General features: G+C 41.7%; 5 protein-coding genes and 2 non-coding genes across 10 annotated transcripts in view; 3 read left to right on the top strand and 4 right to left on the bottom strand.

The window, feature by feature from the left end:
* Positions 1 to 2,817, bottom strand: part of LOC133570561 (uncharacterized) — a 7,422-nt gene extending 4,605 nt beyond the window's left edge. Inside the window, exon 1 of the mRNA XM_061923243.2 lies at positions 2,423 to 2,817. Coding sequence (XP_061779227.2) covers positions 2,423 to 2,609 — 187 coding nt within the window. The 5' untranslated portion in view covers positions 2,610 to 2,817. The remainder of the gene's footprint in view (positions 1 to 2,422) is intronic.
* A 23,321-nt stretch (positions 2,818 to 26,138) lies between these two features.
* Positions 26,139 to 84,376, bottom strand: LOC133570493 (uncharacterized). Of its 2 annotated transcripts, XM_061923167.2 has the most exons (3): positions 83,944 to 84,376; positions 66,622 to 67,359; positions 26,139 to 27,218 (listed from the first exon to the last, which is right to left on the bottom strand). In XM_061923167.2, exons 1-3 carry the CDS (start codon positions 84,065 to 84,067, stop codon positions 26,926 to 26,928), a joined length of 1,155 nt encoding a protein of 384 aa, XP_061779151.2. In that variant the 5' UTR covers positions 84,068 to 84,376; the 3' UTR covers positions 26,139 to 26,925. The 2 variants fall into 2 exon arrangements, 1 of the variants encoding a protein (XP_061779151.2); XR_012051407.1 differs by lacking the exons at positions 66,622 to 67,359; positions 83,944 to 84,376 and adding an exon at positions 35,901 to 36,143 and having other exon boundaries at positions 27,097 to 27,218.
* On the bottom strand, positions 55,248 to 65,302 carry LOC140680166 (uncharacterized). Its single transcript, XM_072916543.1, has 2 exons — positions 65,254 to 65,302; positions 55,248 to 56,591 (listed from the first exon to the last, which is right to left on the bottom strand). The coding sequence occupies exons 1-2, from the start codon at positions 65,300 to 65,302 to the stop codon at positions 55,288 to 55,290; spliced, it is 1,353 nt and encodes a 450-aa protein (XP_072772644.1). The 3' UTR covers positions 55,248 to 55,287.
* Positions 84,377 to 85,239: 863 nt separating the features above from the next.
* LOC133570495 (uncharacterized) lies at positions 85,240 to 109,076 on the top strand. Its single transcript, XM_061923170.2, has 4 exons — positions 85,240 to 85,619; positions 86,619 to 86,849; positions 97,414 to 97,674; positions 107,102 to 109,076. Exons 1-4 carry the CDS (start codon positions 85,517 to 85,519, stop codon positions 108,541 to 108,543), a joined length of 2,037 nt encoding a protein of 678 aa, XP_061779154.1. The 5' UTR covers positions 85,240 to 85,516; the 3' UTR covers positions 108,544 to 109,076.
* Positions 109,077 to 118,158: 9,082 nt separating this feature from the next.
* LOC140680209 (5S ribosomal RNA) lies at positions 118,159 to 118,277 on the bottom strand. The gene has a single exon (XR_012051421.1). It is a non-coding gene; the product is annotated as a 5S ribosomal RNA (ribosomal RNA).
* A 1,372-nt stretch (positions 118,278 to 119,649) lies between these two features.
* On the top strand, positions 119,650 to 119,768 carry LOC133571148 (5S ribosomal RNA). The gene has a single exon (XR_009810305.1). It is a non-coding gene; the product is annotated as a 5S ribosomal RNA (ribosomal RNA).
* A 1,000-nt stretch (positions 119,769 to 120,768) lies between these two features.
* On the top strand, positions 120,769 to 141,960 carry LOC133570507 (uncharacterized). Of its 3 annotated transcripts, XR_012051406.1 has the most exons (5): positions 120,769 to 120,939; positions 121,952 to 122,182; positions 136,653 to 136,913; positions 139,628 to 140,089; positions 140,654 to 140,761. XR_012051406.1 is itself a non-coding variant. In XM_061923185.2 (4 exons), exons 1-4 carry the CDS (start codon positions 120,837 to 120,839, stop codon positions 141,703 to 141,705), a joined length of 1,647 nt encoding a protein of 548 aa, XP_061779169.1. In that variant the 5' UTR covers positions 120,769 to 120,836; the 3' UTR covers positions 141,706 to 141,960. The 3 variants fall into 3 exon arrangements, 2 of the variants coding, with proteins under 2 accessions (XP_061779169.1, XP_072772570.1); XM_061923185.2 differs by lacking the exon at positions 139,628 to 140,089 and having other exon boundaries at positions 140,654 to 141,960; XM_072916469.1 differs by lacking the exons at positions 121,952 to 122,182; positions 139,628 to 140,089 and having other exon boundaries at positions 140,654 to 141,960.
* The last annotated feature ends 2,219 nt before the right edge of the window (positions 141,961 to 144,179 follow it).

Here is a 144,179-nt window from a genome sequence, read left to right as displayed (position 1 = left end):
ATGTTTAGCATTGTTCTACTGTCCTTCAGTGATAATAATACTTGTAAGAAATGTAATGTATCAATCAATCAATCAATTCCTTTATTGTCATTGTCATAATAACACTTAAGTCATACATGTCAACAAGATTTTGTTTGAGCTTTGTCCAGCGGCATAGAAACTGCATTGAAGTGCAGGTTGACCATAGTTTACAGTTTAGCATTGTCAAGAAGATGGCGAATAGAGAGGCGTGGGGGTGGGAACAGTCAGATGTCTGATGGGTGTTACGTTGATGTTGCAGCAATGCAATGTCCAGAGCACAATTATTGAGGTGGTGAAGAGTGAGGTAATAAGATGGTCCGGGGCAGCAAAGGGGGAGGCTGTTCATTTAGCAGTCTCACAGCCTGGGGATACAGACTGTGAGACTTTCTGGTGGTCCTGGCGCGAATCCATCTATACCTCCTTCCAGAGGGTAGCAGGTTGACGAGGCCATGTGTTGGGTGGTATCTGTCCTTCGGGATGTTGTGTACTCGCTTTAGGCAGCGAGTTGTGTACATGGCACTCATCTCTGGGAGTATCGTCCTTGTAATTTTCCCTGCCGCTTTAACCACTCACTGGAGGGCCTGTTGGTTGGCTTTAGTGCAGCTAGCAAACCACACTAAAAAGCCATAAGGTATGGAGGTGAGTGCTACAGGTCTGTAGTCATTTAGGCATGAGATGATGGCCTGTTTGGGGATGGGAATTATTGTAGCTGTTTTAAAACAGGCAGGGACCCAGGATGTAGACAGTGACAGATTAAAAATGGAAACAAATACATCAGTCAGTTTGTCCGCGCAGTGCTTAAGCACACGGCCCAGAACGCCATCAAGTCCAGCTGCTTTCCTTGGGTTAATGTTACGCAAGGTGAGTCTTACTTCATGCGGGCTGAGGACTGTGGCCGTGTCGTCGGAGGAGAGGGGGGGCAGTGCTGAGTCTGTTTTCCTTGTCAAAGCGGACATAAAAATTATTCAATTCCTCAGCTAAGATGGCGCTGCCTTTCACTGAGGAAGAAGTTGTTTTTTTAAAGTTTGTAATTGCTTTGACACCTTCCCACACCTGCCTAGGGTCGGAGTTATTCAAGCAATCCTGGAGTTTATTATAATGGTCAAAATGGTCCAAAGATGTATTTCACCAATAAAAGTGAGAGATTCTGCATTTGATTAGCAAACATTGTATACATTTTTATTTGACAAAAAAGCACACACTTAAATAGTAGTAAAAAAATATGTGTAAAAGGCAAAAAATGGAACTAAAAACAATTAAAACATAAAACAAAATGTTATTGTTTTTTTATATTGCCATTGTTATTTAAATGTATTTTTACTAATTTTTTACTTGTTGTGGTTTATTTGTTACCAACTCATATCCGTTTTTTTAAACTATATTTAAAGTTGAGTTTTGGTAATAACATAAATACTGGTGTTTTCAAATTAAGGAATAATTGTGTAATTAAAGGTGATTACAATATCAATCAAAATAATGGTGATTATTATTATTGCCATAATGGTTCAGCCCTAACTGTACCCTTTTTAAATAACAGAGGGTGTAGAACACAATCTATTCTACATGTTTCATTAACTCAACTTTATCTTTCATGCATCTAAAGGATATAAATAGCATTCTATGATGTGTCTTTTTCCATCCAGCCATCCATTTTCTACCTCTTGTCCCTTTTGGGGTCACAGGGGGGCGGTGGGCGGGGTACACCCTGGAAAATTCCATAAAAACTTTAAGCTATTATGTTATCCTAATTAAAAATGTATCCTCCAGTTTGTGGCTATTATAAGGCATATTTCCAGAGAATATGCATTTTTACAGCATGTTTTAAAGAGATAGCCTTCTGGGTATATTATATTGATCAACTAATTCTTATTTAGGGGGCTTTGTGAGCGGAATAGGGGCGCTCCCATTGACTCCATTGTTAAAATTAGGAGAGTTAAGATTTTGCTAACCTTTGTTTACGACTTAGAATGCATAAAAAATAAAAACATATTATTGTCTTACATAAGGATTGTGAATGATATGCAAAATAAGTTAAAAAAATCAGATCCCCTTTGATCATTTTTCTACATCCTGTGAACGGGTGATGCTGTGGTGAAAGTGAGAAAATAAATACATGTCGGGAAAATGCTAATTATAGCAAAAATGGCTGGCAAACGTTTTAAAACCTGGTTAAAGATTGTTGGTAGTAAACCCAGAGAGGCATGTGTATGTTGTCAAATGATGTTAGCATTAGCTTTGATATTTGGGTTTAGGGGGCCCCGTCATGGGACCCGCCCCCGGCCCAGCTCTGACTTGTTCCACCACTGGTCATTGTGATTATATGATATATTACAAATGTCTTTTTCTTGTTATTAGTCAAATATAAAGTTAGTAAAGATGTGAGAGTAAGAAGTCAACAAACCTGTTCTGTGTAACACAACTTGATGTTTCTTGAAAACAGCGTCCAGTAGTTGATTGTTCTCCTCCTTTGTTCTAGAAAGTTCCGCCTCGTATTCTGCTATCGTTCTTTCTAACACTACAAATATTTCTTCAACGGCAGCAGTTAGTCGCTGATCCACCAACGCTCTCAACATGTGTAATGTAGACATTTTCACACAATCACAACACTTTACTCTCACACTTGATCTTTACTTAGCGATGTGTTGATAACTTCTGTTAGCAGCTAACAAGCTAAGCTAACTAGCGAGCTAAGCTAACTAGCAAGCAAAGATAGCAGGAGAAGCAGCAAAGTGCTTCTAGCGCATCCAGACGATGTATCCTTAAATAAAGAATCAAAGATGTATTTTATACGACGTAAATATTTCAAACTGGATAAGAAATAATAAGACTGACTTATTAGCGTCTTTCTCCGTCGATGTGCTTTCACGACAGTTAGCACACTTGACGTTACAAGGCAGGACTGCTCTGTTCTGCCGTCTTCCGTTTACACCGGAAGCTGGGAATGACGTCACTGATGAAGAGGTCGATGCGGCATCTCTATATAAGATATTGCCTGCTGTCACTGTTATCATGCTTTTCTTTGCTCTTATAACTATTGTGATATAAAATATTTTAAAAAATAAATGGAAAGTAAATAACAAACCTTTAATGATGGTGTTCAGTGGCGCCCCCGTGCGACATTCATTGCAATGACAAGAGTGAAAGTGGTAGAAATTGTAGCGATATTACTGCCTGATTCTTTTAAATGTACCCTTCCACGTGTTCTTATTCTTCTTCCCTTTTACTCTTAGGTAATATATTTTTATACAAAACATTGAAATATCACAGAGCGTGATGTCGCAGGAGATCTGTCATTAAAAAAGTCCAGGAAGTGACGTGTTCTTCGCGCATGCGTTGATCGATCGTGTCGTGAATTTCTATCATTTTTAAAAAGTGTGAAACATTTGCTCTCATACACAAAAGTCTCTTTCTTGAAGTGAAATCCTAATTCTCACATTGAGTTAATGATTTCATTTTATTAATTCAATCTTGGAAGATTGTACAAAATAGAAATAGCCCTTAAATGATTATATTTATTGGAATTATTTAAGTGGTTTTAAATAAGCACAAGTTTATTATTCATTTATATATATTTTTATTTTAATCTTATTCGTATGGTCTCTCATTTTTACTTTGACTTTCTTTAACATGTTTTGTTTGTTGGAGGATTGTATTTAATGTGATGTGTTTTATATTGCTGAGTAAAATATTGAAAACATTGACTCATATTGTATTGAAAGTACCTTAATGTGTGTGTACATTGTTTATGTATGTTTAATTGTTCAATACAAAATAAAATAAATAGTCAGAAGTAGAACTGGTTTACAAACAAAGTCTAATATTAACATAAATAATGTTGAAGTCATATTACATGACATGATATACCATACTTAGACTTAGACTTAGACTAACTTTAATGATCCACAAGGGAAATTGTTCAACACAGTAGCTCAGTTACAATGATGGAAAGTGTAAGGATGGAAAGGACAATGCAGGTATAAATAGACTAATATAGCCATAACAATCTAACATATATACGAATATATACATAATATGTGTACAGTATATTATATATACAGATATATATATACCATACCATCCATCCATCCATCCATCTTCTTCCGCTTATCCGAGGTCGGGTCGCGGGGGCAGCAGCCTAAGCAGGGAAGCCCAGACTTCCCTCTCCCCAGCCACTTCGTCCAGCTCTTCCTGTGGGACCCCGAGACGTTCCCAGGCCAGCCGGGAGACATAGTCTTCCCAACGTGTCCTGGGTCTTCCCCGCGGCCTCCTACCGGTCGGACGTGCCCTAAACACCTCCCTAGGGAGGCGTTCGGGTGGAATCCTGACCAGATGCCCGAACCACCTCATCTGGCTCCTCTCCATGTGGAGGAGCAGCGGCTTTACTTTGAGCTCCCCCCGGATGACAGAGCTTCTCACCCTATCTCTAAGGGAGAGCCCCGCCACCCGGCGGAGGAAACTCATTTCGGCCGCTTGTACCCGTGATCTTGTCCTTTCAGTCATAACCCAAAGCTCATGACCATAGGTGAGGATGGGAACGTAGATCGACCGGTAAATTGAGAGCTTTGCCTTCCGGCTCAGCTCCTTCTTCACCACAACGGATCGATACAGCGTCCGCATTACTGAAGACGCCGCACCGATCCGCCTGTCGATCTCACGATCCACTCTTCCCTCACTCGTGAACAAGACTCCGAGGTACTTGAACTCCTCCACTTGGGGCAAGATCTCCTCCCCAACCCGGAGATGGCACTCCACCCTTTTCCGGGCGAGAACCATGGACTCGGACTTGGAGGTGCTGATTCTCATCCCAGTCACTTCACACTCGGCTGCGAACCGATCCAGCGAGAGCTGAAGATCCTGGCCAGATGAAGCCATCAGGACCACATCATCTGCAAAAAGCAGAGACCTAATCCTGCAGCTACCAAACCAGATCCCCTCAACGCCTTGACTGCGCCTAGAAATTCTGTCCATAAAAGTTATGAACAGAATGGGTGACAAAGGGCAGCCTTGGCGGAGTCCAACCCTCACTGGAAACGTGTCCGACTTACTACCGGCAATGCGGACCAAGCTCTGGCACTGATCATACAGGGAGCGGACTGCCACAATCAGACAGTCCGATACCCCATACTCTCTGAGCAGTCCCCACAGGACCTCCCAAGGGACACGGTCGAATGCCTTCTCCAAGTCCACAAAGCACATGTAGACTGGTTGGGCAAACTCCCATGCACCATCAAGGACCCTGCCGAGAGTATAGAGCTGGTCCACAGTTCCACGGCCAAGACGGAAACCACACTGTTCCTCCTGAATCCGAGGTTCGACTATCCAGCGTAGCCTCCTCTCCAGTACACCTGAATAGACCTTACCGGGAAAGCTGATGAGTGTGATCCCACGATAGATAGAACACACCCTCCGGTTCCCCTTCTTAAAGAGAGGAACCACCACCCCGGTCTGCCAATCCAGTGGTACCGCCCCCGATGTCCACGCGATGCTGCAGAGTCTTGTCAACCAAGACAGCTCCACAGCATCCAGAGCCTTAAGGAACTCCGGGCGGATCTCATCTACCCCCGGGGCCCTGCCACCGAGGAGCTTTTTAACTACCTCAGCAACCTCAGCCCCAGAAATAGGAGATACCATTAGAAATATACCATACCATTGAACTTTATTTATAAAGCCCTTTAAAAAGAAGCACAGTTGAAGAACAAAGGGCTGAACACCACAAAGAAATAGAGGCAAAGCACAGACTAAAAAATAACATTTAAAACAGAAGTAAAATACACATTGAAAAAGCAAATACAAATTATCCTAAGAACAATTTGTTAGATAAAAAGCAGTTAAAAAGTTAAAAACAGTTAAAAAAGTTAAAAACAGTTTAAAATCTCATGCTGGGTTAAAAGCCAGTGAATAAAAATGGGTTTTAAGAAGGTTCTTAAAGGCCTACTGAAAGCCACTACTACCAGTCTGATAGTTTATATATCAATGATGAAATCTTAACAATGCAACACATGCCAATAACTTATAAAGTGCAATTTTAAATTTCCCGGGAAACTTCCGGCTGAAAATGTCTCGGTATGATGACGTTTGCGCGTGACGTCAAGGGTTGAAGCGGAAGTATTGGGACACCATTGTATCCAATACAAACAGCTCTGTTTTCATTGCAAAATTCCACAGTATTCTGGACATCTGTGTTGGTGAATCTTTTGCAATTTGTTCTATGAACAATGGAGACAGCAAAGAAGAAAGCTGTAGGTGGGATCGTGTATTAGCGGTGGCTGCAGCAACACAACCAGGAGGACTTTGACTTGGATAGCAGACGCGCTACCGTGACTACAGCTTTGGCTTCCAAACATTTGATCGCTTGCCCGTACGTGTGTGTCGCTATGTGCATGTCACGTACGTAACTTTGGGGAAATATATGTTTCTTGCCAACTCTGATGGCGGCCGGGGTGTCGTCGAAAGATACAACGCTGTCCGCCGCACCGCTGTCCTCACCTGTCTGGGTTGACTTCCTCCGTCTCCGGGCCGCCGACCGCATCGATGATCGGGTGAAGTCCTTCGTCGCGCCGTTGATCGCTGGAACGCAGGTGAGCACGGGTGTTGATGGGCAGATGAGGGTTGGCGTAGGTGGAGAGCTAATGTTTTTAGCATAGCTCTGTCGAGGTCCCGTAGCTAAGTTAGCTTCAATGGCGTCGTTAGCAACAGCATTGCTAGGCTTCGACAGGCGGCACAGCATTAACCGTGTGGTTACAGGTCCAGAGTTTGGTAGTGTTGTTGATATTCTAACTATCCTTCCAGTCAGGGGCTTATTTCTTTTGTTTCTATCTGCATTTAAGCCCGATGCTATCACGTTAGCTCCGTAGCTAAAGTGCTTCGCCGATGTATTGTCGTGGAGATAAAAGTCACTGTGAATGTCCATTTCGCGTTCTCAACTCTCATTTTCAAGAGGATATAGTATCCGAGGTGGTTTAAAATACAAATCCGTGATCCACAATAGAAAAAGGAGAGAGTGTGGAAACCAATGAGCCCTTGTACCTAAGTTACGGTCAGAGCAAAAAAAGATACGTCCTGCACTGCACTCTAATCCTTCACTCTCACTTTCCTCATCCACAAATCTTTCATCCTGGCTCAAATTAATGGGGTAATCGTCACTTTCTCGGTCCCAATCGCTCTCGCTGCTGGTGTAAACAATGGGGAAATGTGAGGAGACTTTCAACTTGTGACGTCACGCTACTTCCGGTACAGGCAAGGCTTTTTTATCAGCGACCAAAAGTTGCGAACTTTATCGTCGATGTTCTTTACGAAATCCTTTCAGCAAAAATATGGCAATATCGCAAAATGATCAAGTATGACACAAAGAATGGATCTGCTATCCCCGTTTAAATAAAAAAAATCATTTCAGTAGGCCTTTAAAAGTAGCCAAAGAAGGGGCCTGTCTCACATGGAGAGGGAGATACTTCCAGAGTTTGGGACCCGCAACAGAGAAGGCTCTGTCCCCTCTGAGATTGCGCTTTGATTTGGGTACCTCCAGGATCAGCTGACCTGAGGGAGCGGGTGGGGGCATAGAGGTGGAGCAGCTCAGAGAGGTACGGTGGGGCAAGACCACGTAAGGATTTAAAAACAAGTATGATGATTTTAAAATGGACTGTAGAAGACACAGTGGAGGGAGGCTAAAACAGGAGTAATGTGCTCTCTTTTTCTTATGTTAGTTAAAAGTCGGGCAGCTGCATTTTGGAGCAGCTGCAGACGTGAGAGGGAGGACTGACTCATTCCAAAATACAAAGAGTTACAGTAATCCAGCCCAAATGTGATAAAGGCATGGATTACTGTCTCTAACTGTTGCCTAGAAAGAAGGTTTTTAACCTTGGCCAGCTGACGTAAATACAAAAAGCTGTCTTTCACCAATCTGACGCTCCAATTTAAAATCACTGTCAATACCAAAGCCCAGGTTGGTGACCATGGTCTTAACGTGCAAAGCCAAAGGGCCAAAGTCAACAGGGGGGAGCTCACAGGTACCACTAGGTCCAAACACTATTACTTCTGTCTTCTTTTCATTGAAATGTAAGAAGTTTAGGGCCATCCAGGCCTTGATATCTTCAAGACAAGTAAGTAGTGTCTGCATTGAAGAGGCATGATTTCTCTTCAACGGAAAATAAATGTGTGTGTCATCGGCATAACAATGAAAATAAATATCATGCTTTCTTAGGATTGAGCCCAGGGGAAGTAAATAAATAGAAAAGAGAAGTGGTCCTAAAAGTGAGCCCTGTGGGAGGCCACATGTCAAGGGAGCAACAGAGGATTCAGAACCAGCAACATTTACAGAGAAGGTCCTGTTAGTCAAATATGACTTCAGCCAACTCAAAGCAGTACCACAGATGCCCACTTGATGCTGTAAGCGGATAATTCAAATATTATGGTCCACCGTATCAAATGCTGCTGTTAGATCCAGTAAAACTAAAATCACATGATCACCTAAATCTGTTGCTCCAAGGATGTCGTTAAAAAGCTTTAAAAATGCTGACTCGGTACTGGCGTTCAAATCCAGTTAGGCAGGATGTCTTGTTTTGTTTTTTTATTTCTTGTTTTATCCTTTTTTATTAATTTATTACATGTTAGTATTTTGGGTGATATATTCTGCACTTCTTTTAAGGTATATTTTACTATTGTATTGTATTCATCCTCCTGTGTTACCATGTTAATGTGACACTATGTGCACCTTATGTCTTATGTCTGTACAGCACTTTGGCCAACTGAGCTTGTTTTCAATGTCACATAGAAATAAATACACTCAACTCAACTCAACACATCATTGAGTGGCATTTACTTTTTACACTGGGGGGGACCAGACAAGCATTTACTTTTTACACTGGGGGGGACCAGACAAGCATTTACTTTTTACACTGGGGGGGACCAGACAAGCATTTACTTTTTACACTGGGGGGGACCAGACAAGCATTTAGTTTTTACACTGGGGGGGACCAGACAAGCATTTACTTTTTACACTGGGGGGACCAGACAAGCATTTAGTTTTTACACTGGGGGGGACCAGACAAGCATTTAGTTTTTACACTGGGGGGGACCAGACAAGCTCTGCTTCTTCCACTCATGTTGGACGCTTGATCACTTGAGCAAAAGTTGTGCTTGTAAAGTTTTGACATGTTCCAAATAAATACATTGAAAGTGAACATTAATAATAACATTTTAAAGTAATTTTTGGTTGTATGCCAACTTTGCGGAGCAGCTCTTCACAGCATCACCTCGCTAGTTAGCTTAACGTTAGCATCTTCCATGTTACATCATAACGATGTTGAATAAATGTGTTTGTGTGCCTTACAGGCGGACTTGTTATTGGCTACCATATATACACATCATTTGTGCTACATGTTTTTACTTTATTAGTACATTAATCTCCAGTCTTCACACAGTGAGCGTAGAAATGAGTTTTACATTGGGGGGACATCAATTTATATCCCAAAATAATGTTAGGACAAATAAATGATTACACAGTATCAGTATCAGTCTATGTTAAGCATTTTATGTAGCATTCCCATTTTACACTTTTTAGTCAACTCTTGTGAAATATCCACTGTCATGTTACTCTTTATAGTTTATTAATTAGTCAATTAATAACATATTTACTGAGTCCTGCTGCTAGTTCACTTTTATTGTGGTGTCATTTTTCTAGCTGTTAAGAGAAGTATTTGATCTTAAATATATAAATAATCCTCCATATTGGCAGCCATAGTGATTCATTTATTCAGCAGAGCATTAAAACTTGGATTTGACAAAAAGTAAACACAAATGCTGTCTTCCTCGCTGATAAAACATGATAGCAACATGCATCTGCTAGCTCAAGATCGCCCCCACTTCTCAGTGTGGCGAGTTGGAGTACTACAAGAAGCACTCTAATACAGTGCTTAAATCTGTATAATCTCTCTGACGGACATCTACACCTCCCGCTGCCTCAACAGAGCCAGTGCCATCATCAAGGACAGCACCCACCCTGGCTCTGACCTGTTCCACCTGCTGCCCTCTGGGAAGCGCTACAGGTGCATTACAACCAAAACAAACAGGCTAAAGAACAGCTTCTTCCCCAGGGCCATAACCATCCTGAACGGACTGCCCCATTGTCCCTCATAACTGCCTTCTCTTCGGTGCAATAACCCATTCCACCAACCACCCTGTTTTTGTTTTGTTTTTTCATGTATATATTCATTTCACACCATATTCATTGCACTTCTATATTTTTTTTATATATTTGCACATTGTTTTTCTAGATGCACACATCGCACTGTATGGAATGGCCTCAATCTCGTTACCTTGCGTAATGACAATAAAGCTGATTCTGATTCTGATTCTGATTCTGATTTTTAGTCTCATTATCAAGGAATAATGAGGTCACACTTATATTAAAACGTTAATGCTAAAGTTTCATCCAGTAGTGGGCCGGTGACGTTTGATGATGAGGATGAGGATGATGAAGATAAAGATGTATCTGTGCAAGTGAACAATTGAATCCACAAGGGACAACAACCCTTTCCACAGACTACACACACACATCAGAAACATAAATGTTAGAAGCCTACAACAATATATGTGAAGAAGACTTTAGGATTAAAAGTGAAGATGTGAGGTGAAATAAGTACAAATGCAGCAATAAAAACAAGCAACTCCACTCACGATGGCTCTAAAGTTCAGTGATGTGTTGCTAACTTCAGCATTTTTCTTCTTTGTTGATGTTTTGCAGTAGTTAACATCCATGATGTAACAATGCTGCTAATCTACCAGAGTCCACATTTTGTTAACCATTTTAATCATTCATACTTTTAATTGGATAATAACATCAATAAAATGCAATGGAAAAATGTGTGGAAAAAACCCCAAATGAAACTAATAAGATGTCCTCTCTTCAAAGATGAGAAAAAAGAATAACATAGTAGCTACATATATAATATTCAATACATGCACACAACTTAAAAAGTAACTACAGGCCAACATATAAGACTAGAAGATGAGAAGCACTACATACAACATCAAATATACATTCTTATTAAACATGCTGTGTTTTTAAACTACATTTAGCACAATCACTGTTTAAGTGTTTTTACATCCCTGCAGCTTCCATGACTGTTACACACTTGTGTTTACTGACCTGATTCTTAAACCTGAACATCTTATCACACACAGTGCAACTATACGGTTTCTCTCCAGTGTGTGTTCTCATGTGTCTGGTCATGTTTTCCTTTTTGGAGAAACTCTTTTTACAAACAGAGCAAGTAAAAGGTTTCTCACCTGTGTGTGTTCTCATGTGTAATATCATTTCAATCTTAGTGTTGAATCTTTTAGCACAAACTGAGCAAGCAAAAGGTTTCTCTCCAGTGTGTATTGTCATGTGTGTTGTCATGCTTTGCTTTCTGGAGAAACTCTTCTTACAAACAGAGCAAGTAAAAGGTTTCTCACCTGTGTGTGTTCTCATGTGTAATATCATGTCTTTCTTAGTGTTGAATCTTTTAGCACAAACAGAACAAGCAAAAAGTTTCTCTCCAGTGTGTGTTCTCATGTGTGTGGTCACGGCACCCTTTCTGGAGAAACTCTTCTTACAAACAGAGCAAGTAAAAGGTTTCTCACCTGTGTGTGTTCTCATGTGCAATATAATTTCCTTCTTAGTGTTGAATCTTTTAGCACAAGTTGAGCAAGCAAAAGGTTTCTCTCCAGTGTGTGTTCTCATGTGTCTGGTCATGCTTTCCTTTCTGGAGAAACTCTTCTTACAAACAGAGCAAGTAAAAGGTTTCTCACCTGTGTGTGTTCTCATGTGTAATATCATGTCTTTCTTAGTGTTGAATCTTTTAGCACAAACAGAACAAGCAAAAAGTTTCTCTCCAGTGTGTGTTCTCATGTGTGTGGTCATGTTACGCTTTGTGGAGAAACTCTTCTTACAAAAAGAGCAAGTAAAAGGTTTCTCTCCAGTATGTATTCTCATGTGTACTGTAAAAAGACTTTTCCGTCTAAATGATTTCCCACATTCAGAGCAGTCAAAGTGTTTGTTGTTAGTGTGATGTCTCGTATCACCTTTAGAGTCATTTTTACTCTCCAAAGGTTTTTGGATGTGGTCACTGTGATCAGAAGAGTGTGACATCATGTGGTCCATGTCTGACAGTGGAGCAAAGATGCTGTCTGGTTCTGACTTGATATCTTCACAATGCTCTCCATCAGCTTCTGTGATGTGTTGACTTACAAGCTCCGCCCCTCTGTTCTCCTCACTTTGACTGTGATGAAGCTGTAAGGACTGAGCTTCATCTTCATCATGAAGCTGCTCCTCTTTAATGTGGGAGGGGGCCTGTAGCTCCTTCTGTCCCACACTGGTGTGCCACTCCTCTTCATGACTCCCCGCTGACACCCGCTGGACGTCTGCAGAACAAATGAGGTGTTACTGTATTGAAGTTTGCAGTATTCAAACTATTGACATGTGAGCTAGGCCAAATAGACAGTGATGGGCAAGCTACCTGGACAATGTAGTAAGCTAAGCTACAAGTTACTCTCAATTAAATGGAGCTAAGCTATCCTCAGAGAATTGTAGCACGCTACACTACAAGCTACACTGCAAAAGTAGCTTGCCACATCAAATATATATATTTATATATATCGCTTGCTCGTACGTGCGTGCCGCTATGTGCATGTCACGTACGTAACTTTGGGGAAATATATATGTGCTGTATAAACTTTGGGGAGGTGAACGGTACTTTGGGCTGTGGGATTGAGTGTGTTGTGCGGGTGTTTGAGTTGTATTGACGGTTATATGGACCGGAGGGGGAGGTATTTGTTATGCGGGATTAATTTGTGGCATATTAAATATAAGCCTGGTTGTGTTGTGGCTAGTAGAGTATATATATGTCTTGTGTTTATTTACTGTTTTAGTCATTCCCAGCTGAATATCAGGTCCCACCCGCCTCTCACAGCATCTTCCCTATCTGAATCGCTCCCACTGCCCTCTAGTCCTTCACTCTCACTTTCCTCATCCACAAATCTTTCATCCTGGCTCAAATTAATGGGGAAATCGTCGCTTTCTCGGTCCGAATCGCTCTCGCTGCTGGTGGCCATGATTGTAAACAATGTGCGGATGTGAGGAGACTTTCAACCTGTGACGTCACGCTACTTCCGGTACAGGCAAGGCTTTTTTATCAGCGACCAATAGTTGCGAAATTTATCGTCGATGTTCTCTACTAAATCCTTTCAGCAAAAATATGGCAATATCGCAAAATGATCAAGTATGACACATAGAATGGATCTGCTATCCCCGTTTAAATAAGAAAATCTCATTTCAGTAGGCCTTTAATAGATGATAAAATGAACTGGAAATCTCGTATACAAAATATACAACTTAAGGTGACAAAAAACATTTCAATAATGAATAAAGCAAAATATGTCCTGGGCCAAAAATGACTTCATATTCTCTACTGCTCACTAGTGTTACATATCGGACTTATTGTGTAGAAATATGGGAAATAACTACAAATGTGCGCTACATTTACTAACCGTGTTACAAAAAAGATCAATTAGACTGATACATAATGTTGGATATAGAGAACATACAAGCACTTTATTTATTGAGTCAAAAATATTAAAGTTCGGTGATTTGGTAAAATTGCAAACAGATAAAATGATGTACAAAGCAAACTATAACCTGCTACCAAAGAATGTACAACAATTCCTCTCAACTAAAGAGGATACATATAATCTTGGAGGAAAATTTAAATTTAAACATTTGTATGCACGTTCAACACTTACAACCTTTAGCATATCTGTATTGTACTATTGTCCTAATATGATCCACTTTAAGAGGTTGTTCAAATGAATAGTGCTTACAAAGTACAAAGAAAAAGAATTATGAGAAATACTTTCAACCTTATTGAAAATAAGATATTCTTCATCTCAGTAGGTTAAAAATGACTGACTTAATTAATGATATATTACAGAACTGTTGTATTACTCATTCACAGATGTCATTTTTCTATAAAAAGGTCAGTAAATGATGTATATATTTGTAAACGCTCTGAAGTGGGAAAGGGGTAAGATTAAATAAGCTCTGCTTCTTCCTACTCCTTTTCGGACATGATGTAAAGTGAAATGATATGAAAGTGTGTGATGTATTATGCTGTAAGTGTGTTCATGTTCCAAATCAACTAAAGAAAGAAAGAAAGAATGTAACTGAGAGTGTACAAATGGACCCAGTGAGGGTCCATTGCTGTTAACTATCTGTCATTTAGCTGGGGACACCTTACAACTACCTCTAGGGCTCCCCGCACTCCACTGTATGCATTCATGTATTTCTTCTTGTATTTCTACCCTTCTTGAGACATGAAGAAGGAAAAGTATCTTCCATATGAGGTGTGAACAAGTGATGACATAAATCATGGTCCCAATAACATTGCATATATGATAAAACAAGACGGCAGCTAAAGAAGGACTAAAGAAGGACTTCCCTATTCATCCCCCTCTGGTCAACATATGAAATAAGTGTGTAAGAAATTGAAATGTGCCTCCTTTGGCCAAAATGTATAAAATAAATATGTATATAGAGACATACAGTAATAACTTGAAGTAAATAATGAAGGTTAAAAAACAATGACAAACAAAATATTTAAAGGGAACATTATCACCAGACCTATGTAAGCGTCAATATATACCTTGATGTTGCAGAAAAAAGACCATATATTTTTTTAACCGATTTCCGAACTCTAAATGGGTGAATTTTGGCGAATTAAACGCCTTTCTATTATTCGCTCTCGGAGCGATGACGTCACAACGTGACGTCACATCGGGAAGCAATCCGCCATTTTCTCAAACACCGAGTCAAATCAGCTCTGTTATTTTCCGTTTTTTCGACTGTTTTCCGTACCTTGGAGATGTAACGCTTACATGGGCTAGGCGGGTTAAGAGTGTAAACCGTATGACAGAAGATGGTTCGTCTAGGAGCCTGAGGTATGAAAGATGACGACAACTAGTTATCTTGGTTTCGACTGCTTAAAATCTATTGACACAAGAATATAAATGACACAGATGACAATAGGAAAAATAAATAAATAAATTAAAAAAATGCCCAAAACAAAAATACAAGATGCAGTCCTGCTGCCTTCGTGGAACCAGTTCACAGTTCAGTTCAAAAGGTATGCAAACGCTTTTGCGTCAGTCCAAAAGTTCAGTTCAAAAACAAAAGTAATCCAAAAGGTTCGCCGCAGAGGAGAAAAAAATGCTTGTCCTACCGCGTAGGTGTTTAGCTCGCCATTTGTTGAGTTGAGTTTGAAGGTGGATAGGAAGCTCAGGTTGTTTGGGTCAACGGGTATTCCTTCCCGTAAAAAAAACCTGACCGAAAAGTCCAAAAAAAACAAAGTGAGTAACCTAGTTACCTCTTCACTAGCAAAGTACATTATATATGTACTTGAAAGCATAATGTAAGCATTCAATTGTCCGGAATGACTAATTTGTTCTACTAATAAACCAATTGATATGACATAATTAACCATGTTGATTAATATACAATCATGAGTCCAATTAAAATGAACATTCATAAAACATTTCTAATAATACAGATCATGATTGTTTATCTAAAGTGATAAAACTCAATCATGGATCAATTGCAAATTCAATTACAAATGAATTTACAAGTTCAATTACAAATTAATTTACAAGTGCACTTATATAACCTAGTTTCATAATAATACTCATTATTAGAAAGTCAATGTATCATAATTCGTATTCAAGTACTTATCCAAACATTCAAAATTGATAAACAATCAAGCAAAGTTAAATTAAAGTGTTGCGCAACAACCTAAATACACGCACCTGCGTTCCATCTGATTCACATCCACTAAGTGGCAAAAGCGTATTAGCAGTTTAAAGCCCTTTGCCACTTTGCTTGACTAAACTGTTGCCTATAAATCGGCTGAATGATCAGAAGAAAATAAAACATAATTACCTGAGTAATCGAGGCAAAACAACATACCATGCACGCCCCGATAATCGAACATGCCGGCTCTATGGAAGAATGGCAACGGTATTAGCGCCTATGCTAAAACAAATGCTAACATAACATTGGCGACATGGCACATGATTGTGAGTGTGGAATTCCGTTGATTATGGCATGGCAAAAGACTCACCTAATTAAGAAGTTTGCAAAGTGTGAGAATGAGAAGATTTTGGGAGTTTCTTCTCAAGCGCGTCTCATAGCACCGCAGCCACAGCAGACGGGAGGGGGTGGTGAAGTGCACAGCACTTCCTTAAAAGGAAGTAAGCGGCAGGAAGTAACCCTCCACAATAAAAGTATTTGAACTGTATGCATGTTTTCAATGGGTATTTTAAATATGGGTTACAGAGACATCATGCCTCGTCGGTGTATTGTCGGAGGGTGTAACAACACGAACAGGGACGGTCAAGTTGCACCAGTGGCCCAAAGATGCAAAAGTGGCAAGAAATTGGACGTTTGTTCCGCACACTTTACCGACGAAAGCTATGCTACGACAGAGATGGCAAGAATGTGTGGATATCCTGCGACACTCAAAGCAGATGCATTTCCAACCATAAAGTCAAAGAAATCTGCCGCCAGACCCCCATTGAATCTGCCGGAGTGTGTGAGCAATTCAGGGACAAAGGCCTTCGGTAGCACGGCAAGCAATGGCGGCAGTTTGTTCCCGCAGACGAGCGAGCTAAACCCCCTGGATGTCTTGGCTCACACCATCCCTTATGCCACCGAAGATGATCAAGAGAAGAATATCGACCCTAGCTTCCCTGGCCTGCTGACATCAACTCCAAAACTGGACAGATCAACTTTCAGGAAAAGAGCGCGGATGAGGGTATGTCTACAGAATATATTAATTGATGAAAATTGGGCTGTCTGCACTCTCAAAGTGCATGTTGTTGCCAAATGTATTTCATATGCTGTAAACCTAGTTCATAGTTGTTAGTTTCCTTTAATGCCAAACAAACACATACCAATCGTTGGTCAGAAGGCGATCGCCGAATTCGTCCTCGCTTTCTCCCGTGTCGCTGGCTCTCGTGTCGTTTTCGTCGGTTTCGCTTGCATACGGTTCAAACCGATATGGCTCAATATCTTTAGTTTCTTCTTCAATTTCGTTTTCGCTACCTGCCTCCACACTACAACCCATCCATCCATCCATCCATTTCCTACCGCTTATTCCCTTTTGGGGTCGCGGGGGGCGCTGGAGCCTATCTCAGCTACAATACAACCATCCGTTTCAATACATGCGTAATCTGTTGAATCGCTTAAGCCGCTGAAATCCGAGTCTGAATCCGAGCTAATGTCGCTATAGCTTGCTGTTCTATGCGCCATGTTTGTTTGAGTTGGCATCACTATGTGACGTCACAGGAAAATGGACGGGTGTATATAACGATGGTTAAAATCAGGCACTTTGAAGCTTTTTTTAGGGATATTGCGTGATGGGTAAAATAAAAATAAAAACTTGGAAAAATAAAATAAGCCGCTGGGAACTGATTTTTAAAGGTTTTAACCCTTCTGAAATTGTGATAATGTTCCCCTTTAAAACAAAACGTATTAAATGTAACTAAAAGCTTCCCTTTTTTATATTTGCACAGTATGTATATATTAATGTTGTAAATACACATCTTTATATATCTAGAAAATGTGGTCCTAAAGAGGTAGGCACTGTCACATCTAATAGAGAGCCAAATACTAGAGTCTGTGAACATTGCTCCAAAGTCAAGATGTGTTGTTGATTTAATGTGCATACAAAAGTGAACATTGACAGGTGCAAAGGCAGCAATATATGATAAAACAAGACGGCAGCTAAAGAAGGACTTCCCTATTCATCCCCCAAAAACCTGCCAGGTGAGCAGCTGATTTGACCACTTCTGGTGCTGACGTAAGACAACCTGCGTCCCATATGTTTATTTTAATGAAATAAGTTTATTTCCATCATATAATCAACCATCAACCATTCTGTGTGACCAGTTTAACAGTACAGATGATACATATTTAACAATCATACACATTTACACACAAAAAGAAAAGAAAAAGAATGACGGAAAAAGGAATAGGCTGAAGCCAAAGCTTATATTTGGGGGGATTACCCCCAATACTTCTTAGACGGAAACACAAATAATGACAATATGAAGGAAGTAGTTGAAAGCTTCAATAATTACTTTGTAAATATTGGACCAAAATTGGAGGAAAGGATTCCAGACCCAGTTTCAATTGAGGACTATAATGATACCATAGAGCCAAATCCCAACTCCATGTTCCTCAGTAATGTGACACAGGAGGAAATAGTTATAATCCTGTAATCTAAGACTTCAACTGATTGTAATGGAATTGATATGGAAACCATAAAAAAGGTTCTAGAAGAAATCTCGGGACCATTCATGTATATTAGTAACCTATCATTTCAAATACCCAAACTAAATGAAAATAGCTAAAGTTGCACCAATTTATAAGACTGGAGACAAACACCAATTTACAAATTATAGACCTGTTTCTTTACTTCCACAGTTTTCTAAAATCATTGAAAAAGTGTCCAATAACAGATTAGAGAGTTTCATAAACAAACATAGAATACTAGAAGAGAACCAATATGGATACACAGCTAATATTTCAACTTTGATGGCTTTCATTGAAATGACAGAAGAAATGAGCAATGCAATAGATAGTAAAAAATGTGCAGCAGCAGTGTTGTTGGATCTAACTAAAGCATTTGACACAATTAATCACAATATTTTCATCAAAAAACTAGAAGGATATGGCATCAGAGGGTTGGTCTTAAACTGGATAAGAAGTTATTTAACCAACAGGAAACAATACGTGAAGCTAGGCCAACACACTTCTACAACACTAAATATATCCTGTGGTGTACCTCAGGGATCAATACTAGGACCTCAATTATTCAATCTCTATATAGATGACATTTGTAAAGTTACAAAATATTTAAAGTTAGTATTAATTGCAGATGATACAACAGTGTTTTGTTCAGGAGAGAACACACAGAAGATAATACAAATAATAACAAAAGAAATGAACAAATTAAAAGGATGGTTTGACAAAAACAGATTATCTTTGAATCTCAGTAGAAGTAAAATAATGCTATTTGGTAACAGGAGAAAAGAAAGTCAAACACAAATGGACGGAATAGAAATTGAAAGAGTAAATGAAACCAAATTTCTAGATATAATAATTGATGATAAATTGAACTAGAAATCTCATGTAAAAAATATACAACATAAAGTAGCAAGAAACACGTGAATAAATTTGCATGTATAAAGCAAAACATGTTGTAGACCAAAAATGACTTCATATTCTCTACTGCTCACTAGTGTTACATATCTGACTTATTGTGTAGAAATATGGGAAATAACTACAAAAGTACACTTCATTCATTAACTGTGTTACAAAAAAGATCAGTTATAATAATACATCATGTTGGATATAGAGCTTGTATGCATGCATGTGTGATGTATCATGTTGTATGCATGCATGTGTGATGTATCATGTTGTATGCATGCATGTGTGATGTATCATGTTGTATGCATGCATGTGTGATGTATCATGTTGTATGCATGCATGTGTGATGTATCATGTTGTATGCATGCATGTGTGATATATCATGTTGTATGCTTGCATGTGTGATGTATCATGTTGTATGCATGCATGTGTGATATATCATGTTGTATGCATGCATGTGTGATGTATCATGTTGTATGCATGCATGTGTGATATATCATGTTGTATGCTTGCATGTGTGATGTATCATGTTGTATGCATACATGTGTGATGTATCATGTTGTATGCATGCATGTGTGATGTATCATGTTGTATGCTTGCATGTTCCAAATAAACTCAACTCAACTAACACTTGGTGGACATTCAAGCCACAAAATGCAAATGGAGTATTGTTGGTGTATTTTGGATGGTTATAGAGGACCTCCCATTGGCTCCATTGCAAGTGGACTTTTATTTACATTCATGAGTTAGAATTAGGGCTGGGTGATATATGGAATATACTGGATATATCGTGGGTTTGTCTCTGTGCGATATAGAAAATGACTATATGGTGATATTGGAGTATACGTTCTCACACAGTTGCTTTTAGCTGCAGGCATTACACTACAGGCTCTTCTCACTCTTTCTTGTCTCTCCTTCTTACAGAGACATAAAACAAGCGCACCTTCTTACATACGTCACATACTGTCACGTGTGCAACGTCATACGCTCTCACGGAGCAGACAGGTGCGGCATGGTAACGTTAGCTGTGGTGCTAGTGGTAATACGAGACACAGAAGGTGCCAATCTGGTAACAAATGAAGGAATAATTCATTCCCAAGACAAACAGCAGGGGGTCCATCGTCTGGCGGTGGTTTGGCTTCAAGCGGGTAGACGGTGAACAAGTATGCGGCAAAAGCGTTGCTACAAAAAGTAGCAGCACTGCTAATGTAGCATCATTTGAAAAGTCACCCGCTAGAGAATGAAGAGTGCTTGAAACTCCGCATGTCAACATCTCCGTTTGGTGCCACACCCACAAAATGCCCAAGCAACCATTTCCACATCAACACCGTATGAAACAAATAGTCAACAACAGAAGGAGATAACGTCCGCAGGAACCTACCACATAGTGAAGGACATACACTATTTGATTTCCTATTATGCAGCTCATTTTTATTTGACACAGATTGAAATATCTTGTGTGACATCATGCACCAACGTGCACTTTATTTGTTTTAAACTACTGTAGTGGCATTCGGTACAAAAAGTGCACTTTAATTTAGTGTTGTTTTAATATGTGATATGTGACTATGTGACTTGTAAAAAGAGCTCAGCAGCGCATGCACTTTTTGCGTCGGACGAAAAGAGCACCCCCCCCCCCCAATTCTCAGCACATTCTACAGAGGCACTATAGAGAGCCTGCTGACCAACAGCATCTCTGTCTGGACTGGAGCCTGCAATGCCACAGACTTGAAGTCTCTCCAGAGAGTGGTGAGGACCCTACCCAGGAGATCGCAAAAATCCGCTGCCTGACCAGGGCTCAGAAAATCTGCAAAGACTCCTCCCACCCCCACCAAGGACTGTTTTCACTGCTGGACTCTAGAAAGAGGTTCCGCAGCCTCCGAAGCAGAACCTCCAGGTTCTGTAACAGCTTCTTCCATCAGGCCGTAAGACTCTTGAACGCATCATAATTAAATTATCCCCTTAACATAAGTCCACTCCCCGTGGACGGATGTGAAAAAGTGCAATATGTTTATCTGTACAGTAATCTATTTATTTATTTATATATGCACCGTATTGCTTTTTTATCCTGCACTACCATGAGCTTATGTAACGAAATTTCGTTCTTATCTGTGCTGTAAAGTTCACATTTGAATGACAATAAAAAGGAAGTCTAAGTCTACGTCTAAATATGTCATCTTAGTGACATCATGCACAAAAGTGCACTAATAGCTTGTTTTAAAATGTCTCTGACAATCCTGCATTTTCTGTTTTGAAATGACATGAATGTTTGTGCCACTGCTTAATAACTCTTTAATAAATACACTTTTGCTAAATTGACTTGGTTGTGATTTCCCTCTCTGCATGAAAGTTTAAAAGTAGCATATATTAATGCAGTATGAAGAATAATGTTTTAATGTAGACACATAGAATCATCATACTGCTGTGATTATATGCATCAAGTGTTCATTCAAGGCTAAGGCAAAATATCCACATATATATGGTGTATGGTGACATGGACTAAACATATCCACATATATATGGTGTATCGTGACATGGACTAAACATATCCACATATATATGGTGTATCGTGACATGGCCTAAACATATCCACATATATATGGTGTATGGTGACATGGCCTAAACATATCCACATATATATGGTGTATCGTGACATGGACTAAACATATCCACATATATATGGTGTATCGTGACATGGACTAAACAAATCCACATATAGAAACCCCGTTTCCATATGAGTTGGGAAATTGTGTTAGATGTAAATATAAACGGAATACAATGATTTGCAAATCCTTTTCAACCCATATTCAATCGAATGCACTACAAAGACAACATATTTGATGTTCAAACTAATAAACTTTATTTTTTTTTGCAAACAATAATTAACTTAGAATTTCATGGCTGCAACACGTACCAAATTAGTTGGGAAAGGGCATGTTCACCACTGTGTTACATCACCTTTTCTTTTAACAACACTCAAACGATTGGGAACTGAGGAAACTAATTTTTGAAGCTTTGAAAGTGGAATTATTTCCCATTCTTGTTTTATGTAGAGCTTCAGTCGTTCAACAGTCCGGGGTCTCCGCTGTCGTATTTTACGCTTCATAATGCGCCACACATTTTGGGAGACAGGTCTGGACTGCAGGCGGGCCAGGAAATTACCCGCACTCTTTTTTTTTTACGAAGCCACGCTGTTGTAACACGTGCTGAATGTGGCTTGGCATTGTCTTGCTGAAATAAGCAGGGGCGTCCATGAAAAAGACGGCGCTTAAATGGCAGCATATGTTGTTCCAAAACCTGTATGTACCTTTCAGCATTAATGGTGCCTTCACATATGTGTAAGTTACCCATGTCTTGGGCACTAATACACCCCCATACCATCACAGATGCTGGCTTTTGAACTTTGCGTCGATAACAGTCTGAATGGTTCGCTTCCCCTTTGGTCCGGATGACACGATGTCGAATATTTCAGAAAACAATTTGAAATGTGGACTCGTCAGACCACAGAACACTTTTCCACTTTGCATCAATCCATCTTAGATGATCTCGGGCCCAGAGAAGTCGGCGGCGTTTCTGGATGTTGTTGATAAATGGCTTTCGCTTTGCAGAGTAGAGCTGTCACATGGGGGTCGCAGCTTGCTGCGGGGTTGTTCTTCCAACGCAAGAACGGCTCCGGACGACAGCGTAAAGGTAGTAAGTGATTTATTTCTCAACAAAAAACAGAAAACAAGCAAAAGAAAAGCGTGCCGAACGCACGGGAAGCTAAGGCTAAACTTAGCACAGGCAAAAGACAGGGAACTCAAAAACTTACGTGACAATTTGCATGGAGCAAACACAACGAAGGCAGAATGAGTGACAAACAAAGGTAGGCTTAAATAGAGTCTCTGATGAGCAACAGTTGCGCGTGCAAGGCAGGTGAAAATCAAGTAACCATGGTGACGAAACAAACTCACAGGTGCACGAGTAACAACAAAAGGAGTCCAAAACTAACCAAACATAACCAAACAAAACATGATCCGGACCACGGATCATGACAGAACCCCTTCCTCAAGGACAGATCCTAGATGTCCATATAGAAAACACACAAAAAAAACCAAGCAGGGTCAAAAGTCCCGGGAGGGCGGAGGGAGGACTTGGTGGTGGGTCGCCAGGCCAAGTGTCCCCGAATCCATCGAGGCAAAGTCAAGTGGCGGCGGCGAGTGGAACACCGCTGCAGCAGGCGAGGCGGGCGCCCAGGGAATGGCCACATCCGTGGCCGACTGGGAGGTGGGCGCACTTGGCGATGCGGACGACCAGGGAGCGGCCACATCCGTGGTCGACAGGGAGGTGGGCGCGTTGGCGCCTTCATGGCAGGCTTGGACGCAGCAGCAGACGAGTCAGGCGTGGACGCAGCAGCAGACGAGTTAGGCGTGGACGCAGCAGCAGACGAGTCAGGTGTGGACGCAGGTGCAGGCGGCGAAGCTTGGCGTGGTGCGGGCACAGGCGGCGAAGCTTGGCGTGGTGCGGCGAAGCTTGGCGTGGTGCGGGCACGGGCGGCGAAGCTTGGCGTGGTGCGGGCACGGGCGGCGAAGCTAGCCGGAGTGCAGGAACTGGAGCAGGTGCTAGCCGGGGTGCAGGAACTGGAGCAGGTGCTAGCCGGGGTGCAGGAACTGGAGCAGGTGCTAGCCGGGGTGCAGGAACTGGAGCAGGTGCTAGCCGAGGAGCAGGAACAGGTGCTAGCCGAGGAGCAGGAACAGGTGTCAGCCGAGGTGCAGGAACAGGTGTCAGCCGAGGTGCAGGAACTGGAGCAGGTGCTAGCCGAGGAGCAGGAACTGGAGGAGGTGCTAGCCGAGGAGCAGGAACTGGAGCAGGTGCTAGCCGAGGAGCAGGAATCGGAGCAGGTGCTAGCCGAGGAGCAGGAACTGGAGCAGGAACTGGAGCAGGTGCTAGCCGAGGAACAGGAACTGGAGCAGGTGCTAGCCGAGGAACAGGAACTGGAGCAGGTGCTAGCCGAGGAACAGGAACTGGAGCTGGTGGCGTTTGCAGGCCCACCGGAGATGATGGTGGCGTCTGCAAGCCCACCAGAGATGATAGTGGCGTCTGCAAGCCCACTGGAGATGATGGTTGCGTCTGCAAGCCCACCGGAGATGATGGTGGCGTCTGCAAGCCCACCGGAGATGAAGTTAGCCATGAGCATGGCGGAGGCGGTCTAGCTGGGGGTTGCGGCTTGACATGCCGACGGATTGGTGGTGGAGGAAGAACTGGAGGTTGCGGCTTGGCAGGTCGAAAAACTGGTGGTGGCGGCCGGGATGGAGGTTGCTGCCTGGCTGGGCGCAGCTGAGCAGCCCCACCAGCACAGCTCCCGGCCCCAGCCCCCCCCCCTCAAGGGGCGGATACCAGACGCGCTCCTTGCGGTCTGGAACAGTCTTTAAAGGGGAGTGGCGGGAGGTTAGGAGGGGGGCAGAATTCTCCCCTTTAAATTGTCCAAAATGTTCATCTCTCCTTCCAACAGGAGAGTGACGAGGAGACAGGGAAGACAAAGTCTGTGACGTGGGCGGGGCTATGGTCCATAGGGGCGGAATCAGAGTCACTGGGGACGGAGGTGACTGAGGTTGACTAACTCTAGCTTTCAACAAAATGTCCTGATAATACTTTATTTTTGAAATAAAGTCTGTAGGAGGTGGCTGACAACGGCTGACAGAAGGCAAAAAAAAAATTCCTGATCAGTGACTTCCTCTGAAGACGCCGGCGGAATGATGTCATCGCCAAGCGCCGGTTCAATGACGTCATCAGAGTAAGAGTGCATTCTTTCGACCGCCCATGTAGTGAACTGTTTGGCAAAGTGATGAATTGGATTACCAAAGTTCGGCGGCGAGGAATACTGGCTTGATTGAGGAATGTTGCTGTCCGGAGGAGGAGTTTGGGGGAGCGACGCATTTTGGCGGCGGAACGAAGTCTTTTTGGCTGGCTTCCGTCCTCGCCGGCGCGTCTCCATCTCCTCGTCGTGGCTGGTCTGCGAAAGAACGTAAGCTGCCTTCGTTCTGTCACATGGGGGTCGCAGCTTGCTGCGGGGTTGTTCTTCCAACGCAAGAACGGCTCCGGGCGACAGCGTAAAGGTAGGAAGTGATTTATTTCTCAACAAAAAACAGAAAACAAGCAAAAGAAAAGTGTGCCGAACGCACGGGAAGCTAAGGCTAAACTTAGCACAGGCAAAAGACAGGGAACTCAAAAATTTACGTGACAATTTGCATGGAGCAAACACAACGAAGGCAGAATGAGTGACAAACAAAGGTAGGCTTAAATAGAGTCTCTGATGAGCCACAGGTGCACGTGCAAGGCAGGTGAAAATCAAGTAACCATGGTGACGAAACAAACTCACAGGTGCACGAGTAACAGCAAAAGGAGTCCAAAACTAACCAAACATAACCAAACAAAACATGATCCGGACCACGGATCATGACAAGAGCTTTAACTTGCACTTACAGATGTAGCGACCAACTGTATTTAGTGACAGTGGTTTTCTGAAGTGTTCCTGAGCCTATGTGGTGATATCCTTTAGAGATTGATGTCGCTTGTTGATCCAGTGCCGTCTGAGGGATCGAAGGTCACGGTCATTCAATGTTGGTTTCCGGCCATGTCGCTTACGTGGAGTGATTTCTCCAGATTCTCTGAACCTTTTGATGATATTATGGACCGTAGATGTTGAAATGCAATTGCACTTTGAGAAACGTTGTTATTAAACTGTTTGATTATTTGCTCACGCAGTTGTGGACAAAAGGGTGTACCTCGCCCCATCCTTTCTTGTGAAAGACTGGGCATTTTTTGGGAAGCTGTTTTTATACCCAATCATGGCACCCACCTGTTCCCAATTAGCCTGCAAACCTGTGGGATATTCCAAATAAGTGTTTGATGAGCATTCCTCAACTTTATCAGTATTTATTGCCACCTTTCCCAACTTCTTTGTCACGTGTTGCTGGCATCAAATTCTAAAGTTAATGATTATTTGCAAAAAAAAAAAAAAGGTTTATCAGTTTGAACATCAAATATGTTGTCTTTGTAGCATATTCAACTGAATATGGGTTGAAAATCATTTGCAAATCATTGTATTCCGTTTATATTTACATCTAACAAAATTTCCCAACTCATATGGAAACAGGGTTTGTATATGGTGTATCGTGACATGGCCTAAACATATCCACATATATATGGTGTATCGTGACATGGCCTAAACATATCCACATATATATGGTGTATCGTGACATGGCCTAAACATATCCACATATAAAGGTGTATTGTGACATGGACTAAACATATCCACATATATATGGTGTATTCTGACATGGCCTAAACATATCCACATATATATGGTGTATCGTGACATAGCCTAAACATATCCACATATATATGGTGTATCGTGACATGGCCTAAACATATCCACATATATATGGTGTATCGTGACATGGCCTAAACATATCCACATATTAATAAAAAGCCATATCGCCCAGCCCTAGTTAGAATGTGATTTTTTTTTTTTTTTTAAATATATCCACCGTTGTGTCTTTTATAATGATTGTGAACGATAGAAAAAATTCCCCAAAAAAGTGCACTTCCCCTCTAAATTCCAAGGATTAGATTTAAGACTTGAAGTGTATGAGCATGAAGTGATGAAGCCTTCTTGGATGAATCTTCTAAGACAAAGTGAACAGTCCAGTTGTGATGGATTGAATGCCCTGAGAATAAAATGATATGTGCTTACTTGGACTGTGATGAAGCTGTGAGGACTCAGGTGCTTTGTCTTCATGCTCTTCAGTCTTCACAGAGACAACAGTCAGTGGAAACTTGCTGACATAATCCTCCTCCTGCCCTACAACACACTCTCCCTCCTCTTCCTCTTTCATGAGTGGATCCTCCTCTTCCTCTTTCATGTGGGTGGGCTGTGGATCCTCCTCTTCCTCTTTCATGTGAGGGGGCTGCTGGATGTCTGTTGGGTAAATGTAAATAAGATAAAGAGAGAAGAGAAATAGTTTAGGACTGACACTGTTAACACAATGACATTATTTGTGTTCTTCCGTGTGTTGGGTTAAAAGTGTGTAGCAAAATAACTAATAAAAACACGGGAAATACCTCCTTTTTTCCTAAAATCAATTCAAAAGTGGCACAGTGAGTACCAAAACAGACTTGAAAATAGGATAAGGGGCAATTTGAAAAGTTTTTATAACTACGAGGCAGCACTGATTGAGGCATTTTGAACTTCACTGGTGTAAATAGTGTAAATATTTTATTCTGTATACGGTCCATTACACCTACTCTTTATCTCTAAACTTAACCATAATCTTTTAATGACAAAGTCATTACCATAACTTCAATATCATGGAAATAAAAAAATAATAATTCCAAAATCACTTAAAAAAAACATTCATGGCAAGTATTTTGTCATCATGCAGAATACTTTTTTGTGGTCATTTTGTTGGCTGGACCAAAATAAACTTTTACCAAAAACATGTTTTACTTTTGAGAGATTGATTGAGACTTGTATTAGTAGATTGCACAGTACAGTACATATTCCGTACAATTGACCACTAAATGGTAACACCCGTATAAGTTTTTCAACTTGTTTAAGTCGGGGTCCACTTAAATCAATTCATGGTAGTATGTGGTGTTTTATGGAGTATCTCCATCAAAAATTCCTCTTTAGGAATTGGAGACTATCTACAACACGCTGAAGGAAAGTCAGTCACCTTTATGTTCTTTATGTTCTTTTAATAAATCAAGTGTTGACTACTTTGGATATTGAAAATAAATGTTTACTTTCACTTATTGTTACATGTAAATCAGAATCAGGAAGTGAAATGATAACTAATTAGATGCGATTACAGTGTAAAATGTATTTGGTGAGTGTGTGAGTTTTGTGTAAACATGTTGATACAGGTTTACATCTTCTTGGGGACTGGAACACAGATATGTCCTGAAAGAATGCACCCATTTTTAAAACCTTCACTAAGCTGTGCCACCAACATTGTCTCACTTAGCTCATTAAGCAAACTACCAGGGTGAGTGAGTCCTTTTAAACCTTCATAGTCCTCGTTGTTACTTCTGACCAGTCTAAGATCAGCACAAGTGGAACTACTGTATGCAGCTTAAGTGATCATTCAATGATTTTCTGTACCCATATAGAACATAGAACTGAGGCTGACGACCACAAAACAAGCGAAGCAACAATCCTCAAGACCTAGACTAGCAAGGCTTTCAATGACAAACTGGCAAATTAAGACTCACCTGGTACTTGCAAGTACACAGGTTTTTGGGTCAATTCCTAACCTCAGAAAAGTAGATAACTTCACAGTCAAAGTGGGTGACAATATTATAACAAACAACAATGAGATTACCTATCTTGGCTGCATCGTAGAGACTAATCTCTCCAGTGAAAAAATGACTACCAAGGTAGTCAAAGAATCAACCGACAAATTATGTTCTTACTAGTGTTGTCCCAATACCAATATTTTGGTACCGGGACCTGTACCAAAATGTATTTCAATACTTTTCCGAACTTTTTGATACTTTTCTAAATAGAAAGGACCACAAAAAAGTGCCTTATTGGCTTTATTTTAACAAAAAATCTTAGGGTACATTAAACATATGTTTATTATTGCAATTTAGTCCTTAAATAAAATAGTGAACGGACTAGACAACTTGTCTTTTATTAGGAAGTTAACAAACAAAAGCTCCCAGTTTAGTCTGCTGACATATGCAGTAACATATTGTGTCATTTATATTATATTATTTTGTCAATATTATTAAATGGTAAATGGTAAATGGGTTGTACTTAAACCCCCACTGGGGTGAGTTTTTCCTTGCCCTTATGTGGGCTTTGTACCGAGGATGTCGTTGTGGCTTGTGCAGCCCTTTGAGACACTTGTGATTTAGGGCTATATAAATAAACATTGATTGATTGATTGATTGATTGTACTTTTATAGCGCTGTTCTACCTTTTTAAGGAACTCAAAGCACTTTGACACTATTTCCACATTCACCCATTCACACACACATTCACACACTGATGGCGGGAGCTGCCATGCACGGTGCTAACCAGGACCCATCAGGAGCAAGGGTGAAGTGTCTTGCTCAAGGACACAATGGACGTGACTAGAATGGTAGAAGGTGGGGATTGAACCAGTAAACCTCAGAATGCTGGCACGGCCACTCTCACAACTTCGCCACGCCGTCCCCTGTTATTAAGGACAAGTGGTCGAAAATGTATTATTAATCTACTTGCTCATTTACTGTTAATATCTGCTTATTTTCTGTTTCAACATGTTCTATCTACACTTCTGTTAAAATGTAATAATCACTTATTCTTCTGTTGTTTGATACTTAACATTAGTTTTGGATGATACCACAAATTTGGGTATCAATCTGATACCAAGTAGTTACAGGATCATACATTGGTCATATTCAAAGTCCTCATGTGTCCAGGAACATATTTACTGACTTTATAAACATAATATTTTTTTTTTAAACGAAAGAAGATGGTGTAATGCCAAAAAATATAGATGTAATCATAGAAGTAGTACTTTTTAGAGGCGGTATAGTACCGAATATGATTAATTAGTATTGTGATACTATACGAATGCTGGTATACCGTACAACCCTAGTTCTTACATAGTAGGATCACCCCGCTGGTGGGTAGAAATACACTTAAGACTCTAACACAAGCACTCATTTAACCCCACTTTGACTACAGAGTTCATGTTTGGTACCGTGACGCCTTAAAAGCCCTGAAAAACAAACTCCAGACAGCCCAAAACAAAATGATTGGGCTTCTACTCAACCGTCCATCTCGGGCTCACCTTTTCGCCAACCATTTCCTTAAAGTGGGGAGGCTCTTGGTAGGTGACAGAGTACATCTTCTTGCAGTTGGTCTGGTGTACAAGATACACCACAGCACTAAAATACCCATGTACCTGTCTAGATACTTCAAAATATATTGACCATTATAACACCAGAGGTAGTTGTACAAGTCACATTCAACCCAGATCTCACTCCAAAAAAGGTTCTAATTAGTTTGCCTGCTATACCACCAACATGTGGAAGTCCCTATCAATAGCCATAAAGGAGTGTAAATCCCTTACTTCCTTCAAAGCAGCTTTGACAAGACATTACAGGTTGTTGTTACTCTTAACTGGGAATATACAAAGCCTTTTGCTGCAATTTTCTTGCAGTATTGTTTTCTTTTTGCTACTTTCTACATACTTTGTGTTCTATCTGTGTGAGTGAACAAATATTTCAACTGAAACCATCTCAGGCTTTCTTGTAGCAGTGAATGTGTACCGTGATGAAAGTGTAGCCTTTCCTATGCAAACTTCTCATAACTCCTTCAATCAATCAATCAATCACACATTGTTACAAACTGAGAGGAACATCAACCTCAAACTGTCTCGTTTTCATGAAGAATCTAAATGAAAGCATTGCATCATCCCCACAAGACATATCATCTATTGAAGAAAAGTGTTAATAATGAAATATAAAGTTAGTAAAGATGTGAGAGTAAGAAGTAAACAAAGCTGTTGTGTGTAACACAACTTGATGTTTCTTGAAAACATCGTCCAGTAGTTGACTGTTCTCTTTCGTTCTAGAAAGTTCCGCCTGGTAATCTGCTATCGTTCTTTCGCACATTTTCACACAAACACAACACTTTACACTCACATGTTCACACAATCACAACACTTTACACTCACATGTTCACACAATCACAACACTTTACACTCACATGTTCACACAATCACAACACTTTACACTCACATTTTCACACAATCACAACACTTTACACTCACATTTGATCTCTACTTAGCGATGTGTTGATAACAACCGCGTCTCTTTGTTAGCAGCTAGCAAGCTAAGCTAGCTAAACTTGCTAGCACGATAAGGTTCTCGCTCACCGAGACGGGTTTTTTCCTGAATTACAGACTCAAAGATGTACTTTATACGACATACATTTTTACAAACTGAAGAACAAATAATAGGACTGACTTATTAGCGTCCTTCTGGCTTCTTTCTGCGTCAATGTGCTTTCACAACAGTTGGCACGCTTGACGTTACAAGACGGTTCTGCTCTCGTCTATGACTGCTCTCGCGAGATGTGTCATGTGCAGAAGACTCAAAGCTTTGTAGTAAATCAGGAGCGTGATCACTTTTTGATTTTCTACATTTATTTTGCATTATTGACTTTGTTAAAACTGTTGTTTGTAATAAAATGATTAATTGTATTATTTTGTTGTAATTGTTTCAAGAACTAAAATGATGTATTGTTGTATTATTCACCAATAAGTCAATACATTTTGGTCCTGTGTTTTATTCTGATGATAATGAAAAATGAGGTAAAAGGCAAAGTGAAAGTGAAACTAAGCTACTGCCTCTCGCCTACACGTCAATTTATCATGTGGTAGCCAAAAGTCACCAGTAGATGGCAGTGCAATATTGTAAAGTCCTACATATAGTACTTTCTAAATGTTGCTGTTCATATTAATAAAGCGCTAAATCCTTTATTTTTGACAAAATACCTTTAGTAGTGATACAAATGTGCTCTGGCAAAATAATCTTATTTCCTTTGTTTGGCTTGAAAGAAGCTATGAAAATAAACATGACAAAAAATTTGTAGTTCTCAGGGAGAAAAAAAGGTTGGAAATGATGTGAAAGGACCAAATCCTCTGTTTAAGAATAATACGAATAATAATAATCAATGTTATTTATAAGGTGCCTTTCTAGAGACGATACAAACATTACAACATTGAACAATATAAAACAGAAAATGTCAGTTTAGACAAGAAACTAGAAATAGCTGAAATTAAAGTGAATAAGCATTCTGGAATAAGTGTGTTCTTGATTTGGAAAGGCTAAATGAGTCCATATTGTGGAAGTCTTGCTGTTCCTAAAATATGGAGGGTCAAATTGGACAAAATTAAACAATTGATTGATTGAAATAAATACATCTTTAAATAATTACTTAAAAATGTGATAATTCATTACAAATGGAATTAAATACATAAATGTATTTTATCTTTCAAACTCAGCCATCAAAGTCAGTGGGCGGGTCCTAACATCTGATTGGTTCCAATGACCAGAGAGAATAGCGGTTGATATCTTTGTCCGAAAGTGAGGAAATTGTTACATCTTTGTAACTGTTTTGGACTTAAGTTTGCTTGTTATCTGTATGTGGTATATAAGTTCCTGTCCTGTGCCCATATTTGGTATTTTTCACTTCCTTGTGCTGTTCACAGGCTTCCACACCAGCTGCCTGATATGCAACCGGGACACACCTGTACCATGTTGCCAATCAGTCTCTTATTTCAGTCCAGATTGTCAACCAGACAGCTTCGGATCATTGCTTCGCGTACGTGTGATGTTTCCGGTACAAAATGAGTTCCGTCTCTTGCGCATTTACTTCTGCACTCGCCTTCTTTTGTTTTCCCCCACTCCTTTTGTGGTTGAGTTTTCTGTTCTTTTCTTCCCTTCATGTGAGTGCACCTTTTGTTTGTATTAAATAATATTATTTTACTCAGCGTCTGCCTCCCGTCTCTGCATCCTTGGGGTCTCGTCACTAAGCTGCATTCCAGCTCCTGACAGAAATAACTGTATTAAATTCCTCTACTTTATTTGCTACATGCTGTGGGTCAGCATAGGTCTTACTTGCACATGTTCCACATCTACCAGCAACTCCCCAAAAAGTATTAAAAAGTATGTCCTTCTAAGACGTCATGTTTTCAAATACTTTTAAAGTTCCAAAGATATGAAGATATGACGGGGTGAGGTTGTGGATATTCAAGAAATACACGACGCACTTACCCGTGTAACAAATGATCCAAGGAGGGGAACCTTAAACGATGGGTTAGTGTGACTGACACTGGGCTTAAGCTGAATAATTGTTTGTTTAAGGAGTTATCTGGCTTAATGTAGACAGGGCATGACTTTGCCTGTGACCTTTGCTGAATTAATTTTGTCAAATCTTTTAAGGAAGTCCTGGTCTCTGACTGTTCAATGGCAGAACATATAGTATATATATATATATACATGTATATATATATACATGTATATATTTATATATATATATATATATATATATATATATATATATATATATATATATATATATATATATATATATATATATATATATATATATATATATATATATATATATATATACATATGTACATACATATACACATATGTGTATATATATACAGGTAAAAGCCAGTAAATTAGAATATTTTGAAAAACTTGATTTATTTCAGTAATTGCATTCAAAAGGTGTAACTTGTACATTATATTTATTCATTGCACACAGACTGATGCATTCAAATGTTTATTTCATTTAATTTTGATGATTTGAAGTGGCAACAAATGAAAATCCAAAATTCCGTGTGTCACAAAATTAGAATATTACTTAAGGCTAATACAAAAAAGGGATTTTTAGAAATGTTGGCCAACTGAAAAGTATGAAAATGAAAAATATGAGCATGTACAATACTCAATACTTGGTTGGAGCTCCTTTTGCCTCAATTACTGCGTTAATGCGGCGTGGCATGGAGTCGATGAGTTTCTGGCACTGCTCAGGTGTTATGAAAGCCCAGGTTGCTCTGATAGTGGCCTTCAACTCTTCTGCGTTTTTGGGTCTGGCATTCTGCATCTTCCTTTTCACAATACCCCACAGATTTTCTATGGGGCTAAGGTCAGGGGAGTTGGCGGGCCAATTTAGAACAGAAATACCATGGTCCGTAAACCAGGCACGGGTAGATTTTGCGCTGTGTGCAGACGCCAAGTCCTGTTGGAACTTGAAATCTCCATCTCCATAGAGCAGGTCAGCAGCAGGAAGCATGAAATGCTCTAAAACTTGCTGGTAGACGGCTGCGTTGACCCTGGATCTCAGGAAACAGAGTGGACCGACACCAGGAGATGACATGGCACCCCAAACCATCACCCAACCATGCAAATTTTGCATTTCCTTTGGAAATCGAGGTCCCAAAGTCTGGAGGAAGACAGGAGAGGCACAGGATCCACGTTGCCTGAAGTCTAGAGTAAAGTTTCCACCATCAGTGATGGTTTGGGGTGCCATGTCATCTGCTGGTGTCGGTCCACTCTGTTTCCTGAGATCCAGGGTCAACGCAGCCGTCTACCAGCAAGTTTTAGAGCACTTCATGCTTCCTGCTGCTGACCTGCTCTATGGAGATGGAGATTTCAAGTTCCAACAGGACTTGGCGCCTGCACACAGCGCAAAATCTACCCGTGCCTGGTTTACGGACCATGGTATTTCTGTTCTAAATTGGCCCGCCAACTCCCCTGACCTTAGCCCCATAGAAAATCTGTGGGGTATTGTGAAAAGGAAGATGCAGAATGCCAGACCCAAAAACGCAGAAGAGTTGAAGGCCACTATCAGAGCAACCTGGGCTCTCATAACACCTGAGCAGTGCCAGAAACTCATCGACTCCATGCCACGCCGCATTAACGCAGTAATTGAGGCAAAAGGAGCTCCAACCAAGTATTGTACATGCTCATATTTTTCATTTTCATACTTTTCAGTTGGCCAACATTTCTAAAAATCCCTTTTTTGTATTAGCCTTAAGTAATATTCTAATTTTGTGACACACGGAATTTTGGATTTTCATTTGTTGCCACTTCAAATCATCAAAATTAAATGAAATAAACATTTGAATGCATCAGTCTGTGTGCAATGAATAAATATAATGTACAAGTTACACCTTTTGAATGCAATTACTGAAATAAATCAAGTTTTTCAAAATATTCTAATTTACTGGCTTTTACCTGTATATATATATATATATATATATATATATATATATATATATATATATATATATATATATATATATATATATATATATATATATATATATATGCAGGGCTCAAATTTAACCACGGCAACCGCGGCATTTTCCGTGACCACCCTTGTGACTTGCCGTAATGCCCGAAAAAATTGACCGGCATTTAAGGCAAGAACATGCCGTGACCGCCCTTGACTTTTTACTTGTTAATGGACTATGGATGTAACAATAAACGGTATAATGATACATCCATCCATCCATCCATTTTCTACCGCTTATTCCCTTCGGGGTCGCGGGGGGCGCTGGAGCCTATCTCAGCTACAATCGGGCGGAAGGCGGGGTACACCCTGGACAAGTCGCCACCTCATCGCAGGGCTAAAATGATACACAGCGGTGAAATTCCAGATGTTTAGTAACACGTTTACATTTTTAATGACCGAAAAACCGTCATTTATCAATGCATTTCACGCAACTGCTTACTTCCTGAATACTGAAGCGCCGCAGCGTCTGCTCATGCTCACTAGAGTCGTACGGCTCGGGAGACATGGCGGTGACTTCATGCACTTTATTTCGAACCTGAAGCTAGCTAGCCTCCTTTAAGGTAACACTTTTCTTAACCTTAAAAAGTTACAATTGGAGGCCTGTATATGTGTGTATACAAATAGTAACAAGCTAGTTATTGATTTTGATTTTTACTTTAAGCAAGTTGCAAACAAGCCACTTAAATGTTTGCGGTCATTGTGATTATATTATACATTAAAATGTCATTTTCTTGTTATTAGTCAATATAAAGTTAGTAAAGATGTGAGAGTAAGAAGTCAACAAACCTGTTCTGTGTAACACAACTTGATGTTTCTTGAAAACTGCGTCCATTAGTAGCTTGTTCTGCTCCTTTGTTCTAGAAAGTTCCGCCTCGTATTCTGCTATCGTTCTTTCTAACACTACAAATATTTCTTCAACGGCAGCAGTTAGTCGCTGATCCACCAACGCTCTCAACATGTGTAATGTAGACATTTTCACACAATCACAACACTTTACTCTCACACTTGATCTCTACTTAGCGATGTGTTGATAACTTCTGTTAGCAGCTAACAAGCTAAGCTAACTAGCGAGCTAGGCTAACTAACAATAAACGAGCACGAGAAGCAGCAAAGTGCTTCTAGCACATCGAGATAATTTTATCATTGAATAAAGAATCAAATATGTATTTTATAGGACGTAAATATTTCAAACTGGAGAACAAATAATCAGACTGACTTATTAGCGTCCTTCTCACGTCTTTCTCCGTCGATGTGCTTTCACGACAGTTCGCACACTTGACGTTACAAGACGGTACCACTCTGCTCTCGCGAGATGTGTCATGCGCAGGAGAGCCAAAGAAACGATGCGTCATCACGGCCACCTTTTGGATCATTGACTGCGTATTTAGTGCACTACAGCAGTGGTCCCCAACCACCGGACCGCGGCCCGGTACCGGTCCGTGGATCGATTGGTACCGGGCCGCACAAGAACTAAAAAAAAAAAACAACTAATTCTTGTGCAGCCCGGTACCGGTACCAAAAAAAACAAAACAAAAAAACCACTTACAATTAGTACACTTACCCAAAAAACCTCCCTCCCCCATTCACACTCATTCACACTCATTCACACAAGTTAATTTAAAGTAGCAATGATAGTCACACACACACTAGGTGTGGTGAAATGTGTCCTCTGCATTTGACCCATCCTTTTGTTCACCACCTGGGAGGTGAGGGGAGCAGTGGGCAGCAGCGGTGCCGCGCCCGGAAATAATTTTTGGTGATTTAACCCCCAATTCCAACCCTTGATGCTGAGTGCCAAGCAGGGAGGTAATGGCTCCCATTTTTATAGTCTTTGGTATGACTCGGCTGGGGTTTGAACTCACAACCTACCCATCTCAGGGTGGACACTCTAACCACTTGGCCACTGAGTAAAAGGGTTGTTTCTTTCTGTTATTAATATTCTGGTTCCTACATTATATATCAATATATATCAAAACAGTCTGCAGGGATACAGTCCGTTAGCACACATGATTGTATTTTTTTATGACAAAAAAAAAATATATATATATAAAAAATAATAATAATAACAATAAATTTGTCCGTGGGACAAATTTTCAAGCGTTGACCGGTCCGCAGTTACAAAAAGGTTGGGGACCACTGCACTACAGGGACAAGCGGTATAAAATGGATGGATGGATACAGAGGTCTATCAGTGATTAAAATCAGCGTAACTCACTGAATGTTCAACTGATTTTCAGGCCGTTTGCTTGAATTTAAATGTCAGACACGTAATTATCATGCAACATATTTTGATTCAACATTAAAATGCTGCTTTTCATAGCAAAATAAATACAAAGTGTGGCAGAGTGTGCACTATCATTAAAACTTGCTGTTTGTTTGCATATTAAAACAGAATGGTAGATAATAATAACGAAAAAATCAATACCAAACTATTTTAATAATATTACGTTGTGTATGAGAATAAACTGAAAAAAATGTTTATATATACAAACTACAAAAGCAGTGAAGTTGTGTAAATGGTAAATAAAAAGAGAATACAACAAATCCTTTTCAACTTATATTCAATTGAATAGACTGCAAAGACAAGATATTTCATGTTCACACTGAGAAACATATATATTTGTTTGCAAATAATCATTAACTTAAAATTTAATGGCAGCAACACATTGCAAAAAAGTTTTTACCACTGTGTTACATGGCCTTTCCTTTTAACAACACTCAGTAAAGGTTTGGGAACTGAGGAGACACATTTTTGAAGTGAAATTCTTTCCCATTCTTGCTTGATGTACAGCTTAAGTTGTTCAACAGTCTCCCTTCTCATATTTTAGCCTTCATATTGCACCACACATTTTCAATGTCTGGACTACAGGCAGGCCAGTCTAGTAGCTGCACTCTTTTACTATGAAGCCACACTGTTGTAACACCTGGATTGGCATTGTCTTGCTGAAATAAGCAGGGGCGTCCATGATAACGTTGCTTGGGTGGCAACATATGTTGCTCCAAAACCTGTAAGTACCTTTCAGCATTAATGGCGCCTTCACAGATGTGTAAGTTACCCATGTCTTGGGCCCTAATACACCCCCATACCATCACACATGCTGCTTTTTACACTTTGACCCTAGAACAATCCGGATGGTTCTTTTCCTCTTTGGTCCGGAGGACACGACGTCCACAGTTTCCAAAAACAATTTGAAATGTGGACTCGTCAGACCACAGAAGACTTTTCCACTTTGCATCAGTCCATCTTAGATGAGCTCAGGCCCAGTGAAGCCTGAGCTTCACTGAGCGTTTCTGGGTGTTGTTGATAAATGGCTTTGGCTTTACATAGTAGGGTTTTAACTTGCACTTACAGATGTAGCGACCAACTGTAGTTACTGACAGTGGGTTTCTGAAGTGTTCCTGAGCCCATGTGGTGATATCCTTTACATACTGATGTGGCTTTTTGATGCAGTAGCGCCTGAGGGATCCAAGGTGCGTAATATCATGGCTTACGTGCAGTGATTTCTCCAGATTCTCTGAACCTTTTGATGATATGGGGACGGCGTGGCGAAGTTGGGGGAGTGGCCGTGCCAGCAATCTGAGGGTTCCTGGTTCAATCCCCACCTTCTATCATCCTAGTCACGTCCGTTGTGTCCTTGAGCAAGACACTTCACCCTTGCTCCTAATGGGCCTGGTTAGCGCCGTGCATGGCAGCTCCCGCCATCAGTGTGTGTTTGTGTGTGTGAATGGGTGAATGTGGAAATAGTGTCAAAGCGCTTTGAGTTCTTTAAAAAAAAAAAAAGGTAGAAAAGCGCGATACAAGTACAACCCATTTACCATTTACCATATTACGGAGCGTAGATGGTGAAATCCCTAAATTCCTTGCAATAGCTGCTTGAGAAATGTTGTTCTTAAACAATTTGCTCAGGCATTTGTTGACAAAGTGGTGACCCTCGCCCAGTCCTTGTTTGTGAATGACTGAGCATTTCATGGAATCTACTTTTATACCCAATCATGGCACCCACCTGTTCCCAATTAGCCTGTTCACCTGTGGGATGTTCCAAATATGTGTTTGATGAGCATTCCACAACGTTCTCACTCTTTTTTGCCACTTGTGCCAGCTTTTTTGAAACATGTTGCAGGCATCAAATTCCAAATGAGCTAATATTTTCAAAAAATAATGTTTTCCAGTTTGAACGTTAAATATCTTGTCTTTGCAGTCTATTCAATTGAATAAAAGTTGAAAAAGATTTGTTGTATTCTCTTTTTATTTACCATTTACACAACGTGACAACTTCCCTGCTTTTGGCTTTTGTATATATATATATATATATATATATATATATATATATATATATATATATATATATATATATATATATATATATACATACATATACACACAATATATAGCATATATAGCATATTTCAGTCAAGTTAATAACTCTTACACAGCAGAAGTGTGACAGAAGTCATGTGGTCTAGTGGTTAGAGTGTCCGCCCTGAGACTGGAAGGTTGTGAGTCCAAACCCCAGCCGAGTCATACCAAAAACTATAAAAATGGGAGCCATTTCCTCCCTGCTTGGCACTCAGCATCAAGGGTTGGAATTGGGGGATTAAATCACCAAAAATGATTCCCGGGTGCGGCACCGCTGCTGCTCACTGCTCCCCTCACCTCCCAGGGGGTGAACAAGGGGATGGGTCGAATGCAGAGGACAAATTTCACTACACCGAGTGTGTGTGTGTGTGTGTGTGTGTGTGTGTGTGTGTGTGTGTGACTATCATTGGTACTTTAACTTTAACTTTACTGAGCCAAAAGTTGCGTCATTATTCAGGGTTGCAGGACATGGAGGAGGTCAGGTCAAAAGATGAGGCACTCCTCCCTTGGAGAAGCCAAACCATCAGTTTTATATTCCTACCCCCTGTCTGCGTGTGTGTGCTGGGTCAGGAGTGTACATCCTGACCATAAAAGGGGGCTTTGTGTGTAAGTGGCTGAAAAACAACAGATGTATGTTAAATGTTTACATCCAGCTAAACATTTAGTCCAGGGGTGTCAAAGTCATTTTAGATGGGGGGCCACATGGAGAAAAATCTACTCCCAAGTAGGCCGGACTGGTACAATCACGGCACGATAACTTCAAAATAAAGACAACTTCAGATTGTTTTCTTTGTTTAAAAATAGAACAAGCACATTCTGAAAATGTACACATCATAATGTTGTTGTTTTTTTACACTTAAATGTTGCTGTTAATAGTATTCTACCTTTATTTGTCCTTATTTATACTTTCTGAATAAATGATGTGATAATGTTCATCAGTCAACTCATTGGTGTTCATTTTCAATCTATATCTAAAAAAATAACATCAAAATCAATTTACATGATGTTATTTATATACTTTGCTCATTTTCTTTGACTGGTGCACCAACATGTGTGTTTTTTTGTTGTTGTTTTTTTTACATATGTAGCATCATCTACAAAGATACAAATAATTGCTATTGTGACATCTAGTGGACATATTTGCAGACCAAGGTCCAACTTTGTTGCCTCTTCTTCTGCCAGAACTAATCCAATCCACACACAAATGTCAGTACTAAAGGGCCCTATGTTATTATGTGCCCAGAGTGAAATAGCTACTAGTTAACCTGGTGCTTTGCTTTCTCCAACATGAATATAAACATTCACCATATGCAAAACACAATACCAGTTCATTCATTCACTTCAACACAGACATGTTTTATCGAGGGACGTAACTTTCACACTGCCTTATGTGACATAGTGAGTGTCATCCGAGGCCAGAAAGGGGCAGAGAGAGTATAGAGAGAGTATAGCCAACAGGGTTTTGTATTTGGTGTCCAACATGGCACCCTGTAGTCACGTGAAGGGTTTTTAACCAATCATTTGGGAGACTGTCTGGCCATACTCTCTCTAATTGCTCAAATCCTCTCAGGTGACTGCAGGGCACCTTGTTAGACACCGACTCTGAACCGGGTTGGCCAAACTCTCTCTCTACACGACTCTGGAAAGGAGCACACATCAGTGACCTCTAGAGGACGATGCCAGTAAATACACAACATTGTTACTATGTTTTTTTGATTGATTGATTGAAACTTTTATTAGTAGGTTGCACAGTGAAGTACACATCCCGTACAATTGACCACTAAATGGTAACACCCGAATAAGTTTTTCCACTTGTTTAAGTCGAGGTCCACTTAAATTGATTCATTTAATATTCGTTCAGATATATACTATCATCATAATACAGTCACCACACAAGATAACCACATTGAATTATTTACATTATTTACAATCCGGGGAGTGGAGGGGGGGGGGGGGGGGGGGGGGGGGGGTAGGTTTGGTTGTTATCATCAGTCATCAACAATTGAGAACAGAGAAATGGATATTGAAACAGTGTAGGTCTGAGTTGGTAGGATATGGAGAGAGAGAGAGAGAGAGAGAGAGAGAGAGAGAGAGAGAGAGAGAGAGAGAGAGAGAGAGAGAGAGAGAGAGATCAGAAGGCATAAGAAAAAGTATCTGCATTTGATTGTTTACATTTGATTATTAACAATCCGGGGAGGGTGTTAGTTTAGGGTTGAAGTTGCCTGGAGGTGAACTTTTAGTGCGGTTTTGAAGGAGGATAAAGATGCCCTTTCTTTTATACCTGTTGGGAGCGCATTCCACATTGAGTTAAGACCTTTGTTAGTTCGGAATCTGGGTTTAACGTGGTTAGTGGAGCTCCCCCTGGTGTTGTGGTTATGGCGGTCATTTACGTTAAGGAAGTTTGACATGTACTTCGGTATCTGTCTGCTGCGTTCGACACCGTCGACCACGCCACCTTAATCACTCGTCTTGAGAACTGTGTGGGCATTAAGGGCGCCGCCCTCAACTGGTTCCGGTCGTACCTAACCGACAGGAGTTTTTGTGTAAAAGTAGACAGTTTTATGTCGTCCACAGCTCCTTTACCACATGGGGTCCCCCAGGGCTCAATCCTTGCCCCAATTGTATTTGCGCTTTACCTTCTCCCCCTTGGTTCTATTTTTAGGAAGTACAGTATTGAATTTCATTTTTACGCCGATGATTGCCAGATTTATTTTCCCATGGCACAAAATAACACGGTTCAACATCTTATTGACTGCCTGCACGACATCAAAGTCCGGCTTTCAGCTAACTTCCTGAGCCTAAATGAAGATAAAACAGAAGTTATTTTGTTCGGTCCAAGTCGCTCTCCCTCCCCCAACGTTGACCTCGGCACTCTGACCCCGTATCTCAGCGACTGTGTCACAAACCTGGGGGTAAAGTTTGACTCAGATTTTAAATTCGAAAAACAAATCAGCAGCGTCGTTCAAAAAAGTTTTTATCAATTACGCCAAATAGCGAAAGTGAAACCGCTTCTATCAAGTCATGATCTTGAGAAATTAATCCACGCCTTTATCTCGACTCGTCTTGATTACTGTAATGCCCTGTATGTTGGCATTAGCCAGGCCTCCCTCGCCCGCCTGCAGCTCGTGCAGAACTCTGCTGCTCATCTGCTAACACAGACCCACAGACGTGAGCACATCACCCCTATTTTAGCGTCCCTTCACTGGCTCCCTGTGCGTTACCGAATACATTTTAAACTCCTTTTATTTGTTTTTAAATGTCTAAACAACCTCGCGCCAACCTATCTCTCCGACCTCCTTCAGCCTTACTGCCCCACCCGATCCTTAAGATCAGCCGATCAGCTGCTGTTGACGGTCCCTGACACAAGGCTGAAGCTTAGAGGTGACAGAGCTTTCGCCGTTGCTGCTCCCAAGCTCTGGAACGACCTACCCCTGAGTGTTAGACAAGCCTCCTCTCTTCCTGTTTTTAAATCTCTCTTAAAAACATACTTTTATTCCATGGCTTTTAACACTGAGTGATATCCATCCTGCAATGGCGCCCCATAATACACCTGCTGTGAACCTGTTTTTATGTTTTTATGTTTTTATTAATTCTATTTTAATTATTTATTTTTTATCGTGTTCTGTTTGTGTTGTGTTGTGTTTGCTCGGTACTCGTTTTATCTTTTAACCTGTTCATTGTACAGCACTTTGGCTACCCCTGTGGTAAATTTTAAATGTGCTTTATAAATAAAGTTGATTTGATTTGATTTGATTTGATCAGGGAGGTGTAGCAGATTTTATAGACTCACTGTCTTACATTGTTGTGTTCATATATGTTTATATTGTTCACAAAATGATGGTCAAAATCATTTAATGATCTTGAAAACTTTCCCTGTATTTACTGGGTGGTGTGATCAATACCAACATGTACAGTAACACCCACAAACACTTGCACTTTGTCAGCAAAGTTCTTGTGACAAAGAAAAGAAAATAATAATGTTGCTGAGCTATTGCTCCGCCTATCCTCCCCCGAGCCACTAACCACTTCATCTGGGACACAAAGGACAAGACAAAACTTCAACACAAAATGTATGCATCCTTTCCAACGGCCACTGGGGGGCAGTAGAGGTAACTATTCCAGCAAGGTTTTACAAAATGCTTTACAAGGTCTTACTCAAATTGTCTACCTGGTCTGTGTGACTACACTCTGGCAACCCATCTTGTCTGATATAGTCCTCAAACATACATGTTGCTACTGTAAAGGCACGCTGGAAAAGGTTGACATAGCGTGTAAAGTAGTCCCTAACCACAAGTACACACCTGTTGCCCTGAGATGTAACAGGTAACTCAGTAATATTCATAGCGGCAGGTCCTATCATGTTGAAATGTACCATCTTTATCTTTCATGATGGTCACTGCGGTTAAGTGGCTTGGATCAAGCGTCCAGTCAATGTTTGGCTTTACCGTGTCTAATTTCACATTTCACTTTCCTTTTCTTGGATGCTTTGCCACCAGAAGATTCAGCCTCACACTTTTCCCTCCTCCCACTTTTAGTACTTTGGCCACAGCGAGTCAATCACATGAATTGTTTCAGCTTTAGTTTTTACTTCCTGATCCAACCCTGGCTTGGAATCTAACCCTGGCTTGGAATCTAACCCATGCAAGGCAGAACTGCCAAATGTGACTGACTATCCCAAACAGAAATAAAACTATAAAATGGGTGAAGTCAGCACAAAGCGTCAGATGGACAGAACAAGTGTGCCAAGAGCCAAGGTCAAAGTTTTCTTCTGCTTGGAGACGGCACCATATGTAACATTAACATACACACCTTGATGACTTACCCACTAGATTTCTAAAGTCTGTGCTGAGCAGTTTGTCCTTCATCTAGTTAACGTCTCACTTCAGACTGGAACATTTCCAAAGGCCTTAAAGGCCTACTGAAACCCACTACTACCGACCACGCAGTCTGGTAGTTTATAGATCAATGATGAAATCTTAACATTGCAACACATGCCAATACGGCCGGGTTAACTTATAAAGTGCAATTTTAAATTTCCCGCGAAATATCCTGCTGAAAACGTCTCGGTATGATGACGTCTGCACGTGACGTCACGGATTGTAGCAGACATTTTGGAACAGCACGGTGGCCAGCTTCAGTCGTCTGTTTTCATCGCAAAATTTCACAGTATTCTGGACATCTGTGTTGGTGAATCTTTTGCAATTTGTTCAATTAACATTGGAGACTGCAAATAAGAAAGCTGTTGGTGGGAAGCGGTGTGTTGCCGCCGGATGCAGCAACACAAGCACAACCGGGGTTTCATTGTTTACATTCCCGAAAAATGGCGGTCAAGCTTTACTATGGAACAGAGAAGTCAAGCGAACACGGTTGGATTGGACCACACACACAAAGTACAGTGTATTATGCAGCGATCATTTCGAAAGATCGTGTTTCGAAGAGGGTCCCTTGCGAAGGGCAGAGATGGGCATCGCCACCACCCGTCGACTGGTGCTGAAGAAAGGTGCGGGGCCAACTATTTTCAACAGACCACGGCCAGGCATCAGTGGCAGTGTCACTGTTAGTGCTCCCAGTGCAAGTTCGACACGTTCAGACCACCCCACCCCCTCCACAAGTGGACAGACTGTGCACATGAGGTCTGCATTTGCCAAAAGGGAAAGGAAGAGGGTAAGGATCTTGATTTCCAGTTTCCTTAGTCATACTAACACATATAGTCATAGACTACTCCAGTGGTTCTCAACCTTTTTCCAGTGATGTACCCCCTGTGAACATTTTTTTAATTCAAGTACCCCCTAATCAGAGCAAAGCATTTTTGGTTGAAAAAAAGAGATAAAGAAGTAAAATACAGCACTATGTCATCAGTTTCTGATTAATTAAATTGTATAACAGTGCAAAATATTGCTTATTTGTAGTGGTCTTTCTTGAACTATTTGGGGGAAAAAAAACAAAAAAAAACTAAAAACTTGTTGTAAAATAAACAAGTGATTCAATTATAAATAACGATTTCTACACATAGAAGTAATCATCAACTTAAAGTGCCCTCTCTGGGGATTGTAATAAAGATCCATCTGGATTCATGAACTTAATTCTAAACATTTATTTTGTTGAAGTATTATTCAATAAATATATTTATAAAGGATTTTTGAATTGTTGCTATTTTTAGAACATTTAAAAAAAATCTCACGCACCCCTTGGCATACCTTCAAGTACCCCCAGGGGTACGCGTACCCCCATTTGAGAACCACTGGACTACTCCATGAACAATAAAATAAATTAACACTAAAATAGTCTACATATAATTATTGCTTCAAGTTCTAGTCAAGTTATTCTGCAGTATAAAGTATCGTACATTTACTGACATTACTGTCAATAGACTACAATAGACAATAATATAAAGTATTGTACTTTTGTACATTTACAGACAATAGATCAGATCATGGCCAGTACGACTACGGCATCAGTGGCGGATGCGGTGAATGAACCAATAGCAATGGCACTAGATTTGCCTGATGAGGAGGGCGATGAAGATCAGGTTCGATTTGTTTTCCAAATCAATGTTCAAATGGATTACAGTTCAAGCCCAATAGAGAAAGTATTCATAATTTATGTAAATGAGGTATCCATATTACATGTAGCTGTTTCTCCATTTCCAGGGAAATACAAGAGAACAAGGATGCCAGACGGATTGGGTACCGATTGGGACAGCACCAACGGCAATGACTAGTAGCAAGAGCACCCAAACAGGGAAAATACATCATAGATCAAAGGGTATGTCTATTTCGGTGATGAACATGATTCTGCACATCACAGTACACATTGCACAGCTGCCTGTGCAGAGTAGAGTAGACAGATAAATTAGATGATTCAAAGACAATAATTAGTATGTGATCGTAGTTTAATTTTAACAGATTAAATAAAACAACTTGTGTTTTATTTTATTGCTAGGACACCAGGTGACTCCAGAGATCCAGGAGGGGGTTAGAGCTCGGCCGGCCAGGGTTAGTGAAGTCCCATCGTCAAGTGTAGCAGCTCCATCTGACAGCCCCGAGATGCAGCCCAACATAGCAACTCCAGGTGCATCTGGAATGCAAGCCAAGCTACGACCACCTTCTGTTAGTGGTTCTTCCGATGACAGCTATGTGCCGAGTGGGTCATCGACATCGGATCCGTGTCAATCTGACGGGTCGCCAGATCCCACACGTACTCCCAAGATGCGGGAAAAGGGCTGCCACAAGGAACCGAAGTACATCATCTTTGAGTCGTGCCTTCAGAGTCTCGTCAAGTGGTGTCACTGTCCAGCCTGTGGCAGCCAGGACATAAGCCCTTCTTGGGATTTGAACGGTACACAGCTGACCATGACTATACAATGTGCATCATGTGACCAGAGGAGTAGGTGGAGCAGCCAGCCAAACATTGGCCCTTATGCCGCTGGCAACATCCTGCTATCTGCTGGCATCCTCTTCGCTGGCACATCTTCTGGCAAGGTGTTGCAAGTGCTGAACAGCATCGGAGTGGTCACGTATGTGAAGAGTACATTTTTCAACCACCAGGAGCTCATCCTGCAGCCAGCCATCAAAAAGGTGTGGGAGGAACAGCAACGGACGCACCTCACCATGCTGCAGGTGGAAGGCCGACCCCTCGTCCTTGGTGGTGATTGGCGAGCGGACAGTCCGGGACACAGCGCCAAGTTCGGTACCTACACCACAATGGAGCTTGAGGCCAATGTGGTTCTCGACCTTCAGGTTGTACAGGTACGACCATATAATCTCACTAAAACACTAGTAACATAATAAGCAGATAAGGGATTTTCCAGAATTATCCTAGTAAATTTGTCTAATAACATTAACCTTTTCAATGTATACTAAGCCCCTTTTTCATTTTTTTCTTTGCTCATTCCTTTTCTGTTATATATATTTCAGAGCAACGAATGTCATGGCAGCTACCATATGGAGATGGAAGGACTGAAGAGGATGGTGGAGCTGCTGATCAGCTGGGACCTGGATGTCGGGGTGCTGGTGACAGACAGACACAGACAGATCACTACATGGATTCGCGAAAACATGCCCAATACACGACACTGCTATGACATCTGGCATGTTGCAAAATGTTAGTTGGATTATTTGTATGCATGACAAGTTGTGAAGTAGTGTGTACATATTAGTGATCAGATGAATGCGATATTGTATTTAATCCACAAATTTCTGCTTTTTTCTGTTTAAAGCCATCGGGAAGAAACTGAAGGCCATCGACAAGCTCAAGGACTGTGAAGACCTGAAGCCCTGGGTGCTAAGTATAATCAACCACCTCTACTGGGCAGCAGTGTCTACACCGCCTGGAGAGGTGGGAACTTCTGGTTGCCAAGTGGAAGTCTGTGGAGCGACACATTCAGAACATCCTCTTCCCAATTTGTGCTCATGGACAACTGCACGGTACAAGGCTGCAAAAGAAATGTCTCAAACCAAGTGAGTAGGCAAATAAGTTGCCCGAAAGCAGTGAGGGACTAGCAGTATTTTCCTGCACATCTTTTGAAAGTCAAACAATTCAGATAAACTTGTAAGTAAATAACCAGTTTAAGTTGACTGGAACATTTTTGTAGAAACATTGTTCTATTTTAAATGTATGTTTAGGTTCACGCTCAGCAGTGAAACTGGAGGAGGTGGTCAACAACAAGTCCCTGCTGAAAGATACAGTATCGCCATGCTGTCTGGTGAACACCAGACTTCCAAGGTGAAGGCGTTCCAAAGCCTTATCATACAGGTAAGAATTAGGCTGATCGCCTGTAGGTGGCGTCGGTGGTTACCACCTGCCACTAGGACATTGGGGGCCAGGGAGCAAAATACTAGAGCATACTAAATGTAGCCTTGATACAGTCAGTGTAAGCAAGAGAATATTAGAGGTCCAACATAGTGGCTAGGCATCTTGGTGAGAAAGATTGCAAACAATTCTGGCGTGGTGTTAAAATTAAAAACAAAACAGCTTCATTATTGCAGGAGATCAATCTTTAATAGCTGACTATAAACAGTTCATTACACAAACATTTGTATTCAAATTTACAAACAATTTATAAATTTACACACACATTTTTTGGACGCATGACTGAATAAAGTGTTTTTTATCTTATACAGTTCGCACCGAAAATGTATGTCTTCTCATACATCGGAATGCTGTGCAGGTATGTCCATCCATCCATCCATTTTCTACCGCTTATTCCCTTTTTTGGGGTCGCGGGGGGCGCTGGAGCCCATCCCAGCTACAATCGGGCGGAAGGCGGTGTACACCCTGGACAAGTCGCCACTTCATCACAGGGCCAACACAGATAGACAGACAACATTCACACTCACATTCACACACTAGGGCCAATTTTAGTGTTGCCAATCAACCTATCCCCAGGTGCATGTCTTTGGAGGTGGGAGGAAGCCGGAGTACCCGGAGGGAACACACGCAGTCACGGGGAGAACATGCAAACTCCACACAGAAAGATCCCGAGCCCGGGATTGAACCCAAGACTATTCAGGACCTTCGTATTGTGAGGCAGATGCACTAACCCCTCTTCCACCGTGACACCCGTGCAGGTATGTTTCCACACTAATCTAAGTGTCACTAGTGTGTGCCATACTTTAGTACTAATTATTACATTATTCTGTTACCACACCTAGGAACCTGCTTGCTGGGCTGCACTGGAATGAAAACTCGAGCCGCCCTATAGCCACTACACAAGCGGGTGCTGAGCGCTATGCAGTACGCTACCCGAAGTATAAAGCAGGGGGCCAGTGGTCAAGAAAATGGCGACAGAGCCAACATACCGTAAGTGTAGAGGACACAAAACATGTACACTTACACTTTGTATCATGATAATAATATTGTCAGGTTTCACTCTCCATGAGTATATTATGTTGTGAGCAGGAACATGTACAATTGTATTTTGCAGGCTACGTAGATGACTTGATCAGGGAGTTTGTTGCTGGCTGCAGACAGACCCCTGACGAGAGAACACCAGTCAGCGTCACTGTGGATGTGCCTCCCTTCCTCTGCGATGAACTGGAGAAGCCAGACAAGGAGGAAGCCATCGCCAAGCACAGGAGTCGCTTCGGTAAGTGTTAAATGCCCTCCCGGTAACAGATAGAGATGCTACCTCAGGAGAAGCATTTAAGTCCCATCTTAAAACTAATTTGTATACTGTAGCTTTTAAATAGCCCCCCTTTTTAGACCAGTTGATCTGCCGTTTCTTTTCTTTTCTCCTCTGCCCCCCCACGCACTCTCCCCCTTGTGCAGTGGTTATTCCGGTGACCATGGATGAAGTGCTGGCTGTCCAGAGTTGGGACCCGGGGTGGACCGCTCGCCTGTGCATCGGTTGGGAACATCTCTTCGCTGCTGACCCGTCTCTGCTCGGGATGGTCTCCTGCTGGCCCCACTATGGACTGGACTCTCACTATTATGTTTGATCCACTAAGGACTGGACTTTCACAATATTATGTCAGACCCACTCGACATCCATTGCTTTCGGTCTCCCCTAGAGGGGTGGGGGGGTTACCCACATATGCGGTCCTCTCCAAGGTTTCTCATAGTCATTCACATCGATGTCCCACAGGGGTGAGTTTTCCTTGCCCTTATGTGGGCTCTGTACCGAGGATGTCGTTGTGGCTTGTGCAGCCCTTTGAGACATTTGTGATTTAGGGCTATTTAAATAAACATTGATTGATTGATTGATTGATTTTATTGATTAACTACAGTGGCCATGTGGATTCTGTTGCAGTCACTGCACGTCTTGGAACCCCGTGTAGTCCATCGATGGAAATGTTGTCCTAATCTTATGTACTACACAAGCTGGTAGTACCACCCTTATCTCCTTTCCCAGATATCCCCAGCAAAAGTGGACAAACTGTCGATATGCTGTGTGTCATCTCCGCCTGCAAGTACAAAATAGTTGATAGCAAATGATGGCACCTGTTATTATCCGGACATGGATACACAGTGACTCACTGTTCTCTGAGATGCAAAAGACATTGTCATGCATTCTATTCATTTGTCATTTACTGTTGCAGTAAATTGTAATTATTGTTGACATCTCCGGTCCATGTATGTAATACTTCTATGATATATAATGTCATGTACATTGTAGCACAGTACATTTCACAAAATAAGAATAAGATAAGTAAGTGCTCATTCTGACTTATCTTCCAAAGGTTGATAGAATAAAGAATGATTTAAACTTATTAGTGCCTCACTCATTTTGCTGTTGCTGCAGCACGCCATATTGCTGTTTGTAGGCGTAATACGCTGTCTGCAGCAGCCATTCATCCAGACACACAGATTGAAAGCCAGGGTGGTCTATGATGCACGTCTCCACCCCTTCCTGCTCCATTGTTCTGGCCACTGCCTCCAGCTCATGACAGCAGGCACACTCAGCCACTGTCTCCATGTTCACACAGTTGTGACATGTACACCTGGAAATAGAAATATTCATAATATTTGTAAATCAATTCATATTATTGACACCTGCAATCTGCAAACATGTGCAATAATTAATATTATCATTGTCTTGTTGTGGATCTTATTAATCTACATGCATATTTTTAGTATTGCCGGTATATGGAGCTGTGGCCCATAGAAATAATGGGTAATTAATTAGGTTTGACATTGTGTCAAAGATAGATACTTAGTCTATAGATAGGCCTGGGCCTGGGGTGTAAGTTGCAACACTAACAGTAACAGTGCAAGACTAGGCCACAAGCTAAAACTAGTCTATAAATAAATAACATTTTACCATTCTGTATTCTGAAGAAGATCTATGTCGTGTGCTACTCCAGCATCAATATCAGCAGCGTCCTCCTGACCGTCACCGTCAGTGTCGGGTTCAAAGCGGTATGGCTCTATCCCTCTCACAGCTTCTTCTCTATCTGAATCGCTTCCACTCCCCACTAGTCCTTCACTCGCACTTTCCTCATCCACAAATCTTTCATCCTCGCTCCAATTAATGGGGAAATTGTCGCTTTCTCGGTCCGAATCGCTCTCGCTGCTGGCGGCCATCATTGTAAACAACACGGAAATGTGAGGAGACTTTCAACTTGTGACGTCACGCTACTTCCGGTACAGGCAAGGCTTTTTTTAATCAGCGACCAAAAGTTGCGAACTTTATCGTCGATGTTCTCTACTAAATCCTTTCAGCAAAAATATGGCAATATCGCGAAATGATAAAGTATGACACATAGAATGGATCTGCTATCCCCGTTTAAATGAAAAAAAATCATTTCAGTAGGCCTTTAAGGAACTCCGGGCGGATCTCATCCATCCTCACCATACACGGTGTTGACAGTGCACTGCTTCCCCTTCCTGAGGCGGCGGATGGTGTTCCAGAATTGCTTCGAAGCCGTCCGGAAGTCGCTTCCCCAAACTCCTCCTATGTCCGAGTTTTTGCCTCCACGACCGCTGAAGCCGCACACCGCTTGGCCTGTCGGTACCTGTCCACTGCCTCCGGAGTCCTATGAGCCAAAAGAACCCGATAGGACTCTTTCTTCAGCTTGACGGTATCCCTTACCGCCAGTGTCCACCAACAGGTTCTAGGATTACCGCCACGACAGGCACCAACTTACCTTGCGGCCACAGCTCCGATCAGCCGCCTCGACAATAGAGGTGCGGAACATCGTCCACTCGGACTCAATGTCTAGCACCTCCCTCGTGACATGTTCAAAGTTCTTCCGTAGATGGGAATTGAAACTCTCTCTGACAGAAGACTCTGCTCGATGTTCCCAGCAGACCCTCACAATGCGTTTGGGCCTGCCAGGTCTGTGCGGCATCCTCCCCCACCATCACAGCCAGCTCCCCACCAGGTGGTGATATGTAGAAATCTCCGCCCCTCTCTTCAGCCGAGTGTCCAAAACATGAGGCCGCAAATCCGATGACACAACTACAAAGTCGATCATGGAACTGCGGCCTAGGGTGCCCTGGTGCCAAGTACACATATGGACACCCTTATGTTTGAACATGGTGTTTGTTATGGACAATCTGTGACGAGCACAAAAGTCCAATAACAAAATACCACTCGGGTTCAGATCCGGGCGGCCATTCTTCCCAATCACGCCTCTCCAGGTTTCACTGTCGTTGCCAACATGAGCGTTGAAGTCCCCCAGTAGGACAAGGGAATCACCCGGGGGAGCACTTTCCAGTACTCCCTCGAGTGTATCCAAAAAGGGTGGGTACTCTGAACTGCCGTTTGGTGCGTAAGCACAAACAGTCAGGACCCGTCCCCCCACCCGAAGGCGGAGGGAAGCTACCCTCTCGTCCACTGGGTTGAACTCCAACGTGCAGACTTTGAGCCGGGGGGCAACAAGAATTGCTACCCCAGCCCATTGCCTCTCACTGCGTGCAACGCCAGTGTGGAAGAGAGTCCAGCCCCTCTTGAGAGAACTAGTTCCAGAGCCCTTGCTGTGCGTCGAAGTGAGTCCGACTTTATCCAGCCGGAACTTCTCCACCTCGGGCACTAGTTCAGGCTCCTTCCCCCACAGTGAAGTGACATTCCACTTCCCAAGAGCCAGCTTATGTAGTCGAGGATCGGACCGCCAAGTGCCCTGCCTTCGGCTGCCGCCCAGCTCACAACACACCCGACCTTTATGGCCCCTGCTATGGGTGGTGAGACCATTGGAGGGGGGACCCATGTTGCCTCTTCGGGCTGTGCCCGGCCGGGCCCCATGGGGACAGGCCCGGAGTTGGGGCACGATGGCGAGCACCTGGTGGCTGTAGAGGGGGGCCCCAGTGACCCGCGTCCGGGCGAGGGATATCGGAGTCTCGGTTTTTGCATTTCCATAGAAGTCTTCGAGTCTTCAAATTTTTTATTAATATCATTATTGTTTTTTATTTATTTATTTGATAATATTATTATTACTTTAATTTGTTTTGTTTTTTGGCTGTTTTTCTCTTTTTGTGGGGGTGAGAGGTGTCATCTTTGGGATATAAACAAAAATAATATTTTGACCTTCAGGGCAGACAATAGATGTATGATGTATGCAAACATGATGTAATGGATAAGAATGTCTGATGCTGAATGTCAATAAAAAATTAAAAAATATATATTTTGTAATTAAAAAATACATGTAAATGAAGTTGCAGTAGTTGTATTGATAGAAGTAGTTCTCACTTCTCTCATGGGGACTGTAGCCTCCACATAAAAGACAACAATCCTGCCTTCCAGTCACAGTGTGCTGACATGACACTAGATTGCTTATCCCTCATTATCCAGGGTGTCAATCTTGGCTCAGCTCATTTCTGAGAGTCCATTTGTCACATCTGGTTACAACAGGCCGTGCCTTATTTGCCTTTTGTTAGTGTTTTACTTCCTTTCCTGTGCTTTTATTTTGGCGGCTCTTCCGGTTGTGTTGGTGTTTTCCTGTGGCTGCTTCACATCTGTCCCCGAGCATTTCCCCTCACCTTTTTTCTGTTTGCAATCAAGACTATTTAAATTGATCCTTTTGCTACCTTCGTTGTCGGGACATTATTCTTTGTTCACGGGTGACCATCAAATATACTTTTTGATGCCAAGCTCTAGTATGCACGTACTTTGTGGACGCCGTCTGCTCCACATTTCCTGTGAGTGTTTTGCTGGGTTTCAGCAGTTTGTTTTGTTTTCTTCAGAGTTCCCTGTTGCTCTCGTTTTTTGTTCTTTCATCAATAAATATCCCTTTTTTTATTGCACGGTGCCACCTCCTTCATCTGCATCTTAAACATCACTAAAGGATTTTATGTAGCATTCCCAATTTCCACTTTTTAATGAATTCTTGTGAAATTTCCACTGTCATGTTACTCTTTATAGTTAATTAATTAGTATATTAATAACATATTTACTGAGTCCTGCTGCTGTTTTACTTTTTGTGGTGTCATTTTTCTAGCTGTTAAGAAAAGTATTTGATTAAATATATAAATAATCCTCCATATTGGCAGCCATAGTGATTCATTTATTCAGCAGAGCATTAAAACTTGGATCTGACAAAAAAGTAAACACAAACACTGTCTTCCTCGCTGATAAAACATGATAGCAACATGCATCTGCTAGCTCATGATCGCCCCCACTTCTCAGTGTGGCGAGTTGGAGTACTACAAGAGGTGCTTAAATCTGTATTTTTAGTCTTATTATCAAGGAATAATGAGGTCACACTTATATTAAAACATTAATGCTAAGATTTCGTCCAGTAGTGGACCGGTGATGATGATGATGATGATGATGAAGATGAAGATGTATCTGTGCAAGTGAACAATTGGATCCACAAGGGACAACAACCCTTTCCACAGACTACACACACACATCAGAAACATAAATGTTAGAAGCCTACAACAATATATGTGAAGAAGACTTTAGGATTAAAAGTGAAGATGTGAGGTGAAATAAGTACAAATGCAGCAATAAAAACAAGCAACTCCACTCACGATGGCTCTAAAGTTCAGTGATGTGTTGCTAACTTCAGCATTTTTCTTCTTTGTTGATGTTTTGCAGTAGTTAACATCCATGATGTAACAATGCTGCTAATCTACCAGAGTCCACATTTTGTTAACCATTTTATTCATTCATACTTTTAATTGGATAATAACATCAATAAAATGCAATGGAAAAAATGTGTGAAAAGAATACAAATGATAATAATAACGATAAAATAAAATAGAATAGTAGCTACATATATAATATTCAATACATGCACACAACTTAAAAAGTAACTACAGGACAACATATAAGACTAGAAGATGAGAAGCACTACATACAACATCAAATATACATTCTTATTAAACATGCTGTGTTTTTAAACTACATTTAGCACAATCACTGTTTAAGTGTTTTTACATCCCTGCAGCTTTCATGACTGTTAAACACTTGTGTTTACTCACCTGATAATTATACCTGAACCTTTTAACACACGCAGAGCAACTCAACGGTTTCTCTCCAGTGTGTGTTCTCATGTGTGTGGTCATGCTTTGCTTGCTGGAGAAACTCTTCTTACAAACAGAGCAAGTAAAAGGCTTCTCACCTGTGTGTGTTATCATGTGTAATATAATTTCCTGCTTAGTGTTGAATCTTTTAGCACAAGCTGAGCAAGCAAAAGGTTTCTCTCCAGTGTGTGTTCTCATGTGTGTGGTCATGCTATACTTCATGGAGAAACTCTTCTTACAAACAGAGCAATTAAAAGGTTTCTCACCTGTGTGTGTTCTCATGTGTGTGGTCATGCTATACTTCATGGAGAAACTCTTCTTACAAACAGAGCAATTAAAAGGTTTCTCACCTGTGTGTGTTCTCATGTGTAATATAATTTCGCTCTTAGATTTGAATCTTTTAGCACAAGCTGAGCAAGCAAAAGGTTTCTCTCCAGTGTGTGTTCTCATGTGTGTGGTCATGTGTGCCTTTCTGGAGAAACTCTTCTTACAAACAGAGCAATTAAAAGGTTTCTCACCTGTGTGTGTTCTCATGTGTAATATCATTTCCCTCTTAGATTTGAATCTTTTAGCACAAGCTGAGCAAGCAAAAGGTTTCTCTCCGGTGTGTGTTCTCATGTGTGTGGTCATGTGTGGCTTTGTGGAGAAACTCTTCTTACAAACAGAGCAAGTAAAAGGTTTCTCTCCAGTGTGTGTTCTCATGTGTGTGGTCAAGTGTGGCTTTCTGGAGAAACTCTTCTTACAAACAGAGCAAGTAAAAGGTTTCTCTCCAGTATGTGTTCTCATGTGTACTGTAAAATGACTCTTCCGTCTAAATGATTTCCCACATTCAGAGCAGTCAAAGTGTTTGTTGTTAGTGTGATGTCTCGTATCACCTTTAGAGTCATTTTTACTCTCCAAAGGTTTTTGGATGTGGTCACTGTGATCAGAAGAGTGTGACATCATGTGGTCCATGTCTGACAGTGGAGCAAAGATGCTGTCTGGTTCTGACTTGATATCTTCACAATGCTCTCCATCAGCTTCTGTGATGTGTTGACTTACAAGCTCCGCCCCTCTGTTCTCCTCACTTTGACTGTGATGAAGCTGGAAGGACTGAGCTTCATCTTCATCATGAAGCTGCTCCTCTTTAATGTGGGAGGGGGCCTGTAGCTCCTTCTGTCCCACACTGGTGTGCCACTCCTCTTCATGACTCCCCGCTGACACCCGCTGGACGTCTGCAGAACAAATGAGGTGTTACTGTATTGAAGTTTGCAGTATTCAAACTATTGACATGTGAGCTAGGCCAAATAGACAGTGATGGGCAAGCTACCTGGACAATGTAGTAAGCTAAGCTACAAGTTACTCTCAATTAAATGGAGCTAAGCTATCCTCAGAGAATTGTAGCACGCTACACTACAAGCTACACTGCAAAAGTAGCTTGCCACATCAAATATATATATATATATATATATATATATATATATATATATATATATATATATATATATATATATATATATTGGCCCACATGCATAATATCAATGTTTATGTTGTCCATGGAAAGAAGTTAGTAAGAAGCAAAAGAAAAACAACCAACCATGGATGACAAAAGGACTGAAAAATGCTTGTCACAAAAAAAAGACATTATATGGAATATTAATAACACAGACATCTATAGAGGCAGAAAATAAGTATAATAAATATAAAAAGAATCTAATTGGTATACTAGGAACATGTAAGAAGGAATACTACAGACAATTATTAAAGAAGAACAGAAACAACATGAGAGCAACATGGGGCATCCTAAATAGCATCATTAAAAATGCTGCTAAGAAAGATTACCCCCAGTACTTTCTACATGGAAATACAAAAAATGACAATATGAACCAAATAGTCGAACGTTTTAATGATTACTTTGTTAATATCGGAAACAATGTGGAACACAGATTTCCAAATGCAGATGATGGATCAGTTGAGGACTTGAGTGAGCTCATAGACAGAAATCCCAATTCCATGTTTCTTAAGAACGTGACAAAAGAAGAAATTATCAAAATTGTAAAACATTGTAAATCCAAGACCTCAACCGACTGTCATGGAATAGATATGGTAACCATAAAAAAGGTTATAGAAGACATTTCAGAACCTCTGACATATATCAGCAACGTATCATTTCTAACCCGCAAATTCCCTGACAAAATGAAAATTGCAAAAGTCGTACCAATTTCTAAGAATGGAGACATACACCAGTTTACTAACTACACACCAGTTTCATTACTTCCACCATTCTCCAAAATCATGGAAAAACTATTCAATAGCTGATTAGATTTATTTATCAACAAAAGTGGGACGCTGGTGGAGAACCAATATGGACTCCCAGCAAATATCTCAACATCTGGTCAACATATGTAATAACAAGTGTGTGAGAGAGAGAGAGAGAGAGAGAGAGAGAGAGAGAGAGAGAGAGAGAGAGAGAGAGAGAGAGAGAGAGAGATCGTAATAACTTGAAGTACCGTATTTTCCGCACCATAAGCCGCCCTGGGCTATAAGCCGCGCCTTCAATGAACGGCATATTTCAAAACTTTGTCCACCTATAAGCCGCCCCGTGTTATAAGCCGCATCTAACTGCGCTAAAGGGAATGTCAAAAAAACAGTCAGATAGGTCAGTCAAACTTTAATAATATATTAAAAACCAGCGTTCTAACAACTCTGTTCACTCCCAAAATGTACGGTAATGTGCAAATGTGCAATCAATAAGCATCAATAACTTAATGTTGCTCGAACGTTAATGTCACAACACACAAAATAAACATAACGCTCACTTTCTGAAGTTATTCTTCATTCATAAATCCCTCGAATTCTTCTCCTTCGGTGTCCGAATTAAAAAGTTGGGCGAATACGGGATCCAAAATGGCCGGCTCCGTCTCGTCGCAGTTCTGTGAATCCTGCCTTCCGGAAAGCTCGGACCACAGTTGTGACCGAAATATCCGCCCAGGCATTTACGATCCACTGGCAGATGTTGGCGTATGTCGTCCGGCGCTGTCTCCCTGTCTTAGTGAAGGTGTGTTCGCCTTCGGTCATCCATTGTTCCCACGCCGTTCGCAGTCGTGCTTTAAATGCCCTCTTGACACCAATATCGAGCGGTTGGAGTTCTTTGGTTAAATATTGCCTTAAGTTTAAATTCTGCGTTATACGCGTGTCGCTTAGTAGGAGCCATTTTGTGGTCTTTACAGATGTAAACACACAAATGAAATGAAACGCAATATCCGGGGGCTTCTTCTTCTACGGGGGCGGGTGGTTGCTTACAGTAGAAGAAGAAGCGCTTCCTCTTCTATGGGGGCGGGTGCTTACCTTGGCGGTTGCTTACCATAGAAGAAGAAGCGCTTCCTCTTCTACGGGGAAAAAAGATGGCGGCTGTTTACCGTAGTTGCGAGACCGAAACTTTATGAAAATAAATATTTATATTAATCCATATATAAGGCGTACCGGGTTATAAGCCGCACTGTCAGCTTTTGTGAAAATTTGTGGTTTTTAGGTGCGGCTTATAGTGCGGAAAATACGGTAAATAATGAAGATTGAAAACCAATTACAAAAAACTAAATCCAAAACAAATTTACAAAAAGCTTACCTTTTTTATGATTGCATAGTATGTATATATTATTAATGTTGTAAATATAAATCTTTATATATTTAAAAATGCTGGTCCTAAAGTGGTAGGCATTTTTCAGAGGTTGTCAAGAAGGTCACACATACAATAATGTGTGTGTGTGTGTGTGTGCGTGTGTGTGTGTGCATGTGTATGTGTGTGTGTGTGTGTTCTTGAGACATGAAGAAGGAAAAGTATCTTCCATATGAGGAGGTGTGAACAAGTTATGACATAAATCATGGTCCCAATAACATTGCATCTAATACTAGAGTCTGTGAACATTGCTCCAAAGTCAAGATTTGTTGTTGATTTAATGTGCATACAAAAGTGAACATTGACAGGTGCAAAGGCAGCAATATATGATAAAACAAGACGGCAGCTAAAGAAGGACTTCCCTATTCATCCCCAAAAAACCTGCCAGGTGAGCAGCTGATTTGACAACTTCTGGTGCTGACGTAAGACAACCTGCGTCCCATATGTTTATTTTAATGAAATAAGTTTATTTCCATCATATAATCAACCATCAACCATTCTGTGTGACCAGTTTAACAGTACAGATGATACATATTTAACAATCATACACATTTACACACAAAAAGAGAAGAAAAAGAATGACGGAAAAAGGAATAGGCTGAAGCCAAAGCTTATATTTGGGGGGATTACCCCCAATACTTCTTAGACGGAAACACAAATAATGACAACATAAAGGAAGTAGTTGAAAGCTTCAATAATTTCTTTGTAAATATTGGAAGAAAGGATTCCAGACCCAGTTTCAATTGAGGACTATAATGATACCATAGAGCCAAATCCCAACTCCATGTTCCTCAGTAATGTGGAATAGGAGGAAATAGTTATAATCCTGTAATCTAAGACTTCAACTGATTGTAATGGAATTGATATGGAAACCATAAAAAAGGGTTCTAGAAGAGATCTCAGGACCATTCATGTATATTAGTAACCTATCATTTCAAATACCCAAACTAAATGAAAATAGCTAAAGTTGCACCAATTTGCAAACCCCGTTTCCATATGAGGTGGGAAATTGTGTTAGATGTAAATATAAACAGAATACAATGATTTGCAATTCCTTTTCAACCCATATTCAGTTGAATATGCTACAAAGACAACATATTTGATGTTCAAACTGATAAACATTTTTTGTTTTTTCAAATAATCATTAACTTTAGAATTTGATGGCAGCAACACGTGACAAAGAAGTTGGGAAAGGTGGCAATAAATACTGATAAAGTTGAGGAATGCTCATCAAACACTTATTTGGAACATCCCACAGGTGAACAGGCTAATTGGGAACAGGTGGGTGCCATGATTGGGTATAAAAGTAGATTCCATGAAATGCTCAGTCATTCACAAACAAGGATGGGGCGAGGGTCACCACTTTGTCAACAAATGCGTGAGCAAATTGTTAAACAGTTTAAGAAAAACCTTTCTCAAGCAGCTATTGCAAGGAATTTAGGGATTTCACCATCTACGGTCCGTAATATCTTCAAAGGGTTCAGAGAATCTGGAGAAATCACTGCATGTAAGCAGCTAAGCCCGTGACCTTCCATCCCTCAGGCTGTACTGCATCAACAAGCGACATCAGTGTGTAAAGGATATCACCACATGGGCTCAGGAACACTTCAGAAACCCACTGTCAGTAACTAGAGTTGGTCGCTACATCTGTAAGTGCAAGTTAAAACTCTCCTATGCAAGGCAAAATCAACACCACCCAGAAACGCCGTCGGCTTTGCTGGGCCTGAGCTCATCTAAGATGGACTGATACAAAGTAGAAAAGTGTTCTGTGGTCTGACAGGTCCATATTTAAAATTGTTTTTGGAAACTGTGGACGTCGTGTCCTCTGGACCAAAGAGGAAAAGAACCATCCGGATTGTTATAGGCGCAAAGTGTAAAATCCAGCATGTGTGATGGTATGGGGGTGTATTGGTGCCCAAGACATGGGTAACTTACACATCTGTGAAGGCACCATTAATGCTGAAAGGTACATAGAGGTTTTGGAGCAACATATGTTGCCATCCAAGCAACGTTACCATGGACGCCCCTGCTTATTTCAGCAAGACAATGCCAAGCCACGTGTTACATCAACGTGGCTTCATAGTAAAAGAGTGCGGGTACTAGACTGGCCTGCCTGTAGTCCAGACCTGTCTCCCATTGAAAATGTGTGGCGCATTATGGAGTCTAAAATAGCACAACGGAGACCCCCGGACTGTTGAACAACTTAAGCTGTACATCAAGCAAGAATGGGAAAGAATTCCACCTGAGAAGCTTCAAAAATGTGTCTCCTCAGTTCCCAAACGTTTATTGAGTGTTGTTAAAAGGAAAGGCCATGTAACACAGTGGTGAACATGCCCTTTCCCAACTACTTTGGCACGTGTTGCAGCCATGAAATTCTAAGTTAATTATTATTTGCAAAAAAAAAAAAAGTTTATGAGTTTGAACATCAAATATGTTGTCTTTGTAGCATATTCAACTGAATATGGCTTGAAAATGATTTGCAAATCATTGTATTCTGTTTATATTTACATCTGACACAATTTCCCAACTCATATGGAAACAGGGTTTGTATAAGACTAGAGACAAATACCAATTTACACATTTTAGACCTGTTTCTTTACTTCCACAGTTTTCTACAATCATTGAAAAAGTAACAGATTAGAGAGTTTCACAAACAAACACAGAATACTAGAAGAGAAGCAATATGGATACACAGCTAATATTTCAACTTTGATGGCTTTAATTGAAATGACAGAAGAAATGAGCAATGCAATAGATAGTAAAAAATGTGCAGCAGCAGTGTTGTTGGATCGAACTAAAGCATTTGACACAATTAATCACAATATTTTCATCAAAAAACTAGAAGGATATGGCATCAGAGGGTTGGTCTTAAACTGGATAAGAAGTTATTTAACCAACAGGAAACAATACGTGAAGCTAGGCCAACACACTTCTACAACACCAAATATATCCTGTGGTGTACCTCAGGGATCAATACTAGGACCTAAATTATTCAATCTCTATATAGATGACATTTGTGAAGTTACAAAATATTTAAAGTTAGTATTATTTGCGGATGATACAACAGCGTTTTGTTCAGGAGAGAACACACAGAAGATAATACAAATAATAACAGAAGAAATGAACACATTAAAAAGATGCTTTGACAATATTTGAATCTCAGTAAAAGTAAAATAATGCTATTTGGTAACAGTAGAAGAGAAAGTCAAACACAAATACAAATAGACGGAATAGACATTGAAAGGGTAAAGAAACCAGATTTCTAGGAGTATTAATAGATGATAAAATGAACTGGAAATCTCATATACAAAATATAAAACATAAGGTGGCAAAACACATTTTAATAATGAATAAAGCAAAATACGTCCCGGGCCAAAAATGACTTCATATTCTCTACTGCTCGCTAGTGTTACATATCTGACTTATTGTGTAGAAATATGGGAAATAACTACAAAAGTACACTTCATTCATTAACTGTGTTACATAACAGATCAGTTATAATAATACATCATGTTGGATATAGACAACATACAAACACTTTATTTATTGAATCACAAATACTGAAATTCCACCACATAGTGAATTAGCAAACAGTTAAAATGATACACAAAGCAAACTATAACCTGCTAGCCAAGAATGTACAACAATTCTCAACAAAAGAGGAGAAATATAATCTTAGAGAAAAATGTACCGTATTTTCCGCACTATAAGGCGCACCTAAAAACCACAAATTTTCTCAAAAGCTAACAGTGCGCCTTATAACCCGGTGCGCTTTATTACGATTAATTTTCATAAAGTTTCGATCTCGCAACTTCGGTAAACAGCCGCCATCTTTTTTCCCGGTAGAACAGGAAGCGCTTCTTCTTCTACGCAAGCAACCGCCAAGGAAAGCACCCGCCCCCATAGAACAGGAAGCGCTTCACCCGCCCCCATAGAACAGGAAGCGCTTCACCCGCCCCCGGAAGAAGAAGAAAAAACGCGCGGATATCACCGTACGTTTCATTTCCTGTTTACATCTGTAAAGACCACAAAATGGCTCCTACTAGGCGATCCGGTTCATAAAAAGACGCAATCTCTCCATCCGCACACGGATTACTACCGTATTTCACAGCAACTGAACCGCACTGTGGAACGGGAGCACGTACGGTGAATATTCGCACCACAGGGAATGAAGTCATCCTTCACTGTGGTTCTAGCTTGCCATGCTAACTTCCACTCATGGTGATATTCAAAAGGAAGACCTTGCCAAAAGAGACCTTTCCAGCCGGCGTCATCATAAAAGCTAACTCGAAGGGATGGATGGATGAAGAAAAGATGAGCGAGTGGTTAAGGGAAGTTTACGCGAAGAGGCCGGGTGGCTTTTTTCACACAGCTCCGAAGGCGAACACACCTTCACTAAGACGGGCAGACAGCCTCGGACGACATACGCCAACATTTGCCAGTGGATCGTAAATGCTTGGGCAGATATTTCGGTCACAACTGTGGTCCGAGCTTTCCGGAAGGCAGGATTCACAGAACAACAGCGACACTGACTCCCGATGACTTCTACGAGACGGAACCGGCCATTTTGGATACCACGCTTGCGCAACTTTTCAATTCGGACACCGAAGACGAAGAATTCGAAGGATTTACGAATGAAGAATAACTTCAGAAGGTGAGCGCTATGTTTATTTTGTGTGTTGTGACATTAACGTTCGAGCAACATTATGTTACTATTGCTCTACACCATTTTGAATTTTACTATGTTTGTGATTGCACATTTGCGTACATTTTGGGACAGAGTTGTTAGAACGCTGGTTTTCAATATATTATTAAAGTTTGACTGAACTATCTGACTGTTTTTTTGACATTCACTTTAGCGCAGCGTTTTTTTGACATTCACTTTAGCGCAGCGTAGGCGCGGCTTATAGTCCGGGGCGGCTTATTGGTGGACAAAATTATGAAATATGTAATTCATAGAAGGTGCGGCTAATAATCCGGTGCGCCTTATAGTGCGGAAAATACGGTAATATAAAACATTTGTATGCACGTACAACACTTAAGACCTTCAGTATATCAGTATGTGGAATTAAATGATGGAATGGATAAAGCAAAGCAATCAAACAATGTACTAATATGATCCACTTCAAGAAACTCCATCCATCCATCCATTTTCTACCGCTTATTCCCTTTGGGGTCGCGGGGGGCGCTGGAGCCTATCTCAGCTACAATCGGGCAGAAGGCGGGGTACACCCTGGACAAGTCGCCACCTCATCGCAGGGCCAACACAGACAGACAGACAACATTCACACTCACATCCACACACTAGGGCCAATTTAGTGTTACCAATCAACTTATCCCCAGGTGCATGTCTTTGGAGGTGGGAGGAAGCCGGAGTACCCGGAGGGAACCCACGCAGTCACGGGGAGAACATGCAAACTCCACACAGAAAGATCCCGAGCCCGGAGTTTCAAGAAACTCTTCACACTTAAAGTGTTTACAAAGTAAAAAGAAGAAGATAAACATTCTCAATTTTCTCAATGCATGTGTGATGTATCATGGTGTATGCATGCATGTGTGATGTTTCATGTTGTATGCATGCATGTGTGATGTATCATGTCGTATGCATGCATGTGTGATGTATCATGTTGTATGCATGCATGTGTGATGTATCATGTTGTATGCATGCATGTGTGATGTATCATGTTGTATGCATGCATGTGTGATGTATCATGTTGTATGCTTGCATGTTCCAAATAAACTCAACACAACTCAACTCAACTCAACTCAACTAACACTTGGTGGACATTCAAGTCACAAAATGCAAATGGCGTATTGTTGGTGTATTTTGGATGGTTATAGAGGACCTCCCATTGGCTCCATTGCAAGTGGACTTTTATTTACATTTATGAGGTAGAATTAGGGCTGGGTGATGTATGGAATATACTGGATATATTGTGGGTTTGTCTCTGTGCGATATAGAAAATGACTATATGGTGATATTGGAGTATATGTTCTCACACAGTTGCTTTTAGCTGCAGGCATTACACTACAGGCTCTTCTCACTCTTTCTTGTCTCTCCTTCTCACAGAGACATAAAACAAGCGCACCTTCTTACATACGTCACATACTGTCACGTGTGCAACGTCATACGCTCTCACGGAGCAGACAGGTAGCGGCATGGTAACGTTAGCTGTGGTGCTAGTGGTAATACGAGAGAAAGAAGGTGCCAATCTGGTAACAAATGAAGGCAGAATTAATTCCCGAGACAAACAGCAGGAGGCCCATCATCTGGCGGTGGTTTGGCTTCAAGCAGGTAGATGGTGAACAAGTATGCGGCAAAAGCGTTGCTACAAAAAGTAGCAGAACTGCTAATGTAGCACAATTTGAAAAGTCACCCGCTAGAGAATGAAGAGTGCTTGAAACTCTGCATGTCAACATCCCCGTTCAGTGCCACACCCACAAAATGCCCAAGCAACCATTTCCACATCAACACCGTATGAAACAAATAGTCAACAACAGAAGGAGACAACGTCCGCAGGAACCTACCACATAGTGAAGGACATACACTATTTGATTTCCTATTATGCAGCTCATTTTTATTTGACACTTATTGAAATATCTTGTGTGACATCATGCACAAAAGTGCACTTTATTTATTTTAAACTATTGTAGTGGCGTTTTGTACAAAAAGTACACTTTAATTTAGTGTTGTTTTGATGTCATCTTAGTGACATCATGCACAAAAGTGCACTAATAGCTTGTTTTAAAATGTCTCTGACAATCTTGCACGTTCTGTTTTGAAATGACATGAATGTTTGTGCCACTGCTTAATAACTGTTTAATAAATACACTTTTGGTCAATTGACTTAGTTGTGATTTTCCTCTCTGCATGAAAGTTTAAAAGTAGCATATATTAATGCAGTATGAAGAAGAATGTTTTAATGTAGACACATAAAATCATCATATTGCTGTGATAATATGCATCAAGTGTTCATTCAAGGCTAAGGCAAAATATCCACAAATATATGGTGTATTGTGACATGGCCTAAACATATCCACATATATATGGTGTATCGTGACATGGCCTAAACATATCCACATATATATGGTGTATCGTGACATGGACTAAACATATCCACATATATATGGTGTATCGTGACATGGACTAAACATATCCACATATATATGGTGTATCGTGACATGGCCTAAACATATCCACATATATATGGTGTATCGTGACATGGCCTAAAAATATCCACATATATATGGTGTATCGTGACATGGCCTAAACATATCCACATACATATGGTGTATCGTGACATGGCCTAAACATATTCACATATTAATAAAAGGCCATATCGCCCAGCCCTAGTTCGAATGTGATTTTTTTTTTTTATATCCACCATCATGTCTGTTATAATGATTGTGAACGATAGAAAAATCCCCTAAAAAGTGCAGTTTCCCTCTAAATTCCAATGATTAGATTTAAGACTTGAAGTGTATGAGCATGAAGTGATGAAGCCTACTTGGATGAGTCTTCTAAGACAAAGTGAACAGTCCAGTTGTGATGGATTGAATGCCCTGAGAATAAAATGATATGTGCTTACTTGGACTGTGATGAAGCTGTGAGGACTCAGGTGCTTTGTCTTCATGCTCTTCAGTCTTCACAGAGACAACAGTCAGTGGAAACTTGCTGACATCATCCTCCTCCTGCTCTACAACACACTCTCCCTCCTCTTCCTCTCTCATGTGTGGATCCTCCTCTTCCTCTTTCATGTGTGGATCATCCTCTTCCTCTTTCATGTGGGGGGGCTGTGGATCATCCTCTTCCTCTTTCATGTGGGTGGGCTGTGGATCCCCCTCTTCCTCTTTCATGTGGGTGGGCTGTGGATCATCCTCTTCCTCTTTCATGTGGGTGGGCTGTGGATCCCCCTCTTCCTCTTTCATGTGGGTGGGCTGTGGATCATCCTCTTCCTCTTTAATGTGGGTGGGCTGCGGATCATTCTCTTCCTTTTTCATGTGTGGATCATCCTCTTCCTCTTTCATGTGGGTGGGCTGTGGATCCCCCTCTTCCTCTTTCATGTGGGGGGGCTGTGGATCATCCTCTTCCTCTTTAATGTGGGTGGGCTGCGGATCATTCTCTTCCTTTTTCATGTGTGGATCATCCTCTTCCTCTTTCATGTGGGTGGGCTGTGGATCCCCCTCTTCCTCTTTCATGTGGGTGGGCTGTGGATCATCCTCTTCCTCTTTCATGTGGGTGGGCTGTGGATCCCCCTCTTCCTCTTTCATGTGGGTGGGCTGTGGATCATCCTCTTCCTCTTTCATGTGGGTGGGCTGCTGGACATCTGTTGGGTAAATAAGTCAATAAGATAAATGATAAGAGATAAAGAGAGAAAATAAATAGTTTTGGACTGACACTGTAAACACAATGAGATTATTTGTGTTCTTTTGTGTGTTGTGTTAAAAGTGTGTAGCAAAACAACCAATAAAAACACAGGAAATACCATCTTTTGTCCTAAAATTAATTCAAAAGTGGTACAGTGAGTACAAAAAAGACTTGGAAATTTGATGGGGGTCAATTTGAAAATGTTTATATGTACGAGGCAGCATTGATTGAGGCATTCTTGACTTCACTGATGTAAAGGCTGTAAATATTGAGATTGTCATTACCGTAACTTCATTATCATGGAAATAAAACAAATCTAATTCCAAAATCACTTAAAAAAAACATTCATGGTATGTTTTTGTTATCATGCAGAATACTTTTGGGTGGTCATTTTGTTGGCTGGGCCAAAAGGAACTTTTAACAAAAACATGTTTCCCTATGTGCTGTTTTATGAAGTATCTCCATCAACAATTCCTCTTTAGGAATTGGAGACCATCTACAACACACGGAAGGAAAGTCAGTCACCTTTATGTTCTTTTAATAATTCAAGTGTTGACTACTTTGGTTATTGAAAATAAATGTTTACTTTCACTTATTGTTGCATGTAAGTCAGAATCAGGAAGTGAAATTATAACTTTTTTTAGATTTGATTACAGTGAAAAATGTATTTAGTGAGGGTGTGAGTTTTGTGTAAACATGTTGATACAGGTTTACATCTTCTTGGGGACTGGAACACAGATATGTCCTGAAAGGATGCACCCATTTTTAAAATCTTCACTAAGCTGTGCCACCAACATTGTCTCACTTAGCTCATTAAGCATACTACCAGGGTGAGTGAGTCCTTTTAAACCTTCATAGACCTCGTTGTTACTTCTGACCAGTCTATGATTTTCACAAGTGAAACTACTGTATGCGGCTTAAGTGATCATTCCATCATTTTCTGTACCCAAAAAAAACATAGAACTGAGTCTGAGGAGTTCCGGTGACATCATCAAGCTGAATGGCAGCTTCGAGTAACATCTCCCTCGTGAGAAAAGTTATTTTGCCCCGTTAGACCGTAACATGCCAAATTTTTAGATTATCTCTGAACAAACAAAAGGGGCAAGAATGGGGAAAACCAGAGGAAATCGAGGAAATATTGTTGCAGAGCCTGTAAATGAGGAAAGCTCTGTGTCCGCGAACAGCTCACCTGTAAAGCTACAAGATGGCGGTGCTAACGCTAACCCTCGCTCAAAGGAGGCGGACGCCGAAGGTTTAGTCCAAGTTCTGGAGGAGATTCGGGACTTCCGAAAAGACATAAAAGAACAGCTGAACGATATTAAATCCGAGCTCACCAACATTAAACAAATAACAGACACAGAGGAGCGAATTAAGAAGGTGGAGGGCCGGATTCAAAACGTGGAGTATGTGTTGAACAACATGATAAAAGTCATTCATCAGAAAGATAACAAACTACTCGACTATGAAGGGAGATCCTGACACAAGAACTTGAGGATATACAATGTTCCCGAAGGAGCCGAGGGACCGTCCATGCCAGAGTTTGTGGAAAAACTGCTGCGGGACATGTTGGAGATCCCCGCAACTACGCAACTCGACATCGAAAGGGCCAAGACCCGCCGGAGACAGAGAAGACAAGCCGCGGTCAATAATAGTCAAATTCCTCCGCTACAGGATGAAAGAAGAGGTCATGAGCAAAGCCTGGGGAAAGAAGAAGATTTTTCTGAATGGGAGACTAATGCATTTTGACCAGGATTACCTCCCAGCAGTCCTGCAAAAGAGGAAAAAATATGCTGAAGCGAAGCGAGTGTTAAAGCAAAGAAATATCTGCTTCCAGACTCCGTACCCGGCCAAACTACGAGTGTTCCAGGAGGACGGCACGCAGTTGTACCGGACAGCAAAGGAGGCAACAAAAGACATGAAGGACAGAGGACTTCCAGTCAGCGTGACTACACCGAGGGAGAGCCTGCTGGATCAGCTGTCCCGCTCCGCCTGGGAGACCATGGGAGGAAGGAGCCGGGAGGGGACATGTGAGGAGCCAGAGAAAAACATCAAGGAGAGACTGCAAGCCTTCAGAAGATAATCATCGCCTTCTCCGGACCTGTTAATTTTGACTGACTTCTTAAAGTGTTGGTAAGATGAACAGAACCAAAACAGGTGACTTTAAATTCACTCCAAGACATTTGCGTTTATATAATAACCCCAGCTAGATGAGAATATATACAAATGAGGGATTTATCTATGTAATGAACAGAGATTTTGTTTCTCTTTCTACCAAGTGCCATGATGGGGGCCCTCAGCCCATAGTTGGGAGAGGATTTCCCCCACAGCAAGACGTTTTATCTAGCCCAACTCAGGGGCATCTATTAGAGACCCCTGCCTTGGAACTACACTTTTCTTTTTTAATTGTCTTTAGTTATTTTTGCTTTGTTTTATTTATGTTATATCAGTTGTTTTCGTTATGGGAGTAGACTTGCTAGGTTTTATTTTGAATATTTTATTGGTACATTTACAAGTAAATACATATGGTTAGTGACAAAGTAAAATGTGTATCATTTAATGTTAATGTCCTATTGAACCCAATTAAACGCAATAAAATATTATCGAAGGTGAGGACAGAACAAGCCCACATAGTATATTTACAGGAGACCCATTTGACTGACAAGGAGCATGTAAAACTAAAGAGAATGGGCTTCACTCATTTGTTTTGTTCGTCATATAAATTAGGACATAGGAAAGGAGTTACAATCCTCATCTCAAAAAAGCTACATTTTGAAAAAGTATTGGAATTTGGTGATAAGGAGGGTTGATTTATTTTAGTAAAGGGAAAGCTAGATGGGAACCCAATCACCTTATTGAATGTCTCTACACCCCCTGGGAGTGATATTAATTTCTTCCAAAAAATCACCAATATTATGGTAACGGAAACCAAAGGTCTTTTGATTTGTGGTGGGGATTTAAATATATATTTACAGCCAACATTGGACTCATCTAGTATAAAAATACAAAACGTGAAACCCCTTTATAAGAAAATAAACACACTTTTTGAGGAAGTAGGCTTAATTGACATATGGCGAGACTTTTTCCCAGACAGAAGGGATTATACTTATTTCTCTGCTCCGCACTGTCTTTATACAAGAATAGATTATTTCTAACATTTGGAAAGGATATGTTACATCTTAGGGGGCGCATTGCTGCGCTGGTAGCGTTCCTTCCAATACAGACGACAAGCAGGTGCGGCGTGCAGGTAAGATTTAAGGTTTTAATTATTTTAAGGCAGGATCAAAAATACAAACTGAGGATTCTAGCAAGCATGGAGCTAAAAAACACAAAATGTCACCAAGGGTGAAAAAACAAGGAATGCTAGTGCGTACAAACTTACTACAGCGAGGAGAAAAAACAGGAGAACGTTAACCTTGACTAAAGCAAACATTGACCCAGCAACTACTGCTGGGTGACAGGAAACTATAAAGGGGAGTGATTAACCAAAACACCTAGCGGGAACATTAATTGCAAAACTAAGACAGGTGAGGAGAATCAGTGCCCATGGAAACCAACAGTAAACAGGGAAAGAGTGTGCACCCAGGAAACAGACTAAAAAAGAAACATTACCAACATAAATCATGCCATGATCCGGGTAACGGATCATGACATAACCCCCCCCCTTAAGGGACGGATCCCAGACGTCCCAAACTACAATCCCCCCCCCAGAAAGTCAAAAGTCACGGGAGGGTAGAGGGATGACTTGGTGGTGGGCCGCCAGGCCATGTGTCCCCGAAGCCACTGGGGACAAGTCAGGTGGCGGCGGCGGGTAGATTGTCGCCACAATCGTCGAGGCGGGCGACCTCGGAGTGGCCATGTCTGTGGCCGTTGAGAAGGCGGACGAGACTGGCGCCAGAACCTCAGGAGTCTTTGAGTCCTGTACCCAAGTCTGGGACGTCGCTGCTGTTGGCGCCAAAAGCGTCCATGAATAGTCCAGAAACGACGAGGTGGGCGGCGCCGTGGTGCGGCCCGCCGGACACAAGGAGGTGGGCACGTCGTAGGTGAGGCAGGCGTGGAAGCCGCGGGAGGTGTGGTAGGTGAGGCAGTCGTGGAAGCCGCGGGAAGCGTCGTCGCCGTAGAAACAGGAAGCGCCGTCACCGTGGAAACAGGAAGCGTCGTCGCCGTGGAAACAGGAAGCGTCGTCGCCATGGAAGCAGGCGGCTCGTCTGTCGGTGTGGGCGGAGCCAGAGGCGGAGCAGGCGGCTCGTCTGTCGGCGTGGGCGGAGCCAGAGGCGGAGCAGGCGGCTCGTCTGTCGGCGTGGGCGGAGCCAGAGGCGGACCAGGCGGCTCGTCTGTCGGCGTGGGCGGAGCAGGCGGCTCGTCTGTCGGCGTGGGCGGAGCCAGAGGCTGAGCAGGCGGCTCATCTGTTGGCGTGGGCGGAGCCAGACGCGGAGCAGGCGGCTCGTCTGTCGGCGTGGGCGGAGCCAGACGCGGAGCAGGCGGCTCGTCTGTCGGCGTGGGCGGAGCCAGAGGCGGAGCAGGCGGCTCGTCTGTAGGCGTGGGCGGAGCCAGAGGCGGAGCAGGCGGCTCGTCTGTCGGCGTGGGCGGAGCCAGAGGCAGAGCAGGCGGCTCGTCTGTCGGCGTGGGCAGAGCAGGCGGCTCGTCTGTCGGCGTGGGCGGAGCCAGAGGGTAGACAACGTTGAGGGCAAAGTGTCCATCTGGTACCCCTTCTGTGCCTGCTCTGAGCTGGCCCGCTGCCCGAGCCTTCGCGTACCAGGTGGGGTGAACGACGTCCGGGTGGCTTGAGAGTGGGGGAGGAAGCGGGTCTGTGCTTCCGTCAACTTAGCCATTAGCTGTCTCCATGCTACCATGGCGTCGGCCGGAAGGTCTTCTTCAGGCAGCTCGGCTTCGTCCTCGTATTCCCACGGCTGGGTGTCCGCTTGGAGTTCCAGGAGGATATCTTCTTTGTCCATGTTGGACAGGAACACTTCGTCTGGCTGGGTCAATCTGTTACGTCTTGGGGGGCGCATTGCTGCGCTGGTAGTGTTCCTTCCAATACAGACGACAAGCAGGTGCGGCGTGCAGGTAAGATTTAAGGTTTTAATTATTTTAAGGCAGGATCAAAAATACAAACTGAGGATTCTAGCAAGCATGGAGCTAAAAAACACAAAATGTCACCAAGGGTGAAAAAACAAGGAATGCTAGTGCGTACAAACTTACTACAGCGAGGAGAAAAAACAGGAGAACGTAAACGTTGCCTAAAGCAAACATTGACCCAGCAACTACTGCTGGGTGACAGGAAACTATAAAGGGGAGTGATTAACCAAAACACCTGGTGGGAACACTAATTGCAAAACTAAGACAGGCGAGGAGAATCAGTGCCCATGGAAACCAACAGTAAACAGGGAAAGAGGGTGCACCCAGGAAACAGACTAAAACAGAAACATTACCAACATAAATCATGCCATGATCCGGGTAACGGATCATGACAGGATAAAGATAAAATATGTACCTGTGAAATTGGGACGATAGATCTAAGTGACCATGCACCTATATACCTATCTATTGACTTTAATCTGAGGGCAAAAATTAATACATAGAAACTAAACTCAAGTCTGCTGAATGACCTATCCTTTAAGACACAAATTAAATCTGAAAATAGTCTCTTCTTGGAGTTCAATGACACATTGATTAGATACTGAAGACACATATTATGGGACACTCTGAAGGCTGTTTTAAGAGGGAAAATTCTAGCAATATCTTCATTTAAGAAAAAAAATTAGAATACAAAATCAAATGACTTAAAAAAAAAAAAAACTAAAAGAATTAGAAAGAAAACACAAACTAAATTTGGTACAGGATACATTAAGGGAAATAAGAAATACTAGGAATACAATAAACAGTTTGGCCACACAAGAAATTAAAAACAATCTAATGTTTTTGCAACAGAGACACTATGAAAGTGGCTCTAAGTCTATGAAAATACTGGCCTGGAAACTAAAAAAAAAGATAGCAGAAAACACCATTCATAAAATGAGGGATCCAAGAACAAAAAGGATAAAAACTAAACCAAATGAAATTCAGGAAGTCTTCTAACATTTTTATAAAACTTTATACTCTGAGGTCTCTAGTAGGAGCATAACCCAAATTGACAGCTTCCTGAACTCTCTGGATTGACCTATTTTACATGAAAAACAAAACCAAACAATATCTGCAGATATAACTGAAAATGAATTAAAAGTTGCAATTAGTAGGCTTAAATTAAGAAAATCGCCAGGATCAGTCGGTTACACGGCTAAATGGTATAAGAAATTTAAAAAATAATGAATACCTGTTTTACTCCCCACACTGAATTGGGTCTTAAAAAAGGCACAAACGCCACTCAGTTGGAGGGAGGCAATTATCTCAGCTATACCAAAAGAAGGCAAGGATAGAATTGAATGTGCATCTTACAGGTCAATATCGGTTCTTAATGTAGATTATAAACTACCGTATTTTCCGCACTATAAGGCGCACCTAAAAACCACAAATTTTCTCAAAAGCTAACAGTGCGCCTTATAACCCGGTGCGCTTTATTACGATTCATTTTCATAAAGTTTCGATCTCGCAACTTCGGTAAACAGCCGCCATCTTTTTTCCCGGTAGAACAGGAAGCGCTTCTTCTTCTACGCAAGCAACCGCCAAGGTAAGCACCCGCCCCCATAGAACAGGAAGCGCTTCTTCTTCTACTGTAAGCTACCGCCCGCCCCCGGAAGAAGAAGAAAAAACGCGCGGATATCACCGTACGTTTCATTTCCTGTTTACATCTGTAAAGACCACAAAATGGCTCCTACTAAGCGAAAAGGATCCGGTTCATAAAAAGACGCAATCTCTCCATCCGCACACGGATTACTACCGTATTTCACAGCAACTGATATTCCTGTGAACCGCACTGTGGAACGGGAGCACGTACGGTGAATATTCGCACCACAGGGAATGAGAAGTCATCCTTCACTGTGGTTCTAGCTTGCCATGCTAACTTCCACCCATGGTGATATTCAAAAGGAAGACCTTGCCAAAAGAGACCTTTCCAGCCGGCGTCATCATAAAAGCTAACTCGAAGGGATGGATGGATGAAGAAAAGATGAGCGAGTGGTTAAGGGAAGTTTACGCGAAGAGGCCGGGTGGCTTTTTTCACACAGCTCCGAAGGCGAACACACCTTCACTAAGACGGGCAGACAGCGCCGGACGACATACGCCAACATTTGCCAGTGGATCGTAAATGCCTGGGCAGATATTTCGGTCACAACTGTGGTCCGAGCTTTCCGGAAGGCAGGATTCACAGAACAACAGCGACACTGACTCCGATGACTTCGACGAGACGGAACCGGCCATTTTGGATACCACGCTTGCGCAACTTTTCAATTCGGACACCGAAGACGAAGAATTCGAAGGATTTACGAATGAAGAATAACTTCAGAAGGTGAGCGCTATGTTTATTTTGTGTGTTGTGACATTAACGTTCGAGCAACATTATGTTGCTATTGCTCTACACCATTTTGAATTTTACTATGTTTGTGATTGCACATTTGCGTACATTTTGGGACAGAGTTGTTAGAACGCTGGTTTTCAATATATTATTAAAGTTTGACTGAACTATCTGACTGTTTTTTTGACATTCCCTTTAGCGCAGCGTAGGCGCGGCTTATAATCCGGGGCGGCTTATTGGTGGACAAAGTTATGAAATATGTAATTCATTGAAGGTGCGGCTAATAATCCGGTGCGCCTTATAGTGCGGAAAATACGGTATTTACTTCCATTATGGGCAAACGATTAGAAGATGTTTTACCTATATTGATACATAATGATCAAATAGGTTTTATACATCAACGACAAACACAAGACAATATAAGAAAGACACTACATATTATGGCTCATATACAAAGAAAAAACATTGAAGCAATTGTTACAAGTGTGGATGCTGAAAAGGCCTTTGATTCGGTCATTTGGAATTTTATTTACAGAGTTTTATATAAATTCGGCTTTCAGGATACAATCATTAAAACTATGCAGGCACTATATAACAATCCTACTGCTACGATTAAAGTCAATGGATACTTATCAAACAGTTTTACCCTAGAAAGGGGCTCTAGACAGGGATGTGCATGGTCACCATTACTCTTTGCATTATATCTAGAGCCATTAGCTCAGTCTATTAGACACAATGAAGATATTAAGGGAATCATGATTAAAGGAAGAGAGTATAAATTGGCCTGCTATGCGGATGACATTTTGGTTTACCTCGGACACCCAACATACTCGCTCCCTAAATTAATGCAATCATTTGAACTGTATGGTCAACTACCAGGATATAAAATCAATATAGGTAAAACCCAGCTACTCATATAATTATAACCCACCAGGGGAAATCAGAAGTAGTTACCCTCTGATATGGCAAACAGAGTCTTTTAAATACATTGGCATTAATTTGCCAAAAGATCAAACAAAATGATCAGAATACAATTATCTACCCATACATAAAAAAATAAAAGATGACATAGCAAGATAGAACTTAATTCCTTTTTTTTAGCCTTAGTTCTAGAATTGATTCCATTAAAATGAATGTACTGCCAAGACTGCTGTACCTATTTCAAACCCTGCCAATAGAGATTAACCAAAACCAAGTCAATGAATGGGACAAAATGGTATCAAGGTATATATGGCAAAGTAAAAGGCCAAGAGTTTGTCTCAAAACTTTACAATTGGTCAAACAAAAGGGAGGATGGGGTTTACCTTGCCTCCGATATTACTATTTTGCAGCCCAGATAAGAGCAGTGATATGCTGGTGCAACCCGTCATACATTGCTCAATGGAAAATTGTTTAAGAAGAAATGCCCTCCATCCCCATACAAGCAATCCTGGCGGATAACTATTTACAAACCCACATAAATAACATTGATAACCCATGGGTGAAATTGACCCTTAAAGGGGAACATTATCACAATTTCAGAAGGGTTAAAACCATTAAAAATCAGTTCCCTGTGGCTTATTTTATTTTTCGAAGTTTTTTTCAAAATGTTACTCATCACGCAATATCCCTAAAAAAAGCTTCAAAGTGCCTGATTTTAACCATCGTTATATACACCCGTCCATTATCCTGTGACGTCACACAGTGATGCCAATACAAACAAACATGGCGGCTAGAACGGCAAGGTATAGCGACATTAGCTCGGATTCAGACTCGGATTTCAACGGCTTAAGCGATTCAATAGATTACGCATGTATTGAAACGGATGGTTGTAGTGTGGAGGCAGGTAGCGAAAACGAAATTGAAGAAGAAACTGAAGCTATTGAGCCATATCAGTTTGAACCGTATGCAAGCGAAACCGACGAAAACAACACGACAGCCAGCGACACGGGAGAAAGCGAGGACGAATTCGGCGATCGCCTTCTAACCACCGATTGGTATGTGTTTGTTTGGCATTAAAGGAAACTAACAACTATGAACTAGGTTTACAGCATATGAAATACATTTGGCAACAACATGCACTTTGAGAGTGCAGACAGCCCAGTTTTCATCAATTAATATATTCTGTAGACATACCCTCATCCGCTCTCTTTTCCTGAAAGCTGATCTGTCCAGTCCAGTTGGAAATGCATCTGCTTTGAGTGTCGCAGGATATCCATACATTCTTGCCATCTCTGTCATAGCATAGCTTTCGTCGGTAAAGTAAGCGGAACAAACGTCCAATTTCTTGCCACTTTGGCATCTTTGGGCCACTGGTGCAACTTGAATCCGTCCCTGTTCGTGTTGTTACACCCTCCGACAACACACCGACAAGACATGATGTCTCCAAGGTACGGAAAACAGTCGAAAAAACGGAAAATAACAGAGCTGATTTGACTCGGTGTTTGTAATGTGTTTGAGAAAATGGCGGATTGCTTCCCGATGTGACGTCACGTTGTGACGTCATCGCTCCGAGAGCGAATAATAGAAAGGCGTTTAATTCGCCAAAATTCACCCATTAAGAGTTCGAAAATCGGTTAAAAAAATATATGGTCTTTTTTCTGCAACATCAAGGTATATATTGACGCTTACATAGGTCTGGTGATAATGTTCCCCTTTAAAGTGTGGAAAATGATCATAAAGGAATACAAACTCGAGAGTGATATTGCAGTTCTTAAATGGTGTGCCTATGATACAGAGTTTACACCTAATAAATTAGACTCAAGATTTAAGGACTGGATATCTAAGGGTATAACAGTTTTATGTAGTGTAATGAAAGATAAAAAATGCTTAGTTTTGAAACTATTAAAAGGACATATATATTAGAAAACCAAGACTTCTATCGATATTTGCAGTCGCGGCATTTTGTTAATATGAAGGTGAAAAGTGTCACAAAGACGAGTATATGTTTGACTGAACTGTTTACAAAAGCCTACAATTCAGAAATTATTGATAGAAGTGTTTCATGCTTGTATAAGGGTCTGTTGAATATGAAATCATATTCAACTTTATATATTAAAACAAAATGGGAGAAGGAAGGAGAGATAACTAAATCTGAGGAAGAATGGACAATAATATGGAAATATCAATGGACTTGTACCAGCTCACCCAAGTTGAGGGAGTTTGGCTGGAAAAGTTTGATCAGATTTTTTATTACACCTTTTCAGAAGTCTCACTATGATAACAACTCCCCTGCCTGCTGGAGAAATTGTGGGAATTCAAATGCAAATCACTACCATGTTTTGTGGGACTGCTCCACCATAAAGGACTATTGGAAAGAGATACACCAAGCTCTACAGGATATTTTCAAACGTGAAATACCCCTCCAAAGTAAAACTTTGTTTTTTGGACATGTACCTCAGGACTGGCTGAAGAAAGATAAACACTTCATGGATATCCTACTGGTGGCTTGTAAAAAGACTATTACTAGGAAATGGATATCCCAGGAGAGCCCAACTTTGAAGCAATGGATGGAAACAACAATGGACATACCGTATTTTCCGCACTATTAGCCGCACCTAAAAACCACAAATTTACTCAAAAGCTGACAGTGCGGCTTTTAACCCGGTGCGCCTTATATATGGATTAATATTACGATTAATTTTCATAAAGTTTCGATCTCGCAAACTACGGTAAACAGCCGCCATCTTTTTTCCCGGTAGAACAGGAAGCGCTTCTTCTTCTACGCAAGCAACCGCCAAGGTAAGCACCCGCCCCCATAGAACAGGAAGCGCTTCTTCTTCTACTGTAAGCAACCACCCGCGCCCGGAAGAAGAAGAAACGCGCGGATTTTCGTTTCATTTCCTTTGTGTGTTTACATCTGTAAAGACCAGACCACAAAATGGCTCCTACTAAGCGACACGCGTATAACGCAGAATTTAAACTTAAGGCAATAATTCATGCCGAAGAACACGGAAATAGAGCAGCAGCAAGAGAATATAACATAAATGAATCAATGGTGCGTAGGTGGAGGAAGCAAGAAGATGACCTGCGCCAGGTAAAGAAGACAAAACAGAGTTTCCGAGGGAACAAAGCAAGATGGCAACTGTTGGAGGACAAACTCGAACAGTGGGTTGTTGAGCAGAGAGCAGCAAGCAGAAGTGTCAGCACCATCACTATTCGAATGAAGGCAACAACGCTAGCAAGCGAACTTCACCTGGATGATTTTAAAGGTGGTGCTTCTTGGTGTTTCCGGTTCATGAAAAGACGCAATCTCTCCATCCGCACACGGACCACTATTTCACAGCAACTGCCTAAAGACTTTAAAGAAAAGCTGGCTACTTTCCGTGCATATTGTAAAAACAAGATAGCTGAAAAAAAGATCCGGCCAGAGCACATTATCAACATGGACGAGGTTCCACTGACTTTTGATATTCCTGTGAACCGCACTGTTGATACAACGGGAGCACGTACGGTGAATATTCGCACCACAGGGAATGAGAAGTCATCCTTCACTGTGGTTCTAGCTTGCCATGCTAATGGCCAGAAACTTCCACCCATGGTGATATTCAAAAGGAAGACCTTGCCAAAAGAGACCTTTCCAGCCGGCGTCATCATAAAAGCTAACTCGAAGGGATGGATGGATGAAGAAAAGATGAGCGAGTGGTTAAGGGAAGTTTACGCGAAGAGGCCGGGTGGCTTTTTTCACGCAGCTCCGTCCATGTTGATATACGACTCTATGCGCGCCCACATCACAGATGGTGTCAAAAAACAAGTGAAGCACACAAATACAACACTCGCCGTCATCCCGGGTGGATTAACCAAAGAACTCCAACCGCTGGATATTGGTGTCAACAGGGCATTCAAATCACGACTGCGAACGGCGTGGGAACAATGGATGACCGAAGGCGAACACACCTTCACTAAGACAGGCAGACAGCGCCGGACGACATACGCCAACATCTGCCAGTGGATCGTAAATTCCTGGGCAGATATTTCGGTCACAACTGTGGTCCGAGCTTTCCGGAAGGCAGGATTCACAGAACTGCTGGACAACAGTGACACTGACTCCGATGACTTCGACGAGACGGAACCGGCCATTTTGGATCCCACATTTGCCCAACTTTTCAATTCGGACACCGAAGACGAAGAATTCGAGGGATTTACGAATGAAGAATAACTTCAGAAAGTGAGCGCTATGTTTATTTTGTGTGTTGTGACATTAACGTTCGAGCAACATTATGTTGCTATTGCTCTGCACTATTTTGAATTTTACTATGTTTGTGATTGCACATTTGCGTACATTTTGGGACAGAGTTGTTAGAACGCTGGTTTTTAATATATTATTAAAGTTTGACTGACCTATCTGACTGTTTTTTTGACATTCCCTTTAGCGCAGCGTAGGCGCGGCTTATAACCCGGGGCGGCTTATAGGTGGACAAAGTTTTGAAATATGCCATTCATTGAAGGTGCGGCTAATAACCCGGGGCGGCTTATAGTGCGGAAAATACGGTATATAAAATGGAGAAGATAACTGCCTTTATTAATTATGAATTGGAGAAATTTACTTCATACTGGGAAAACTGGGTCAACTATGTCACACCCCATAAACCTGACTTTAATTTTTCGAATTAGTGATTGTACTGCAAAAAAAAAGAATAAAAGGGATTACTCCCTTTATGTGTATATGTATGTATATATGTATATATATATATATATATATATATATATATATTTATATATATACCGTATTTTCCGCACTATTAGCCGCACCTAAAAACCACAAATTTACTCAAAAGCTGACAGTGCGGCTTATAACCCGGTGCGCTTTATATATGGATTAATATTAAGATTCATTTTCATAAAGTTTAGGTCTCGCAACTACGGTAAACAGCCGCCATCTTTTTTCCCCGTAGAAGAGGAAGTGCTTCTTCTTCTACGGTAAGCAACCGCCAAGGTAAGCACCCGCCCCCATAGAAGAAGAAGCGCGCGGGTATTACGTTTCATTTCCTTTGTGTGTTTACATCTGTAAAGACCACAAAATGGCTCCTACTAAGCGACACACTGTGGTTCTAGCTTGCCATGCTAATGGCCAGAAACTTCCACCCATGGTGATATTCAAAAGGAAGACCTTGCCAAAAGAGAACTTTCCAGCCGGCGTCATCATAAAAGCTAACTCGAAGGGATGGATGGATGAAGAAAAGATGAGCGAGTGGTTAAGGGAAGTTTACGCGAAGAGGCCGGGTGGCTTTTTTCACGCAGCTCCGTCCATGTTGATATACGACTCCATGCGCGCCCACATCACAGATGGTGTCAAAAAACAAGTGAAGCACACAAATACAACACTCGCCGTCATTACGGGTGGATTAACCAAAGAACTCCAACCGCTCGATATTGGTGTCAACAAGGCATTTAAAGCATGACTGCGAACGGCGTGGGAACAATGGATGACCGAAGGCGAACACACATTCACTAAGACAGGGAGACAGCGCCGGACGACATACGCCAACATCTGCCAGTGGATCGTAAATGCCTGGGCGGATATTTCGGTCTCAACTGTGGTCCGAGCTTTCCGGAAGGCAGGATTCACGGAACTGCTGGAAAAACAACAGCGACACTGACTCTGATGACTGAGACGAGACGGAGCCGGCCATTTTGGATCCCGTAATTCGCCCAACTTTTTAATTCGGACACCGTAGGAGAAGAATTCGAGGGATTTATGAATGAAGAATAACGTCAGAAAGTGAGTGTTATGTTTATTTTGTGTGTTGTGACATTAACGTTCGAGCAACATTAAGTTATTGCTATTGCTCTGCACTATTTTGAATTTTACTATGTTTGTGATTGCACATTTGCACATTACCGTACATTTTGGGAGTGAACAGAGTTGTTAGAACGCTGGTTTTTAATATATTATTAAAGTTTAACTGACCTATCTGACTGTTTTTTTGACATTCCCTGTAGCGCAGTTAGATGCGGCTTATAACACGGGGCGGCTTATAGGTGGACAAAGTTTTGAAATATGCCGTTCATTGAAGGGGCGGCTTATAACACGGGGCGGCTTATGGTGCGGAAAATACGGTATGCATCTGTTTATATTTAGTTTTATTTCTGATTATTATTATTATTGTATTATTAATATATTATTATTATTTTTTGTTCTTTGTTTATTTAATCGGTGTATTTGTAGATATTACTTTGTTTTTTTGTTGTTTCTTTCTTTTTTTGGGGTGGGGGTGGTATGGGTGGGATACAAACAAAAATATTTTGACATTTAGGGCAGACAATAGAAATATGATTTATGTGAATATGATGTAAACTGTGGTACGCAGGCATCACCTAGTGGTACGCCAATTATTATTTCATTATTTAAGTACAGTGTTTTATTTTCCTACATGCAAACACAGTGTTACTGTTCAAACTGTGTGTAATGTTAGAGTAACTAAAAATATTAAATATACTTGTTACATAACGTGTCTTCCTTGTTTTTAATGAATAATTAAGGCCTACTATGCTATTGTATTTTAATGTTGTTCATGATGGTGGTACTTGGAGATCCAAGTATTTTCTGAGGTGGTACCGTATTTTCCGCACCATAAGGCGCCCTGGGTTATAAGCCGCGCCTTCAATGAACGGCATATTTCAAAACTTTGTCCACCTATAAGCCGCCCCGTGTTATAAGCCGCATCTAACTGCGCTAAAGGAATGTCAAAAAAACAGTCAGATAGGTCAGTCAAACTTTAATAATATATTAAAAACCAGCGTGATGTGGGCGCGCATGGAGTCGTATATCAACATGGACGGAGCTGCGTGAAAAAAGCCACCCGGCCTCTTCGCGTAAACTTACCTTAACCACTCGCTCATCTTTTCTTCATCCATCCATCCCTTCGAGTTAGCTTTTATGATGACGCCGGCTGGAAAGGTCTCTTTTGGCAAGGTCTTCCTTTTGAATATCACCATGGGTGGAAGTTTCTGGCCATTAGCATGGCAAGCTAGAACCACAGTGAAGGATGACTTCTCATTCCCTGTGGTGCGAATATTCACCGTACGTGCTCCCGTTGTATCCACAGTGCGGTTCACAGGAATATCAAAAGTCAGTGGAACCTCGTCCATGTTGATAATGTTCTCTGGCCGGATCTTTTTTTCAGCTATCTTGTTTTTACAATATGCACGGAAAGTAGCCAGCTTTTCTTGAAAGTCTTTAGGCAGTTGCTGTGAAATAGTAGTCCGTGTGCGGATGGAGAGATTGCGTCTTTTCATGAACCGGAAACCTGTCGCTTAGTAGGAGCCATTTTGTGGTCTTTACAGATGTAAACACACAAAGGAAATGAAACGTAATATCCGCGCGCTTCTACTTCTTCTACGCGGGCGGGTGGTTGCTTACAGTAGAAGAAGAAGCGCTTCCTGTTCTATGGGGGCGGGTGCTTACCTTGGCGGTTGCTTGCGTAGAAGAAGAAGCACTTCCTCTTCTACGGGGAAAAAAGATGGCGGCTGTTTACCGTAGTTGCGAGACCGAAACTTTATGAAAATGAATCTTAATATTAATCCATATATAAAGCGCACCGGGTTATAAGCCGCACTGTCAGCTTTTGAGTAAATTTGTGGTTTTTAGGTGCGGCTAATAGTGCGGAAAATACGGTACTTGGTGAAAAAAGTTTGACAACTACTGATGTAGTGAGACTGTAAACTACATTGGCAGACACCATTTTGTTATACCCAATACATCGCGCTTCCAACGAGATCCCGTTTTTTCCCCGAGTTAGAAAGTTCCAGAACTGTTCACGTTATACCATCTCATCTCATTGTGGATCATGTGAATGTTTGAAGTGGAACTAAATGTGATCTCTGAAAGGGGTACACATTATTTCCAAAGCAGGGCCCCCATCCACATATACAATACTAGTACATATCTGATGAAAAACAACATTATTTTTGTTATTTTAATTATAAGTGTGCCAAATCACCTATATTTGAACATTATCTAATGGAAATGACTGCTGTCTGATAATCACATTAATAACACAATAACAATCATGTGTCTGACTACACCTATTAATCACAATTAATCTAACACGTCATGTTCATGTTAATAATGAAATATAAAGTTAGTAAACATGTGAGAGTAAGAAGTAAACAAACCTGTTCTGTGTAACACAACTTGAGGTTTCTTGAAAACAGCGTCCAGTAGTTGACGTAGTCTTTTGTTTTCTTCTTTTGTCCGAGAAAGTTCCTCTTTGTACTCTGCTATGGTTCTTTCACACATTTTCACACAATCACAACACTTTACACTCACACTTGATCTTAACTAAGCGATGTGTTGATCAAATCCGCGTCTCTTTGTTAGCAGCTAACTAGCACGCTAAGCTAACTAGCACGCTAAGCTAACTAGCACGCTAAGCTAACTAACGCGTTAAAACAAGTAGCAAGCTAAGCTAACTAACGCGTTAAAACAAGTAGCAAGCTAAGCGGGCCTAATAATGTCCAAAGTTGACTGAGACGAGTGGAGTTTATCCTGACACGGAGGATGAATAAAGTGTAGTTAGTAGCGAGGCTTAGAAGCGTGTGTGGAGTAAAGGAGGTCTTTGCTGCAAAGCGCATATCCTCCACGCATGCGTCACTTAGGGGCGGGGCCAATGAGTCATAGTGATGGGCAAGTCATGAACGATTCATTCTAAATGTATGTTTTCATGGTGTCTCAAGCACGGCAACAAATGATCCATCCATCCATTTATCTACCGCGTGTCCCTTTCGGGGTCGCGGGGGGTGCTGGAGCCTATCTCAGCTGCATTCGGGCGGAAGGCGGTGTACACCCGGGACAAGTCGCCACCTCATCGCAGGGCCAACACAGATAGACAGACAAGTATATCAACTGTATTTGACTTTAAATCAGATAAATATCATTCAACAACAACACAATGTGCAGACTATAATTACTGCTTTGCTGGTTTTACTGGTGTAAAATTCTGCATCTGAGAGATCACAACCATTGCAGCCATACGTCCAAAACATAACATCATCTTGCAGGGACATAAGGACAAGCAAAAGTAAAGTGTCTGTTGTTTTACAATGTAATAATCTATTTAATAAGAAATGCTCAGAGAAAACCTTTTTTTGGAGTATTTATTGGAGGCCTCAAAAGACAAAGGCCGTCTGTTTACAGGAGAGTGTCACCTTTTATCTTAGCTCAGGAATGCATGGGGGAAGGGTTGGAGACAAGCGGGGAAACTCTTAGTTAGGAAAAGTGTAGCTGCTGACAGAAGCACATTGTATATATGTTATATCATTTCATAGTTGGTTAGAGTAAATAAATACAATGTATAAATATAAGCTCATATTTAGAGCTGGTTACTTGTTTCTCTCGCGAGATCTGGAAAGAGCTGGTTTGTACTTGTTTCTCTCGCGAGATCTGACAAGACTGCGCGCGAAGCAAACACGGCGAGGATAAAGCAAGATGGCGTCTGACGGTGAAGACGTTATTGCAGTCGTCACAGTTCAGTGTTCTTAATCTGTGCGTCCATGTACACATATATGTCCTTTATTACACTCTATTAAATAGAGTAATAATAACTGTTTGTATATTAGTCTGAGCGCACTTCTCCAGCTAGCTTAGCTTGCTAGTTAGCTTAGCTTGTTAGCTGCTAACAAAGAGAGATGAAAACACATCGCTAAGCAGAGATCAAGTGTGAGTGTAAAGTGTTGTGATTGTGTGAAAATGTGCGAAAGAACCATAGCAGAGTACGAGGAGGAACTTTGTCCAACAAAAGAGGAGAAGGAGCGACAACATGAAAAACATCAAGTTGTGTTACACACAACAGGTTTGTTTACTTCTTACTCTCACATCTTTACTAACTTTATATTTATTATTAACACTTTTCTTCAATAGATTGTCTATAGGAAGATGAATTGTCATGTGAGGATGTTCAGACACACAATATTTATGAGAGGTTGATGTTCCTCTCAGTTTGTAACAAAGTGTATCAACATGTTTACACAAAACTCACACAGTCACCGGGGGAATATTCCAGAGAGCAGGTTAAGTGCAAACTCCTGAGTATGTAAAGCTCCAGAGTTTGACCTCCAAAAATAAGAGAGGTAAGACAAAGTCAGAGTCAGTTACCTTGGTAACCGACGCTGTAAACCTAGCCTGCTAGCTGGCAGGTTTGACAAGTTATTTATGTGTGTAAAAGCTATACTGACCTGTTATTTCCTTCATATTATTAACCTACTACAACACCTGCTACATCCACCTACTCAGTGGCCTAGTGGTTAGAGTGTCCGCCCTGAGATCAGTAGCTTGTGTCATACCAAAGACTATACAAATGGGAGCCATTACCTCCCTGCTTGGCACTCAGCATCAATAGTTGGAATTGGGGGTTAAATCACCGTAAAGATGATTCCCGGGCGTGGCCACCGCTGCTGCTCACTGCTCCCCTCACCTCCCAGGGGGTGATCAAGGTTAATGGGTCAAATGCAGGGAACAATCTGGCCACACCTAGTGTGTGTGTGACAATCATTGGTACTTTTTAATGTGGCAGTGATTGTGGAAAAAACAAAGCCTGATCTAAAGATGACATCTTGATCTCATACCATCTCAAACCAATTGGCCGTTCATTATTAAGTGAAATGTCTTAAAGTCGCTTAAATTTGTCTTTAACCAAGCAACACTATGTTTTATCCAGTTACTCGATTAATCGAAAACATTTCCAGTAGAACACTTGATTAATAACATTTTCAATAGCCACAGCCCTATATTTCATGTACAATTTAATATTTAGCATGTAGGAGTTAAAATGTGTTTTGTTTGTGTCCTGTAGACATCCATCAGCTGATTGGACACCAAGAAGAATGTCTCCCTCATCTGCAGGGGGACAGTTTCACTTCAGAGGATCCACAGCCCTCACACATGAAAGAGGAAGAGGAGGGAGAGTGTCCTGTAGGGCAGGAGGAGGATGATGTCAGCAAGTTTCCACTGACTGTTGTCTCTGTGAAGACTGAAGAGCATGAAGACAAAGCACCTGAGTCCTCACAGCTTCATCACAGTCCAAGTAAGCACAACATCCACATCAAATCAAATCAACTTTATTTATAGAGCACATTTAAAATTTACCACAGGGGTAGCCAAAGTGCTGTACAATGAACAGGTTAAAAGATAAAACGAGTACCGAGCAAACACAACACAACACAAACAGAACACGATAAAAAAATAAATAATTAAAATAGAATTAATAAAAACATAAAAACATAAAAACAGGATCACAGCAGGTGTATTATGGGGCGCCATTGCAGGATGGATATCATTCAGTGTTAAAAGCCATGGAATAAAAGTATGTTTTTAAGAGAGATTTAAAAACAGGAAGAGAGGAGGCTTGTCTAACACTCAGGGGTAGGTCGTTCCAGAGCTTGGGAGCAGCAACGGCGAAAGCTCTGTCACCTCTAAGCTTCAGCCTTGTGTCAGGGACCGTCAACAGCAGCTGATCGGCTGATCTTAAGGATCGGGTGGGGCAGTAAGGCTGAAGGAGGTCGGAGAGATAGGTTGGCGCGAGGTTGTTTAGACATTTCAAAACAAATAAAAGGAGTTTAAAATGTATTCGGTAACGCACAGGGAGCCAGTGAAGGGACGCTAAAATAGGGGTGATGTGCTCACGTCTGCGGGTCTGTGTTAGCAGACGAGCAGCAGAGTTCTGCACGAGCTGCAGGCGGGCGAGGGAGGCCTGGCTAATGCCAACATACAGGGCATTGCAGTAGTCAAGACGAGTCGAGATAAAAGCGTGGATTAATTTCTCAAGATCATGTCTTGATAGAAGCGGTTTCACTTTCGCTATTTGGCGTAATTGATAAAAGCTTTTTTGAACGACGCTGCTGATTTGTTTTTCGAATTTAAAATCTGAGTCAAACTTTACCCCCAGGTTTGTGACACAGTCGCTGAGATACGGGGTCAGAGTGCCGAGGTCAACGTTGGGGGAGGGAGAGCGACTTGGACCGAACAACATAACTTCTGTTTTATCTTCATTTAGGCTCAGGAAGTTAGCTGAAAGCCAGACTTTGATGTCGTGCAGGCAGTCAATAAGACGTTGAACCGTGTTATTTTGTGCCATGGGAAAATAAATCTGGCAATCATCGGCATAAAAATGAAATGCAATACTGTACTTCCTAAAAATAGAACCAAGGGGGAGAAGGTAAAGCGCAAATAAAATTGGGGCAAGGATTGAGCCCTGGGGGACCCCATGTGGTAAAGGAGCTGTGGACGACATAAAACTGTCTACTTTTACACAAAAACTCCTGTCGGTTAGGTACGACCGGAACCAGTTGAGGGCGGCGCCCTTAATGCCCACACAGTTCTCAAGACGAGTGATTAAGGTGGCGTGGTCGACGGTGTCGAACGCAGCAGACAGATCTAAAAGCACCAGGACAACATATTTACCAGAATCAGTGGACAGGAGGATATCGTTAAAAACTTTTAGAAGCGCTGACTCTGTGCTGTGGAGGGCTTTAAAACCGGACTGGAACAGCTCAGTGATACCATTATCCTCTAAGAAGGGCAACAACTGACTGTAGACAACCTTCTCTAATATTTTGGAAATGTATGGAAGATTAGAGATAGGTCTGAAGTTAGAGAGGAGAGAGGGGTCGAGGCTGGGTTTTTTAAGTAGAGGTCGTACCACTGCATGTTTAAACTCTACTGGAACTATTCCAGAAGAGAGGCTACTATTGATAATGTTAAGGACACTTGGTCCAATAGTAGCAAGTACCTCCTTAAACAGGCGAGGTGGGAGGGCATCTGCAGGAGAACCAGAGGGCTTCATATGACTAACTGTGTCACTTAAAAAAGAAAAGGACACCGGCTCAAACTGATGGAAAACAGAAGAGAAATGCAGAAAAACAGAAGGGTCATATGAAGGCTGATATATATATACATATCATCTAATACAATGTTTGTGACACATGTTCATCCGGGGGCCACATTTATGACTAAAGATGGAGATATACTTGCTTTTAAACACGTCAATTTAAAAATGAATGCTCATCAATCATCAACAGTGTAATTGCTGGGGTGTAACCATGTGACCTAGAGGCCGTCCTCCTTACCTCACCTGGTCAAATGAAGGCAAACATTCAATATGGCTACTGTTTATTTACCTTTAGCAGCACATATGTCAGCATATTTAAAAGGTTTAAAGATAAGAGATGTATACCAAGTACCATTTTTTTTTAGTGCTGGTTCCTAATTATGTCGTCCATGAGGACCGTGAAGATTCTGGACTAACGACACAACTATTTGTATTTTTAATTCCAGCTGACTGATGTAACTATGACACGTTGTCACATTGAGTTCAGCTGCCGCTGCTACACATTAAAATCAGCTTTGAATAATGACAAATAAGGAAGCAACAACATGCAAAAGTTTGATGTGTGTGTTATTGACAAGAAGATGACATAACTGCATTTCACCTTGCACTGCACACATAGTTGACTTCTTTAAGACTTCAAATAAACAGCTGTTTTTTTTCTTCTTTTTTTTTTCTTTATTTAATCAGGTAAAAATCCCATTGAGATCAAAGATCTCTTTTCCAAGGGAGACCTGGCCAAGAGGGCAGCAGCAAGGTTACATTAAAAACAGTAAACAACACATACAACATAAAATGTACAACATTAAAACTTGCTGACATAACACATGTGCATACAGACAAGGTAGACTGCAATCCTTTCACAGAAGCTTTAAACTCATTCATTGTAACAAGGGTTTGAAGTTGAATATTGGATTGTAGGTTATTCCAAGCCTTCGCTGCTGAAAACCTAAATGCTTTCTTGCCCAGTTCAGTTCTTACTTTGGGGACGATACATTGCAGAACATTCATTTAAAGAAGATTGTGACTTCCTTGTTTCTTTGTTAAAAGACAAGACAGATAAGATGGGGTGATACCCAGAATGGTTTTGTAGATGAACACATACCAATGATGGAGGCGTCGAGCACATAAAGATGTCCAGTTAACCATTGAGTATAACACACAATGGTGAGTAAGTTAACCATTGAGTATAACACACAATGGTGAGTAAGTTAACCATTGAGTATAACACACAATGGTGAGTAAGTTCACCATTGAGTATAACACACAATCGTGAGTAAGTTAACCATTAAGTATAACACACAATGTAGAGTAAGTTAACCATTGAGTATAACACACAATGGTGAGTAAGTTAACCATCGAGTATAACACACAATGGTGAGTAAGTTAACCATCGAGTATAACACACAATGGTGAGTATGTTAGCCATTGAGTATAACACACAATGGTGAGTAAGTTAACCATTAAGTATAACACACAATGGTGAGTAAGTTGGTGATGAATCTCAGTGCCCCGTGGTACACACTATCCAGCTTGTGGAGACAACCAGCAGTAGCATTCATGTACAACACATCTCCATAGTCAATAACAGGTAAAAAGGTTGTTTCCACCATTTTCCGTTTCACAGTAAAAGAAAAGCAAGACTTGTTTCTATAATAAAATCCCAGTAAAAGTTTCAGTTTTTTTTACAACATACTGAATGTGCTCCTTAAAACTCAAGTGGTCATCAATTACAAATCTTAAATATTTAAAAGCAGATACTAACACAATGTGTTGCCCATTTCTCGTTCAAATGTTCTCACACAGTGCTGATCTTACAATTTTTGATGTGGTAAAGAACATACACTTTGTTTTCTCTGCATTTAAAAGCAGTTGAAGATAGCAAAGTTGTTCTTGTACTCTGTCAAATGCATGTTGTAGATATTTAAAGGCCTCAGCAGGAATGGGTGCTGTGCAGTATATGACAGTATCATCAGCGTAGGAATGGAAAGTTGAGTTCGGAATATTCTGTCCAACATTATTAATTATTAATTAATAATGGGCCCAACACAGAACCTTGAGGGACACCCTTTTCCACTTGCAGTACGTCCGAGAAGGAACCTTCTATCTGAACAGCCTGAGCTCTGCTTGTGAGGTCATTTGCAAATTATCCAACTGCTTGCTGAGAAAAACCAATAGCTGAAAGACGTTTGATTAAAATGACATGATCAACAGTATCAAATGCCTTTGAAAAAGTCAACGAAGAGGGACAGACAGCACTGCTTTTTGTCAAGAGTTTCAGTTACATCATTTATAAACTTCATAGCAGCAGTAACAGTACTGGGATTTCTGCCAAAACCTGACTGAAATGGTGACAGAATAAAGTTGGTGTCCAAAAAGTCTTTTATCTGTTCACTGATAAGGGATTCAAGCACTTTTGCCAGAACAGAGAGTTTAGAGATTGGTCTGTAATTATTTAGATTACCGTATTTTCCGCACTATTAGCCGCACCTAAAAACCACAAATTTACTCAAAAGCTGACAGTGCGGCTTTTAACCCGGTGCGCTTTATATATGGATAAATATTAAGATTCATTTTCATAAAGTTTCGGTCTCGCAACTTCGGTAAACAGCCGCCATCTTTTTTCCCGGTAGAACAGGAAGCGCTTCTTCTTCTACGCAAGCAACCGCCAAGGTAAGCACCCGCCCCCATAGAACAGGAAGTGCTTCTTCTTCTACTGTAAGCAACCACCCGCCCGCGTAGAAGAAGAAAAAGCGCGCGGATATCACCGTACGTTTCATTTCCTTTGTGTGTTTACATCTGTAAAGACCACAAAATGGCTCCTACAAAGCGACAAGGATCCGGTTCATGAAAAGACGCAATCTCTCCATCCGCACACGGATTACTACCGTATTTCACAGCAACTGATATTCCTGTGAACCGCACTGTGGAACGGGAGCACGTACGGTGAATATTCGCACCACAGGGAATGAGAAGTCATCCTTCACTGTGGTTCTAGCTTGCCATGCTAATGAAACTTCCACCCATGGTGATATTCAAAAGGAAGACCTTGCCAAAAGAGACCTTTCCAGCCAGCGTCATCATAAAAGCTAACTCGAAGGGATGGATGAAGAAAAGATGAGCGAGTGGTTAAGGTAAGTTTAAGTTTACGCGAAGAGGCCGGGTGGCTTTTTTCACGCAGCTCTGTCCATGTTGATATACGTATGTTTGTGATTGCACATTTGCGTACATTTTGGGAGTGAACAGAGTTGTTAGAACGCTGGTTTTTAATATATTATTAAAGTTTGACTGACCTATCTGACTGTTTTTTTGACATTCCTTTAGCGCAGTTAGATGCGGCTTACAACACCGGGCGGCTTATAGGTGGACAAAGTTTTGAAATATGTCGTTCATTGAAGGCGCGGCTTTTAACCCAGGGCGCCTTATGGTGCGGAAAATACGGTACTAGGGTCACCTCCTTTTAATAGGGGGATTACAAGGGCAGATTTCCAATCCAAGGGGATTTCATTTGAAATTAGAGTAAGGTTAAAAATGTGAGTCAGTGGTCCAGCTATAATTTCAGCTGCCAACTTTAGGAAGAGCGGCTCCAACTTATCTGAGCCAGCTGGCTTTCTAGGTTTAAGTTGTTTTAGAGCCCTCATGACCTCTGTTGTGGTAAAGGGTGTACAGTTAAAAACCTGGGTATTTTCAACGGTTCTTTCCGGAGTTAGCGGAACTTCAGTAGAGTTGTCAGAATTATAGAAAAAACCAGAGGAAATAAAATGATTATTATAATGACTACCCATTTCTCTTCTGTCACTTACTCTGACACCATCAACAAGTATACTAGGTGGGAGATTGACTGAATTACAGCAGGCGGACAAAGATTTGATGATTTTCCAAAACTTCTTTGGGTGTTTGTGGTTTTCATTTGTTGTGGAGAAATACAATTCTGATTTGCCTTTCCGAAGGAGAGAGGTAAAGTGATTTCTTAATTGTCTAAAATTCAACCACTCTGCTTCTAACCCTGACTTGCGTGCCCTGGCCCAAGCAGCATTACGCTCATGCAATACATCTGACAGGTCCGATGTAAACCACTGATTGTCACGTCCTTTAACCCTTCATTTTCTAAAAGGGGCATGTTTGTTCACTATACTCAAGAAGTTTTCGTGAAAATATTTGCAAGCCAGTTCAACATTATCAAAAAGAGCAATTCTATCCCAATTAAAAAGTTGCAAGTCGTGTAAAAATGCTTGCGTCTCAAATAATTTCATATTATGTTTTTCAAGAAGACGAGGCTTGCTTTTAGGGATCCTTGTGTCTCGCACTACTGCAATCACACAATGATCACTCACATCATTAGGGAAAACACCAGATGCAACAAATTTAAAGGGCATATTTGTTAGAATTCAGTCAATGAGTGTAGCTTTTCGAGGGCATTTAGGATTAGGTCTTGTAGCTGAGTTAATTAATTGTGTTAAATTTAGAGATTCACACTGTGCTTTCAAAGAGTCAGACACAGATGTGAGCCAGTCCCAGTTCAAATCACTATTTCCTTGTATTTCAGTTGAGACAGAAGCTTCACAAGAGTAGATAGGGAATTACTAGGGGCAGATGGAGGCCTATAACACCCCACTACCATAATGTGGTGAATTCTAGCTAATTCAATTTCAAGTGCTAACAGTTCAAGTTCTTTACTTACTGATTCAGAGAGCACTAATTTAACATCAAACCTCTGCTTAATATATATGGCCACTCCACCACCTTTTCTTTGTCGGTCAGTACGATAGACATTATAGCCATGAATGTAAATATCTTTATCAAGCACAGATTGTTTAAGCCAAGTTTCAGATAAGACTACAATATCAATATTTGTTGAGTTTATCCAGATCTTTATCATATCCAGTTTAGGAAGTAAACCCCGAACATTGATATGAATAATCCCAAGACCAGATCTAGTTTTAAAATCCGCAGGTGTAAAACATTGTGTAGGTGTATCAGGGCTTGCATTAGTCTCAACATTTCCTGAGAGCAATAACAATAATATAACTAAACATTTGCGTTTAAAGTTAACATCTTTTGAGTCGGTCTTTAATCTGTGAAAGTAAGTGCTCACAATAGGGGAGGATGCAGTAATGTTGACGTGATCTCTCAAAACAAGGAAACAATAAGAATGAATGGACTCTACCATAGTATGCAGCCATTTTGTTTTGTCCAAAGTCACAGAAATCTTCAACTGAGATAAGGCCGAGGTTATTTTGTAGCTGCCACTATGATGAAATGTCAAATTATCAAAGTTGTCATCTTGAAGTAGCATTGCTCGTGAGTGGGGTGACCAGACCCATTTGGGACACCAGTAAAACCACACAAAAGTATAAAACACAATATAATAATTTGTGACATAGTGAGAGGAGAAGTTACTTGTTTTACTATTTTTGAAGATGTTAGCAGACAGGGCTGAAGACCAGCAACCAAGGCCGATGGGTGGAAGCCCGTAGACGAAGCCAATGGCTGGAGGCAAACAGCAGGTCGATCGAAGGCTAGTAGGCAGGTCGATGGTGGAAGGCTGGTAGGCTGGTCGATGGTGGAAGGCTAGCAGGCAGGCCGATGGTGGAAGGTTAGCAGGCAGGCCGATGGTGGAAGGCTGGTAGACAGGCCGATGGTGGAAGGCTAGCAGACAGGCCGATGGTGGAAGGCTGGTAGACAGGCCGATGGTGGAAGGCTAGCAGGCAGGCCGATGGTGGAAGGCTAGCAGGCAGGCCGATGGTGGAAGGCTAGCAGGCAGGCCGATGGTGGAAGGCTGGTAGGCAGGTCGATGGTAGAAGGCTAGTAGGCAGGTCGATGGTGGAAGGCTAGCAGGCAGGTCAATGGTGGAAGGCTAGTAGGCAGGCCGATGGTGGAAGGCTAGTAGACAGGTCGATGGTGGAAGGCTAGTAGGCAGGTCGATGGTGGAAGGCTAGTGGCGCGGTTGGTAGAGTGGCCGTGCCTGAGGGTTCCTGGTTCAATCCCCACCTTCTACCAACCTAGTCACGTCTGTTGTGTCCTTGAGCAGGACACTTCACCCTTGCTCCTGATGGGTCATGGTAAGCGCCTTGCATGGCAGACCTCGCCATCAGTGTGTGAATGTGTGTGTGAATGGGTGAATGTGGAAATAGTGTCAAAGAGTATAACCCATTTACCATTTACAAGGTTAGCAAGCAGGACGATTGTGGAAGGCTGGCAGGCAGGCAGGCCGATGGTGGAAGGCTAGCAGCAGTCAGGCCGATAGTGGAAGGCTAGCAGCAGTCAGGCCGATAGTGGAAGGCTAGCAGCAGTCAGGCCGATGGTGGAAGGCTGGCAGGCAGGCCGATGGTGGAAGGCTGGCAGGCAGGCCGATGGTGGAAGGCTAGCAGCAGTCAGGCCGATGGTGGAAGGCTAGCAGCAGTCAGGCCGATGGTGGAAGGCTGGCAGGCAGGCCGATGGTGGAAGGCTAGCAGGCAGGCCGATGGTGGAAGGCTAGCAGCAGTCAGGCCGATGGTGGAAGGCTAGCAGCAGTCAGGCTATTGGTGGAAGGCTAGCAGCAGTCAGGCCGATGGTGGAAGGATAGCAGGCAGGCCGATGGTGGAAGGCTAGCAGCAGTCAGGCCGATGGTGGAAGGCAAGCAGTAGTCAGGCCGATGGTGGAAGGCTAGCAGCAGGCAGGCCGATGGTGGAAGGCTAGCAGCAGTCAGGCCGATGGTGGAAGGCTAGCAGCAGTCAAGCCGATGGTGGAAGGCTAGCAGCAGTCAGGCCGATGGTGGAAGGCAAGCAGCAGTCAGGCTGATGGTGGAAGGATAGCAGGCAGGCCGAATGGTGCTAGCTGTCTGCTACTGCTACCTGAACAGGTGGATTATAGGTAGGCCAAAGTCTATGGAAATCCAGTGACATTTGATGAGAAACTATCCACCAGAAATCCCACTCTGCAGAGAATTTGTTTATCTTGCAGAGTACCACTCATTCAGACTAAAATGAATTAAAATCTCATACATAAAAAACACAAAAACTCAGACCTCAGGTAAGAACACACTGAACACAGAATAGACATGGCTGCCATCTTTGATTCCTATTCATGCTGTGCGAGTAAACCAAGCACAAGTTGCAACTTAGCAGGAACCAGGAAGTGTTGACCTAACTTGTTATCTTCCACTGCAAGTTGTCTCGCAGCAGCAGTTTCTGTCTTCCAGCCCGCTAAAACAGCCAAGGACGGACTTCAAGTACCTTAACGAAGATAAGACGACAACACGCAGACAAAGTAGAGCCAGGGCTAAATCTCCAGCTCAAGCACATCTGCATTCTGAATAATCACGTATTGTGATACTGGGGTTGCTTGCGTAATATGTGTCGCCTCACCTTAGAAGCAGCCTCAGTGATGTTAACTAGGGAACTCCTGAATAAATAGAGGAGCGCGTGGGACTGCCCCTCAGAGCGTTGTGGGAGAATGTAACTGAATGTGCAGCCCCAAATGTTTTTCCTCATGAGCAAAATTGAACTCTGTCTCGGCCTGATTCCTTGCTTCTTGTCTCGTTTAATAGATAGTTCCGTGTTTGAACCTGACGTATTTGTATTCAGTCAAGCGACTTCTTCTGGGAAGTAAAAAACTTATTGATCAATCAAGCCAAGATGGTTGTTGTGCAGCTAGCAACTCTCTAACTACACAAAGGGCCTAGATCAGGGGCGTGAAACATACGGCCCACGGGCCGGATCAGGCCCTCCAACAGGTTTTATCCAGCCAACGGGATGAGTTTGCTAAGTAAAAAAATAAGTCGAAATTTTTGAATGAAAGAAACTGTTGTTCTAAATGTGTCCTCTAGAGTTCGCAATAGCAATTCTTTGTATCTTTGCAGACGATGTGACATATGTAAAACACAACTAAAACACATTATGTTAGCGCACCAGTTGGGGAAAATGAGCAAACTACATCAATAATATCCTGTAATTTGATTTTGATATTATTTATTTATCTTGATAGATTGAAAATGAACACCAATGAGTTGACTGATGAACATTATCACAATTGATTCTGAAAGTGTAAAAAAGGACAACTAAAGATAGAGTACTATTGTATGTAAAAAAACAACAACATTTTGATTTGTACATTTTCAGAATGTGTTTGTTCTATTTTTAAACAAAGAAAATAATCTGCAGTTGTCTTTATTTTTACGTTATCTTGCCGTAATTTTAGCAGTCCGGCCAACTTGGAATAGATATTTCTCCATGTGGCCCCCCCATCTAAAATTAGTTTAAACACCCCATGGCCTAGATCTTCCTGCGAAAAGCAGATACGAGAAACAAATCTAATTATGAAACGGAATGGATCCCTAAAGATTTGTTGAGTAATATCAAGGATTATCCGTCGGTGGCGTTCCCAGACATGTGGAACTATCTTGAGTTCCAGACGTCATTCTACACCACAAATTATGGTTAAGTTTAGAGATAAAGTTTAGGTATCATAGACCGTATACAGAATAAAATATTTACACACTTTATATCAGTGAGTGTAAAGTTAAGAATGCCTCAATCAATGCTGCCTTGTACTTATAAAACAAACTTGCTCCTCATCAAATTTCCAAGTCTGTTTTTGTGCTCACTTTTGAATGAATTTTAGTGACTGGGACAAAAGGAAGTATTTCCCGTGTTTTTATTGGTTGTTTTGCTACACACTTTTAACACAACACACGAAAGAACACAAATAATGTCATTGTGTTAACAGTGTAAGTCCAAAACTATTTCTATTCTCTCTTTATCTTATTTACTTATTTACCCAACAGACGTTCAACAGCCCCTTCACATTAAAGAGGAAGAGGATTATCCACAGCCCACCTACATTAAAGAGGAAGAGGATGATCCACAGCCCACCTACATTAAAGAGGAAGAGGAGGATCCACACATGAAAGAGGAAGAGGAGGGAGAGTGTGTTGTAGGGCAGGAGGAGGATGATGTCAGCAAGTTTCCACTGACTGTTGTCTCTGTGAAGACTGAAGAGCATGAAGACAAAGCACCTGAGTCCTCACAGCTTCATCACAGTCCAAGTAAGCACATATCATTTTATTCTCAGGGCATTCAATCCATCACAACTGGACTGTTCACTTTGTCTTAGAAGACTCAGCCAAGTAGGCTTCATCACTTCATGCTTATACACTTCAAGTCTTAAATCTAATCATTGGAATTTAGAGGGGAACTGCACTTTTTGGGGGAATTTTTCGATCGTTCACAATCGTTCACAATCATTATAAAAGACATGATGGTGGATATATATATATAAAAAAAAAAATCGCAATCTAAGTAGGGCTGCGCGATATGGCCTTTTATTATTATGTGGATATGTTTAGGCCATGTCACAATACACCATATATATGTGGATATGTTTAGTCCATGTCACGTGGATATTTTGCCTTAGCCTTGAATGAACACTTGATGCATATAATCACAGCAGTATGATGATTCTATGTGTCTACATTAAAACATCTTTCTTCATACTGCATTAATATATGCTACTTTTAAACTTTCATGCAGAGAGGGAAACCACAACTAAGTCAATTTAGCAAAAGTGTATTTATTAAACAGTTATTAAGCAGTGGCACAAACATTCATGTCATTTCAAAACAAAGTGCAAGATTGTCAGAGACATTTTAAAACAAGCTATTCGTGCACTTTTGTGCATGATGTCACTAAGATGACATATCAAAACAACACTAAATTAAAGTACACTTTCTGTACGGAATGCCACTACAATAGTTTAAAACAAATAAAGTGCACTTTTGTGCATGATGTCACACAAGATATTTCAATAAGTGTCAAATAAAAATGAGCTGCATAATAGGAAATCAAATAGTGTATGTCCTTCACTATGTGGTAGGTTCCTGCGGACGTTCTCTCCTTCTGTTGTTGACTATTTGTTTCATACGGTGTTGATCTGGAAATGGTTGCTTGGGCATTTTGTGGGTGTGGCACTGAACGGAGATGTTGACATGCAGAGTTTCAAGCACTCCTCATTCTCTAGCGGGTGACTTTTCAAATGATGCTACATTAGCAGTGCTGCTACTTTTTGTAGCAACGCTTTTGCCGCATACTTGTTCACCATCTACCCGCTTGAAGCATAACCACCGCCAGACGATGGACCCTCTGCTGTTTTTTTGGGGGGAATGAATTATTCCTTCATTTGTTACCAGATTGGCACCTTCTTTCTCTCATATTACCACTAGCACCACAGCTAACGTTACCATGCCGCTACCTGTCTGCTCCGTGAGAGCGTACGAAGTTGCACACGTGACAGTATGTGACGTATGTAAGAAGGTGCGCTTGTTTTATGTCTCTGTGAGAAGAAGAGAGACAAGAAAGAGTGAGAAGAGCCTGTAGTGTAATGCCATCCATCCATCCATTTTCTACCGCTTATTCCCTTTGGGGTTGCGGGGGGCGCTGGAGCCTATCTCAGCTACCTGCAGCTAAAAGCAACTGTGTGAGAACGTATACTCCAATATCACCATATAGTCTTTTTCTATATCGCACAGAGACAAACCCACAATATATCCAGTAGATTCCATACATCACCCAGCCCTAATTCTAACTCATAAATGTAAATAAAAGTCCACTTGCAATGGAGCCAATGGGAGGTCCTCGAAAACCATCCAAAATACACCAACAAGACTCCATTTGCATTTTGTGACTCGAATGTCCACCAAGTGTTAGTTGAGTTGAGTTGACTTGACTTTGAGTTTATTTGGAACATGCAAGCATACAACATGATACATCACACATGCATGCATACAACATGATACATCACACATGCATGCATAGAACATGATACATAACACATGCATGCATACAACATGATGCATCAAACGTGCATGTATACAACATGATACATCACACATGCATGCATACAACATGATGCATCACACATGCATGCATACAACATGATACATCACACGTGCATGCATACAACATGATACAACACACGTGCATGCATACAACATGATACATCACACGTGCATGCATACAACATGATGCATCAAACGTGCATGCATACAACATGATACATCACACATGCATGCATACAACATGATGCATCACACATGCATGCATACAACATGATACATCACACGTGCATGCATACAACATGATATATCACACATGCATGCATACAACATGATACATCACACATACATGCATACAACATGATACATCACACATGCATGCATACAACATGATACATCACACATGCATGCATACAACATGATACATCACACACGCATGCATGCAACATGATACATCACACATGCATGCATACAACATGATACATCACACATGCATGCATACAACACGATACATCACACATGCATGCATACAAACATGATACATCACACATGCATGCATACAACATGGAACATCACACATGCATGCATACAACATGAAACATCACACATGCATGCATACAACATGATACATCACACATGAATGCATACAACATGAAACATCACACATGCATGCATACAACATGAAACATCACACATGCATGCATACAACATGATACATCATACATGTGTGCATACAACATGATACATCACACATGCATGCATACAACATGATACATCACACACGCATGCATGCAACATGATACATCACACATGCATGCATACAACATGATACATCACACACGCATGCATGCAACATGATACATCACACATGCATGCATACAACATGATACATCACACATGCATGCATACAACATGATACATCACACATGCATGCATACAACATGATACATCACACATGCATGCATACAACATGATACATCACACATGCATGCATACAACATGATACATCACACATGCATGCATACAACATGATACATCACACACGCATGCATGCAACATGATACATCACACATGCATCCATACAACATGATACATCACACACGCATGCATGCAACATGATACATCACACATGCATGCATACAACATGATACATCACATATGCATGCATACAACATGATACATCACACATGCATGCATACAACATGATACATCATACATGTGTGCATACAACATGATACATCACACATGCATGCATACAACATGATACGTCACACACGCATGCATGCAACATGATACATCACACATGCATGCATACAACATGATACATCACACACGCATGCATGCAACATGATACGTCACACACGCATGCATGCAACATGATACATCACACATGCATGCATACAACATGATACATCACACACGCATGCATGCAACATGATGCATCACACATGCATGCATACAACATGATACATCAGACATGCATGCATACAACATGATACATCACACATGCATGCATACAACATGATACATCACGCATGCATGCATACAACATGATACATCACACATGCATGCATACAACATGATACATCACACATGCATGTATACAACATGATACATCACAATTTCCAGTTTGTCTTTTCAACATGTTGGAAAAGAAGTAGGAAGAAGCAGAGCTTATTTAATTCTACCCCTTTTCTTTTACATAACAGTTGCTAAAACTTTTGTTCACTTCCTGTTCTCAATGTATTCACAATATACTCCATAAGTAATCACAATAAAAATAAATAAATAATAATGAGTGAAGTAAGTTATATTTCATATGGTGAGATGAGTAAGATGATGTAGAAAATGAATGATGGATGAAATAAATTGAGAATGTTTATCTTCTTCTTTGTACTTTGTAAACACTTTAAGTGTGAAGAGTTTCTTGAAGTGGATCATATTAGTACATTGTTTGATTGCTTTGCTTCATCCATTCCATCATTTAATTCCACATACTGATATACTGAAGGTCTTAAGTGTTGTACGTGCATACAAATGTTTTAAATTACATTTTTCTCTCAGATTATATTTCTCCTCTTTAGTAGAGAATTGTTGTACATTCTTGGCTAGCAGGTTATAGTTTGCTTTGTGTATCATTTTAGCTGTTTGCAAATTCACTATGTGGTGGAATTTCAGTATTTGTGATTCAATAAATAAAGTGTTTGTATGTTGTCTATATCCAACATGATGTATTATTATAACTGATCTTTTTTGTAACACAGTTAATGAATGAAGTGTACTTTTGTAGTTATTTCCCATATTTCTACACAATAAGTCAGATATGTAACACTAGTGAGTAGTAGAGAATATGAAGTCATTTTTGGCCCGGGACATATTTTGCTTTATTCATTATTAAAATGTTTTTGCCACCTTATGTTTTATATTTTGTATATTAGATTTCCAGTTAATTTGATCATCTATTAATACTCCCAAAAATCTGGTTTATTTTACCCTTTCAATGTCTATTCCGTCTATTTGTATTTGTGTTTGATGCTCGCTTCTACTTTCACCAAATATTATTATTTTACTTTTACTGAAATTCAAAGATATTCAAAGCATCTTTTTAATGTGTTCATTTTTTCTGTTATTATTTGTATTATCTTCTGTGTGTTCTCTCCTGAACAGAAAGCAGTTGTGTCGTCTGCAAATAAAACTAACTTTAAGTCCTTTGTAACTTTACAAATGTGGTTTATATAAAGATGAAACAATCTTGGTCCCAGTATTGATCCCTGGGGTACACCACAAGATATATCTAGCTGTGTTGACATATTTTCACCCATCTTCACATGTTGCTTCCTGTTGGTTAAATAGTTTCTTACCCAGTTCAAGACCAACCCTCTGATGCCATATCGTTCTAGTTTTGTTATTAAAATATCATGATTAATTGTTGTCACGACTTGATCTTGGGAGTTTGCTTTTCCGGGATGCAACGGAAAGTTGGCACGGGCGAGACGGGAATGAAGGTACATGATTTATTTATATTTATCAAAAAAAAGGAATAAACAAAAAGCGCGCACAGAGGCGGAGAATAAACTATGAAACCAAAAGACTATAGCAAAAAAGTACAAACAAAAAACACGCACAATGGCGGAGAACAAACTATGAAACCAAAAAGACTAACCATGGAACAACAACTTACTTTGGCTTGGACATAAATAGTTGCTTGAGGAATTGACATGGAAAGAAGTAACAGGCATGGACAGAGCATAAATGTGGTGTGAGGTCGTCAGAAAGACAAACTGAAAAACACTGAACTTAAATACTACAGACATGATTAACGAAAACAGGTGCGTGACTCAAGACGTGAAACAGGTGCGTGACGTGACAGGTGAAAACTAATGGGTTGCTATGGTGACAATCAAGAGTGCACAATGAGTTTAAACGTGGAACAGGTGAAACTAATGGATAATCATGCAAACAAGACAAGGGAGTGAAAAGCCAGAAACCAAAGATTCCTATAACTAAACAAAAACATGACTTAAAACAAAAACATGATTACACAGACATGACAGAGCCCCTCCCTTAAGGACAGATACCAGATGTCCATAAAAAAATTAACAAGAGTCATGGGAGGGCGGGAGGGGGACATGGCGGTGGGTCGCCAGCCCAAGTGGCCCCGAATCCACCGAGGCAAAGTCAAGTGGCGGCGGCGAGTGGAACGCCGCTGCAGCAGGCGAGGCGGGCGCCCAGGGAATGGCCACATTCGTGGCCGACTGGGAGGTGGGCGCACTTGGCGTGGCGGGCGACCAGGTAGCGGCCATATCCGTAGCCGACGAGAAGGCAGGCGCGTCGTCAACTTGGTAGGCGTGGCAGCTCGGCGTGGCAAGTCAGGCGGCGAAGCTCGGCGTGACGCGTCCAGCGGCGAAGCTCGGCGTGACGCGTCCAGCAACGAAGCTCGGCGTGGGTCTTGGTCTTGGTCTTGGTGTGGGTCTTGGTCTTGGTGTGGGTCTTGGTCTTGGTCTTGGCATGGCGGGTCTTGGTCTTGGCATGGCAGGTCTTGGTCTTGGTCTTGGCATGGCGGGTCTTGGTCTTGGTCTTGGCATGGCGGGTCTTGGTCTTGGCATGGCAGGTCTTGGTCTTGGTCTTGGCATGGCGGGTCTTGGTCTTGGTCTTGGCATGGCGGGTCTTGGTCTTGGCATGGCGGGTCTTGGTCTTGGCATGGCGGGTCTTGGTCTTGGCATGGCGGGTCTTGGTCTTGGTCTTGGTGTGGGTCTTGGTCTTGGCATGGCGGGTCTTGGTCTTGGCATGGCGGGTCTTGGTCTTTGCATGGCGGGTCTTGGTCTTGGCATGGCGGGTCTTGCCGTCGTGGATCTGCGACTGGCGGCACTTGGCGTCGTGGAGCTGCGACTGGCGGCACTTGGCGTCGTGGAGCTGCGACTGGCGGCACTTGGCGTCGTGGAGCTGCGACTGGCGGCACTTGGCGTCGTGGAGCTGCGACTGGCGGCACTTGGCGTCTTGGAGCTGCGACTGGCGGCACTTGGCGTCGTGGAGCTGCGACTGGCGGGACTTGGCGTGGAGGGTCTTGGACTTGGCGTGGTGGGTCTTGATCTTGGACTTGGCGTGGAGGGTCTTGGTCTTGGACTTGGCGTGGAGGGTCTTGGTCTTGGACTTGGCGTGGAGGGTCTTGGTCTTGGCTTGGCAGTGCTTGGTCTTGGCTTGGCAGTGCTTGGGGGCGTGGAGCTGGTACCAGAGCTTGGCATGATGCGGCTAGGCGTGGTGCGGGTACTGGAGTCTGCCGTGGAACTTGGCGTGGTGGAGCTGGTGCTAGCCTTGGTGCGGCAACAGATGCAGCGACAGGTGCTAGCCGTGGTGCTAGCCGTGGAGCTGCGACTGGTGCTAGCCGTGGAGCAGGTGGAGGTGGCCTAGCTGGGGGTTGCGGCTTGGCAGGTCGGAAGACTGGTGAGGGCGGTCGTGCTGGAGGCTGTGGCTTGACGGGTCGGAGGACTGGTGAGGGCGGTCGTGCTGGAGGCTGTGGCTTGACAGGTCGGAAGACTGGTGAGGGCGGTCGTGCTGGAGGCTGTGGCTTGACAGGTCGGTAGACTGGTGGTGGCGGCCGTGAGGGAGGCTGTGGCTTGACATGGTGATGCAGAGCCACCCCACCTACACAACTCCCGACCCCAGCCCCCCCCTCAAGGGGCGGATACCAGACGCGCTCCCTGCGGTCTGGAACTCTCTGTAGGGGTGGGCGGGGGAGGGCAGAAATGTCCCCTTTATTTTGGCCACAATATTTTTCTTTATCCCCCACCTGGGGTTGTGTGGGCGGAAAAAAAAGAAAAAAATTGTGACGGGGGCGGGACTTGAGTCTTGGGGGGCGGGGCATGAATCTTGGGGGGCGGGGCATGAAATTGGGATGGCTGTGACTGACTAGACCTGATTTCTAAAAACATGTTTTGATAATGTTTTATCAAAGACATGGCATTAGAGTTTTTAGCTGGAGGCGGGTGATTTAAAGAAACAGTATTGAAAAAAAATTCCTGGGCTGTGATGTCATCCTGTGGAAGCCGGGCTGGCTCCTGCTTGCTTCCGCCCGGAGGGGGAGGGGCTTGTGGGAGTGGCGTGTTCTGCCGGCTCGCGGAAGTCTTTCCCCGTCCTTGGCGACGTTTCCGGGACGGGAGCGACGCGCCGATCGGCACCAGCTTGCCTCCATTCCCCCACATCATTCCCCTGCGCTCCCTGGGGGAATAGCGAAGCGTCTCGGCTTCCATGGCGCGCAGGACCTCCCACGTTCCTTCGTCCAATCTATCCAACTCGGCCAACTTAGGTGCGGAAAAGCGGGTCTGCTGACGACCTACTGTCACGACTTGATCTTGGGAGTTTGCTTTTCCGGGATGCAACGGAAAGTTGGCACGGGCGAGACGGGAATGAAGGTACATGATTTATTTATATTTATAAAAAAAAAGGAATAAACAAAAAGCGCGCTCAGAGGCGGAGAATAAACTATGAAACCAAAAGACTATAGCAAAAAAGTACAAACAAAAAACACGCACAATGGCGGAGAACAAACTATGAAACCAAAAAGACTAAACATGGAACAACAACTTACTTTGGCTTGGACATAAATAGTTGCTTGAGGAATTGACATGGAAAGAAGTAACAGGCATGGACAGAGCATAAATGTGGTGTGAGGTCGTCAGAAAGACAAACTGAAAAACACTGAACTTAAATACTACAGACATGATTAACGAAAACAGGTGCGTGACTCAAGGCGTGAAACAGGTGCGTGACGTGACAGGTGAAAACTAATGGGTTGCTATGGTGACAATCAAGAGTGCACAATGAGTCCAAACGTGGAACAGGTGAAACTAATGGATAATCATGCAAACAAGACAAGGGAGTGAAAAGCCAGAAACCAAAGATTCCTATAACTAAACAAAAACATGACTTAAAACAAAAACATGATTACACAGACATGACAATTGTGTCAAATGCTTTAGTTAAGTCCATGAATACTGCGGCCGCACATTCTTTACCATCTATTACAATGCTCATTTCCTCTGTTATTTGGATTAATGCTATCCATGTTGACATATTAGCTGTGAATTCTGGTGTGTAGTTAGTAAACTGGTGTATGTCTCCATTCTTATAAATTGGTACGACTTTCGCAATTTTCATTTTGTCACCGAATTTGCGGGTTAGAAATGATACGTTGCTGATGTATGTCAGAGGATCTGAAATGTCTTCTATAACCTTTTTTATGGTTACCATATCTATTCCATGACAGTCGGTTGAGGTCTTGGATTTACAATGTTTTACAATTTTGATTATTTCTTCTTTTGTCACGTTCTTAAGAAACATGGAATTGGGATTTCTGTCTATGAGCTCACTCAAGTCCTCAACTGATCCATCATCTGCATTTGGAAATCTTTGTTCCACATTTGTTCCGATATTAACAAAGTAATCATTAAAACGTTCAACTATTTGGTTCATATTGTCATTTTTTGTATTTCCATGTAGAAAGTACTGGGGGTAATCTTTCTTAGCAGCATTTTTAATTATGCTATTTAGGATGCCCCATGTTGCTCTCATGTTGTTTCTATTCTTCTTTAATAATTGTCTGTAGTATTCCTTCTTACATGTTCAGTCCTTTTGTCATCCATGGTTGGTTGTTTTTCTTTTGCTTCTTACTAACTTCTTTCCATGGACAACATAAACATTGATATTATACATGTGGGCCAATATATATACATACATATATATATGTATGTATATATATATATATATGTATATGTATAAATATATATATATATATATATATGTATATATATATATATATATATAGCTACACTACAAAAGTAGCTTGCCACATTAAAGCTACATTTAACAGCATTTATATATTTATATATATATATATATATATATATATATATATATATATATATATATATTTGATGTGGCAAGCTACTTTTGCAGTGTAGCTTGTAGTGTAGCGTGCTACAATTCTCTGAGGATAGCTTAGCTCCATTTAATTGAGAGTAACTTGTAGCTTAGCTTACTACATTGTCCAGGTAGCTTGCCCATCACTGTCTATTTGGCCTAGCTCACATGTCAATAGTTTGAATACTGCAAACTTCAATACAGTAACACCTCATTTGTTCTGCAGACGTCCAGCGGGTGTCAGCGGGGAGTCATGAAGAGGAGTGGCACACCAGTGTGGGACAGAAGGAGCTACAGGCCCCCTCCCACATTAAAGAGGAGCAGCTTCATGATGAAGATGAAGCTCAGTCCTTACAGCTTCATCACAGTCAAAGTGAGGAGAACAGAGGGGCGGAGCTTGTAAGTCAACACATCACAGAAGCTGATGGAGAGCATTGTGAAGATATCAAGTCAGAACCAGACAGCATCTTTGCTCCACTGTCAGACATGGACCACATGATGTCACACTCTTCTGATCACAGTGACCACATCCAAAAACCTTTGGAGAGTAAAAATGACTCTAAAGGTGATACGAGACATCACACTAACAACAAACACTTTGACTGCTCTGAATGTGGGAAATCATTTAGAAAGAAGAGTAATTTTACAAGACACACGAGAACACATACTGGAGAGAAACCTTTTACTTGCTCTGTTTGTAAGAAGAGTTTCTCCACAAAGCAAACCATGACCACACACATGAGAACACACACTGGAGAGAAACCTTTTGCTTGCTATGTTTGTAAGAAGAGTTTCTCCACAAAGGGTGACATGACCACACACATGAGAACACACACTGGAGAGAAACCTTTTGCTTGCTCAGCTTGTGCTAAAAGATTAAACACTAAGAAGGAACTTATATTACATGTGAGAACACACACAGGTGAGAAACCTTTTACTTGCTCCGTTTGTAAGAAGAGTTTCTCCAAAAAGGAACACATGACCAGACACATGAGAACACACACAGGTGAGAAACCTTTTGCTTGCTCTGTTTGTAAGAAGAGTTTCTCCAGGAAGCAACAAATGACCACACACATGAGAACACACACTGGAGAGAAACCTTTTGTTTGCTCAGCTTGTGCTAAAAGATTCAAATCTAAGTGGGAAATGGTATTACACATGAGAACACACACAGGTGAGAAACCTTTTACTTGCTCTGTTTGTAAGAAGAGTTTCTCCAGAAAGCGTAACATGACCACACACATGAGAACACACACTGGAGAGAAACCTTTTGCTTGCTCAGCTTGTGCTAAAAGATTCAACACTAAGCAGGAAATTATATTACACATGAGAACACACACAGGTGAGAAACCTTTTACTTGCTCTGTTTGTAAGAAGAGTTTCTCCAGAAAGGGACGCATGACCACACACATGAGAGCACACACTGGAGAGAAACCTTTTACTTGCTCTGTTTGTAAGAAGAGTTTCTCCAGCAAGCTAGTCATGACCACACACATGAGAACACACACTGGAGAGAAACCGTATAGTTGCACTGTGTGTGATAAGATGTTCAGGTTTAAGAATCAGGTCAGTAAACACAAGTGTGAAACAGTCATAGAAGCTGCAGGGATATATAAACATTTAAACAGTGATTGTGCTAAATGTAGTTTAAAAACACAGCATGTTTAATATGAATGTATATTTTATGTTGTTTGTAGTGCTGCTCAGTCTGAATGAGACTAACCCTAACCCCTACCCCTAATAATATCAAATAAATAAATAAATAACAATAATGATAATAATAAAACATTTGATTACTCAAAGACTTCTATGGAAATGCAAATACCGAGACTCCGATTTCCCTCGCCCGGACGCGGGTCTCTGGGGCCCCCCTCTAAAGCCAGGCCCGGAGTTAGGGCACGATGGCGAGCGCCTGGTGGCCGGGCCTGTACCCATGGGGGGATGTGGGTCCCCCCTCCAATGGGCTCACCACACATAGCAGGGGCCATGGAGATAGGGTGCGCTGTGAGCTGGGTGGCAGCCGAAGGCAGGGCACTTGGCGGTCCGATCCTTGGCTACATAAGCTAGCTCTTGGGACGTAAAATGTCACCTCGCTGGGGGAAAAGGAGCCTGAGCTAGTGTGCGAGGTGGAGAAGTTCCGGCTGGATATAGTCAGACTCACTTCGACGCACAGCAAGGGCTCTGGAACCAGTTCTCTCGAGAGGGGCTGGACTCTCTTCCACACTGGCGTTGCACGCAGTGAGAGGCGACGAGCTGGGGTAGCAATTCTTGTTGCCCCCCGGCTCAAAGCCTGCACGTTGGAGTTCAACCCAGTGGACGAGAGGGTAGCTTTCCTCCGCCTTCGGGTGGGGGGACGGGTCCTGACTGTTGTTTGTGCTAAAGCACCAAACGTTAGTTCAGAGTACCCACCCTTTTTGGATACACTCGAGGGAGTACTGGAAAGTGCCCCCCCGGGTGATTTCCTTGTCCTACTGGGGGACTTCAATGCTCATGTTGGCAACGACAGTGAAACCTGGAGAGGCGTGGTTGGGAAGAATGGCCGCCCGGATCTGAACCCGAGTGGTATTTTGTTATTGGACTTTTGTGCTCGTCACAGATTGTCCATAACGAACACCATGTTCAAACATAAGAGTGTCCATATGTGCACTTGGCACCAGGACACCCTAGGCCGCAGTTTCATGATCGACTTTGTCGTTGTGTAATCGGATTTGCTACCTTATGTTTTGGACACTCGGGTGAAGAGAGGGGCGGAGCTTTCTACCGATCACCACTTGGTGGTGAGCTGGCTGCGATGGTGGGGGAGGATGCCGTACAGACCTGGCAGGCCCAAACGCATTGTGAGGGTCTGCTGGGAACGTCTAGCAGAGTCTCCTGTCAGAGAGAGTTTCAATTCCCACCTCCAGAAGAACTTTGAACATGTCACGAGGGAGGTGCTGGACATTGAGTCCGTGCCTCTATTGTCGAGGCGGCTGATTGGAGCTGTGGCCGCAAAGTGGTTAGTGCCTGTCGTGGCAGTAATCCCAAAACCCGTTGGTGGACACCGGCGGTGAGGGATGCTGTCAAGCTGAAGAAGGAATCCTATCGGGTTCTTTTGGCTCAAAGGACTCCGGAGGCAGTGGAAAGGTACCGACAGGCCAAGCGGTGTGCGGCTTCAGCGGCCGCGGAAGCAAAACCTCGGACATGGGAGGAGTTTGGAGAAGCCATGGAAAACGACTTCCGGACAGCTTCAAAGCGATTCTGGACCATCATCTGCCGCCTCAGGAAGGTGAAGCAGTGCACTATCAATACCGTGTATGGTGAGGATTGTGTTCTGCTGACCTCGACTGCGGATGTTGTGGATCAGGATGCCACCCGAACGCCTCCCTATGGAGGTGTTTCGGGAACGTCCGACCGGTAGGAGGCCGCGGGGAAGACCCAGGACACGTTGGGAAGACTATCTCTCCCGGCTGGCCTGGGAACGCCTCGGGATCCTCCGGAAGGAGCTGGACGAAGTTGCTGGGGAGAGGGAATTCTGGGCTTCCCTGCTTAGGCTGCTGCCCCCGCGTCCCGACCTCGGATAAGCGGAAGAAGATGGATGGATGGATGGATGGAAGTTGAATATGATTTTAGATTCAACAGACCTTATACAAGCATGAAACAGTTCTTTCAATAGTTTCTGAATTATAGGCTTTTGTAAACATTTCAATTAAGCATATGCTTGTCTTTGTTACATGTTTCACCTTCATATTAACAAAATGCTACAACTGCAAATATTGCTAGAAGTCTTGGTTTTCTAATAAATGTGTCCTTTTAATACTTACAAAACTGAGCATTTTTTTTTAATCTTTCATTGCACTACATAAAGCTGTTATACTCTTAGATATACAGTCCTTGAATCTTGAGTCAATCAATCAATCAATCAATGATTATTTATATAGCCCTAAATCACAAGTGTCTCAAAGGGCTGCACAAGCCACAACGACATCATCGGTTCAGATCCCACATCAGGGCAAGGAAAAACTCAACCCAGTGGGATGACAATGAGAAACCTAAGAGAGGACCGCAGATGTGGGTGACCCCCCACCCTCCTCTAGAGGAGACCGGTGCAATGGACGTTGAGTGGGTCTAGCATAATATTGTGAAAGTCCAGTCCATAGTGGATCTAACATAATAGTGTGAGAGTCCAGTCCATAGTGGATCTAACATAATAGTGTGAAAGTCCAGTCCATAATGGATCTAACATAATAGTGTGAGGGTCCAGTCCATAGTGGATCTAACATAATAGTGAGAGTCCAGTCCATAGTGGGGTCAGCAGGAAACCATCCCGAGCGGAGACGGGTCAGCAGCACAGAGATGTCCCCAACCGATGCACAGGCGAGCGGTCCACCCCGGGTCCCGACTCTGGACAGCCAGCACTTCATCCATGGCCACCGGACCTGTGCCCCACCTCCACAAAGGAGAGGGGGACAGAGCATAAAATAAAGGAAATGGCAGATTAACTGGTCTAAAAAGGGGGTCTATTTAGGGGCTAGAGTATACAAATGAGTTTTAAGATGGGACTTAAATGCTTCTACTGAGGTAGCATCTCTAACTGTTACCGGGAGGGCATTCCATAGTACTGGAGCCCCAATAGAAAACGCTCTATAGCCCGCAGACTTTTTTTGGGCTCTGGGAATCACTAATAAGCCGGAGTTTTTTGAACGCAGATTTCTTGCCGGGACATATGGTACAATGCAATCGACAAGATAGGACGGAGCTAGACCGTGTAGTATTTTATACGTAAGTAGTAAAACCTCAAAGTCACATCTTAAGTGCACAGGAAATCAGTGCAGGTGAGCCAGTATAGGTATATATATACTGTATATATATATATATATGTGTATATATGTATATAAAGGTGTATACATTATAGGCGTAATATGATCAAACTTTCTTGTTCTTGTCAAAAGTCTAGCAGCCGCATTTTGTACCAATTGTAATCTTTTAATGCTAGACATAGGGAGACCCCAAAATTATACGTTACAGTGTGGTGGAATTTCTGACCTATTGAACCATATTTTGTGTCTGTCTATTCTGAACCATTGAAGGAGCATATGTAGGTTATAGTTGAACGAGTGGTCGGCCTGACCATTCTACAAAATGTTTTCATTGTTTATTATGGCCAAAGGATTCAAGGAGGTTGCAGAATAAACAGGTCCAAAACAACGGGACCTTGACACATGAGGGGAACACATAAATGGCCAAGTAGACCAAGTCTATGCATGATTCGCATGATTCTCCATTCATCCAACTTCTCCGGAGGACGTTGTCTGTTTGCATTGGCAATTCAATCCAACCTTGTACCAGTTGATTATGGGTAAATAAAACTTTTGTAATAAATTCACTTTTGTTGCTGTTTAAGATTCGGACCTTCCACTACATAAAATTGGCGTCACGAACAGGATGGTCTAGAACGCTGCAAGTTGATATCAGGACTTCCGATATCTCAAGGCAGACAAAGATTTGCACGCGCGCATCTAAAGGTAAGCAATTTTCCTTAATGTGTAAACGCTGTCTGTCTGGAGATGGTCGGGACTGGTAAGACTAAATGATGAACCTGTTTTTGATAACAGATAGGTCTAGCCAGGTTCTCCAAAAACAACCTGGAATGGGGTATGTTATGGTTGGATTGGGTTGTTTTATATGTGATTATATTGTCTGTGTGTTTGTTTGAAAACTTGTGATTTCTTGTTTTAACAATTGTCAATACGTGGACTTTGGCGTGGTTTGTTTTCCCATGGTGCAAAGGATTTGGACCGGACACGGCGTGAAGGTGAATACATATTTTAATTATACTAAAAAAGTGCAAACAAAAGGCGTGTTCAAGGCGTAGATAAACTTGGCTAAGAAAACAAAACTTGCACAAAGGCAGAAACTATGGACATAAAACAAATAAACACTTACTGTGATGTGAACAGGGCAGCATGGACTATGAACATGAAACAGAGTGTTAGGAGTGTGTCAATAGTGTGATGTTCTCAGGCTGACAATGGGCTTAAATAAAACAGACATGATTAGTGACAGGTGCGTGAGTGCAAACCGTGAGACAGGTGAAAACTAATGGGTTGGCATGGAAACAAACACAATGGAGCGTAAACAGAAACTGAGGAGTCCAATAACCAAACAAAACAAAACATGATTAAAACAAAACATGATCACACAGACATGACAACAATAAGGGGAACTGTTAATAGAATTGTGGTGGTTCAGGAGTGTCAAGCACAAACGATTTGAGGCAAATACATTTTTTAACTTCTCCCCCCCTCTGGCGTTGTCGGCAGAGGGGGCCTTCTTCTGCAAGTACACCAGATTAGCACAGTTTGGATACAGCTAAAGTAAAGGCATTTTTAACTAACTGGTGGTATATTTGACTATAAAAAATTGTTGAAAGTTTGTGAATGTGCGACGCATCTGTCTTTGTGGAACTGCAGCGGTGAAAAGGCCTCATTTTAAGTGACCTTTTCAGTGACTCCGGTAAAGGAGATGGACTGAGCTGATGTTTGTCACGGCGTTCTGATTAGTGTGCTGCAGTTAGACCAGGGGTCAGCAACCTTTACCACTCAAAGAGCCATTTTGACCAGTTTCACAAATTAAAGAAAACAATGGGAGCCACAAAACACTTTTGAAATGTAAAATGAAATAACATTGCGTACAAAGTTTTTTCTTGCTTTGTGCTATGTATAAACCAGGGGTCTCAGACAGGCGGTCTGCACCTTCATATGAAAATGTAATGTTAGTGCGGCCCGCGAGTTTTATATGGACGGCGCTTGACAGCGTCATACTTGCCAACACTCCCGATTTTTCCGGGAGACTCCCGAAATTCAGGGCTACTATTCTCTCCAACGTCCGCTGATTTTCACCAAAGCAACAATAATAAGGGCGTGCCGTGATGGCACAGCATTTCACACTCTCTCCCACTTGTACAAACAGCGTGCAAGTTTATTCACATTTTGTATGCACGCCCTTAATTTTGTTGTTAGGGTGAAATTGTTAAGGTGAAAATAAATAATAAAAAAGATCTGAGAATATATACCCCAGGAGATTTCTGGGAGTGGCACTGAAATTCTGAAGTCTCCTGGGAAAATCGGGAGAGTCGGCAAGTAATAGTGATGGGATCGGCAGTTCTTTTGACTGTACTGAATCACTAGAATCAGTTTCTTTAATTGAGTCGTTCAAAAAATGTGTTCACCGAATCCCCCCCCAAAAAAATAAAAAATAAAAATAGGAGGGGGCGGGGCGTGCGTAGTACAGTACAGTGCAGACATTCGCGGGAGAAGCAGCAAATAGGGTGAACGCGAGTCCCTACACAGCTCTGTGCATGCAGTACACCAGGCAGTGAGTGACACAGTCAGCACAGTTCAGTACGTCAACTGAATCACTTCTGCAGCAGCAGTTCTGTGTGCAGGTCGGCGAATCATGAGTCAGTCAGTAACAGCTTCCCCAGCGGCAGATCTCGGTGTGTGTCAGTTGGCCAACGACACAAGCCCTCAGCACCCAATGAACGACGCGCACAGTGACTGAACGAGAGCCTCAATGTGACGTCCTCCTCCGCGACACAGTCACTTCTCTGTGTCAGTAGGTTCGCCAGTCCTCATTCTGTCGTTCACTGAGTGATTCATGTCGTTAATCCGCGGTGAACGAATTGTTCGCTCAGTCCCTCCCCCCACCCCCATGATGAGTAGCTGGCTGCGTCGTTCGCCGACGTCGAGGGTTCAGTGAGTCACAGAATGCGCCAGTTCCACTCATCCTGGCATGGTCGCGGCGGAGCTCAACTGAACTGAGAAAGGAACGAATCAGTTCATGAAGTGATTCGGTTCAGTACGTTCACTCAAAAGATTTGTTCATTCGAACGAATCGTTCGCGAACGACACAACATTAGCAAGTAAGCAGCTGAGCCGCATCAGAATGGTCAAAGAGCCGCGGGTTGCCGACCCCTGAGTTAGACAGATGGAGATCGGGCTCCATATAGTTGAAGCGTTGGTGAAACTGTATGGAACTGACCAAACATGATGGCTGTAGAATTGTTGACTGATTACCAGTGATTCTACGCCGCCTTTAGGCTGGTTTCCGTGTTGGTCAGGGTGGTAACGTAGGGTCTGCTCCGCTGGACGGGTTAATCGCCGTTTTATGAGTAAGAAGTGACCTGCGTTCGTGTTATGAGACGGCCGTTCCACAAAAAGCACGCGTGTATAATTGTTAATATTGTCCGGACATTGGGGTGGGTTGTATTTTGTTAATGTGTGTGTGTGTTGGTGAATGTTGAAAAGTGTGTTGGATGTGGAGTGATTCAGTTTTATTATTGGTACATTTATATATGCGTAACTTAATAAGAATTGTGTATGCACCTGCGGGTCTGACTTTTTCATTTTCCCTCTCTTGAAAGAGTTAATCATTACTCCCACACACACCCGCATCCCCTCACATCCCTGCTAATCTGTAAAGGTTTGGAAATTGTCCAAAATGTGTGTGTGTATGAGAAGATAGACAAAGTTTATGTTCGGAAATCATATGAGTGAATCCATCCATCCGTTTATCTTCTTCCGCTTATCAGAGGTCGGGTCGCGGGGGCAGAAGCCCAGACTTCTCTCTCCCGAGCCATTTCGTCCAGCTCAGAGTGAATAATAAATGTTGTTTATTATTATTAGGTTCTGATATAATACAGCTGTGCTTCTGGGTGAGAAAAATAGTTGACTGTTGAGGTTGTTTTGTCTGTGTGAGTCTGATTGTGACTGTGTGATATTATAGTTTTGTAGAAAAGTGTCTGAGATGAAAAAGGCTCGCTCGTTGTTGATTTTTTTGTGCACGTGTGACGCAGTAAGAAGAAGAGGCGGCTCTGTTAGGAGACATTTTGAGATTCTGGTTCTCCTGCAGATGCCCTCCCACCTCGCCTGTTTAAGGAGGTACTTGCTACTATTGGATCAAGTGTCCTTAACATTATCAATAGTAGCCTCTCTTCTGGAATAGTTCCAGTAGAGTTTAAACATGCAGTGGTACGACCTCTGCTTAAAAAACCCAGCCTCGACCCCTCTCTCCTCTCTAACTTCAGACCTATCTCTAATCTTCCATACATTTCCAAAATATTAGAGAAGGTTGTCTACAGTCAGTTGTTGCCCTTCTTAGAGGATAATGGTATCACTGAGCTGTTCCAGTCCGGTTTTAAAGCCCTCCACAGCACAGAGTCAGCGCTTCTAAAAGTTTTTAACGATATCCTCCTGTCCACTGATTCTGGTAAATATGTTGTCCTGGTGCTTTTAGATCTGTCTGCTGCGTTCGACACCGTCGACCACGCCACCTTAATCACTCGTCTTGAGAACTGTGTGGGCATTAAGGGCGCCGCCCTCAACTGGTTCCGGTCGTACCTAACCGACAGGAGTTTTTGTGTAAAAGTAGACAGTTTTATGTCGTCCACAGCTCCTTTACCACATGGGGTCCCCCAGGGCTCAATCCTTGCCCCAATTTTATTTGCGCTTTACCTTCTCCCCCTTGGTTCTATTTTTAGGAAGTACAGTATTGCATTTCATTTTTATGCCGATGATTGCCAGATTTATTTTCCCATGGCACAAAATAACACGGTTCAACGTCTTATTGACTGCCTGCACGACATCAAAGTCTGGCTTTCAGCTAACTTCCTGAGCCTAAATGAAGATAAAACAGAAGTTATGTTGTTCGGTCCAAGTCGCTCTCCCTCCCCCAACGTTGACCTCGGCACTCTGACCCCGTATCTCAGCGACTCTGTCACAAACCTGGGGGTAAAGTTTGACTCAGATTTTAAATTCGAAAAACAAATCAGCAGCGTCGTTCAAAAAAGCTTTTATCAATTACGCCAAATAGCGAAAGTGAAACCGCTTCTATCAAGACATGATCTTGAGAAATTAATCCACGCTTTTATCTCGACTCGTCTTGATTATTGTAATGCCCTGTATGTAGGCATTAGCCAGGCCTCCCTCGCCCGCCTGCAGCTCGTGCAGAACTCTGCTGCTCGTCTGCTAACACAGACCCGCAGACGTGAGCACATCACCCCTATTTTAGCGTCCCTTCACTGGCTCCCTGTGCGTTACCGAATACATTTTAAACTCCTTTTATTTGTTTTTAAATGTCTAAACAACCTCGCGCCAACCTATCTCTCCGACCTCCTTCAGCCTTACTGCCCTACCCGATCCTTAAGATCAGCCGATCAGCTGCTGTTGACGGTCCCTGACACAAGGCTGAAGCTTAGAGGTGACAGAGCTTTCGCCGTTGCTGCTCCCAAGCTCTGGAACGACCTACCCCTGAGTGTTAGACAAGCCTCCTCTCTTCCTGTTTTTAAATCTCTCTTAAAAACATACTTTTATTCCATGGCTTTTAACACTGAGTGATATCCATCCTGCAATGGCGCCCCATAATACACCTGCTGTGATCCTGTTTTTATGTTTTTATGTTTTTATTAATTCTATTTTAATTACCGGTATTTATTTTTTGTCGTGTTCTGTTTGTGTTGTGTTGTGTTTGCTCGGTACTCGTTTTATCTTTTAACCTGCTCATTGTACAGCACTTTGGCTACCCCTGTGGTGAATTTTAAATGTGCTTTATAAATAAAGTTGATTTGATTTGATTTGATAAGAGGTGTGTCGTTGTGACGAGGTTGTGTGACGTGCTGCACGTTAGACGTGGGCCGGAGAGGTGTGTCACTGTTAGCATAGCATAGGTTAGCATAAATTAGATTAGCATAGGATTAGTTTAGCTTTGAGCTAGGTTAGCAAAAATTAGCTTACTGAGGCATAGTAAGGCTAGGTTAGCATTTAGCTTGGCATTTCAAAATGTGAGTGGACAGCTTTCTCAGTCTGAAGAGAGTGCTGACAGGTTGTACTGTTATCAGTTATAGAGGTAATGGAAAAGAACATGATTTATTAACGCCTTTTGACATATCAGGGACATTTAATGATCACTTGACATGCAAATTCTACATATGACACCTTTAATATTGCTAAATTAACACAACACATCAGTTCAGGTAATCCCTGCATATTTACTGCTCCTGTTGTGTTCTAATTAAATTAAGTAATTCATTTATTCATTTATACAGCACACATTCTCATATTGTGTATTAATTATGATACATTGTTGTATTGTTGTAACAGTCAAACTGGTGTTCAACATATGGACGGACTATCCGTGACTTGTGAATTTATAAAATGACATGTGTTTTTGTAAAACTGAAAGTGAAATAAAAACCATTGTTTTCTTTTGCAAGAAGTGATAAACAGCGCCCTCTGGCGTGAGTGTAAAAGCTTACAGCACCTGGTATTCCCAGGCGGTCTCCCATCCAAGTACTAACCAGGCCCGACCCTGCTTAGCTTCCGAGATCGGACGAGATCGGGCGTGTTCAGGGTAGTATGGCCGTAAGCCGAAAAACGAGGTAAAAACAACCTTTTTAAAGGTAACTCTTACAGACGGGGTGAGAGACAATTATTATTTATCTTAGAGCCTGGCGCGCATGCGTACACTAATGTGCTTTTTCTGTCTGTGTGAGGTGCAGCTCTCCATCCATTGTCTACCGCTTGTCTCTTTTGGGGTGGCAGGGGGTGCTGGAGCCTATCCCAGCTGCATTCAGATGCCACCTCATCACAGCTCTAAACACTACTTTATGCTTAGGGACCGTCAATAAATCACTATTGTCTTGAAAAATGTATATCTGCTACATCAAAACACTGACTCATCTAAAAGAAGGTAAATAATTAGTCATACCTCCTTATTGTGCATGCCCATTATTTCATAATTCTAACATATATATATCCATGTTTAATATAACAAAATAAGGATATTTTCCCAATAGTCTCCATGTCATACAATTTAGTAACCTAATTCCACTTATTAGCCGTGCTAACCTTTTAGTGTAACGCACAACTTTTTATTTTAAAATAGGGTTTTATTAAAAAAAAAAAGTTTTTTAATAAAGATCATGTGCGTGATGATATATCTTATACAGATAATTAGCAGCATTTTTATTAGCTCCAAATGAGAGTTAAGTTGGTTTTATGTTGGGTAGTCGTAGTTGTTGCGGGAGCTAAAAATGAAACCATGGTTTTCAATATTACAAATTTATATAAAATCAAATTAAACTTACATTTTAAAACAAAAAGGTGTGAAACACATTAGAGAAAACACTTCAAATATCAAGTGAATTTGGGATTTTAGGTCATATGACCAGGAATCTATTGAAAATAAACATTTATTTTTAATATCAAAATGTTTTTGATCCTATTTTAAAATAAAAGGTTAGCACGACTAATATAAAGTGGAATTTGGTTACTAAGTTGCATGATGACATGGAGACTTTTAAAACAAATAATTATTGTTTACATTAAAAAATGATTTAAATTATAAAATCAGGAACGATATTAAAAATGTAGGACTATTTATTTGACCTCCTTTTAGATGAATCAGTGTTTTGATGTAGCAGATATACATCTTCGAAGACAATAGTAATTTATTGACGGTCCCTAAGCATAAAGTAGTGTTGAGAGCGGCACCTCTCCTGCAATCTCCCCGCAGCATGAGAGAGCAGTGTGGGCACAGTGAGGGGGAGCTTCCGCTGGAGCTCCGGAGGCAAATATCCACCGTGAAAGCAACTTGACCGCCGTAGCAAAGGAAGACAATCACACAGACAGAAAAAGCACATTAGTGTACGCATGCGCGCCAGGCTCTAAGATAAATAACAATTGTCTCCCATCCCGTCTGTAAGAGTTCCATTTAAAAAGGTTGTTACTTCGTCTTTCGGCTTACGGCCATACTACCCTGAACACGCCCGATCTCGTCCGATCTCGGAAGCTAAGCAGGGTCGGGCCTGGTTAGTACTTGGATGGGAGACCGCCTGGGAATACCAGGTGCTGTAAGCTTTTACACTCACGCCAGAGGGCGCTACAAAGTGCTGAGACTACAGCTGTTGTGATTCATGTATTGCTTTAATTGCAACTATTCCAAAATAAGGGAATATATTCGGTTATTATAATACAATTCCACTTAATATTTACAACTACAGTTGAAAGTACAAACCTTTACAACAGGATTTAAAACACAAATACCAACTAGAGCAATATTTAGATTGATTTAAAAATAATGGTGTGGTCTTTTGCAGTCAGTCAACCTCGCCCACGCCTCCTACCACTCCGTCCTGCATGAAGCTGAGGAGCCACGACTCGTCTCGCTCTGATCAGGCAACTTATGATTTAAAGGGGTCATATAAGCTACTGTTTATTTACCAAAATAAGTTGTATGTCTTTGTTTTGAAAATGTAAATGTTTATTTTTATTTTCAGAATGTTGAAATAGTTGCACGGGGGGTGGGGGGGAAAGAGCTGGTTACTTGTTACTCTCGCGAGATCTGGAAAAGAGCTGGTTTGTACTTGTTTCTCTCGCGAGATCTGGAAAAGAGCTGGTTTCTACTTGTTTCTCTCGCGAGATCTGGAAAGAGCTAAATACTTGTTTCTCTCGCGAGATCTGGAAAAGAGCTGGTTAATTGTTTCTCTCGCGAGACCTGGAAAAGAGCTGGCTTGTACTTGTTTCTCTCGCGACATCTGGAAAAGAGCTGGTTACTTGTTTCTCTCGCGAGATCAGGAAAAGAGCTGGTTTGTACTTGTTTCTCTCGCGAGATCTGACAAGACTGCGCGCGAACCAAACAGGGCGAGGATAAAGCAAGATGGCGTCTGACGGTGAAGACGTTATTGCAGTCGTCACAGTTCAGTGTTCTTAATCTGTGCGTCCATGTACACATATATGTCCTTTATTACACTCTATTAAATAGAGTCATAATAACTGTTTGTATATTAGTCCGAGCGCACTTTGATGCTTCTAGAGCTAGCTTAGCTTGCTAGTTAGCTTAGCTTGTTAGCTGCTAACAAAGAGAGATGAAAACACATCGCTAAGCAGAGATCAAGTGTGAGTGTAAAGTGTTGTGATTGTGTGAAAATGTGCGAAAGAACCATAGCAGAGTACGAGGAGGAACTTTGTCCAACAAAAGAGGAGAAGGAGCGACAACATGAAAAACATCAAGTTGTGTTACACACAACAGGTTTGTTTACTTCTTACTCTCACATCTTTACTAACTTTATATTTATTATGAACACTTTTCTTCAATAGATTGTCTATAGGAAGATGAATTGTCATGTGAGGATGTTCAGACACACAATATTTATGAGAGGTTGATGTTCCTCTCAGTTTGTAACAAAGTGTATCAACATGTTTACACAAAACTCACACAGTCACCGGGGGAATATTCCAGAGAGCAGGTTAAGTGCAAACTCCTGAGTATGTAAAGCTTGAGAGTTTGACCTCCAAAAATAAGAGAGGTAAGACAAAGTCAGAGTCAGTTACCATGGTAACTGACGCTGTAAACCTAGCCTGCTAGCTGGCAGGTTTGACAAGTTATTTATGTGTGTAAAAGCTATACTGACCTGTTATTTCCTTCATATTGGTGCAGCCATTAACCTACTACAACACCTGCTACATCCACCTACTCAGTGGCCTAGTGGTTAGAGTGTCCGCCCTGAGATCAGTAGCTTGTGTCATACCAAAGACTATAAAAATGGGACCCATTACCTCCCTGCTTGGCACTCAGCATCAAGGGTTGGAATTGGGGGTTAAATCACCGTAAAAATGATTCCCGGGCGTGGCCACCGCTGCTGCTCACTGCTCCCCTCACCTCCCAGTGGGTGATCAAGGTTAATGGGTCAAATGCAGAGAACAATCCGGCCACACCTAGTGTGTGTGTGACAATCATTGGTACTTTAACTTTTTAATGTGGCAGTGATTGTGGAAAAAACAAAGCCTGATCTAAAGATGACATCTTGATCTCATACCATCTCAAACCAATTGGCCGTTCATTATTAAGTGAAATGTCTTAAAGTCGCTTAAATTTGTCTTTAACCAAGCAACACTATTTTATCCAGTTACTCGATTAATAGAAAACATTTCCAGTAGAACACTTGATTAATAACATTTTCAATAGCCACAGCCCTATATTTCATGTACGATTTAATATTTAGCATGTAGGAGTTAAAATGTGTTTTGTTTGTGTCCTGTAGACATCCATCAGCTGATTGGACACCAAGAAGAATGTCTCCCTCATCTGCAGGGGGACAGTTTCACTTTAGAGGATCCACAGCCCTCACACATGAAAGAGGAAGAGGAGGGAGAGTGTGTTGTAGGGCAGGAGGAGGATGATGTCAGCAAGTTTCCACTGACTGTTGTCTCTGTGAAGACTGAAGAGCATGAAGACAAAGCACCTGAGTCCTCACAGCTTCATCACAGTCCAAGTAAGCACAACATCCACATATCATCTAATACAATGTTTGTGACACATGTTCATCCGGGGGCCACATTTATGACTAAAGATGGAGATATACTTGCTTTTTAACACCACCATTTAAAAATGAATGCTCATCAATCATCAACAGTGTAATTGCTGGGGTGTAACCATGTGACCTAGAGGCCGTCCTCCTTACCTCACGTGGTCAAATGAAGGCAAACATTCAATATGGCTACTGTTTATTTACCTTTAGCAGCACACATGTCAGCATATTTCAAAGGTTTAGTGGTGAAGATTAGGGATGTATACCAAGTACCATTTTTTTAGTACTGGTTCCTAATTATGTCGTCCATGAGGACCGTGAAGATTCTGGACTAATGACGCAACTATTGGTATTTTTAATTCCAGCTGACTGACGTAACTATGACACGTTGTCACATTGAGTTCAGCTGCCGCTGCTACACATTAAAATCAGCTTTGAATAATGACAAATAAGGAAGCAACAACACGCAAAAGTTTGATGTGTGTGTTATTGACAAGAAGATGACATAACTGCATTTCACCTTGCACTGCACACATAGTTGACTTCTTTAACACTTCAAATAAACAGCTGTTTTTTTTTTCTTGTTTTTTTTTCTTTATTTAACCAGGTAAAAATCACATTGAGATCAAATATTTATTTTCCAAGGGAGACCTGGCCAAGAGGGCAGCAGCAAGGTTACATTAAAAACAGTAAACAACACGTAAAACATCAAATGTACAACATTAAAACTTGCTGACATAACACATGTGCATACAGACAAGGTAGACTGCAATCCTTTCACAGAAGCTTTAAACTCATTCAATGTACCGTATTTTCCGCACCATAAGCCGCCCTGGGTTATAAGCCGCGCCTTCAATGAACGGCATATTTCAAAACTTTGTCCACCTATAAGCCGCCCCGTGTTATAAGCCGCATCTAACTGCGCTAAAAGGAATGTCAAAAAAACAGTCAGATAGGTCAGTCAAACTTTAATAATATATTAAAAACCAGCGTTCTAACAACTCTGTTCACTCCCAAAATGTACGGTAATGTGCAAAAGTGCAATCACAAACATAGTAAAATTTAAAATAGTGCAGAGCAATAACATCAATAACTTAATGTTGCTCGAACGTTAATGTCACAACACACAAAATAAACATAACGCTCACTTTCTGAAGTTATTCTTCATTCATAAATCCCTCGAATTCTTCTCCTTCGGTGTCCGAATTAAAAAGTTGGGCGAATACGGGATCCAAAATGGCCGGCTGCGTCTCGTCGAAGTCATTGCCTTCCGGAAAGCTCGGACCACAGTTGTGACCGAAATATCCGCCCAGGCATTTACGATCCACTGGCAGATGTTGGCGTATGTCGTCCGGCGCTGTCTCCCTGTCTTAGTGAAGGTGTGTTCGCCTTCGGTCATCCATTGTTCCCACGCCGTTCGCAGTCGTGCTTTAAATGCCCTGTTGACACCAATATCGAGCGGTTGGAGTTCTTTGGTTAATCCACCCGGAATGATGGCGAGTGTTGTATTTGTGTGCTTCACTTGTTTTTTGACACCATCTGTGATGTGGGCGCGCATGGAGTCTATATCAACATGGAACACACAAAGGAAATGAAACGTAATACCCGCGCGCTTCTTCTTCTACGGGGGCGGGTGGTTGCTTACCGTAGAAGAAGAAGCGCTTCCTCTTCTACGGGGGCGGGTGCTTACCTTGGCAGTTGCTTACCATAGAAGAAGAAGCGCTTCCTCTTCTACGGGGAAAAAAGATGGCGGCTGTTTACCGTAGTTGCTAGACCGAAACTTTATGAAAATAAATATTTATATTAATCCATATATAAGGTGCACCGGGTTATAAGCCGCACTGTCAGCTTTTGTGAAAATTTGTGGTTTTTAGGTGCGGCTTATAGTGCGGAAAATACGGTAACAAGGGTTTGAAGTTGAATATTGGATTGTAGGTTATTCCAAGCCTTCGCTGCTGAAAACCTAAATGCTTTCTTGCCCAGTTCAGTTCTTACTTTGGGGACGACAAATTGCAGAACATTCATTGAAAAAAGATTGTGACTTCCTTGTTTCTTTGTTAAAAGACAAGACAGATAAGATGGGGTGATACCCAGAATGGTTTTGTAGATGAACACGTACCAATGATTGAGGCGTCGAGCACATAAAGATGTCCAGTTAACCATTGAGTATAACACACAATGGTGAGTAAGTTAACCATTGAGTATAACACACAATGGTGAGTAAGTTAACCATTAAGTATAACACACAATGGTGAGTAAGTTAACCATTGAGCATAACACACAATGGTGAGTAAGTTGGTGATGAATCTCAGTGCCCCGTGGTACACACTATCCAGCTTGTGGAGACAACCAGCAGTAGCATTCATGTACAACACATCTCCATAGTCAATAACAGGTAAAAAGGTTGTTTCCACCAATTTCTGTTTCACAGTAAAAGAAAAGCAAGACTTGTTTCTATAATAAAATCCCAGTAAAAGTTTCAGTTTTCTTTACAACATACTGAATGTGTTCCTTAAAACTCGAGTGGTCATCAATTAAAAATCCTAAATATTTCAAAGCAGATACTAACACAATTTGTTGCCCATTTCTTGTTCAAATGTTCTCACACAGTGCTGATCTTACAGTTTTTGATGTGGTAAAGAACATGTTTTTTCTGCATTTAAAAGCAGTTGAAGATAGCAAAGTTGTTCTTGTACTCTGTCAAATGCATGTTGTAGATATTTAAAGGCCTCAGCAGGAGTGGGTGCTGTGCAGTATATGACAGTATCATCAGCGTAGGAATGGAAAGTTGAGTTCGGAATATTCTGTCCAAGATTATTAATTATTAATTTATAATGGGCCCAACACAGAACCTTGAGGGACACCCTTTTTTTCAGTTGCAGTACTTCCGAGAAGGAACCCTCTATCTGAACAGCCTGAGTTCTGCTTGTGAGGTCATTTGCAAACCATCCAACTGCTTGCTGAGAAAAACCAATAGCTGAAAGACTTTGATTAAAATGACATGATCAACAGTATCAAATGCCTTTGAAAAGTCAATAAAGAGAGACAGACAGCACTGCTTCTTGTCAAGAGCTTCAGTTACATCATTTATAAACTTCATAGCAGCAGTAACAGTACTTGGATTTCTGCCAAAACCTGACTGAAATGGTGACAGAATAAAGTTGGTGTCCAAAAAGTCTTTTATCTGTTCACTGATAAGGGATTCAAGCACTTTTGCCAGAACAGAGAGTTTAGAGATCGGTCTGTAATTATTTAGATTACTAGGGTCACCTCCTTTTAATAGGGGGATTACAAGGGCAGATTTCCAATCCAAGGGATTTCATTTGAAATTAGAGTAAGGTTAAAAATGTGAGTCAGTGGTCCAGCTATAATTTCAGCTGCCAACTTTAGGAAGAGCGGCTCCAATTTATCTGAGCCAGCTGGCTTTCTAGGTTTAAGTTGTTTTCGAGCCCTCATGACCTCTGTTGTGGTAAAGGGCGTAAAATTAAAAACCTGGGTATTTTCAACGGTTCTTTCCGGAGTTAGCGGAACTTCAGTAGAGTTGTCCGAATTATAGAGAAAACCAGAGGAAATAAAATGATTATTATAATGACTACCCATTTCTCTTCTGTCACCTACTCTGACGCCATCAACAAGTATACTAGGTGGGAGATTGACTGAATTACAGCAGGCGGACAAAGATTTGATGATTTTCCAAAACTTCTTTGGGTGTTTGAGGTTTTCAGTTGTTGTGGAGAAATACAATTCTAATTTTGACTTTCCGAAGGAGAGAGGTAAATTGTTTTCTTAATTGTCTAAAATTCAACCAATCTGCTTCTAACCCTGACTTGCGTGCCCTGGCCCAAGCAGCATTACGCTCATGCAATACATCTGACAGGTCCGATGTAAACCACTGATTGTCACGTCCTTTAACCCTACATTTTCTAAAAGGGGCATGTTTGTTCACTATACTCAAGAAGTTTTCGTGAAAATATTTCCAAGCCAGTTCAACATTATCAAAAAGAGCAATTCTAGATGCAAGTCATGTAAAAAAGCTTGCGTCTCAAATAATTTAATATAATGTTTTTCAAGAAGACGAGGCTTGCTTTTAGGAATCCTTGTGTCTCGCACTACTGCAATCACACAATGATCACTCACATCATTAGGGAAAACACCAGATGCAACACATTTAAAGGGCATATTTGTTAGAATTAAGTCAATGAGTCTAGCTTTTTGAGGGCATTTAGGATTAGGTCTTGTAGCTGAGTTAATTAATTGTGTTAAATTTAGAGATTCACACTGTGCTTTCAAAGAGTCAGACACAGATGTGAGCCAGTCCCAGTTCAAATCACTATTTCATTGTATTTCAGTTGAGACAGAAGCTTCACAAGAGTAGATAGGGAATTACTAGGGGCAGATGGAGGCCTATAACAACCCACTACCATAATGTGGTGATTTCTAGCTAATTCAATTTCAAGTGCTAACAGTTGAAGTTCTTTACTTACTGATTCAGAGAGCACTAATTTAACATCAAACCTCTGCTTAATATATATGGCCACTCCACCACCTTTTCTTTGTCGGTCAGTACGATAGACATTATAGCCATGAATGTAAATATCTTTATCAAGCACAGATTGTTTAAGCCAAGTTTCAGATAAGACTACAATATCAGCATTTGTTGAGTTTATCCAGATCTTTATCATATCCAGTTTAGGGAGTAAACTCCGAACATTGATATGAATAATCCCAAGACCAGATCTAGTTTTAAAATCCGCAGGTGTAAAACATTGTGTAGGTGTATCAGGGCCTGGATTAGTCTCAACATTTCCTGAGAGCAATAACAATAATATAACTAAACATTTGCGCTTAAAGTTACCATCTTTTGAGTTGGTCTTTAATCTGTGAAAGTAAGTGCTCACAATAGGGGAGGATGCAGTAATGTTGACGTGATCTGTCAAAACAAGGAAACAATAAGAATGAATGGACTCTACCATAGTATGCAGCCTTTTTGTTTTGTCCAAAGTCACAGAAATCTTCAACTGAGATAAGGCCGAGGTTATTTTGTATTTTCTATGATGAAATGTCAAATTATCAAAGTTGTCATCTTGAAGTAGCATAGCTCGTGAGCGGGGTGACCAGACCAATTTAGGACACCAGTAAAACCACACAAAAGTATAAAACACAATATAATAATTTGTGACATAGCGAGAGGAGAAGTTACACTTGTTTTACCATTTTTGAAGATGTTAGCAGACAGGGCTGAAGACTATCAACCAAGGCCGATGGGTGGAAGCCCGTAAACGAAGCCACTGGCTGAAGGCAAACAGCAGGTCGATGGAAGGCTAGTAGGCAGGTCGATGGTGGAAGGCTGGTAGGCAGATCGATGGTGGAAGGCTAGCAGGCAGGTCGATGGTGGAAGGTTGGTAGACAGGCCGATGGTGGAAGGCTAGCAGGCAGGCCGATGGTGGAAGGCTAGCAGGCAGGCCGATGGTGGAAGGCTGGTAGGCAGGTTGATGGTGGAAGGCTAGTAGGCAGGTCGATGGTGGAAGGCTAGCAGCAGTCAGGCCGATAGTGGAAGGCTAGCAGCAGTCAGGCCGATGGTGGAAGGCTGGCAGGCAGGCCGATGGTGGAAGGCTAGCAGCAGTCAGGCCGATGGTGGAAGGCTAGCAGCAGTCAGGCCGATGGTGGAAGGCTGGCAGGCAGGCCGATGGTGGAAGGCTAGCAGCAGTCAGGCCGATGGTGGAAGGCTAGCAGGCAGGCCGATGGTGGAAGGCTAGCAGCAGTCAGGCCGATGGTGGAAGGCTAGCAGGCAGGCCGATGGTGGAAGGCTAGCAGCAGTCAGGCCGATGGTGGAAGGCTAGCAGGCAGGCCGATGGTGGAAGGCTAGCAGCAGTCAGGCCGATGGTGGAAGGTTAGCAGCAGTCAGGCCGATGGTGGAAGGATAGCAGGCAGGCCGATGGTGGAAGGTTAGCAGCAGTCAGGCCGATGGTGGAAGGATAGCAGGCAGGCCGATGGTGGAAGGTTAGCAGCAGTCAGGCCGATGGTGGAAGGATAGCAGGCAGGCCGATGGTGGAAGGCTAGCAGCAGTCAGGCCGATGGTGGAAGGCTAGCAGCAGTCAGGCCGATGGTGGAAGGCTAGCAGCAGGCAGGCCGATGGTGGAAGGCTAGCAGCAGTCAGGCTGATGGTGGAAGGCTAGTAGCAGGCAGGCCGAATAGTGCTAGCTGTCTGCTACTACTACCTGAACAGGTGGATTATAGGCAGTGTTGGGTTAGTTACTGAAAACCAGTAACTAGTTACAGTTACTAGTTACTTTATTTCAAAAGTAACTCAGTTACTTACACCAAAAAGTAATGCGTTACTGAGAAAAGTAACTATTTAGTTACTTATTTTTTTCTCCCTTTTTTTTTTAAGGCTCCCAATAATGCCCTTTTAGCCTTCATTTCAGTACTGTTATTGCACTGGAGAATAATACAATCTGTTGATCAACTTGACATGCATTTGCATTACTGAACTCTGCTAAGCAATGTGGTCTACATTCAACACACAAAGACAAAGATATGTTTCAAAGGGCCAATTTATTTCAGGCCACAACAAATTGACAAAACTATTTGAAATAGCTGCAACATAACATACATAAGTAACAAACTGCATAATAACAACATAGCTTTAAAGCTGGCTTCACCCAAGGAAGGCACACATGACATACACAAAGCCTAACCAGGCATTTTTTTCTCTCAAGGAATTGTGAAAAAAAATCATGTATTCAGGAGATCAACACTGTACTGAAGCCCAGAACACTCTACGCATTTCCCCAGTTTTAGTTTAGAGATAAGGAAAGATTGGCCTGGCCCACTAGCATCATTAGAGTGATGTGATAATCAAACACTTTAGAAGTCTAGAATGAAAGAGTATATAAGAGAATTGACAGTGTGTACCTTCAATGATGAGCAGAGGCAGAGTTTGGAGTGTTTTCTTTAGCTCGCTTTCCATGTTTATGTACTCTCTGTCCAGGTACTTGGAACATGTTTTCCGTGCCATTTGTTGTTTGACGCCAGTATCATGCTAATTAGCTGCCTGAAAATGGGTGACTCCACTGTAGAAATAGCCTGCATGTCTTCTAGCACATACAACATTGATAGAGCAATGGCTCTATCAATGTTGTCCTGGCTAGCAGTGCCTCGTTAAAATCCTTAGGTGGAGGTGAAGTGGCATCGGAGTCTGTGTCTCTCTTTACTAGCTTCATCAAAGCATGTTGCTTATATGACGTGGCAAAGTTGGGAGAGTGGCCGTGCCAGCAATCTGAGGGTTACTGGTTCAATCCCCACCTTCTACCATCCTAGTCACGTCCGTTGTGTCCTTTAGCAAGACACTTCACCCTTGCTCCTGATGGGTCCTGGTTAGTGCCTTGCATGGCAGCTCCCTCCATCAGTGTGTGAATGTGTGTGTGTGAATGGGTGAATGTGGAAATAGTGTCAAAGCGCTTTGAGTTCCTTAAAAAGGTAGAAAAGCTATACAAGTATAACCCATTTATGTAGCTGTTTCAGCAGATTTGAATTGCTGTTTTGGGCAGTATTCCCGGGCGCGGTCACTGCTGCTGCTCATTGCTCCCCTCACCTCCCAGGGGGTGATCAAGGGTGATGGGTCAAATGCAGAGAATAATTTCACCACACCTAGTGTGTGTGTGTGACAATCATTGGCACTTTAACTTTAGGGGCAGCACGGTGGAAGAAGGGTTAGTGCGTCTGCCTCACAATACGAAGGTCCTGAGTAGTCGTGAGTTCAATCCCGGCCTCGGGATCTTTCTGTGTGGAGTTTGCATGTTCCGCCCGTGACTGCGTGGGTTCCCTCCGGGTACTCCGGCTTCCTCCCACCTCCAAAGACATGCACCTGGGGATAGGCCCCTCCCACCTCCAAAGACATGCACCTGCAGTGTTTCCCACAGGACGGGCATCTATTTGTGGTGGTGTGGTCGGGTGGCGGCAGCGGCGATGCCCAAGAAGAACGCGGAGTTGGAATATAATTACAACATTTTATGTACATATTTATATACAGATTTGAACAATTAGTGATTCACTGAAATATATTTATTAATTGTGGTTCTTACAAAAAATATATCTTATAAAATATAAAAGCTAAAATGTCTCTTAAAGCTCTGCCCCTTTAATTAGTGAATACTAAATAATTTAACTTTAGCCTGCTACTACAACCATATTATTTACCAGCAACATGAAGTGAAACAGAGGCAGAGGTGTCCTGCCACAGTCAGTCAACCTCCTCCTCCTCCTCCTGCTGCTGAACAGGTCGCACCTGTGGTCCGGACTGTAGGCCTACCTCCTCTCCAAGTCGAGCCCTTTTCGGCCGTTGAAAATATTTTTCTATACTCATCTGTGTGAAGGAGTGAACATCCAACATTAGAATTTATTACTAACGAGCAGAACCGCTCTATGTACAGTGCCGTCTAACCTTAAGCGGCAGCAGCTCAACACATGCAGGGTTCAACGTTAAGGTTTTTTCTACTTGCCCGACTTCTCAAATCTACTTGCCCCAATATTTTTACTTGTCCTGCCTAGGTTTTTTTCTGGCTGTGTAGTGCTCATGGCTTATATCTTACTAAAATCCTTCCCGTTGACTATTTACAACACTACACAGTATTTATTATTATTATTATTTATCTATAATTACATTTAAATGGCATTGCATACATGTAAAATTAAATGCTATTTCACATTATTTGACCAGTAGCAGTTACACCCATCTGAACAGGTCAGCCACCTGTTTAAAGCCCGATCACAGTTGAAATCTTAAAATGAAGGGCCTTTAATGGCCAAAACATTAACCTGGACAACATTTTAACAGCTGGTTGGCTCAGATTTGATTCTTTTCATTGCATTCACATGCTGCAGTGGACAGTGGACAATTTAGCTTCAGTCCATGTGTGTTTATTGACAACATGGTTATAACCTGGACACGTTAGCTCGTCGGTATTGTAACACGTGACTGTTACTACGTGCGTCTGCCCCGGGCCACGAGTCAAACAGCGGCGGTGTTAATGAAGCAGCGTCAGGCTGCTCACCGTCAGTGAAACGCTCGGTGAAATCACGGATTAACGTTAAATATATGACGAGCCGCGAGCGATGCAGCTATAACCTATCTACAAGTGATGGGTTGATGAGGCGTCATGAAGCGTTTCGACACATTGCAAAACTGTATTGATACTGTGTCGATACTGTGTCACTAAATACTGACATCTGCTGGACATTAAAAATCCCTACAGGCAACCTATGGACCGACTCAACTGACACTGATTTTATGACCTAGTACAGTGGTTCTCAAATGGGGGTACGCGAACCCCTGGGGGTACTTGAAGGTATACCAAGGGGTACGTGAGATTTTTAAAAAATATTCTAAAAATAGCAACAATTCAAAAATCCTTTATAAATATATTTCTTGAATAATACTTCAACAAAATATGAATGTAAGTTCATAAAGTCAGTGAAGCACAAGCTCAGGTTTGTCACTAAAATGTCTGTCAAAAAGAACTGTGAAAAGAAATGCAACAATGCAATATTCAGTGTTGACAGCTAGATTTTTTGTGGACATGTTCCATAAATATTGATGTTAAAGATTTTTTTTTTTGTGAAGAAATGTTAAGAATTAAGTTGATAAATCCAGATGGATCTCTAATACAATCCCCAAAGAGGGCACTTTAAGTTGATGATTACTTCTATGTGTAGAAATCTTTATTTATAATTGAATCACTTGTTTATTTTTCAACAAGTTTTTAGTTATTTTTATATCTTTTTTTCTAAATAGTTCAAGAAAGACCACTACAAATGAGCAATATTTTGCACTGTTATACAATTTAATAAATCAGAAACTGATGACATAGTGCTGTATTTTACTTCTTTATCTTTTTTTTTTGCAACCAAAAATGCTTTGCTCTGATTAGGGGGTACTTGAATTTAAAAAAACAAATCACAGGGGGTACATTGCTGAAAAAAGGTTGAGAACCACTGACCTAGTATATACAATAATATAAACCAAGTCATTGTATTTCATTTAGGATTATTTCATAACTTCATTTAAATAAAAATATATTTTTTGTCTTTTTTAGACACAGTCAATAAATAATGTGAACATGTATCATAACATGGAAATCTAAGAGAACGTGTTGTGAATGAGGATGCTTGTGGACCTGGAAATTATTATTTAATTTTTTTTACACATTTTTATTTAAAAAAAAACAGTTTTTTCAACGTATTCAATTTTAGACGCTTTCTCTTCTTAGTTATTATTTCTCCGGCTGTAGAAAAGAGCCGCTCACAGGGCACAGAGGAGGCGGGAGTGCGACACAGTTCGCGTATCGGTCACGTGACCAAAACAGCTCATGATCGGTCACGTGACTTTCAAAAAGCGGTACGCGCACCGACACAGGGTTTCGCTCTTTGAGCTCGACGCATGCGCCGATGCATCGGTGTTGCCGGACCCATCACTACTATCTACCTATAACCTGTAAAAATTAAGCAATGCTACCACGCTAGCAAGCGTTAGCTAGCCGACTATGAGCCACCAAGCTGCTAACTGTCGCCAAAAGGCACCATTTAAGTTTTTTTCCCCATGGCATCCTGGATCAAGGCTTTCAGCAGCTTTTGGACGTTTGAGGTAGAAACGTAGGAAGCGCCATCATTATGAAAAGTAGCCGGCGAGTATTTTGATTCCGTCCGTCCGTCCCTCTTCTTCTTCTTCTTCTTCTTCTTCTGGCCCACCAGGTGAATTAAGTGCTATTGCATAGTGCATAGTAGGCTACTGCCACCTACTGCACCTGAGGTGTAACTACAAGCAACATTCACAGACAGTCCCATTGCTTTTATGAGCGGTCGACCGAGTCAAAAGCCGAAAAATCCATTTGTGGCGGACGTAATTCTTTCGTGGCGGGCCGCCACAAATAAATGAATGTTTGGGAAACACTGTCTGTATCAAGCACAGATTGTTTAAGCCAAGTTTCAGATAAGACTACAATATCAGCATTTGTTGAGTTTATCCAGATCTTTATCATATCCAGTTTAGGGAGTAAACTCCGAACATTGATATGAATAATCCCAAGACCAGATCTAGTTTTAAAATCCGCAGGTGTAAAACATTGTGTAGGTGGATCAGGGCCTGGATTAGTCTCAACATTTCCTGAGAGCAATAACAATAATATAACTAAACATTTGTGCTTAAAGTTACCATCTTTTGAGTCGGTCTTTAATCTGTGAAAGTAAGTGCTCACAATAGGGGAGGATGCAGTAATGTTGACGTGATCTCTCAAAACAAGGAAACAATAAGAATGAATGGACTCTACCATAGTATGCAGCCATTTGGTTTTGTCCAAAGTCACAGAAATCTTCAACTGAGATAAGGCCGAGGTTATTTTGTAGCTGCCACTATGATGAAATGTCAAATTATCAAATATGTCAAACTGTGCATCTTGAATTAGCATAGCTCGTGAGTGGGGGTGACCAGACCCATTTGGGACACCAGTAAAACCACACAAAAGTATAAAACACAATATAATAATTTGTGACATAGTGAGAGGAGAAGTTCCACTTGTTTCACCACTTTTGAAGATGTTAGCAGACAGGGCTAAAGACTAGCAACCAAGGCCGACAGGTGGAAGCCCGTAGACGAAGCCAATGGCTGGAGGTAAACAGCAGGCCGATGGAAGGCTAATAGGCAGGTCGATGGTGGAAGGCTAGCAGGCAGGTCGACGGTGGAAGGCTAGCAGGCAGGTCGATGGTGGAAGGCTAGCAGGCAGGTCGATGGTGGAAGGCTAGCAGGCAGGTCGATGGTGGAAGGCTAGCAGGCAGGTTGATGGTGGAAGGCTAGCAGGCAGGTCGATGGTGGAAGGCGAGTGGCGCGGTTGGTAGAGTGGCCGTGCCTGAGGGTTCCTGGTTCAATCCCCACCTTCTACCAACCTAGTCACGTCTGTTGTGTCCTTGAGCAGGACACTTCACCCTTGCTCCTGATGGGTCGTGGTAAGCGCCTTGCACGGCAGATCCCGCCATCAGTGTGTGAATGAGTGAATGAGACGGGATGAGTTTGCTAAGTACAAAAATGAGTCGAAATTTTTGAATGAAATAAACTGCTGTTCTAAATGTGTCCTCTAGATGTCGCAATAGCAATTCTTTGTATCTTTGTAGATGATGCTACATATGTAAAACACAACTAAAACACATGATGTTAGCGCACCAGTCGGGGAAAATGAACAAACTACATCAATAACATCCTGTAATTTGATTTTGATATTATTTATTTATCTTGATAGATTGAAAATGAACACCAATGAGTTGACTGATGAACATTATCACATAATTCATTCTGAAAGTGTAAAAAAGGACAACTAAAGATATAATACTATTGTATGTAAAAAAAACAAAAAAAAAACATGATTTGTACATTTTCAGAATGTGTTTGTTCTATTTTTAAACAAAGAAAACAATCTGCAATTGTCTTTATTTTTACGTTATCTTGCCGTAATTTTACCAGTCGGGCCAACTTGGAGTAGATCTTCCTCCATGTGGCCCCCATCTAAAATTAGTTTAAACACCCCTGGCCGAGTTCTTCCTGCGAAAAGCAGATACGAGAAAAAAATCTAATTATTAAACAGAATAGATCCCTAAAGATTTGTTGAGTAATATCAAAGATTATCCATCGGTGGCGTTCCCAGACATGTGGAACTATTTTGAGTTCCAGACGTCATTCTACGCCACAAATTGTGGTTAAGTTTAGAGATAAAGTTTAGGTGTCATAGACCGTATACAGAATAAAATATTTACACACTTTATATCAGTGAGTGTAAAGTTAAAGGACAACATTATCACCAGACCTATGTAAGCGTCAATATATACCTTGATGTTGCAGAAAAAAGACCATATATTTTTTTAACCGATTTCCGAACTCTAAATGGGTGAATTTTGGCAAATTAAACGCCTTTCTAATATTAGCTCTCAGAGCGATGACATCACAACGTGACTTCACATCTGGAAGCAATCCGCAATCTGCCCAAATCAGCTCTGTTATTTTCCGTTTTTTCGACTGTTTTCTTGTACCTTGGAGACATCATGCCTCGTCGGTGTGTTGTCGGAGGGTGTAACAACACGAACAGGGACGGATTCAAGTTGCACCAGTGGCCCAGAGATGGGAAAGGGGCAAGAAATTGGACGTTTGTTCCGCACACTTTACCGACGAAAGCTATGCTACGACAGAAATGGCAAGAATGTGTGGATATCCTGCGACACTTAAAGCAGATGCATTTCCAATGATGAATTCAAAGAAATCTGCCGCCAGACCCCCATTGAATCTGCCGGAGTGTGTGAGCAATTCAGGGACAAAGGGCCTTGGTAGCACGGCAAGCAATGGCGGCAGTTTGTTCCCGCAGACGAGCGAGTTAAACCCCCTGGATGTCTTGGCTCACACCGTCCCTTATGCCACCGAAGATGATCAAGAGAAGAATATCGACCCTAGCTTCCCTGGCCTGCTGACATCAACTCCAAAACTGGACGGATCAGCTTTCAGGAAAAGAGAGCGGATGAGGGTATGTCTACAGAATATATTAATTGATGAAAATTGGGCTGTCTGCACTCTCAAAGTGCATGTTGTTGCCAAATGTATTTCATATGCTGTAAACCTAGTTCATAGTTGTTAGTTTCCTTTAATGCCAAACAAACACATACCAATCGTTGGTTAGAAGGCGATCGCCGATTTCGTCCTCGCTTTCTCCCGTGTCGCTGGCTGTCGTGTCGTTTTCGTCGGTTTCGCTTGCATACGGTTCAAACCAATATGGCTCAATAGCTTCAGTTTCTTCTTCAATTTCGTTTTCGCTACCTGCCTCCACACTACAACCATCCGTTTCAATACATGCGTAATCTGTTGAATCGCTTAAGCCGCTGATATCCGAGTCTGAATCCGGGCTAATGTCGCTCTAGCTTGCTGTTCTTTCCGCCATGTTTGTTTGTATTCACTATGTGACGTCACAGGAAAATGGACGGGTGTTTATAACGATGGTTAAAATCAGGCACTTTGAAGCTTTTTTTAGGGATATTGCGTGATGGGTAAAATTTTGAAAAAAACTTCGAAAAATATAATACGCCACTGGGAACTGATTTTTAATGGTTTTAACCATTCTGAAATTGTGATAATGTTCCCCTTTAAGAATGCCTCAATCATTGCTGCCTTGTACTTATAAAAAAAACTTGCTCCTCATCAAATTTCCAAGTCTGTTTTTGGACTCACTTTTGAATTAACTTTAGTGGCTGGGACAAAAGGAAGTATTTCCCGTGTTTTTATTGGTTGTTTTGTTACACTCCTTTAACACAACACACTAAAGAACACAAATAATGTCATTGTGTTAACAGTGTCAGTCCAAAACTATTTCTATTCTCTCTTTATTTTATTTACTTATTTACCCAACAGACGTTCAACAGCCCTTTCACATTAAAGAGGAAGAGGATGATCCACAGCCCACCTACATTAAAAAGGAAGAGGAGCATCCACAGCCCACCCACATTAAAGAGGAAGAGGAGGATCCACACATGAAAGAGGAAGAGGAGGGAGAGTGTGTTGTAGGGCAGGAGGAGGATGATGTCAGCAAGTTTCCACTGACTGTTGTCTCTGTGAAGACTGAAGAGCATGAAGACAAAGCACCTGAGTCCTCACAGCTTCATCACAGTCCAAGTAAGCACATATCATTTTATTCTCAGGGCATTCAATCCATCACAACTGGACTGTTCACTTTGTCTTAGAAGACTCATCCAAGTAGGCTTCATCACTTCATGCTCATACACTTCAAGTCTTAAATCTAATCATTGGAATTTAGAGGGGAACTGCACTTTTTGGGAATTTTTCTATCGTTCACAATCATTATGAAAGACATGATGGTGGATATATTAAAAAAAGTAAAAAAATCACATTCTAATTAGGGCTTGGCGATATGGCCATTTATTAATATGTGGATATGTTTAGGCCATGTCACGATACACCATATATATGTGGATATGTTTAGGCCATGTCACGATACACCATATATATGTTGATATGTTTAAGCCATGTTGCGATACACCATATACTGTATATATGTGGATATGTTTAGTCCATGTCACGATACACCATATATATGTGGACATGTTTAGGCCATGTCACGATACACCATATATATGTGGATATGTTTAGGCCATGTCACGATACACCATATCTATGTGGATATGTTTAGGCCATGTCACGATACACCATATATATGTGGATATGTTTAGGCCATGTCACGATACACCATATATATGTGGATATGTTTAGTCCATGTCACGATACACCATATATATGTGGATATGTTTAGGCCATGTCACGATACACCATATATATGTGGATATGTTTAGGCCATGTCACGATACACCATATATATGTGGATATGTTTAGGCCATGTCACGATACACCATATATATGTGGATATGTTTAAGCCATGTTGCGATACACCATATACTGTATATATGTGGATATGTTTAGTCCATGTCACGATACACCATATATATGTGGACATGTTTAGGCCATGTCACGATACACCATATATATGTGGATATGTTTAGGCCATGTCACGATACACCATATATATGTGGATATGTTTAGTCCATGTCACGATACACCATATATATGTGGATATGTTTAGTCCATGTCACGATACACCATATATATGTGGATATTTTGCCTTAGCCTTGAATGAGCACTTGATGCATATAATCACAGCAGTGTGATGATTCTATGTATCTACATTAAAACATTCTTCTTCATACTGCATTAATATATGCTACTTTTAAACTTTCATGCAGAGAGGGAAACCACAACTAAGTCTATTTAGCAAAAGTGTATTTATTAAACAGTTATTAAGCAGTGGCACAAACATTCATGTCATTTCAAAACAGAAAGTGCAAGACTGTCAAAGACATTTTTAAACAAGCCACTGTTTCCCACACATTCATTTATTTGTGGCGGCCCGCCACAAAATAATTACGTCCGCCACAAATAGATTTTTCGGCTTTTGACTCCCTCGACCGCTCATAAAAGCAATGGGACTCTGTTTGTGAATGTAGCTTGTAGTTACAACTCAGGTGCAGTAGGTGGTGGTAGCCTACTATGCATTGTAACTCCGCCAATAGTACTTAATTCACCTGGTGGGCTCGAAGAAGAAGACGACGACGACGAAGTAAAAGAAGAACGGACCGACCGGATCAAAATACGAGGGTAAGACGTCTTGGCAAACAAGTTCAAAAGTGGTCCGAACCTGTGCAGTGTGCAACACCGACTCGGATTTTCTTAATTTTTATTTTCGGGATTTGAATGCATTTATTTTGAAAGGACAGCTGGAGAGAGACTGGAGAGGGGGGATTGACGCGGAGCAAAGCGACTGTCAGGTGGAATCGAACTGGGTCGCCGCAGCGGGTGCTCTACCAGATGAGATAGGTTATAGCTGCATCGCTCGCGGCTCGTCATATATTTAATGTTAATCCGCGATTTCACCGAGCATTTCACTGACGGTGAGCAGCCTGATGCTGCTTCATTAACACCGCCGCTGTTTGACTCGGGGGCCGGGGCAGACGCACGCAGTAACAGTCACCTGTTTTCATACCGACGAGCTAACGTGTCCAGGTTATAACCCTGTTGTCAATAAACACACGTGGAGACGGTGCTTCAGGTACTGCAATAATACTGAAGCTAAATTGTCCACTGTCCACTGCAGCATGTGAATGCAATGAAAAGAATAAAATCTGAGCCAACCAGCTGTTAAAATGTTGTGCAGGTTAATGTTTTGGCCATTAAAGGCCCTTCATTTCAAGATTTCAACTGTGATCGGGCTTCAAACAGGTGGCTGACCTGTTCAGATGGGTGTAACTGCTACTGGTCAAATAATGTCAAATAGCATTTAATTTTACATGTATGCAATGCCATTTAAATGTAATTATAGATAATAATAATAATAAATACTGTGTAGTAGTAAGTAGTATAAGATATAAGCCATGAGCATTACACAGCCAGAAAAAAAACCTAGGCAGGACAAGTAAAAATATTGGGGCAAGTAGATTTGAGAAGACGGGCAAGTAGAAAAAAAGCTTAACGTTGAACCCTGCATGTGTTGAGCTGCTGCCGCTTAAGGTTAGACGGCACTGTACATAGAGCGCTTCTGCTCGTTAGTAATAAATTCTAATGTTGGATCACTCCTTCACGCAGATGAGTATAGAAAAATATTTTCAACAGCCGAAAAGGGCTGGACTTGGAGAGGAGGTAGGTCTACAGTCCGGACCACAGGAGGTATTATCAAAACGGTGTAGACACTTAGAAATCTCATAAGGAAAGTGAACAGACGTCCATCAGTGTGAAAATTAATTTGCTTCCAATACTTCCAGGCTTCAACTAGTGCCGCAGCTGGCTGAGGCAGTAAGAGAGGGTGAGGAGGAAGGGATAGTAAGTACGCAGGGAGATGTTGTAGGAGAGGAGGAAGACAGGCAGCATGTAGAGCCAGCTAGGGTGGAGGCAACAGGTGAGACTCAGAAAACACTGAGAAATAAAGCAGGGTCAGATCAGAAATGCACTTTTCTCATGAAAAGGGTCCTATTTTATATTCTTATGTGCCTTATAGAGAGGACCACGACAAAACATTGAGCGACTGGGTTCGATCCATCCATCCATCCATTTTCTACCGCTTATTCCCTTTGGGGTCGCGGGGGGCGCTGGAGCCTATCTCAGCTACAATCGGGCGGAAGGCGGGGTACACCCTGGACAAGTCGCCAGCTCATCGCAGGGCGGGTTCGATCCAGTATGGCTAAAAATGCCCCAATTTAAGTCATGGCTGTATAACACCCAGCACGGTAAGTTTAGTATCTTTATTGATAAAGTTAAAGTTAAATGATTTAGTATGCACTAATTAAAGGGGCAGAGCTTTAAGAGACATTTTAGCTTTTATATTTTATAAGATATATTTTTTATAAGAACCACAATTAATAAATATATTTCAGTGAATAACTAATTGTTCAAATCTGTATATAAATATGTACATAAAGTGTTGTAATTATATTCCAACTCCACGTTCTTCTTGGTCATCGCCGCTGCCGCCCCCCGACCACACCACCACAAATAGATGCCTGTCCTGTGGGAAACACTGATATATATATATATATATATATATATACATATATATAAATGCTGTTAAATGTAGCTTTGATGTGGCAAGCTACTTTTGCAGTGTAGCTTGTAGTGTAGCGTGCTACAATTCTCTGAGGATAGCTTAGCTCCATTTAATTGAGAGTAACTTGTAGCTTAGCTTACTACATTGTCCAGGTAGCTTGCCCATCACTGTCTATTTGGCCTAGCTCACATGTCAATAGTTTGAATACTGCAAACTTCAATACAGTAACACCTCATTTGTTCTGCAGACGTCCAGCGGGTGTCAGCGGGGAGTCATGAAGAGGAGTGGCACACCAGTGTGGGACAGAAGGAGCTACAGGCCCCCTCCCACATTAAAGAGGAGCAGCTTCATGATGAAGATGAAGCTCAGTCCTTACAGCTTCATCACAGTCAAAGTGAGGAGAACAGAGGGGCGGAGCTTGTAAGTCAACACATCACAGAAGCTGATGGAGAGCATTGTGAAGATATCAAGTCAGAACCAGACAGCATCTTTGCTCCACTGTCAGACATGGACCACATGAAGTCACACTCTTCTGATCACAGTGACCACATCCAAAAACATTTGGAGAGTAAAAATGACTCTAAAGGTGATACGAGACATCACACTAACAACAAACACTTTGACTGCTCTGAATGTGGGAAGTCATTTAGACTAAAAATTGATTTTACAAGACACATGAGAACACATATTGGAGAGAAACCTTTTACTTGCTCTGTTTGTAAGAAGAGTTTCTCCACAAAACCTAACATGACCACACACATGAGAATACACACTGGAGAGAAACCTTTTACTTGCTCTGTTTGTAAGAAGAATTTCTTGCAAAAGGTACACATGACCACACACATGAGAACACACACTGGAGAGAAACATTTTACTTGCTCTGTTTGTCAGAAGAGTTTCTCCAGTAAGCGAAATATGACCACACACATGAGAACACACACTGGAGAGAAACCTTTTGCTTGCTCAGCTTGTGCTAAAAGATTCTACTCTAAGAATGAGGTGATATTACACATGAGAATACATACTGGAGAGAAACCTTTTACTTGCTCTGTTTGTAAGAAGAGTTTCTCCATAAAGCGTAACATGACCACACACATGAGAACACACACTAGAGAGAAACCCTTTACTTGCTCTGTTTGTAGGAAGAGTTTCTCCAACAAGCATCACATGACCAGACACATGAGAACACACACTGGAGAGAAACCGTTTAATTGCTTTGCGTGTGTTAAAAGGTTCAGGTTTATGTATCAGGCCAGTAAACACAAGTGTGTAACAGTCATGGAAGCTGCAGGGATGTAAAAACACTTAAACAGTGATTGTGCTAAATGTAGTTTAAAAACACAGCATGTTTAATAAGAATGTATATTTGATGTTGTATGTAGTGCTTCTCATCTTCTAGTCTTATATGTTGTCCTGTACTTACTTTTTAAGTTGTGTGCATGTATTGAATATTATATATGTAGCTACTATTTTATTTTATTTTCTCATTGTTTAAAGAGATGGCATCTTATTTAAATTTGTTTTTTTTTGTGTCTTATAAAATCACACATTTTTTTGATTGCATTTTATTGATATTATTATCCAACTAAAAGTATGAATGAATAAAATGGTTAACAAAATGTGGACTCTGGTAGATTAGCAGCATTGTTACATCGAACTGTGCATGTTTGAACTGGGTCTTTCTGATGTCGTCCTGTGTGCCGTCATCTATCGACCACCCAAGTACCACAAAGACTTTATAACTGACTTTTCTGAATTTCTGGCTGAAATCCTGCCCAAATATGATCGTGTCCTTATTGTGGGTGATTTTAATATTCACACCTGCTGTCCAGATGAGCCGCTTTCCAGGAGCTTCCTGAATATAATCGACTCATTTAACTTTGTACAGTCTGTGTGTGGTTCTACACATGAACGCGGGCATACACTCGATTTAGTGCTCTCGTATGGTTTGTGTGTTTTTAATTTGGACATTTGCGACGCTGTGTTCTCTGATCACATGCCGATCCTGTTTGATATTGCCACGCAGTGTCCAGTTAAATTGTGCGCACCGCCCCAACGCTCTCGCATGTTTAATTCTTCGTCTCCTGCTCGGTTCTCCTCTATTTTTTCGACTCTTTGTGATGATAATTCTGCAGCATCTGTGTGTCTGAATACTGAAGAGTTGGTTTCTGGGTTCAACTCTATCTGTTTACAAACATTGGACACGATCGCGCCTTTCAAATGCCGCCGCTCTAAAGCCACGCCTCAGCCCTGGTTGAATGACGTCACTCGGGCTGCCAGGCGCGTATGTAGAAGAGCAGAGAGAAAATGGAAAAAAGACAGGCTGCATGTGTCCTTTGCCATTTTTAAAGAAAGCCTGTTTTCCTTTCAGATGACTGTAAAAGCAGAAATGAATATATATCTATTTCAGATTATATCTTCTAACTGTAACAACCCCAGAGTTCTGTTTAAAACTATTAACACTGTCATTGATGCTCCCAAATCTGCTGGTTTTGATGCTTCTTTTGAATTCTGTGAAAACTGTCTCCATTTTTTTCACTGACAAAATTGTGTCAACTAGAGCCAGTCTATCTCAGCCTTCATATGACCCTTCTGTTCCCCTGCATTTCTCTTCTGTTTTCCATCAGTTTGAGCCGGTGTCCTTTTCTTTTTTAAGTGACACAGTTAGTCATATGAAGCCCTCTGGTTCTCCTGCAGATGCCCTCCCACCTCGCCTGTTTAAGGAGGTACTTGCTACTATTGGATCAAGTGTCCTTAACATTATCAATAGTAGCCTCTCTTCTGGAATAGTTCCAGTAGAGTTTAAACATGCAGTGGTACGACCTCTACTTAAAAAACCCAGCCTCGACCCCTCTCTCCTCTCTAACTTCAGACCTATCTCTAATCTTCGATACATTTCCAAAATATTAGAGAAGGTTGTCTACAGTCAGTTGTTGCCCTTCTTAGAGGATAATGGTATCACTGAGCTGTTCCAGTCCGGTTTTAAAGCCCTCCACAGCACAGAGTCAGCGCTTCTAAAAGTTTTTAACGATATCCTCCTGTCCACTGATTCTGGTAAATATGTTGTCCTGGTGCTTTTAGATCTGTCTGCTGCGTTCCACACCGTCGACCACGCCACCTTAATCACTCGTCTTGAGAACTGTGTGGGCATTAAGGGCGTCGCCCTCAACTGGTTCCGGTCGTACCTAACCGACAGGAGTTTTTGTGTAAAAGTAGACAGTTTTATATCGTCCACAGCTCCTTTACCACATGGGGTCCCCCAGGGCTCAATCCTTGCCCCAATTTTATTTGCGCTTTACCTTCTCCCCCTTGGTTCTATTTTTAGGAAGTACAGTATTGCATTTCATTTTTATGCCGATGATTGCCAGATTTATTTTCCCATGGCACAAAATAACACGGTTCAACGTCTTATTGACTGCCTGCACGACATCAAAGTCTGGCTTTCAGCTAACTTCCTGAGCCTAAATGAAGATAAAACAGAAGTTATGTTGTTCGGTCCAAGTCGCTCTCCCTCCCCCAACGTTGACCTCGGCACTCTGACCCCGTATCTCAGCGACTCTGTCACAAACCTGGGGGTAAAGTTTGACTCAGATTTTAAATTCGAAAAACAAATCAGCAGCGTCGTTCAAAAAAGCTTTTATCAATTACGCCAAATAGCGAAAGTGAAACCGCTTCTATCAAGACATGATCTTGAGAAATTAATCCACGCTTTTATCTCGACTCGTCTTGATTATTGTAATGCCCTGTATGTTGGCATTAGCCAGGCCTCCCTC

This window comes from Nerophis lumbriciformis, linkage group LG28 (assembly GCF_033978685.3).
Source record: "Nerophis lumbriciformis linkage group LG28, RoL_Nlum_v2.1, whole genome shotgun sequence".
Lineage (NCBI taxonomy): Eukaryota > Metazoa > Chordata > Actinopteri > Syngnathiformes > Syngnathidae > Nerophis > Nerophis lumbriciformis.
Note: the sequence above shows the minus strand (reverse complement) of the source record. Positions and strands in the feature narration are given on the sequence as shown.

Bases quoted from the DNA above. Each gene is read 5' to 3' on its own strand.
- LOC133570493 (XM_061923167.2), bottom strand. From the start codon at position 84,067: ATGTGTGAAAGAACCATAGCAGAGTACAAAGAGGAACTTTCTCGGACA. The intron at 67,360-83,943 runs GTTTGTTTACTT...TTTACCCAACAG, and splicing joins AGTTGTGTTACACAGAACAG to ATGTCCAGCAGCCCACCCAC. The intron at 27,219-66,621 runs GTAAGCACATAT...TTTACCCAACAG, and splicing joins ACAGCTTCATCACAGTCCAA to ACATCCAGCAGCCCCCTCAC.
- LOC133570495 (XM_061923170.2), top strand. From the start codon at position 85,517: ATGTGCGAAAGAACCATAGCAGAGTACGAGGAGGAACTTTGTCCAACA. The intron at 85,620-86,618 runs GTTTGTTTACTT...TGTGTCCTGTAG, and splicing joins AGTTGTGTTACACACAACAG to ACATCCATCAGCTGATTGGA. The intron at 86,850-97,413 runs GTAAGCACAACA...TTTACCCAACAG, and splicing joins ACAGCTTCATCACAGTCCAA to ACGTTCAACAGCCCCTTCAC.
- LOC133570507 (XM_061923185.2), top strand. From the start codon at position 120,837: ATGTGCGAAAGAACCATAGCAGAGTACGAGGAGGAACTTTGTCCAACA. The intron at 120,940-121,951 runs GTTTGTTTACTT...TGTGTCCTGTAG, and splicing joins AGTTGTGTTACACACAACAG to ACATCCATCAGCTGATTGGA. The intron at 136,914-140,653 runs GTAAGCACATAT...TTTGTTCTGCAG, and splicing joins ACAGCTTCATCACAGTCCAA to ACGTCCAGCGGGTGTCAGCG.
- LOC140680166 (XM_072916543.1), bottom strand. From the start codon at position 65,302: ATGATGGGCCTCCTGCTGTTTGTCTCGGGAATTAATTCTGCCTTCATT. The intron at 56,592-65,253 runs GTTACCAGATTG...TTTGTTCTGCAG, and splicing joins AATTAATTCTGCCTTCATTT to ACGTCCAGCGGGTGTCAGCG.